This window comes from Xyrauchen texanus, chromosome 41 (assembly GCF_025860055.1).
Source record: "Xyrauchen texanus isolate HMW12.3.18 chromosome 41, RBS_HiC_50CHRs, whole genome shotgun sequence".
NCBI lineage: Eukaryota > Metazoa > Chordata > Actinopteri > Cypriniformes > Catostomidae > Xyrauchen > Xyrauchen texanus.
Window position 1 is genome coordinate 5069801 of NC_068316.1, and position 107875 is coordinate 5177675.

General features: G+C 38.2%; 3 protein-coding genes across 4 annotated transcripts; all 3 read right to left on the bottom strand.

Moving 5' to 3' along the window:
• Positions 1-4413: 4413 nt before the first annotated feature.
• On the bottom strand, positions 4414-67190 carry LOC127634290 (obscurin-like). The gene is given in 77 exon segments (XM_052113781.1): positions 4414-5520; positions 6184-6226; positions 7487-7589; positions 8674-8803; positions 9237-9339; positions 9474-9641; positions 9745-9858; positions 9999-10176; positions 10292-10450; positions 11345-11509; positions 11740-11856; positions 12040-12199; positions 13381-13551; positions 13769-13845; positions 14069-14269; positions 14434-14573; positions 16748-16804; positions 17393-17494; positions 18052-18095; positions 18226-18256; positions 18461-18679; positions 18805-18903; positions 19116-19157; positions 20406-20603; positions 20720-20853; positions 20994-21075; positions 21524-21805; positions 22106-23368; positions 23991-24260; positions 24497-24787; positions 24888-25160; positions 25399-25674; positions 26279-26545; positions 27917-28189; positions 28480-28746; positions 28977-29234; positions 34810-35088; positions 35566-35835; positions 36662-36931; positions 43500-43766; positions 44134-44400; positions 45933-46196; positions 46414-46680; positions 48095-48361; positions 48535-48804; positions 48935-49204; positions 49426-49692; positions 49861-50127; positions 50797-51063; positions 51419-51688; positions 52149-52415; positions 52517-52621; positions 52808-52969; positions 53133-53286; positions 53411-53523; positions 53726-53992; positions 54158-54424; positions 54605-54874; positions 55045-55311; positions 56266-56541; positions 56667-56942; positions 57370-57645; positions 58089-58364; positions 58826-59101; positions 59557-59832; positions 60307-60582; positions 60739-61014; positions 61489-61764; positions 61921-62196; positions 62741-62861; positions 62863-63017; positions 64782-64950; positions 65204-65310; positions 65399-65665; positions 66087-66389; positions 66538-66798; positions 67007-67190. Coding segments are annotated over 77 exon segments (17793 nt in total). The 5' UTR covers positions 67167-67190; the 3' UTR covers positions 4414-4421.
• Positions 67191-77380: 10190 nt separating this feature from the next.
• On the bottom strand, positions 77381-86627 carry LOC127634299 (lysosomal cobalamin transporter ABCD4-like). Of its 2 annotated transcripts, none has more exons than XM_052113791.1 (19): positions 86281-86627; positions 85980-86098; positions 85597-85724; positions 84357-84496; positions 84124-84240; positions 83740-83865; positions 83535-83585; positions 83307-83401; positions 81869-81990; positions 81288-81379; positions 81025-81123; positions 80040-80245; positions 79848-79939; positions 79708-79744; positions 79385-79434; positions 79184-79260; positions 79006-79082; positions 78265-78380; positions 77381-78003 (listed from the first exon to the last, which is right to left on the bottom strand). In XM_052113791.1, the coding sequence occupies exons 1-19, from the start codon at positions 86310-86312 to the stop codon at positions 77935-77937; spliced, it is 1845 nt and encodes a 614-aa protein (XP_051969751.1). In that variant the 5' UTR covers positions 86313-86627; the 3' UTR covers positions 77381-77934. The 2 variants fall into 2 exon arrangements, with proteins under 2 accessions (XP_051969751.1, XP_051969752.1); XM_052113792.1 differs by having other exon boundaries at positions 77384-78003; positions 79184-79236.
• A 1205-nt stretch (positions 86628-87832) lies between these two features.
• On the bottom strand, positions 87833-107130 carry LOC127634305 (kelch-like protein 14). Its single transcript, XM_052113798.1, has 8 exons — positions 106226-107130; positions 103194-103315; positions 95443-95532; positions 94098-94176; positions 93701-93891; positions 92345-92503; positions 91975-92132; positions 87833-88992 (listed from the first exon to the last, which is right to left on the bottom strand). The coding sequence occupies exons 1-8, from the start codon at positions 107107-107109 to the stop codon at positions 88852-88854; spliced, it is 1824 nt and encodes a 607-aa protein (XP_051969758.1). The 5' UTR covers positions 107110-107130; the 3' UTR covers positions 87833-88851.
• Between the last annotated feature and the right edge of the window lie 745 nt (positions 107131-107875).

The window sequence follows — 107875 nt, forward strand, 5'->3', positions numbered from 1 at the left end:
TTCCCCCATGTTTTTATTGTATTCATTGTTTTTCAATTACCTTTATTTTTGCCATTCCATGAAGCCTCTGGCTACCTCCTTATTTCTTATTAAAATTAAAAGTATATAGTCGTGCATATACGTGCTGGTGCCTGCCAGTTTAGGAAGATTGCATCAGTTGTGACCTCCAGGAGCCCTAGTCTTGCACCCGACCTTCTGACCATTAGGGCTCTCTGCTGCTTTCTGTGTCTGAACACTGAAGAGCGCCCACGGACAGAAGCGGGGTGGGTTGGTGGGGGGCGGGGCTTGTCGGACACTGGGTAAAGGAGAACAAGTCAAAGACGTGAAGTAATGCACTTTTTCATCAGGTTTTGATTGATGTATTTGCTTTCTGAAGATGGACACAATGTAGCATCACAACATGAATATCTGTCCCACTTAAGGATGCAGATCCTCTTCAATGCATAAGGAGGCGGAGCCTTCATAATTAGGAGGCGGGGCTCTTGGAACATTATTAGAGTCGCAGTCTGACCACATAAAGACAAAAGTCCTTCTTAACTGTCCACACACTTGTCTATCAAGACCCTATTTCTTATTTTAGTTTCTTAACTTGTACAGACTGTGCAAGGGTTTTGTTTTTCTGTACAGACTATAAAATGTTATATTATTTTGTACAACTTTATCGAAAGAGAGTAAAAAAATCTACTTGTAGATCTTTGTGCCTTGATTATGGCTGTACCTGTAAATGAAGCTGAGACATGTTTTTGACTGCGCTGTGTACAGCTTGATGTCACCCCTGTCGGCAGAATGGACTGTGGATGGGGACTTACTCTGCAGAGTTTCATTTCTTTTTCGTTCCTTTATTTGTATGTTTATCTGCTTTGTTTATATAAAAAGAGAAAAAGTTATTTGTTAAAATTTTTTAATAAATATAGGAACGAAAATCCTAAAGATCTGTATAAATTATGCAAATTAACCCCCCTTACCTGCGGTTATGATCGGACAAAACAGCACCATGCCTTTCTTCTTTCTTCTTCTTCTTTTTTGGGGGTTTAGTTCAGATTTTATTCTCAGCTTTAAAAAACAAAAATTGAAAGTGTCCAAAATCACAACCTGCCGTTGTTTTCAAAGAAACCTTTTTGGATATGAAGTAAGCCTGCGAATATATACACGTTTGTGTCTGAGTGCGTGCGTGTACATGTACAGGTGACAAACAACACTGAGCCACAGATGCATGACATTTGTATGTGTTGTGTGAGTGTGTGTGTGCAAGAGTGCATTGTGTGCACTCTTTTATAAATGTGTGTACATGTAAATTTATAGGTCTATATAAATATATATGTACAATTCAACATGTTTAATTATGTGTGTGATGGTGTATACATACCTTTGTATGTATACAGTGAAGATGTGTACTACACACATAGGTAAGCATGTCTAGAGTGAAATGAATAAATGAGAGTGCAATATTGAAAGCAACTGTGCGTGTCCCACAATTTTCAACTTAAAAGGCAGAATTTAGCTGCTTGAAAATCTTGAGATAAATTGTTTGCTCTATTAATAATCATTAGAAAGTGGCTTGTAAGAGAGATTTTGAATTGCTTTAATATCAATATTCTCTGTGACATCAGTTTAGATTTGGACAATTTAAAAGTACATTTAAACTGATTTATTGTGCACATGTTCAAACATACCATTTCAAATATCAACAACATCAGAACTTCAAGTTCTAATCTCTACCAAGACATACTTTTTATTTATATTAAATGAAGCTTTTTTCCCCTTTTCATCTGAACACCCTTGGCGGTCTTATTTCATTTTGCTTTTACCAAAACAATATATAAATTGTTACACACTCAAATTTTGCTTGTCACAAAATTTGTATTTGTATCTCAAGTTCAAACACGTTTACAATATATTAGTTATTACTCCAGTAAACTACATCTCCAAAACCTTTTTAAACTTGTAAATACTATGTGCCTGAAGTCATGTTGCACAAGAAATACTTTTCAAAATAAACTTTCTAAAGTCGTAAAAGATTTTGTGTTACATGGTTCTTAAATAAATCTCCTGCAAATATTTTTGTCAGACTACAAAACCCAATACATTCACATTAAAACACGTGCTTTGATTAAAACTAAAATACTGAGCACTTGTTGAATCATGTCTTCAGTGCAAGATATTTGGCACACTGTCAACAATAACATAGACCTTATGTTAAACAATCCACAGTGTATTACACCAAACAACATCTCACAGCAATCAGCTTCTTGGTTTATGTGCATTAAACACGACAAAGTTGCGTTCATATATATAGTCGAAAAAATGCTCTCAAATAGTGTGTGTATATATATATATATATTGCTGAGATACACTAAATCCATACAGCACAGAAATAACATTCAGATATATCACAATCTTGTTGTGGAGTCCAAACATGTTACATTGACTCAGGCAGTCCTTCAGACTTAACATACAAAGACTGGGTTCATAAAGTGATAGTTTACATAAAACTGAAAATTCTCTCATCATTTACTCACTCACACCATTCCAGATGTGTATGACTTTCTTTCTTATGCTGAACACAGATGAAGATTTTTAGAAGAATATCTCAGCTTTGTGGGTCCATACAGTACAAGTGAATGGTGGCTAGATCTTTGAAGCTTCAAAAAAATCACATAAAGGCAGCATTGAAGTAATCCACATGACTCAAGTGGTTTAATCCATGTCTTCTGAAGCGATATGATAGTTGCAGTGAATTGCAAAATACACATTGTACTTTCGGTGTCAAAAGGAAAGCTCCATGTGAATGTAAAGTAAATGGGAAATAAATATATTACTTTTAAATAAAACAAATCTAATGCTCAAAATATTCATGATAATTCAGTATTATAATAAAAAACTTGACGGGGTCCCACAGAAATAATTTAGTATTCAACCGGATTTTCAAAAAATAAGTGGAGTAGTTTTTGCACACTTTGTTCATTTACAAAAAATGTTTTAGTAAAAATATATGGAGGTAAATAATGCTTTTTAATTAAACATATGTATCATAGTATATCAAAATATAAATATAAAAGTGCAGATCAATGGCAGTGATCAGACCTCATGCACCTCATGCAAACTACATGCACTTTTAAAACATTTTTAAATAGCTTTTATTTAATACCTTTAAAATATTGAATCGACTTAGCTACAATGACTGTTTGCATGAAAATATGGTTCTTCTGATTTAAAAAACAAATTCACATTTGAGCCGTTTCAGAGCAAATACATAATTATCGAGATATCGAATATCATCAATAGGCTGAAAAATATAGAGATATTATTTTTAAAGCCATATCACCCAGCCCTATAAATGTCCACTATCATTTTCAGAATGTGAAAGTGGAGATTTATAGTAAAAAAAAAAAATATTGATCTGTTTCTCACCCAATGTGAGTGCATCACTTCAGAATATATATGGGGTCGTATTGGCTATTTTATGGTGCCTTTATGTGATTTTTTTGTGCTTCAAAGGTATGGTCACCATTCATTTGCATTGCATGGACCTACGGTCCATACAGTGGACCTACAGGAGTTAAAATATATAATCTTTGTGTTCAGCAGAAGGTAGAAAGTCACACATCTGGGATAGCATGAGGGTGATAAAATTATGAGAGAATTTTCATTAGTGGTTGAACTATCCCTTTAAGCCGGGTTCACACTGTACAAGTTTGCCATCTGAGAAATGTTTTGAGGATCATAAAAGACTTGTCATCATAGCACAAAATCAGCAGTCTTTGATTGCCCACCAGAGTGGCATGCTCAATGACTGTCAATGCAAAGAATCTTAGCCTCCGACGTAATTATGGCTGTGTTAGATATTTTACATAGCAGTCTGTAAGGTGACGTATAACACCCAGTCAGTGCTGTCAGTTGGGATGATGTGTATCGCACAGTCTGACATAATATTTCAGTTTGCCATGGCTTTTATCCAAGTTCTCACTGGAACCATATCGTAGATTACAAGTAACAATTGTAAAGGAACGTAAAAATCAAACAGTGTGTATCCGGCTTTAGGAGTTTCTTACAATATGTCCTTTAGACAAAAAGGACCCTCTATATTTGTACATTCACATGGTGTATCAGAAAGCTCACCGTTTCCAAGCGCAGCTACACATTTTATTTCACGCTTGAAGGAACTCAAATAGTTAGAAAGTCTTCATTGGTTAGGATATAAAGGCATTGAATTTGGCAACTGAATCTTTTGAAAAAGAGTCGTATCAACATGGAATGATCCGCTGGAAGCAGAAGACCTTGTGACTGAAGTATACTGCCAGACAGTTAAGAAAGATTTTACAGAAGTGTTCCCATTTAAGACTAGGGCAAATGTGTGTCCAGATTTTACAAGCAACAGAGAAGAATCTTTCCTGAGCGATTTCCGCTGGATTCCTACCCGGTTAATGCTTTTCAAATGGGTTCCTCTTTGGGATCTGAAGAGTGACTTGACTGCTTGGCATGTAGCTGCAAGTCTGCGCAGAAACCTGCATTTTGAAGCTCTGCAGACCTCCTTCTTTTCCTCTCTGGACCTCAGAACAATACATTGGCTGTACCTCAAGCCTGGCAAAGCTGTTGAGCCCTTCGGCACTGGCATGGTGTGAATAGTTGGATGCAGGTTCGCTTGTCACATGAATTGGTATGGCCTTCTCTCGACTTGACCTAGAGCTGGTGTTTGCCGAGGTGCCTGCCGCAAACATGCTGGAAACATGCTCCTTGAAGGAGCTGAAGAAGCCCATGCGTGGTTTTACGGGTGCCACTGGACGCCCGACCTTCAACAAGATGGGTTTGCCAATGACAGGCTGATTAATTTCTCTCTGCAAGACGGAGATCTCGCAAGGTGTTTCAACAGTGGTGTGCTGGTCTTTGCCGCTAGCAAAAGTTTCACCTTCCTGAGGGACATAATCCTCAAGGTCTTCAAGAGTGAGAACTCGATTTCCACAGGTCAGTATTTTGCAGTCTCGTGCACCAAGTTCGGAATCATCGTCTTCTGACTCCACGATAATAGTTCCTTCGTCGTCAATATCTAGATCCGAGTCAACCGAAACACATGGGTCAATCATTTCTTCAGTTATCAGCATGTTGTCGACCCCTGATGTTACATTCTGTGCAGTGTCCTCTTCATCTACACTAGTAGAAGCTTGTAAAGTCACACCCATCGGTGCTGTCTCCACTAACTTGTTGTTGGAGTTATTGGTGTTTGGGTTTCTAGGTGGTGCCAGTTTGCCAGGTGAAACGCCCCTTCTCCTTGGTAACTTGGGTGATTTGTTCATTTTATACTCGATTATCTCCTCGACTTCAACCCATCTAGGGTTCCTGGCTGTGGCACCCTCGGGCTCTGGAACGTACAGTGTCGGTACAGTCTTCCTGGCCAGTGTTCGTCTCTGTCTGGGTTGTTCAGGTGTGGATGTCTCAGAGCGAAACGCTCCCATGGGAGACCCTCGTGGGGATGCATGCCGCTTCATACGAGTGTTCTTCACCACTGTAGTGATGGTCTCCTCACTTATAGTAGGAAAAGCACATCGGTTTTTCAGTATAGTTCATAAAAAAGTACAGTTAAAAAAAAGTTAAATGATTCGACTAGTCAATCATTTATTAAAACAAAAAACAGTTACAGTGAGGCACTTACAATGGAAGTGAATGGGGTCATTCCATAAACACTAAAATACACACTGTTTCAAAAGTATAGCCACAATAACTAAACATTATACATGTTAACATGATTTCTATAATATCGGCATTCGAACCAGCATCAGGCAGCATGGGAGGCAGGTGCTCTAACAAAGAGGCTAAAGGTTACAGCCTCAAGCGTCAGTCGCTAGTGCGCATCTTGAGGCCAGGGGAGTGAGGTTTACACATTGCACAGATACCTACCAGCTGGCTACCATTACACTCACCCCCCTAAACCTCACTACCATCCGGGTCAAGGCACCACTGTAAGCAGACCTGCTCGACTACTCTGAGCGAGATTCGAACCGGCGTCAGCCAGCATGGGAGGCAGGAGCGCTAACGAGGTGGCTAAAGGCTATAGCTTCTAGCGTCAGTTGCTAGTGCGCCTCTTGAGGCCAGGGCAGTGAGGTTTACACACTGTACAGCTACCTACCATCTGGCTACCATTATATAATAACAATCTATTTTTGCTAATGGGGCAAAAATAAGACTTACATAATTATGGTTTTCCTTGGTGCTTTCGTCTCTTGCTCCATTACTTGTTGAAAAACAAAGTTAAACATTTATATTAAAGGAGTTACATGAAAATTCAAAACAACAGAATTTAAAAACAGCTTATTCATTCTTTGTGTTAAAAGTTGCAAACTCTCCTTAGTGATGCTTAAATACAAAAAAGCTCCTTTAGTCAGATTTCTCATATTAAAGCTGAAGTATGTAACTTTTTCAGTGGATGCTCCTCCGTCCTCGAGCCTGTGACCCAGAAACCGATCAAAGTCCGGCATCATGAAGGATGTATCAATTCTCTAAATGCACCGCGAGGAGGCGAGGACAGAGGAAGCTTCCTGAGGTCGTTTGAGCGAGGATACACAGGAGCATCCTAAGCGGAAGACTTTTTGGTTGAAGCACCTGATGCACGTATTAATTCTCCTCCCCTTCACATCTGACACAATAGTTTTAATTCATTTATCACATTTGCAGTTTAAATAAACCATAACTGACATACTTTAACAGTGCGTCATGAATTATTTGGATTTATTTAGAATATATTAATAAATAAAGTTTCATTAACAAAATGTCAAGCACGTCGAGGTACTGCAGCTGCACAAAAACACGCTCTGAAGTGACACGTGTGTGAGCAGGACATTTCATTTTATAAATCCGTCTTGCTTTGATTCCTCCATCCTCGTTTCCTTTCCTTAGATTCTCTCCTCATTTCCTAAGAGGGTGGAGCTAGGAAGCGAGGAAAGGAAACGAGGATGCACAATTTTAGAAATGAGAAGCACCCAGTGTCTCTGTGGCACTATAACATTTCCTGTTTGTTTCAGAGCAACCTGTTTAGACCCCACCCAACAACGTTATTCAACCAATGGCTGGGTTGGGGGCAGGACTAACTGACTGTTTGAAAAACAGCAGACGAGGGGCATATTCGTAAAGCTGTTTTGAAAACGTTTATTTTTGCAATTCCATTCGGTGACGCTAGTGTCGCAGAAATGACATACTTCAGCTTTAATTTCGAAATTTTAAAATTCTAGTTTTGGGTCAATCTGTGCTCTAAATATAAAAAGACAAAGACATTTTCAGAACCTGACCATTTCTAAAACCTCTCACAGTGTAGGTAGAGTATGCACACTGTGTTCCTTAGAATGTGATTGCATATGTCCTCTTTATTCATTTCATCCCATTTAAGAATTCAATGAGTACTAACAGATGCGAATGTCAAGAAAATTCTGTCAAACTTTTATGACTGCTTCTGTTGACATTGTGGCATACTGTATGTGTTTTGACAGGCGTCTCTTACCTTCTATAGTGATGGCCTGATCTGCTCTCCGTTCTCCCGCCATCGCCACAGCAGGAGTGATCAGCTGTGCAGCACACCTGGCACTGCCCAGGCGGTTCGACAGCTGCAGATAAACAATATGTGATAAGTGATAATGTACTTGTTATAAAGTAATAAGGAAGTGCAAGAATTAAAGTAAGAATTGGAGGAGTTATTTTATCATTGAACTTGTACACTATATATATTCTTTTTTTTTCCTCCCAATTTGGGATGCCCAATTCCCAATACTTAGTAGGTCCTCGTGGTGGTGCGGTTACTCACCGCAATCCAGGTAGTGGGGGACAAGTCTCAGTTGCCTCTGCTTCTGAGACATCAATCTTATCATGTGGCTCGTCATGCATGACACCGTGGAGACCCGCATGTGGAGGCTCATGCTACTCTCCGCGATCCACGCACAACTTACCACGTGCCCCATTGAGAGCGAGAACCACTAATAGTGACCACAAGAAGGTTACCCAATGTGACTCTACCCTCCCTAGCAACCGGGCCAATTGGGTTGCTTAGGAGACCTGGCTGGGGTCACTCAGCACACCCTGGATTCGAACTCGCGACTTCAGGTTGTCAATGTCGATACTCGCTGAGATAACCAGGACCCCGACTAGTACAGTATATTACACTTTGCAACATCTTGTCCATTTTACACGTATTACATGTAATATATTTAATTATTATGTAGTAAAAAATAATTATGTGTAATTGTAATGGTCTTGCTCGACCCACTCTGAGCGGGATTCGAACCAGTGTCTCCACATGGGAGACGGGCGTGCTAACAAGGAGGCTAAGGGTTACAGCCTCAAGCGTCAGCCGCTAGTGCAACTCTTAAGTCCACGGCCGTGAGGTTTACACACTACACAACTACGTACCAGCTGGCTACCATTACATTCACCCCCCTTAACTTCACTGCCATCCGGGTCAAGGCACCACTGTAAGCGGTCCTGCTCGACCCACTCTGAGCGGGATTCAAACCGGCGTCAGCCAGCATGGGAGACAAGCGCGCTAATGATAAGGCTAAGGAATACAGCCTCTAGCGTCAGTCACTAGTGCACCTCTTGAGGCCAGGGCAGTGAGGTTTACACACTGTACAGCTACCTACCATCTGGCTACCATTATATAATAACAATCTGTTAAAACATTGTGCAGCTTCATACCTCACAATCATACTTCCCCAGGTCTCTTTCTCCAGGGCTCTTGATAACTAGAACCAGCACTCCACTGCGTGATTCACTGTATGTCTGATACTTCTCCTGGTCTGTCAGTAGTTTACCATCCTTAAACCATCTGCCCAGGGGGAAAAAATCTGTTTAATTAATATTTTATTATACATTTTATTATATTTAATTTAGCATATTTTTCCTCTGTAAAAACTGGTATTATAATCTTAAGAGGCCATTCACATCTATCTTGTTTTTGCATCTGTCTGCGCTGATTTTAATTGTTTTTCTATATAGACATGTGAAATAGAGACGTCTTTGACCGCTGTGGTGCGTCTCGCTGTTTTTCCAGCTTCAGCTTTTAAAATGCATATTGAGACACCTGCATTCTATTATATTTGTTGTGCTACATCTGTATTTTTTTGGGTTTGGTCTAAACAACCCTTTAGAGTTCTATAAGAAATGTAACTTGCATAATTAAACATTTTATGTGCTTAATAATCAACAGATTAATTCATCGTTCAGGTTTTCAGGGCTCATCATTTAAATAGAGTGACTACCTTATCTTGGGACTTGGTGCACTTTGAATGGTGCAAGAGAACTGAGCATCCTCTCCTGGAAACAGGGTGGCATTCCGGATCTTATTTACAAAACGTGGAGGCACTAAAAAAGGAAGAACAGAAATAAGTAGCAATTTCTTGCATTTCAACGTGCATGGATTATGACATAAACTAGCTTTACTAAACTGACCACATCTGGTTGCTCAAGCTCAAGTTCCAGTTTGGTTAGTTACTCACCCTGCACAGTGATTTTGCCTAGTGTGCTGGCATTGCCCGCAGAGCTGGTGGCAAAGCACATGTACTGGCCTGAGTCGTCTGCATTCATGTTGTCCAGAATGAGTGTGCAGGAGCCATCTGGGTCCTCAATAATAATATGATGAGGATCCACGTCTACGGCGCGACCATCTATGAATGAGAGTCAGAAATGGATTGGAGTTAATCTACTTCAGTTACAAGAACAACCACAGAACCCATCAGACAGAGGATCACCAAAGATTGAGTTACTTACCTTTGTACCACATGACCTGAGGTTTGGGCACACCAGTGACCTTACAGGCGAGTTTAACAGTCTGTCCGAGCTCTGCTGTACAATCTGTTAATACCGCGTCAAAATCGGGAGGGCCTGTTCAATACAGATAAACAGATACATTTAATAATATACTGTGTTGTATATGAACAAATATGATACAGAAGAATCAACTATTCTGTACTTGTTTGTTCGATCGCAATTGAGAGCGTTACAAACATAAACGGCCGACTTACTCCATGCAGGCATGCCGTAGCGTTGCTGAAGGTCACGAAGGTCGCGGAGCCACGAATTCTTAATGATAACAGTGCGCGCCTGCAGTGTGTATTTTCTCACGGAGTCCTCACGTTCATGCCAGATCTCAAACGCTCTCTCATCTCCCTCAACGGTCTCATTAACATCAATGTTTGTTAGCTAGAAAGATAGTTACAATTCAGACAGGAAATATGTTAATGTCGAACTAATAATATTTTTGTCATGATTCTCATGCAAATACGAGTTTTCTGTAATGTTTTTGCTGTGCTTATACCTTCATCATATTCTTGAAGACATATGTTTGGCTGTCTGTATTTGTGTCTCTCTTCTGCTTGCAGATGACCACATGATTTTTGAAGAGGAAAACGTGGCGATGGTGACCTCTAGAAGAGGTTCGAATTCCAGGAGCACCTTCCCAAACAGTGAAAGGCCCCTGTAGACAAAACCCAGTAGCTAAGTAGTTAAATGTAACTTAAAGGGATAGTTCACCCTAAAATACAAATTCTCTCATGCCATCCCATGTCATTCTTTCTTCTTCTGAACACAAACAAAGATTTTTAGAGGATCTCAGCTCTATAGGTCCATACTATATAAGTGAATGGGGTCCAAAATTGTGAAGCTCCAAAAAGCACATAAAGGCATCATAAAAGTAATCTATAATAATCCAGTGGTTTAATCCATGTCTTCAGAAGGGATCCAATTGATTTTGGCTTTTTCACTGTATACATCATCATTGCAGTCTCTAGGCACAAACATGATTTCAAGCTCAGTTACATTGCCTAGTGCTCAATGAACACTCAGAGCGCTAGGTGGCACTAGGAAGTGTTATCGAACTTGAAATCATGATCACCAAGGAGACTGCTGACGTCAAGATTTATAGTCAAATTTGAGTAACATTTTGGTCTGTTCTCACCCAAAACCGATAGGATTGCTTCAGAAAACTTGGATTAAACCACTGGAGTTTTATTGATTACTTGTATGCTGCCATTATTTGCTTTTTGGAGCTTCAATGTTTTGGACCCCATTGACTTGCATTGTACGGACCTACAGAGCTGAAATATTCTTCTTCTCGTTTTCATTCTTGGGTGAACTATTCCTTTAAATTAAGTTACCGATAAATTGGTAATGCAAGTGCAAACTTTCAGAATAAATCACACAGTAATTAACCTGTATATGCCCCAAAGAGGAACAACTAACAATATTTTAACAATAACAATGCTTATTTAAAGACATTATGCTCCAATAATGCACTCACTGTGTGTTCATTAATAAGATAACTAAAATAACTGGAAACGGAATTGATAAGGAAACATGCAGTGCCATGTACCTGTCTAATAGATTCTCCCAGTGCCTCCAGATTGGCAGGGTAGTTCTCAATGAGAGACACGTGGTGTGTGTTATCTGAGCGCTGGGAGAGAGACGACACCATGGCATAGGCCTGCTCCAACAAGCAGCAGTTCTGACCGTTTCTTGCTTTGTTCCGGATCATATCCTGGGATAAAATCACAGAGAATTAAGAAGAGATGGTCAATTTCAAATGTTAATGAAGAGTTATACAGTATCGTGCATAATCAGTAAAACCATTTTTAAATACATATTTGCATAATTACTCAGCATTTTTTGGAATAGCGGATCTATAAGCTTTAAGTAAATATTACAACAATGCCATACAGATAACTGACAAAACAACTTAATTCAAATAACAATTCAAATGTTTAGTACCTTCAGTAATGCCCTGTATTTTTGGATTCTCTCCAGTGGCCTTTGAAGATAAGCATTAATACTCAGCACAACACCTTCTGAGGGATCAACATTTGCCAACTCAGATCCTGTATAATCCTGATAATAAATACATTAAAACATGTCAAGTTCAGTAACTTCAGCATACTGTATGTTTCTTTCAGTTAACAGACAAAACTATTTAAAAAGAGAAGAAATAGTTCCAACCTAAAAAAGAATCTATCACAGAACTTATAATACTAATTATAATAAAACAATTTGTGGTCACTTTTTTTAACCAACCTTGAAATATTGGTGCACTGCCTTCTCACTGATGGCAGACTCTGCTTGAGCTTGTCCAATGAGGTACTGCAGATATTTCTCAAAACCATCAGAATTTCTCAGTAAATGCATGGCAACATCATCATCCGTATCACAGTCACGCAGACCAGGCAGTAGAGAGCTGGAAAACAGACAAGAGTCAAATAATTTAGATAACTTTAACTGTGGAGATAGCATCTGGATCGTCACTTTTGGTTACCGGCTAAGATCTCTAAAACTGGTCTGCACTACCCACTAGTCAACTTCATGATGCTGTTTTTGTTTTACAATAGTTTTCCCACTGTCACAGTTCTATACAAACTTCAATGAATGACAAATACACATAACAGGATGAGTTTAATTTGAGTAGTATAACCTATTCAATTCAAGTTAAGCTCAGTCAACAGCGATATTGGCATAATGTTGATTACCACTGAACATAACTTTGACTCATCCCTCCATTTCTTAAAAAAAGCAGCCTGGGTGGCTCAGCGAGTATTGACGCTGACTACCAAAGGTGGAGTTGCGAGTTGGAATCCAGGGTGTGCTGAGTGACTCCAGCCAGGTCTCCTCAGCAACCAAATTGGCCCGGTTGCTAGGGAGGGTAGAGTTACATGGGGTAACCTCTTCGTGGTTGTGATTAGGGTTTCACGCTCTCAATGAGGCGTGTGGTAAGTTGTGTGTGGATTGCGGAAATAACATGAGCCTCCACATGCGGTGAGTCTCCACGGTGTCATGCACAACGAGCCATTTGACTGTCTCAGAAGCGGAGACTGAGACTTGTCCTCCGCCAGCCCGATTGAGGTGACTAACCATGCCACCACAAGGACCTACTAAATAGTGGGAATTGGGCATTCCAAATTGCAAGAAAAGAAGTAACAAATCATGTATTACTTGAGCTGTTAAGTGTTTTCGGTCGTTTGAGGGTTTGTAGATTTACAATGTTAAGTCGCCATGGCAACGAAGTTGTAAAATTGGCTATAACTTTACACAGAAAAGGTCAGTAAGCAATGTTTTCACACTAAAATCATGTTAACACGCATATTGTTTGTCTCGTGGCCATACTTTTGAAACAGTGAGTATTTTAATGTTTACAGATTGGCCGCATTGACTTCCATTGTAAGTGCCTCACTGTAACACAGAGTTTTGCTATTTTTAAAGAAAAGGGACAAAATTTATTTTTGTGGTAATCAACATTATGCCATAATGCTATCGATTAAGCTTAACTTGTATTGCACTTGGAGCATTCCTCTAAGTGTTAAATGGCAGAGATATCAGTTTACAGTTTAGAATTAACATTATGTGATTGTCTGAGTTTCGTACCTGCTGTGGAAGGATTTCAAATCATTGATATTGCGAAAGATTGCTTCCTTGTGACTGGCAATATCAGGTGGTGTGCTCTCCTCATCCACACGTTTCAGATGATGTGACGTGAAGAACTCAATCTCCTTTAGAAACTCGGTCTCTGTGTTGATCATCTCCTGGACAAGTTGACTGGAGACAAGTGAAACGGGGAAGTAGAATCATTGAGGTTATATTACAATGAGGTATTCTGCAGGGTGTGCATTTGATTCATTTCAACTTAGACAAAAGTATAGCATGATATTTCTTAATTACTATCATTAATATTAACATGATTAATAAGGTTTTGACATAGTTTGGGTCCTGTGTGCTGAATGTTGTGTCGTTCTTAGTATGTGCCAATATTTACCAGAGCTTCTTCTTGTACTCTGTCTCAGTGACTTCCTCTCTGGTGGTTTCTGGGAGATCAGCTGATTCTGCAGACAGCTGAAGCACAACCAATCAATTATTAGTAATAATTCACCAGACACCACTATACTTGTCTTTCATGCCCAATATTTCTCAGAAAAGGGGACAAATTTCTTACCCACAGTGCCATTACGACATTTAAGACCATTTAAAATCCATGTTTGCACATTCATATTCAAATTGTGAATTTGGGTACCCACTATCTGGAGTAGTACATTTATTTATTGAACACTAAACTGACCTTAAGCCTCTTGTCGAGATAGGCAGGTGAGACCCATCCCTGACGAGATGGTGTGGATTTGGTGGGCTTGGTACGGACCAGCCATTTAAGTGGGTGGGCCGAATCCAGAACTTCTACATACTGGCCCTCTTTCAGAGCAATGGTCTCTTTACTGACACCAATGGGGTTGTAGTCGGCCGTCGCAACGTAGATATCAAACATCTGCAAAGGTGTATTGAGAAGATGGCTCATATGGAAATCATGTCATGCTGGTGTTCCAGATCTAATTTTGGTCTAATTAAGGTCTTTTAGGTACATGATACTTCCAGGTAATTCCAGATATTATGTGTAATTTTGCTGATGACATAGAGAAACATTTGTAATACCTCTCCTCTGGAATCTCCTTCATCAGACTCGGATGATGAGTCCACAATTAGAGACGGGGGGCGTGATCTGCCATGATACGGAGATGGTGATGGTGTTTTTGTTTCATCATCACTGTCAGCTCCGGGGACACGTAATGAAGCTTGAAGCAGACAGTGATGGAGAGCAGAAAGGAAAGAGAAAGATAGAGATAATGTGTCAATCAATTATATTCATTTCCAAAACACAATGATGTTTAACTATCAGTTCTGACAGCATGGGCTTTAGCATCAGATATGCATGGAATTGCAACACCACATTTGCTCAGATTATGATATTTAATAAACATTAATTTGATTCATTTTCATATCACATTATGTATTGGCAATGAAATGTAGACAGGACATGCAAACATTATATTAGGCATATTATATTGCAATCATTTCAAATTCAATAGATTTAAAAAAAAAAAATATATATATATATATATATATATATATATATATATTATATATATATATATATTTTTTTTTTTTATTTTTTTTTTTTATTTGTATTTTTTTTTTTTACAATTGTAAACTTTGAAATACATCAATGCTCAACTGTAAATTTAATTCAATGATGAAATACTCAAAATGTCAACTTGCTATTGTATTAGTAGGCCTATCCTTGAACAATTGTTTCTGTGGTTATCTGAACATAAATTATTTGTCATTGCTGTTAAAACAGTAGTGCCCAAACTGTGGCATTTCTAAAGAAAATATTAATAACTGTGGAAAATATATCTTAGTTGATGTTATGCATATTCACAAATTTTTGAGAAAAAAATAAGATCCCAAAGAAATGTTTATGATGCAATTATCTTAGCACTATTTTAAGCTGCGTTCACACTGTCAGCTACTTTGTCGCTGCATGTCGCCAGTGGCTGGCGGTTAGGTCACTAGTGGAGTGTATGGAAATCTAAACATCACTGTTTCTTTACAATTAATATTATTACTAAAATATTAGGATCACGTGAGCTCTGCCATCTTTTCTCCTATTGGCTGTCGCTCTCGAATGTCGCTCTTCATTTGCAGAAATTAAACATTTCTCAACTTTGTCGCGTTGCTGGACACGCCCACATCCGGTCGCCAATGGTCGCCGTCGCTCGTGTTGCCGGTAGTCGCGAGCTCTCTTTGAAAAGATGAGATGAGGTCGTTTTGTCACGTGATTACAAACGCCGTTTCAAATTGCGCGCCTTTTTGAATTGGCGCGAAGCAGCGAACTAATTCTTGATAATGCGATAGAAATAGTCTTTATGCGGAGTCACCCGTAAAAGAAGACGGGCAGTCTGAAATAGAAATATTATACAAATGTGTAAATAATATTTAAGATAAAGGCTGTGAATGTGTTATGAACAAAGTTTTGTTCATTACTCCTCATTTTGTGGCAACTCAACACAAGACAACTCATTTCATTAAGGTGAGTAGCAAGCTATTCTTATTTATAAAAGCAATTTTATAAACAGGTTTAAAGTGTTATCTGATACACAAAGTTCCACTTTTTTTGCATTTGGTTATCGTGATAGGCTTGGATTATAGGCTACCATGTTTAGCTGAGATAATGTTTCAAAGATCAGACAGGTGTGGGAACCACTGCTTATTGTGATTTATTCGAGCAGGTATTCAGATAAATTGTGTTGAGATTTTGTTTCATAGCTTTTTTAGAATCAGAAAGCTGTCAAGTTACAACAAATAGTTGTTTTTATTTATGTATTATTATTTTAAAAAAATCTGGAACATTTTTTTTTTTACATAATTCAAACTTGCAACTGAAGGCCTGAATATCCTGATGTCTTTGGGATCCTCAGTGACTTTGGATATAATTAATAATACATTATGTTTATACTATAAATTAGCATGCTCTATATTATGCTTGTGTAACAACACATTTGTGCACCCACAAACTAATGTATTGCTCATGCAACCCTATACATCTAAATATGCCAGTTAGTGGTTCAACCATTTCCTTTCTGTGTATACTGAAACAGAGACACCTTGAAAGTGTTTAAAATGAGACAATCTGCATCCATTGAAAATGTCCAGTATATTATGAACAGTGACAAAATGGCCCTGAATTTAAAGAACCATGACTTTATTTCCACAAAACTTTGCTACTCTTTTTCTGAACATGAAAAGGTTTCTTAAATGTTGGATTTTTTTACTTATCTTTTTTAATTTAAGTTGTTTTAAATCATTATAGGCACAAATAACCCTACAATTACATCTACGTTGCAAAGCCTCATGGAGAAAAAGTCAAGGTTTATTGTGTTAAACTGGAAGATCTGCAGATACATACTGGTTACTTTGGGCCAAGATTTCATCCACTGGAGCACTTGATGGTTCTGTAAGCTGTCTGAACAAATCAATGCTTCAATGAGAATGTGAGTGAAAGGAGGGAGGAGAGGATCAGTGGATGAATGGATGGATAGTTTGATGGAAAGACAAAAGAATGGAGCCAGAATTGCGAAGGAGTTATGGAATCCAGAAAGAGAGACAGAGGGAATTTTTTACAAGACAGGAAAGTCTAGGGAAATACACAAAGTGTAAAATTTTCCTGACAAGAAAATAAAAGTAGGCTATAGGTGTATAATTAAGAATTTTTAATGTTTTCCATGAGAATTTGAGACAGGTGTAGCTCCATTTCAGTACACCCTTTGATTCAAAGCATTTGGGCACACACAAAGCTCACTCAAAAACAAAGCACAGAGAGTTTTGAGTGAATATTAGGATGCATTATGAAAAGAATGACTACATTTGAAAGACAAACAGTATTATGACTGCAATAACATGACATAAAATAACTGATTAATAAATCAAAGACAGGAACGTTTAGTTTCTATATTCATAATTCAGTGCAATATTGTGGCAATGCAAGTTACAAAAATGTTTAGCTCATTATTTTAACTCATAACTCATAAAGGATCCATCTAGAAAATGTTACCTTGAGTGAACTTTGCAGATACCATTTCCGTGATTTGGGTTGTGAGCTTTTGTAAGAATTCCTCTGTACCCACTTCACCCATGTAAGGTAGTTTTTTCTCTCCTATGATAACAATAGACTTTAATGTTGTTGCAAATGGCTTAACAAATACCTGATGCCAGTCATTCTGATACAATATGACAGTGCATTAATAGTATAAGAATATATATTTAAACTTAAATATAAAATGGAACAGGGGGCCAGGTAGCTCTGTGGAGTTGCAAGATCAAATCCATGGTGTGCTGAGTGGTCTGCTAAGCAACCAAATTGGCCCGGTTGCTAGGGAGGGTAGCATGGGGTAACCTCCTTGTGGTCGCGATTAGTGGTTCTCGCTCTCAATGGGGCGTGTGGTAAATTGTGCGTGGATCGCGGAGAGTAGCATGAGCCTCCACATGATGTGAGTCTCCGTGGTGTCATGCACAAAGAGCCATGTGATAAGATGCGTGGATTGACTGTCTCAGAAGCAGAGGCAACTGAGACTTGTCCTCCACCACCCCCGATTGAGGTGAGTAACCGTGCCACCACGAGGACCTACTAAGTAGTGGGAATTGGGCATTTGAAATTGGGGAGAAAAATACAATTTAAAATTTAAAGAAATATAAAATGGAACAAATGTTCACCTTTGCCCTCTCCCTCCGGTGGGCTGATAGTAATTCCCAGAACACTGGAGACAAAAAAAGATTATAAATAATCATTGACATTTAAATAACATCTGTGGTCACTTTTCAATGTTTAGTTAAATAAAATAATATAAGCCTCAATCAACAGGTGTAAGTTTTTATGTCTAAACTTACTCTGGTCCAATTTTCCCCTTTTCTGCTGGTACTGTTGGACAGCATGGTGAAAATGAGTTCAAATCAAATTGGGAGCAAAAAAGAAGAATGCATGTAATATAATGCTACTCTAAATAATGTTACCTATGAATCTTTTTATATAAAAAGACAATTAAAGACACATTCAAAAATAACTATTTAAAAAGTTGCATGATTCAGACTTCAATGTTCATTAACTAAACCACAAATTTCTAACCAGGCTCCACTTCCAGTCGGGCTGTGTTGACCGACTGTCCAGCAGGGTTAGTGGCAATGCAGGTATACATGCCGCTATGCTCTTTTCCCACTTCCATGAGAATTAGACTATGCTGACGGCCAGAACTGGCCACCTTGTAGCCTGGTGTGTCTGCCTTGATCCACAAAACATCCTTATCTGACACCTCCTTTAACCAGTTCACAGATGGGGTTGGGGACCCTTTGGAAGATATTGACATGTCATCACATTTAGGCTACACCTTATGTAATATACCAGAACATTTTGAATAATGCTATGCTCTAGCTATCAAAATTCTGTTAAAATGGATGTGTAACACACAGTACCTTCCACTTTGACTGATAACGTTATACTTGCTCCCTGTTTCACCTTCTTGTTGCTGAACCTCTCCAGGAAGCGTGGTGGAACAAGTGGCACCTTTAAATCTGTTTATGGCACAGAATATAATTACCATACCAAAGGCATGCATGCATAACCTTTCATATTAATCCTGAAAATTGCCTTTTAGTATAATAAAACAAGGCTCATACTGAAATCGCAAATCTAAACACACTGCATATGCATTAGTCCCATCATGTGGTGCAAGAATTCATAACAACATGTGCCGTAAACAAGAATATGTGACATTACAGTTTACCTTTAATTCTTCCCCTTGCAGAGACTGGGCGCTCTCCAGGACCTAATGAACAAAAATGTATTAAATAAATACACAAATAAAAATAAATAAATAGAAGTAAATTTAGATCTGCCTGTAATATAATAAAACAAAACAAAAACGTTTTGCTAAAAATTAGGGCTGTTGATTTAACGCGTTAATAACGTGCGATTAATTTGAAAAAATGAACGCATTAAAAAAATGTATGCGCTTTAATCGCAATGCTTAACAGAGAATTTCAAGCTTGTAGTACCACCTGTTTACTGCAGAGGGCAGTAATTGAAATTTCAGCTGCGTGAGCAACGCACAGTTTATACAGTGAATAAAACAATTTCTTGCGTTCAAAACACTTGATGGAGCGCAAATGTGATCTTTAAGGGATCTTAATATGTGTTTAAAGATTGAGTATTAAACTATATTTAACTTGACACAGTGACCTAAACATTTTATTTTTATGACGCAACACACCACAGACGTGACACAAGCATGTCTGACGCAGGTCGTACGGTCTTTACCTCATACATATTTAATTACCAACGAGGTTAAGGCTGTGTCCTTTAAACTGTTCAACTGTTTTTACCCAGTCAGTCTTTATTTAAGAAACATGCTCCCTGAAATGGATCCACTTTGCTCCTTCTGTAATGCTGTGATGAAAAGTTTGTTTGTTTGTACGTACCTCTAATTTAACTAGCTTTTCTTTGCTTTATAAAGACGTTTTATTTGGTTTTCACAGATTTGATAACCTAAACAAACCCTCACAATAAATCTCCAACTGATTGACAAATTCACTTGTGTAATGGATTGCTGTCAACTGTATGCCAATGATTATATGGTAGTAAACAATACATTGTATTCTAAAGCTGCTTTTTGTATTGTCTTATCAATGATGAACTCTTCTGCTACAAGAATTTAATGCATTTTAATTATCTGAACATTTGTTTATTTTATATATATATATATATATATATATATATATATATATATATATATATATATATATATATATATATATATATATATATATATATATATATATATATATATATATATATATTTATAATTTTTAATATTTAAAGTTAACTATGTATACTTATTTCATCATTATATATTGAATTATTGTTATATGAGGGGCTTTCTCAGCAAATATTTGTATATGTATATTTGTATATTAATCGGGACACCATGTAATTCATTCGAATAAAAAATTTAATCGATTGACAGCCCTACTAAAAACATGATAATTCAAACATACTTAACTCATAACATACTTACCCAGTACATTCAGTCGTGCCGAAGAGTACGCGGAGCCAGCAATGTTGCTGATGTATGCTGAATATTCTCCAGTGTCTTCACGGTTAACGTCCAAAATCTCAAGACTGTGCTGATCTCGCTCGGTCATCAATAAAAGTCTGCTGGATGCTTGAAGTGGAATCCCATCTTTAAACCAGTAAACCCTTGGTGTGGGAAATCCTGCAGAAATTGTAGTATTCAGTGTCATGGAATAAATAGTACATGAAATAAACAGACACATTTATAAGATTGAATTTGAAATTAAATGGAATATGCATCCATGAAGAAAGTCTGACCTTTGACCCTAACGCTCATTTTGGCAATGGGTGCTCCAGGACTAAGGAAAAGATCATGTAACTCATCCACAACCTGAGGAAGCTGCTCGTCCTCAGCCACTGATTCAAAAGCTTCTGTGTCCCTTTGCTCTGAGCTAGGACGTACAGCAAGAAAAAAAAATCTATGTAGAACTACCAATAAATAGGAGATTTGTTTTGGCAGGATCTGTACAAAATCAATTGTAATAGTTGACATAAGTCAGTCAAATTATACAAAAATGTAATTAAATCTTACCTAGAAACATAGCCTTTAGCACTGACATAGGAAGATGTCTCTGTGGCATCAGCTGCTGTATCATAGTCTGAGCTACATGACACTACAAAAAAATGCAAGCTTGGGTCAATAATCAACAAACTGACACAATTTAGAATCTTAAATGTTAAGTTAACTGGACTTGAATCAATATTCAAATGACAAATAAAAAACAGCAGAAAACCATTGAGAGAAACTCTGCTTAGAGTTCTGAATAAAACAACATACAGTATTAATGTATAAATGTGTTGTAAATTCAACACAATTGAGAATGTAAAAGTATATGTTGGATCTAAAAAAAGAAACAAAGCATTGACAATGCAAGCACCATTTTGACAATGCACGCACAGGCACATCCTTACTGTTCACAGATGCACTGGTAAAAGAAAGTGCTATTTTATTTAAAACACTTAGTTATATAACACAAAGTTATATAACACTTTTTCTATATATTTTCAGTCCAGTTGCTAGTTTGGAGGTTGAATAACACTTTCTTTTAACAGTGTACTCACTGTCCACCCTCAGCTCAGCCTTGCTGGAGGCGATGCCACTGTCATTTTCAGCCATGCATCGGTACACGCCCATATCCATAGGGAGCACAGCTGTTATGATCAACTGGTGATGGCCCTCTAAGTCTTCATTGATCATGTAGTGGTCATTCTCCTCCAGCAGCTTCCCATCCTTGAACCATCGCACAGTGGGATGGGGCGTGCTGATGATCACACAGTCGAAGCTGACAGGAAATCCATCAGGAACGTCCTGGCTACGGAGCTCTGTCAGGAAGACTGGGGCCGCTGGGAGGTCGGTAGGTGATAGTCAAGATAAAAGGCGAGAGAGCAAACAAAACCGAAAGAAAAGAACATAGCAATACTTTTGAGTTAGAATGCCGAAGCAGGAAAAAACATGACATGCGGTAGCCTTTATGTTCACAAAGAGCAAGTCGTTCAACAATTATTTTCTAAATATCAAAAAAGCTGAAGGTGCTGCCCTGTTATGAAAAACATAACCAAGCATTTAAACATGCAAATTTACAAAGAACCGAACAATGGAAACAAGAAAATTAATGGTAATCCAGTAAGTAAGAGGTGTCATACCAGGGACTCCGGTCAGGAAAGCAGGCATTGGTCTGTCCTGAGTTGGGGTTTGGGAACCGTCTTGGTCAACGCCCATCTTTGTGATCCGTAGTTCTACCTTAGCACCTGCTTCTATTATGGTGGTTTCGATGGGCACTCCTTGATGGGTAAACATTTCCTGAAAGCGCTGGGAAGCCACTTGGGCTTCAGCATGGTTATCTAAGCGAATGTAGATATACTGATCGTCTTCCCGGTACGACTGTAGATTTGGTGGTGATAAATCTCCTTCATCAGCACTCACAAAAGGTTCCTCTTCTAGATCTGGAGGAAGGCGGGTACGCAGAAGTCGCCGTAATCTCTTGCTCGCCTGTCGCAGGGACTCATCCATCTCACTTCCTGAGGAACTCTCAGCTTCACTATCTGCACTGTAACCCAAAGTAAGAGGTCGTCTTCCAGAAGATTCTCGCAGTGACCCTACAGTGACTTTCCCACTATGGGTGGTAACGCCAAACTTGTTGGTGACCTCACAAGTATAGACACCCGTATCTTTGATTGTTGCAGCAGTCACCACTAATGAGCAGGTGCCATCATTGTAGATGTCTATATGGTGGTGCTTGCCATCTGTTAAGGGTTCACCATCCTTCAGCCAGCGAACCTTCTCTGGCTTTCCTTCCACAATGCACTCTAGATGAATTGTCCCATTGGGCTCCTTAGTCTGATCCTTGAATACTTCTTTGAAGACTAGCCGCATATCCTTCCTGGCCTTATAACCTTTAAAGACCTCCTGAATTTTGACAGCAGCCTCCAGCAAGTCATCCCCTTTACCATCCTCCATGAGAGGCTCCGCAGCTTTCTTTGTAACTGACTGCTCAGTCATCTGGAAGTGCTCATACATTTTCTTGGAGGCGATGGTCTCAGTCTGACTTTCCACATTAAGGGAGGACTTGCTGCTTTTCTTAAGGTAAGACACCAGACTTGTCCCACTGAGAGATTCTTCATCAGAGCTGGTGTATAGATTTGGCTCTGTTGTGATTTTGGGAGCTGGTTCAACAAGTCTATCTTTCTCTTTCACTTCCTTTTCAGATACTTTGCCCTCCAAGCTTTGTGCCTTCTCTTTTCCATCTTCTTCTGGCAACTCCGAGATTGAATCTAATGTGGGCTCCCGGCTCATTCTTCGTTTTTTGGCCACTGCTTCCCAGAGAGCATGCAAATCTCCTTCAGAGGCTGCCTCAGAAGGCAGTTTGGGTTGACTGCCCATGTCCTGAGAAAGTGTCGTGCCATCTCCTGTAATCAGGGAGCCACCATATATCAGTCTCACTCATGCATTGGGTGTACGCACAAGAAGTATTTACATGTTTGTAAAATAAATTAGATAAACATGTATATGGTTGATACTGAAAGAGATCAAATAAGTGTTTTGTAACAGCAATTTATATGTATATGGAAGTAATTATTTGACAAAATATGAAACAAACATAGAAGAAAGGTACAAATAATTAAATAAATACACTTCATCTGTAATCAGAATATTAAGTTCCAAATTTGTCTGTCAATGCACATGAACAAAAACATGTATTTAGACATGCATTAAGTACAAATAAAGTAACAGCTGTATTATCAAACAAAGGTTGTTCAATACTAATTTGACATGACAGGAATCTTGACATGCAAATTACTGTACAGTAAATGAAGAAGTAGTTGGAAAGAGACAGAAAATTATATAAAGTAGCTTGACCACACACAACTATATGGATGCAGTAATCTAATAACGAAGGAGGTCATACTGTTATGTGGAACAGCCAAAACATCTTGACCAGTACATGCACAAAGGATTATTTCCACAAAGAATAGACAAAGTAAGGATACTGATAGTGAGTTAGATATGAGATTAAGCAAAGTAAAATACCTTCGAGGTTGAGGCTTACTGAAGTCTCTGCCTTCTCTGAGGCTACACAAGAATAGACACCCTGGTCTGTAGACTGGAAATCCTTTATGAGCAAAACTTGGCTCTTGCCCTCTGTTACTTCTTGGTATTTGACCCCAACTTCTATCTCTCTGTTGTCCTTTAACCATGTGACTGATTTACTCTCTGCAGAAAGCTCACATTCCAAACGCACCATCTTTCCTTTTTGGAGCTCAGAGCTGCTTAAAGTTTTGGTCACGGTCATTGGTACATCTGAAGAACAAAGGTCCATTCAAAGAATAATAGAAGAAATGAAGAAGAATTCAACAAGAACAAAAAACAGTCCTTTAAATATTATTAAATACTACAAAAACTAGCATTTTGTGTAAGCTGCTAATAGCAAGCCTTCTATATAGACTCATTTAAATGCATTTGGGTTAGATGAGCATACAAGAAAACAATACTAAGTGAAATATTTTGTTCTGAATGCACTATAGGCATCGACTTACCGAGCGTCACAGTTTGAGGAAGATGGACAGGCTCTCCAATGCCAGCTTGGTTCATGGCTGCCACTCTGAACCTGTAACCTGCCCCAGGGATGAGGTTCTCCACAAGAAATTCAGTATTGCACACTGGTTCTGTGTGGCAAGGCAGCCAAAGGATACTGTCTACTAGACGCATCTCCACACGGTAACCCAGGATTGGGCTTCCCCCATCATTGAGAGGTGTGAACCAAGACAGGGTGACAAACGTTGTTCCTTTATTGACAACCTCTGGGTCTTCTGGGGGATCTGGCACAGCTAAAAAATATTAAGACAAAGAAAACAGTCAGTATAAATTATAGAAAATTGTAAGCAATAAATTAGGAACAGAATAATATTTTTCCAAAATGACCCTTACTAATTGTTATGAGTCTGGCCATTGATAAGGCATCCCGAGCTGCAAAAGTGATTTCCTGTGTGGGCTGAGCTTTGACTTTCTTCAAGATGAGGCTGTATGAAGAGCCATTGGTTCTTATTATCCAGTGGTCATCTTGTTGAAGTTCAACACTGTTAGCATACCATGTCACCTCATTCTCTGGCACAGCTTCATTCAAAACACAAGTGAACTCCACTTGCTCTCCTGCAATAGCTGTCTTGTCTTCTAAAGGCTTAACAACTTCCAGTTGCCAGGCTACACAAAATACATTCATAATATACAAATATGTGATGAAACAGAAACATAATATGCTTGTAAACACAGTAAAAAAGATATAACATTTAAAATAGAAAATAGACTTGATTGTTATTACAAACACAACTTGGTGGTGTGTACCACTGGCCTATAAAACTTAAGCTGACAGTTTTCTTTCATTGAATACAATTACATTTAAAAGTTATAACTTATTGATAATGAAAGAGAAATGCCATACCTTTGACAGACAGAAGGGCAGTAGTTGATGCTGTACCCGCTTGGAATGTAACCCTTGTGTTTTCACAAGGATGCAAGTCCTTTAGAAGCAGAAGATGCCGCCAACCACTCTCAAAGGAAACTATCTCCACATTTTCAGACTCCTTCAGAGGCTTGCCATCGATTAGCCAACGGCAGTCTTTCATTTCAGGACGAGAAAGGGAGCATTCAAAAAGGGCTTCCCCACCATTAATGGTCTCCACGTTACTTAGCTCTTGGAGAATCTCAATGGGTTTCGCTGCAAGAGAGAGAGAAAGAGAGCAAGAGAGAGAGAGAGAGAGAGAGAAAACTGAAAATGCCTGAAAACCCACTGAGCAGTACAGTGACTTCCACTGAATAAGCAGCATCAATACACAACAAAAAATTCTGCCAACATTTCACTAGCATAAAGCATTTAGTAGCATAACAAGCAAGTGTAGACATGCTAATAGCACATGATTTTTATTGCATAGCCAACTTAGTCTAAGACCAGATGATGTCACTAATTATACTGATTACTTTCACAGTTGTGTATAAAATTAAATACAAAAAAAAAAAAAACTGTTAAATTCAATATTTGGATGCCTCTGAATGTTAAAGATGTCTAAAAATAAGAATCTTAAAGAGGTCCACAAAAGACCTTCTGTTATATGTCAAACTATCAACATCTTTCCCAAAATGTTAAACGTGTCCCAAATAATCCCTTGTGGTAAACCCTAAACAGAGCTGACATTTTAAACTCTTATATGGTTGTCTGGCTAGCATAGTCTCCACAATGCTAGCTCTTAAGTGTCTTTACAATAATCTAAGCTTTAAGTTATAAATTACACGCAGATTCTCTTTTTGGCTGCAGGCGCTCTCACCTTGCACCCTTAGGTGCGCCACAACAGAGGTTCCTTCTGCCTCACAGGAGTACTTTCCCCCATCCTGGGGCTCCACACAGCTAATGTACAAACGTGCAACAGTCCAGTCCTGTTCCACTATTACCCTGCGACCATCTGCTTGTACAGGTATGCCGTTATGCTTCCAGATAGCCTTGACTGGCCTGGAATACTGACAGATGAACTCTGCAGGCTGGTTCTCTCCTACATGTTGGTCCTCCATGGCACTGACCACCTCCACATTGGGATCTATAGAGGGTAGGTGGTGGGGATAAGTAATATTGGGCATACACAACCCCAGTGCACTTTGGAGTAGAGTTCTTTAACTCAAGCATCTTTCAGCCATTGGGTGGTATTCAGACATACAGTATTTGCAACTGAAATACCTGAGCCTGGTGCTTTATTCAGTTCAAAACTGACTATGTTTTACAACCTTGTTATCTCAGCCAATGGTGCAGCTGTTTCACTTTCAATTAAAAATTGAAATGTTTTGCCTTTAGTGTATTGGTCAGACAGGAAGTGTGATAAGTATGTCAACTTTTGCTTCTCTACTCCAAATTGACCAAGGACAAAACTAATTACAGCCAACAGAGGACTAGTTGCAATATCATGTCAAACTGAGGCCAAATCCTGTAAAAAGTGAGTGTGCAGCACATGGAAAAACATTCACATGTTGAAGGTTGTCAAGCATACATTGGTCTGCCTGAGAATGCATATAACTGAAATCAAGACCATTATTCCATTTACCTGAAATGTTAAAATGGAACTGATTTGTTTGTTCAGTTTTGGAGTGCAGCAATGCTGAGAAAACTACTCTCTCAGCATTGTTTGTTTTTGGAATGTCTTAAGTTCTGATAAAAAGCCATTTAAAAGGTTGCCTGTACACTTTGACTAAAATGATTTAGTGGATAAATACAAAAAATATTAATGTTAGCCACACTATAGATAATTTATATAGACAAGCCCAACATAAGTGTACCACTATAAGAAGTATTATGCTAATTTAGTAATTGCAAGTCATGATACAGCAGCCACATCAATGACTGGTTTAGGTTAGAAATGCACGGCACATGGACTACATGCATCCATGAATTTCCATAAAAAATATTTTTGTTGGCTTCCTGTGTACTAACAAAAGCTACATATTACCTTGCCAACCAGGTTCATAATAAGTTGTGGCACCAACGTACAATTCGCAAAGATGCGCAATTATGAACCCAAATTATATTTTATTCTGTGTGATGACATTCTAATAATAAAGGATCTTGGAGGCTAACACAAGGATTTAGATCCAGGCATGGGTGATCAAAAAACTGATGAGTTAGAGATGAAAATCATGTTCTATATCCATTTTGTAATTGAGCATACCACTCAACCATAGGTTGATCCAGGGGGACTGTCAGTGCAAAGACATGCAAAGAGCATAAGAGTACACACAATTCCACCATTTTTTGTTTAAGAACAGATAGACTACATAATAACTGATATGATTTCATCTTTTTGAATGCCTAAAGGGAATTTAGGAAATTCATGGACACAAAAGTAGTCCAGTGATCTCTTCCTGCCAAGCCTTTAGTGGAATGCTTTCAGTCTCCTCAGCCCTTGCACCTTATCTAGTACCTTTAACTAACAGCTTGGCGGAGGATGTCAGGCCACCTGTTTTAAACAGGACTGTGCCTGAGTCATTGGGTGAAAGGTTCCTTAGGATGATGGTGTGGAGGTGATCTTCATTAACACTTATTTCACTGAAGGTACTGTTTTCCAAACGAGTGCCATCTAGCCACCACTGAACTCTGTCTTTGGCACGGCGAGAGAGCTGGCAGGAGAAAATTGCCTGTTCGCCCACAAACACATCTGTGTTCTTTATACCCAACACTATGAAGACCTCAGTCTCTGCATAGACCAAACACAGATACCCTTAGATGCCTTAAAATAATCATACATTTATGCTTCTTAAACATCATAATAATTTTATGAGTGCATAAATTGTGTGCAAGGGTATGATTTAAATATGCTATTTGATTATGATACATATAAAAATATGATCAACCTTACAATATTTCAGAGTAATTCTGAGCATAAAACTCTACCCATTTTGGACAATCTAATCCAATTTAATAAAAACAGAGGTATTTTAATATTAATATAGAAAAGCAGACATATTTAAGAGTGATATTTGATACCTTGCACTGTGACTGATGCTGTGGTCAACTGAGTTCCAGCATCACACGTGTAGTAGCCATTGTCTTCTGGTTCCAAATCATGAATATGGAGCTCCAGTACACATCCGTCCTGTTTCATCTCATATTTTCTACTGTGTTGGAGCACCACTCCACCCTTTCTCCACTCTACACTTACACCCAGCTTGGAGAGTTCACAGCGCAAGATGATACTATCTCCCTCAGTTGCCTTCTGGTTCTCTAACTCCTTGCAGAAGAAAGCAGGTAGCCCTGATGATGGAGATTAGAAAAGAAGATACACGAATGTAAATGCCTGACTTTCAAAGGCTGGTGAAACCTCATGAACTGCTGGGCTGTGAAGGTATCACAATCTTCTTTTTTCCAAAAAACTTTCTAAGAGAATCAAATCCTTTCTGGGACCCATTTGCATTCTGTTTCTCTTAAGGCATCGAAAATGTTGATACATTTAAAACAACAAATAGGCCTACAAACCCGTTTACCTTTTACAGTAATGGTGGCGCAGCTTTCTGCATCTTTGGTTTTGCATGAATAAAGTCCTGCATCCCCTTCTTCCACCCTAAGAATACGGAGCTGGTGGACAGCTCTGTCCTTGTAGAGCAGATACCTGCACCCTGCATTTATCATCTTCTCATCTCTGTACCATTGAACAGAGGCCTCAGGGTCGGAAGTCATGCAGGACAGTGTCACTGTTTGACCTTCTTTGGCAGTTATGTCCAGAGGCTTCTCTAAAAATACGACTGTGGACAGGAGAAACCCAAGCCAAAGTGCTGTCACTTAGACAAACAAATATTTAGCTCACCCATGATGGTAATTTAAAAAAAGAGCTTTAAGCCTAGAGCAGGGGTGCCCAATACGTCGATCGCGATCTACCAGTCGATCGCAAAGGCAATGCTGGTAGATCGCACAAAATTTATATGTACTTTCGTTAAATTTTTATAAAAATAAATGTAATGTCTTTCCTTCTTTTAGTTTCTGTCTGACTTGCACTTGACGAGTAAATATTGACCAGGCAAGGTTTTGTTTATTCAGTTGCCATGACAACTAGGTTCGCGCATATGCGCCTTCCAAGGACTTCTGAGAACAGAGCGCGAAATTGCGATGCTACTGCCCTGATTAGGCAAAACTGTCTGATTCCATTCAGTGCAAGTCATCAGAATAAGGTAAATGCCCTGGCTATTGTAATCTATTGTGCTGTAGGTGTTTTGCGTTTAGTTTTAAAACTGAATGATATCAGCATTGAAAATTGTTATATATTTTTTTATTAATTAGAAGATGAATTCCATGTAGAGATACATGCAGTAGTCCCAACATTTAGTTTCTTATTTTAAATGAAACTGTGTTTTTTTAGTTGGTAGATCTTATTGAGTTGGTCATTTAAAAGTAGATCATCACACAAAAAAGTGTGGGCACCCCTGGCCTAGAGTATGCCTGATTTTCTGCCTGTCATTTCATCTTGTGCACAATTGTGTGTTCTAACCATTCAAAGTTTACTCTGTTGAAGTCAGCCAATACGAACATGTTCAACACATGCACGCCATGACTGCTTTGTGACATTCTTTAGTACGGTCAACTACAGGAACATGCGCAGATGATGCACACAGGGATGCATGGTTACAAACAGGGTTTGGGGGCCCAAGGTGAAAATGGGCCCACCGAAGTGAAAATTGTCATAACTTTAAAACGTCAATTGAACCAATGCAAACGTGATGAGCAGATTTACATTTTTTTATATAAAGCACTATGAAAGAAGCATTATACTATATAGCTTGGTAGATGACATATAACGTGTCCAATAGCTTTTTCCCAACATGAAGATGTTAGGTTAAAATATACATGTATGCATAAGGAAATATGAGTGTGCTGTGAAGTCACCATTTTATTGCCTTATTTTGATCACCTGTCAACCTTTTTCTAGAAGTACAAATAAACCAATGCCTCAATTGATATGAGGTCATGGAAATGACAAGTATGATAATTACTGGGTAACAATTTACAACAAGGTTTGCATTAGGTATCATTAACAATTTATAATACAATTTTACAGCATTTATTCATCTTGGCTAATGTCAATTTACTGTATAAAATACAATTGTTTATTGTTTGTTTATGTTAGTTCATATTGTATTAACTAATGCTAAATTATAAAATGTTAATGTTAAGCAAGGACTAGTAAAAGTTAAAATTAACATTAACTAAGATTATTAAGTATTGTTCATTGTTGGTTCATGTTAACTAATGGAAAGTAGTTAACTAATGTTAACAAATACAACCATAAGTATTACCCATTAAAATAAAACAAAATAAGAAAATGCTGTTTAAAATAGTTTGTGGCAGGGTGGAGGGCAGGGCGGGGTTGTGATTCCACACAACCGGTCCCTAATTAGGCTGGTGAAGCCCGAGAGGGATAAAGGCGACCGGAGATGGCAGTACGGCAGAGAAAGAGTGTTACGGGCAGCTGCCCGACACCTGTGTGTGTCCTTTTGGTTCAATTTATTATTAAAATATTATTTATATTATCAAGCCTGTTCTAGCCTCCTCCTTTCCATTGAATGTGTTACATAGTTTTAGAAATAGTTAGATAGTATAGGACACTGCTGACAATGCTTGGCATTCAATTTCATCTACCCACATACAGTTGAATTCAGAAGTTTACATACACCTTAGCCAAATACATTTAAACGTAGAAAACTAGGTCTTAGGTCAGTTAGGATCACTACTTTATTTTAATAATGTGAAATGTTATTTATTTCAGCTTTTTGTATGTATCCACTATTTCTTTCAATTCATTCCCAGTGGGTCAGAAGTTTACATACAGTTTGTTAGTGTTTGGTTGCATTGCCTTTAAATTGTTCAACTTGGGTCAGCGTTTTGGGTATCCTTCCACAATATTCTCAATATAAGTTGTAATGTTGGCCCATTCCTCCAGACAGAACTGGTGTAACTGAGTCAGGTTTGTAGGCCTCTTTGCTTGCACTCACTCTTTCAGTTCTGCCCACAAATTTTCTATCGGCTTGAGGTCAGCGCTTTGTGATGACACTCCAATACTTTGACTTTGTTGTCCTTAAACCATTTTGCCACAACTTCGGAGGTATGCTTGTGGTCATTGTCCATTTGGAAGTCCCATTTGCGACCGAGCAAATTTGGTTGACATCTTGAGATGTTGCTTCAATATATCCACATAATTTTCCTTCCTCATGATGCCATTTATTTTGTGAAGTGCCCCAGTCCCTCCTGTAGCAAAGCATCCCCACATCATGATGCTGCCACCCCCATGCTTCATGCTGTTCTTCGGCTTGCAAGCCTCGCCCTTTTTCCTCTAAATATAATGATTGTCATTATGGCTGAACAGTTACATTTTGGTTTCATCATACCAGAGGAAATTTCTCCAAAATGTAAGATCTTTGTCCACATGTGCACTTGCAAACTGTAGTCTGGCTTTTTATGGCAGCTCTGTAGCAGTGGCTTCGTCCTTGCTGAGCAGCCTTTCAGGTTAAGTCGATATACTGTAGGACATGTTTTACTCTGGATATAGATACTTGTCAACATGTTTCCTCCAGCATCTTCATAAGGTCCTTTGCTGTTGTTCTGGGATTGATTTGCACTTTTCGCACCAAACTACGTTCATCTCTTGGAGAAAGAATGCATCTCCTTCCTAAGCGGTATGGTGGTGTTTATACCTGCATCATATTGTTTGTGCAGATGAACATTGGTATGTTCAGGCATTTGGAAATTGCTCCCAATGATGAACCAGGTTTGTGGAGGTCCACAATTATTTTTCTTAGGTCTTGGCTCATTTATTTAGATTTTTCCATCATGTCAAGCAAAGAGGCACTGGGTTTGAAGGTATGCCTTAAAATACATCCAAAGGTACACCTCAAATTCAGTACACTTCCTATCAGAATCTAATTGGCTAACTGTCTAAAGGTATGACATAATTTTCTGGAATTTTCCAAGCTACTTAAAGGCACAGATAACTTGGTGTATGTAAACTTCTGACCCACCGAAATTATAATGTAGTCAATAAAAAATGTATCAATCTGTCTGTAAACAATTGTTAGAAGAATTACTTGTGTCATGCACAAAGTTGATGTACTAAACAACTTGCCAAAACTATTATATTTGATAATATTAAATATGTGGAGAGGTTTAAAAAATTGTTTGAATGACTTAAGTGTACAGTTTGTGTAAATGTTTAGGGGAAGTGACACAATTAAGCCCACCAAATCTCAGGTTTACATGTGTTCTTATATAAATGTTAACAGCCTTCTAATAAAAAGAGTATTAAATCAAAGATTAATCTCATCTAAACACTCATGTCATGTTAACTGCAAACGTGAAAAGTCTGGAGTGGGCTTAAGGAACATATAAGCCCATTTGTTCTTAATAAGCCCACTATCCTTTTAAAAATGTAAATGCTTCACATTTTACCAAATAAACACCTCAATTATTTATTTATTTTTGTGGATTTAGATCTCATACATCATAACCAGTAACTTAAATCTTTAATATCTGAATCTAACAGTCCTTTATAATTTTGTTTTCTGTCTTTTCACTTTTCTCCCTGCGGTGAAAAAATATTACGTTTTTTGCATTGACAAGGTGTTCAGTTTAATATGAGGTTCAATGGGTTATTTGCTCAGTTGGCTTATTAGGAACAATAGAGGTCAGTGGAAAATAAACCTCAGTAATTTAAAGTAGAGTCAAGGTAAACTTGCAATATTTTCATGTATAAAAACCACTATTTTACAACATAAAGCATGTTTGTTATTGTTCTTTAAACAAATAAAATAATTGGTCTGCTTTTAAGTTGAGGAAACAGGCTTTTTAAAGGATCTGTTCCATATAAACCCACATGAAAACAAAGTTATATTTCTGGATTATAATTACAGACAGAGCACTACATTTTATTTGAGCTCAAGAAGCTTCTTAAATATGTTCATTTAATGTGTTTATCAGCAGCTTTTATTCATTTATTTTCTTTTACTGCATCTATCTTTGTGAGCATCCCTCAGACAGTGTCTTGCACTAGCTCCAGAAACTCACAAAATCCATCTTTTCAAATACAAAGTATTACTGTTAAATACAAAGAAAATGATGGAATTATGTACAAACAAAATTACATATTTTAAACTTATTTTAAACACAACACCTCGAAATATATATTTGTAAACAAATGTAAAGACTAAACGCATACCTCTTAGAGAGCAGAGATCTTTTGCAGATAAGATGGTTTGGTTATTTTCTAGATTAATTGCTCATATTTTCAAATTTTTTTTGCATCTGTATATCGACAGTGTCTGAATTTCTTCCACAAATTATTTTTGAGAAAACGTGAAAAGCCCTAATGATTTGTCAAGTGCTGTTTCTGCTATGCTTTACACAAAATAAGACTCAAATAGCCACAAAGCAATATTTTTCTGTGTTTCTGTAAGGCGTACATGCACATTATTCAGCAAAGTGTGCGATCTGTGTCTAATAATACTGTGAAAAGAAGTCACATTCCAGTTCCTAGCAATGCTTTGCCTTATGAATAATTTGTCACGGTCATGTCACTCTGTCAGTCTGGGTATTTGTCTGACAGGACTGTGGCCCTCTGCCCCAAGTCTGGACACCTTTTTCCACTACAGGGTAGTTTATGTTTGTTTTCCCCCTTGTGGGAGTTTTTTTTTTAAATGTATTTTGTATCTTTTTGTGATTATTCAGAGCTCATTTTATACTTAATATTTAGTTTTACACCATATTTGTAATTTGTATGTTAAATGACCAGGTCTACATGCTTTACAGTTCTCCTGAGTGTGTGCACTATAGAAACTATTGGACTGTGGAGAATTTAAAAATAAAAGTCATAAATATTTCTTAATCTTATGACTTGTTCATTTACTTTCTTTATGCATTTGTGGGGCCCCCCCAGGCACGTCGGGGCCCTAGGTGGCCACCTGTTTCACATGTTTGATGGGCTGGCCCTGGTTACAAAAATTATGCTGACATGGACCCTGCTAATGACAACATTTAATCCACATGCACTATGCAAGACAAGTAGCGGCAAACAGACAAACCGAAGCATACTTTTGTTTTACTTTATATGAACCAAAAGTGAACTGACTATTTAAAAAAGTGAGAGCCTTGATGTCCAAGTGCTAAAAGAATTTAACAAAAGTTGACCCTAACTCCTCTTCCTCAAAACACAAGATATTGGAGTGTAGTTAACGAATGGCCAAAGCAAATGGAATGAGAGCAACCAGAAGCCGTGTGTTATTACTGCACAAAATTAGTGCCACTGGTAAACACTGATAGCCAATAGTGATCCTTTACCTTTCGGTTTCTCCTGCACCATCAAGTAGGCAATGCTCTTCTCATGGCCAACCACAAAGGCTACATCACCTGAATCATCGGGTGTGACCATTTTCAGCACAAGGCTATGTTCTCTCCCTTGGCAGCTGATCTGATTCAAGTCATTGTTTTGAAGGTGGTTGGAGCCGAGCCACCATTCGACATTCGTAACCCCTGTACAAGACACTTCACACTGGAAGATAGCATCCTCACCCGTTATCACAGTCACATCCTTTAATTCTTGTGTGATTTTTACACATTCTGGGGATGGATGGAAGGAAGGTGATGAAAGGGACTATTGAGGTTCTTCCAAAAAGTAAAATTATGTAAATATCCAACTACCAATCCCTGCCTATCTACCAGATGTGAATTCGAATTTGAGAGGGTGTTATAATGGACTTTTACTCCCCCAGACAGTTCTAATTTATCATAACAAGATTGGGATTTTGACGTGACATTGCACAGTTAAATCCCAAAATAGAGGAGATTATTCTTCATGAGTTCACTGATGTTTTTCTTTACATGGTGTATTCTGATTACTTGGATTATGCCATACATAGCAGCTAACAACATAACAATCTAAAACACTTCATGTACTGTATAAATAATTTAGGATACCCAGAGATGTATGTAAATATGTACTTTTCTCTCCACAGAGGAACAATGTGAAATGTGCAAACATCGAGAAATACATCAAGACAGAGGAGCCCATCTCTAAAGATGAATCTAGCTTGTTACCTTTGACGGTCAGTGTGGCTTTGCTTTGTTTGTGTCCTGCTTCACATATGTACTCTCCACCATCTTCCACTGATATCTTATGGACCACCAAAATTTGTATTGTGCCATCCCTCTTTATATAATACTTCTTTCCATTAGATAGGACTTGTGTGCCCTTCTTCCAGATCACATTGTCATCAGTGATGGAGGTCTCGCAACTTAATGAGGCATCTTCCCCCTCGGTGACTTCTTGGCTTGTCAACTCCTTTGCAAATGATAGCACTGGGATTGCTGGCAGGAAACATAGAAATAGAGACTATAGGAAAAATTCTTAAAAGTGCAACACCCCAAACATGCATATTAGTAGATCATGAGGTGGTAACAAAAAATTTATTCTTATCGCAGTCAGAAAAAAGGTAAACATAACCTTTGTTTACTTGAATCAGAAATCCAAAACTTTTTGCAGTACTTAGCAGTACTTTTTGCTGTTATAGTTCAGTTAAAGCAAAACCAAATGGTCAAAATACAGAATGGTCAACTTTAAATAAACTTGGGTCAAATTTAGGTTATTTCTTCTTTTACATCTAAACTCAGTCTTAATAATTCAATCAATATAATAAAGCTCAATTTCCAAACTATCAATGCTCAAGATAAAACAAGTTATATTTGACAAGTCAAGACAAGACAAGACAGATCATTCACGTGCATTGACATATTGTTGTGCTGTGGTTATTGCTTTGGTTTGTGGTGCAGATAAAGTATGGAATGGATAGTCACATGTCAAGGCAGTGTTCAGTACCATCTGGTGGGGTACTATAAGAATCTAGCCAATGTTTAAAATGCCTGTACGATTATATAAAATGGATTATAATTTAAAATATTTTGAAACCTGCTGCTTTAAAGCATGCATCCTATAAATGAGAAATAAAAAAACTGATAGAATGTTACAATATATATATATAAATGGACACAGGATGAAGCCATTAATAAAGTGAAAGGCACACTGCAACATAGTGCATGTGTTTGAAATACAAATGAAACTGATGGATAAAGGTCAAGATGTAAAATGAATTGGAACAAGATGGTCACAGAGATTTTCAATGATTTTCAGTTTTACCTTTGACAGTAAGACAAGCGAAAGAAGTGTGGGCACCGACATGGAAGGACACCGTGCCCGAGTCTTTCTGGGTGACACATCTTAGTGTGAGCGTGTGCCTTTTGCCCTCTGCTTGGATTTCATTCATCTCATTGTTCTGAAGTGGGACGTCTTGAAGCGTCCACTGAACAATGGGTGCATTGTCATGAGAGACAAGGCATTCAAAATGGACGTCCTCACCTTCATTGACAATGCAGCTCTTCAAACCAGTTAAGATCATGATTTCAGGTTCTGTCCAACACAGACCAGTAAATGTAAAGTCATGTTTGAGTAAAAGAAAGCAACATACAATTTAAAGTAAATTTATGCCAAATGCAGAAACAATGGAAGTAGTCAAAAGGTCAAAACCTCAAATACCTCAGCCGTAATATCAATTTAACATTACAGTGTCAATTTCCAGATATTTGCAAACACAAATCAAGGCTAATCTGTATTTTGTTTTGTTCAACAAATATTTCAACCGGTTATGTTAAAAACAGCTATTCTTGATTAAAATTATGTGTAAATTGTATAGATGAAAGTGTAAAATTTGATCATGCTAATTTTACTTAAATCTCTCCAGCCTAAATGATCTGCCAGAATGAATATTAGGAGTGCTTGAGAGAAATGTTGTTTACAGTAACTTAAATGTGCAGGAAAACGTACACAGTGAACATGCTTAAAGTTATCTGAGATCAAGGACACTGAAAAACAGTAGAAAAAGAAAGGAGATGTAGATGAGAGGTCAAGGTACAGATGGTATGGTGTGGTGATCAAAAGATGATGATCGGGTAAGTTAGGAGGGATGAGGATCTTTATCAGGTAATTCCTACCCTTCACAGTGAGTTTGGCAGATATCCGATCATGTTCTGTCTCACAGGAATACTCTCCAGAGTCTTCTCCTACCAGCTTGTAGATGATAAGCTCAGCCACTGTCCCATCTTGTTTGAGCTGGTATTTGCTGCTTGCTTCTATTATAGTCTTGCCATTCCTCCAAATAATTTTGGCTCCAGGTTTGGTAAGTTCACATTGGAAAACTGCATTTTCTGCAGCCTCAGTTTCTAGATCTTGCAGAGTCGTTTTAAAAAGAATTGGATGTGCTGCAAAATGGTGTGTATGTAAAACAGGAGTTTCAATTTCACAATAAAGAGAAAACATCTGCAAAAGATTTAGGATTACGATAACTTTACTTGGACAGAGGGTTTACTGCAAGCCTACCCTTAACTTCAAGATGTGCAATGCTTTGCCGGTCTCCACTGTCACAAATGTAGTCACCAGAGTTTTCGGTGTCAACATCATTTATAACCAGTTGGGCTTGGTGGCCATTCTGCTTGAATTCATATTTAGCACAGGGGCAAAGGCCAATTTCACCCCTACGCCACTTAACTGGAATGTCTGGTTTGGAGAGCTCACACTGGAAGATGATGCTCTCTCCCTCAACCGCTGTCTGATTTTTAAGCTCTTGTGTGAAAATGACTGGAAGAGCTGCCAATTCAAAGAGTAGTATAAGATGCCAGAGATTTACTTCCATAAGCAAAGATTATGTGCTTTGAGGTATATACAGTACAGGATTTTCCAAACAAGTAAGACTAAGACATCATCCATTCCAGAGTTCAAACAACAATGAAATTTAAAACTTTAGGGATGACCAGCACAATACACCAATTCATAATAAACTAGAGAATCATTCATACTTCCAAATATGGGATCAATATGACTATGCGTTTAAATATGGTCACGATTGATGAAGAAATTGAAGAACTTGGCTTCTCCTACCATTAACCTTGATGTTGGCGGTGGTCATGTTGTCTCCACAATCACAAACATAGTCTCCAGTATCTCCAGGTTTGAGGTCAGTAATCTTCAGTTCAACAGTAGATCCAACTTGCTTAATGATACAATTTCCTCCAGAATGGATCACCTGTGTTCCTTTCCGCCATACCACAGGGACTCCAGGTTTTGAGAGCTCACAGAGCAAAGTAACATTGTCCCCTTCTTGACACTCCTGGTTTTGTAACTTACGTTTGAATACCACTGGTAATGCTGAGGAATCAGGCAAATTTGTTGAACCAGGAACATCTTGTGAGATCATATATACTTGGCATTGACAAAATGTCTTCTGGTAATAGATGTTAAACATTCTTCTACTAAGGTTTTATATATTATAACAAACTTGTCAGGTTAAAAAAGAAACCAACACTATAATCTAAATGATATACTACAAATCCTAAAAACAAGTCTACATAAGACTAGCCAATCCACAGCTCTATACCCTACCATTAAATGATGACATTGCTAGAAGACACCTTTTAGCATTGAGATCACAAAACAAGCAGTTTCTAAATTGATGAAGGGGTTTCAAATAGTAGCTTAGTCCTACCATTTACTTTGATGTTGGCGGTGGTCAAGTTGTCTCCACAATCACAAACGTAGTCTCCAGCATCTTCAGGTTTGAGATCATTGATATTCAGCTCAACAGTAGAACCAACTTGTTTGATGAGGTACCTTCCTCCAGAATGGATTACCTGTGTTTCTTTCCTCCAAACCACAGGGACTCCAGGTTTTGAAAGTTCACAGTGCAATGTAACACTTTCCCCCTCTTGAAGCTCCTGGTTCAGTAGCTCACGTTTGAAGACCACTGGTAATGCTGAGGAATCAGGCAAAGTTGTTGAACTAGGAACAACATCTTGTGAGATAATTTATACTTGATCTTGGTGAAATGTCTTTGGGCGAAAGATGTAAACATTCTTCTGCAAAGGCTTTAATTCTTGTATTTTAACCATCTTGTAAGATTTTTTAGCAAAAAATCAGCCATCATGATACAAATAGAAAACTATAAACCCAAAAAACAACTTGCTACACAAGACTAGCCCATAACCAAAGCATATTCTACCATTAAATGAGGACATTATTAGAGAGCAGAATTTTAGATCACAAAACAAGCGGGTACTTCATTGCTGATGGGGGTTTAATTTGCTCAAAGTCCTACCATTGACTTTGATGTTGGCAGTTGTTATGTTGTCTCCACAATCACAAACATAGTCTCCAGCATCTTCAGGTTTGAGATCATTGATCTTTAGCTTAACAGTAGATCCGTCTTGCTTGATGAGGTACTTTCCTTCAGAATGGACAACTTGTGTTCCTTTTCTCCATACCACAGGGACTCCAGGTTTTGAGAGTTCACAGTGCAAAGTAACACTGTCTCCCTCTTGAAGCTCCTGGTTCTGTAGCTCACGCTTGAAGACCACTGGTAATGCTAAGGAAGCAGGCAAAATTGTTGAACCAGAAATGCCATCTTGCAAGATAATTTATACTTGACATCAACAAAATGCCTTCTGCTGAAAGATGTCAAATTATTCTTCTGCAAGGGTTTACCTCACATATTTTAACAACCTTGTAAGATTTTTAGCAAAAAGCACAACTACAATGAGATCAGTGAAAAAATATAAACCTAAAGCAACTTTGCCAAAGCCAATCAACTTATTACAGAAGACTAGGTAATACACAGCACTATATCCTACCATTACAATAAATGAAGACCGCATTTATCTGATATTGCGACCACAAAACAAGCGGTTTCTTATATTCTTATTTGAAATCCCTTTAACAATTAAGTTAATTCGTACCATTGACTTTGATATTAGCTGTGGTGATGTTGTCTCCACAATCACAAACATAGTCTCCAGCATCTTCAGGTTTGATATCAGTGATCTTCAATTCAACAGAAGACCCAACTTGCTTGATGAGATACTTTCCTCCAGAATGGATCACTTGTGATCCTTTCCTCCATACCACAGGAATTCCAAGTTTTGAGAGTTCACAGTGCAGCGTAACACTGCAGCCTTCATCACATGCTTGGTTTAGAAGATCTTGTATAAACTGAACTGGACGAGCTGTTGAGGAAAGCACTGATTGATTACTTCTTATGTAGAAAATGGAATTTGCAACAGTCAATATTTAAACCATTCTCTCTGATCATGGTCCTTTCTAGATAATACACCTAATAGAAAAGTTGTGAAATCTCATACGTACATACAGTATAGCATCAAAGCAACAACAGGTTATATATGAATCCTATTATGTCTCCAGTATCAACATAAAAGAAAGTAGGAGTGTATTTTAAAGAGATAATTTTAAAGGTTTAAGACAATAAAATTCTCACTTTTGAAGTTGACAAAATGCAGAAAATGTTTGCATCAGTTTGCATCCATGGAAATAAAGCAACATGGTTTCACCAAAGTTTGAAGTTTTAGCCTATGTAAAGAGCCAATTCCTTTTTTATTTGTTTTTATAGAACTTACATAATTGCTTGACCGCAAAAGACTACTGTGTTGAATCTAGAGAGGGAAGTCAAAATGCAAACAGTCTGCAGAATATGTGAGCAAATGGCTCCTGAACTAATCAACAAACAGGATGCAATTGCAGACCTTTCAAACAAGTTCACAAGAAAAACAAGCACGCCCGGCACAGTTAAAATTTTAATACCACCAATAAACTATTATGACTTATGAAATGCAAAGAGCCACCACACACTAACAGTAATTTGATAATAACCACATCAAAGCTTGTGGAAGTGACCATCACAGTAATCCATTCTTAGACACCAGTACAGACATTCCCATTCCAGCTGCTAAGAAGATTAAAAATAAGGTGACCAGAACGTTATGTGTGCAAATATTCTGTCACTACAAACACCATCTACTCCCGTTCTCTTCATCTCTGATATTGTTTGACACTCTAAGTAGAGTCAAACAGTTAAAATAAACATTCTGCTTAAGTATATAACCATCAAGGCGGCTGTGGCTCAGTTGGTAGAGCGGGTTGGCCACTAATCGCAGAATTGGTGGTTCGAATCCTGGCCCACACGACTCCACATGCCGAAGTGTCCTTGGGCAAAACACTGAACCCCAAGTTGCTCCCAATGGCAGGCTAGTGCCTTGCATGTAGGTGTATGAATGGGTGAAAGTGTCACAGTGTAAAGCGCTTTGAATACTGTTAAGGTTAATAAGGTGCTATATAAGTGCAGACCATTTAGTAAAAAATAAATAAAACCGGAGCAGAAACTGTGTTATGTTTAAAAAGTGCCACTTGTTTGCCAGTAAATTTGAGAGCAGCAGTTCAGGAAATTGTCTCAAAATGTTTAAAAAGCTTAGGCTACTAAAGCCACAACAAGAAATGTGGAAAATATGGTCTTCAGAAAGAATTTGCAAAGAGGTATTGATGTACTAGCAAGTGTAAATGTCTTATGAAAGCTAAAACTATAAAAATGTAGACAGCACAACATGGAGTGCACAGACAGAACAGTAGTTATAATGCAAAAGTGAATACTTGGCCACACATCACACATGCCCCATTCACATAAAGCATTAATAAGTTCTTTAACTGAAATTGAAGTTGCCATTAGCACATAAAAGGTGCCGCAGATCTAACAGGAAATGCACATCAGTCTCATACCACTGAGCTCCTCCTGCTTCTCTCTCTTCTGCTTCTGAAAGTTTGTTTCATGGGCAATAGGAGGAGTTGGGACCTTTGGAGCTGACGAAAGAAACTTTCAAGTAAATGGTGGCCCTTGGCCATAAGCAAGAGTCATAAAACACACAAATAGCAATGCCCGTATCAACCATATAAATCAATGACAACGGTGGCAAATTCAGAACATGCAGATGTTCTACATTAAAACGTATTCTATAGCAACAATGGCGGTGGAATGAAAGCCTAAAAATCCTGAAGGATTTAAAACAGCTCAGCACAGAGCATCCAAATGAGAAGAATTCAAGCTGCTGTCCAAAAAGACAAAACACAGAAGATCTGTACCATAGTTCCGTACCATTGACTGATGCCCCCTTTTCAGTGGCCTGCTTTGGAAGTCCTGAATTGTATGAGAGTGTTTGAGCATTCAGAACTGTGGCAAAAGATTTTCTCAGATGTAATCACAGACATTAACCAATCATAACCAAGAAAATGTCAGAGAAAACATGTATCCAAAGCATAGTCAGGCCACTTGCATTCAATGTTACTTTCATTGCTCTTACTGTCTATGCCAGAACATTTTATGATAAGTGTATTCTATCTAATTGTGAATGTCCAAACATTTATGAAGGAATTGACTGCACAAGAAAGCTGCTGACTAAAATATATTTGAATTATAACCAACAAATGGAGAGATTAATGGAAGGACACAAACCAGCACAAAATCTGAGACAAACTCGTGACCAACAAATATTTGAAACACAGTTGGCAGTGGTAGATATATCTATAGCGGTCTCTTTTGCTGTAATAATAAGAAATGTTTTATTTGATATATGAACTTACAAAATGTATAAATGTATATGCTTCTCTGAAGACACCACAAACTGGAAGAAACAGTAAAACACACAATGCTTTGGCAATACCCAAACAGCATATCAGGCAGAGCCACAGCAGGATTTAACAAATTATCAGAAAGTTATATCTAAAAATGTGCTAAACCAAGCCTTTGTTCTGTGTAAGACACTTGATATGAGTGATTACATATTTGTTGGCCTCTCAATTAGGTTGAAAACCAAATTTGAGAATGGTAGCAAACAAAACCACTAACAACACAAAAAGGATAGGAGTAATATGTAATGTACATTTATCATGAAGACAATGACAGCAATGGGGAAGGCTGTACACAAATCGAATTCTCTGAGAGCAAGAAATTAAAACTTCAAGATGTTCCAGAGAGACTGTCCATGCATGTACTGTAAGATGCTTTGTACAAAAAGCGTCTACCAAATGACAATTATCCCAGTTCCCAAACAACAATAAAAACTCCTAGAAAAACATGAATGGTTCATACCCTTGATCTTCATATTGGCTGTGGTTTTCTTGTCCCCACATACACATGTGTAGTCTCCTTCATCTTCAGCTTTCAGATCAGTGATCTTCAGCTCTACCTTTGAGGCAGTCTGCTTGATTATGTACCTCCCCCCAGACTGGATGATCTGGTTTCCTCTTTTCCATTGCACAGGGACACCAGGTTTGGAAAGCTCGCAGGACAGTGTAGCACTGCCTCCTTCGTCACACTCCAGGTTCTGTAGCTCATTTGTGAAGACCACTGGCAATGCTGAGGAACCATGAAAAGATTGAGGAACAAGATATTGAACCATAATAGGCAAACAGCATAAGATGAATAGCTGGATTGAAGAGAAGTTTTGAGACTATGGGACCTTCTTGTAACATAAGTATCCTTTCCAACCTTGACAAAAGCACCAAAAAGGGTTTTGTGGTCACAAATCCCCAATAATAAAGAATCACTGTTAATACCACAAATCTTGCCTTAACCACAATAAGAAAAAACCCTGATCAACATGACAAAATTTGTGTCAAGTGACAATAACATAGAGATAAACTGTATCTAAAACAGGAAATGGATAGAATATAAAATAAATGGGATTATGACGGTGTGTGTTTATTCAGCATGTCATTCCTACCATTGACTTTAATGGTAGATGAAGTCTTGTTAAAGCCACAATCACAACTATAGACTCCAGCATCTTCAGGTTTGAGATTAGTGATGTTCAGCTCTAAATTAGATCCAACTTGCTCAATGTGGTACTTTTGTCCAGAATGGATCACTTGTGTTCCTTTCCTCCAAACCACTGGAACTCCAGGTTTGGAGAGCTCACAATGAAGACTTAAACTGTTCCCTTCTTCACACTCCTGGTTCTCCAGTTCTCGTTTGAAGATTAGTGGTAATGCTGAGAAGCAATTGATGTTTCAATAATGTGTTAGTATAAATTACTCAGCACATAAAATACAATTTGACATGGAAAAATGTCTAAATTGCCTCAGAGACAACAAAATGACAAAGACTGAACATCTTACAAGACAAGATTTGCATTACCATTTATCATTTTTGTATTTGTTTAGTTGACATGTTGATTTCAAATAAAGATCCATTAAAAAACTAACCAGAAATAGTAAGTTTTGTTGCAAATAGTGTACATTTCTTTGTAAAACAAGTGTCTACCAAATTATAAGTAACCCAGTTACAAAACAATAACATAAAACTAAACAGGTTGTCTGTGAGACAACCTATGAGCTAGAAGGGAATAATTTGATTGAAAATTATGAAGGTACTCCCAGAAAGAATAGAAATGGTTCAAACATCATGATCTATAACTCTGCATAAAATAGAATGGTATCTACGCTAATATTATTTGTATCCCGTGATACCAGAACCTGCCAGATCCAGCTCTGTTCCTGCTTGGTGTCGGACTCCAATGCTACGTGGCACTGAGAGATGACGACAAAGTCTGGTTAGCACTAAAGCTGGTGCTAACCAGACATCACTTCAATCATTTTGACTACAGAGGATGAACTGATGCCAACTACAACTGTAAGACATCGGATACTACATATACCACTGCCTGAACCTTGGACTTAGGATGGACCCCACCGAACCTCACTGAAATGACCTACCGGTTGAACTGCGATGCACCTCACTGATCTCTGCCTGCATCACCTTTGTCTATTGATGGACTACACTCTTGAAATGGAATACAGTACATAGTCTGTCATTTAACTGCCAACAAAAGCCTTTATCAGCCAACAAATGAAGGACAATGCATCAATGTGCATCAATGTGAACTTCTGCAGTTAACCCAGGATGGACTTCAAATACATTAGGCATTAATCTTAAAGTTCATAAAAAAAATTTACTTTTATTTTTAAAACACGCGTACTTAATTTACAAATTTAAAACCATGACTTGCACTGCACATAAATAACAAATACAGGCATTATATTCATGATGTTAGCCAGAGGGGAACTGGCCCCCACAGTGAGTCTGGTTTCTCCCAAGGTTATTTTACTCAATTAACCAACATCTTATGGAGTTTTGTGTTCCTTGCCACAAAATACATTTTGTATTAAATTGTATTAAATAATACAATTACTATTTAATTTCTATACACATTTTACAATCATATTTAATCAAACTACACAATGATCACTCTAAGACTTTATAGAAATTACAGTTTCATTTTATGTTTTTGTTAATGCATGAATTCCTGTAAAGCTGCTTTGAAACTGTGTGTTGTGTGTTGTGAAAAGCACTATACAAATAAAAAATTACTTGACTTGATTTTCATATTGTCTTTGGTTTTCTAAACCAGTAAAGGGCAGAAAACCAAAAATAAATATTTAATGGTTAAATTGAAAATAAAAAGGCTTAGTATGGAAAAGAGAGTCAAGACATGCACATTTAAAAGGTGAAATGGCCTCATACCCTTTATCTTAATGTTTGCTGAGGTCTTTTTGTCCCCACACAAACATGTGTATTGGCCAGCATCTTCAGGCTTGAGATCAGTGATCTTCAGCTCAACAGTTAGTCCAACTTGCTTGATGAGGAACTTTTCCCCAGAATGGATCGCTTGTGTCCCTTTCTTCCAAACAACAGGAACAGGTTTCGAGAGTTCACAGTGCAGTGTAACATTGTCTCCTTCTTCACAATCTTGGCTCTGTAACTCACGTTTGAAGACCACAGGTAATTCTGAGGAGCAATTGTGAGATGAAATACACAAAGGTGTAAAACATTAAGATTCTATGGACAAGACCAAGTAACCAGCAAACTTACACTGTTGCAAGACTATAATTGCATTGAAGGATCAGCACATCACTTGCCACAGAACTTACCTCAAGAACAATCACTAAGATAAAGATCTAAAACCAAAACTGCTGCATGAAAATAAATAGAATTTTATCCATACCATTTACAACAATGTTTGCTGTTGTCCTCTGGTCTCCAAATTCACAGGAATATTCGCCACTATCCTCAGGCACTAAGTCTGAGATTTGTAGCTCAAATGTGGTGTCCTTCTGCTTCATCTGATATCTTCCCCCAGATTTAAGACTTTCAGTTCCCTTCTTCCAATTCACCTGGTAGCCAGGTTTTGAAATCTCACAGGAAAGTATAATTTTCCCTCCCTCTGTAACCTGCTGGTTCTTCAGCTGCTCTTTGAACTTGGCAGGAACCACTGAAGAATAAACAAGTATTATGATTTCATTAGAAATCTTTACAGTTTCTTATTTTGCATCAAATAAGAAACTGCATCAAAGAACATAATTTTTTATCAGATACATTGAATGCATTTTTGCACACAGTAAAAAAATTAACAAAAAACTCATATCCGGTATACCTAGAAAAGATATTGCAGACCACACATGCAACATGTAGACAAGTCCAGACAAGACTGAACATCACAAACAACCAACAGCCAATACAAAATGACCAGCAAATTCATGTGTCATTTCAAAGATTTGGCTTATGACAAAACGACACTGCTGACAGACGTCTACTAACAAAAGTGATCACTGCAAGGCTCCCCCAAAGCTAGTTGCACCACCCTAAGGACGGCCTTGGGTCCAGGTACTGTCGAATGGCTACATTTAAAATGTCCAGTTCTTCGGGGGGCCTGGGTAGCTCAGCAAGTATTGACGCTGACTACCACCCCTGGAGTTCGAATCCAGGGCACGCTGAGAGACTCCATCCAGATCTCCTAAGCAACCAAATTGGCCTGGTTGCTAGAGAGGGTAGAGTCACATGGGGTAACCTCCTCGTGGTCGCAATGAGTAGTTCTTGTTCTCAATGGGGCATGTGGTAATTTGTGTGTGGATCGCATAGAATAGCATGAGCCTCCCATGCTGTGATTCTCCATGGTGTCATGCACAACGAGCCACTTGATAAGATGTGCGGATTGACAGTCTCAGAAGCGGAGGCAACTGAGACTTGTCCTCCGCCACCCAGATTGAGGTGAATAACCATGCCACCATGAGGACCTACTAAGTAGTGGGAATTGGGCATTCCAAATTGGGAGAAAAAGGGGATACAACATTTATAAAAAATGTCCAGTTCTTGTAAAACACTTTTTTCACCAAAATGACTTTCATATAACTTGTAATGGCATTTAAAGTACCAACATACATGCCAAAACCCACATAAGTGTCAGCACAGCTTAACAGCTGAGATCTCAGGCAAGCTGATAATGCACAATATATGCAGTATTTCCTCCACAATACCATTCATACCAACTCCTAACATTTCCATGTTGCCTTAATCCATTAATTCATCAGTGAAATCCCTATTAGTAACATTGCTTGACCACACAGAAACACAAAGCAGTTAAATGTAGCCAAATTTGATTATATTCAAAACTAAATGTGGAAAGTGAACAATATGACATTAGGTGTCGTGTATCTTACAAAATTGAAAGGCAAATTTTCCTTTCCAGAAACAGAGGTAAAGCTTTCACATATGCTAAAAAGAAAATTGGCTCACATGTAAAGTTATTGATTACAATATATTTTCTAACGGATACATTACAATTAAACACACATAAAGGAAGTTTTTGTAATGATCTTTTTTCTTCTCAGAGATAGCCAGACTCTCACCTTTCACCATCAACTTTGCTGTACTCTTCGTAGAGCCAATGTCACAGGTGTATACCTCACTGTCACTATTTTCCAGATCCTTCACTGTGAGGATGAGGACGTTTCCCATCTGTGTCAATTCATACCTCCCTCCTGCCTTGATCTCCTTCGTACCTTTCATCCAGGTGACCTTAGAGGCAGGTTGAGCAGTCTCACATTCAAAGGAGACAGCACCTTTCTCTTCCGCAGTGGCATCCTTTATCTCACGAATGAATTTGTTGACAAGTTCTACGGAAGTGAGAAAATACCAAGGTCAAAGTATCCCCTCTAGATTACTTCATTGTGGCTTCTTTTTTTAAAGGTGTGATGAAAGAATCTAAACCCTTGAGGTCAAACTTCATCATCATTTAAATGCCAGTTTTGTATAGGACAGGTAAAGTGAAACTAGGTAAAATCCTTGCCTTTGATCTCAAGTTTAGCCTTTGAGGTTGGACCACCAGTAACTTCACAGCTGTATTCTCCAGAGTCTTTGTCAGTGACATTGTGGACAGTTAGATTCACAAGTGTCTGCACCTGGTTGATTTCATATTTCTGGCTCTTCCTGATAGACTTGCCATCCTTGGACCACTTCACATTCAGTCCAGCTTGAGAGAGCTCACAGCAGAATGTGGCATCTTCACCAACTTTGGCACTGACATCTTGAAGCTCTTTGGATACGAAAGGAGCTTCACCTGGTCCCAAAAATAAGACATGCTTTGTTAGAGAGAAAAAAATATGTATTGTAAAGGTATATTAAAACGTATTAATGGTGTTTTCATTGTACAATCAGTGGCCACTTTTTAGCTACATCTGCTTGCTCACCCTCAACAGACAGCATTGCCTTTGAGCTCAAGTCCTTGTGAGAGAAGACCACCTCACCAGAGTCAGAAGCTGAGACTCCACTGATCATTAATGTATACTTGCGCCCTTTGCTGCTTATCTGGAAACGGCCTCCAGCAGTGACAGGCTGACCTTTAAGGGTCCAGACACACTCATCTGAGCTTTCCCGGGACAGGATACACTCAAATGTGCAGTTTTCACCTGCCTTGGCTTCTACAGACTTAAGACGCTTGGTGATTCCAATGTGGATATCTGAGTCAACAAAATGAGTGAATGAGTTTATATTTTTGGGTGAATTGACCCATAAAGTACCAATAGGCTATTTTTTGAGCTAGAGTTGCCAAGATAATACAAATTAAAAAGATAATCATTGCTAAAAAAATAAATATTTAATTCAATCAGACTTTGAATATACAACAAATTAAACTACAGGGTGTCATGGTAGCACGTAACATGATAGTTTGTTGTCATACCTCTAACAGTGACCTTGGACTTGGCAAGGTCTGTGCCAAGATCGCAGCTGTACTCCCCAGCGTCAGCTTGCATGATGTCATGGATAGTCAGTCCCAAGGACTTTCCGTCATGGAGGAGCTCATACTTTTTGCCTGCTGCCAGGACAGTACCATCTTTGCGCCACACAGGAGCCACCCTGGGCTTTGAGGCTTCACATTTTAGGGTAATTGAACCTTTCTCCTCTGCGACCATATCATCCAGCAACTTCAGGAAGACAGCCTTCTTCTCTAGATTTCAATAAACAAATACCAGTGCTTTAAACAGAAAACCAAGTCAACAACTCTCAGGAACATTCTCCTTCACTCTTAAAAGTATCCTAGAGTTTCATAGCTGCATCAACATTTCAGCTTCTGTTAACCTGTTTATCTTAAAAGAGTGAATTCACAAATCCTTACCTTTGACCTTCAAGCAGACTGTTTCTTTCACATCCCTAATGCTGAATGAAACCTTCCCACCATCCTCTGGTGCCAAATTCTTGAGGGTGAGTGTATGCGTCTTATCCACATGGGTGATGGCATTGACCTCATTGTTGAAGAGCGGCTTGTCATTGAGTATCCACTGGACCTCTTCATCAGCATAGTTAACCTCACAGGTGAACAAAGCATTGCCGTCTTCATCTACCTCCACATCTGCCAGGTGCTTGGTGATCTGAATTTTACGTACTGTGAAAACGCATGATCAGGGTGACTTAAAGATTAATAAATAGTTTTTCAAGCTTTAGCATTTGACCAGATCAAATCCCTATAGAAACTCTGTAAAACATGAGATTATTTTGAACTGTTTGATAAAACATTGAAATTATTTGGAGTGTACTTGTTCTACTATAACCAACAATGTTAAAATACTTTCTCCTACACCAGCTTAATATGTAGACAACTATAAGAAATTCTTTACTAAACTGATTTCCCTGAAAAGTGTAAACAATGTGACTCTTTAAAAATAGACTGACATACTGTAACAAAACTGTCTGAGTTTGGGGTGGGGCTATCGTTTTGTCTGAACAATGGAAGATGGGGGAGTTTTAGGAAAATCTAAAAACAGTCTTAAATTATGATGTTGCTACTAGTGGTGCAGAAATAAAAAACCTAATCTTTTATTTTTATCTTTTATTTTCACAATATAACAATATAAGTTAGCAACTGCCATTAATATGCACAGTCATATTACCCAAAACATAAATCAAATGGTCATCAACAGAACCTATGAAATGATAGTGTGGCAGATTCGGAGCCACGTTCTCCCAAGTAGCCATAACCCTGATAGGCTAGGGGTGTATAAAGGGGGATGCAATTTGAAACAACATACTTTGAATACCTTCTTTATGACTTTACCTTCTATTTTGAGATTGGCTTTGCTTTCACAGTCTCCAACCTGACAGCGATACTCCCCAGAGTCCTCTGTGCTCAGGGCCTGGATGGTCAGCTGCACGATGACGTCCTTTTGCTTCATGCTGTACTTGCTAGAAGCCTCCAAAGCAGTTTGACCCTTAAACCAGTGCACTTCTTTTGGTGGGGTGGAGAACTTGCAGCACAGTGTGGTGGAGGTCTTCTCCTTGGCTGTGACATCCTTCAGTGGCTCTAGTACTTCAATTGGACGCTCTGAAGGGTGATATAAAGCCTTAATAAAGTGGCTTTAAAAACATAAACAGATATTTTCTATAAAATACTAATGAATGTATCAAAGAATACTCAGTATGTTACTGGTATTTGTGCACGCAACTGTGCATACAACTTCTTTTTATCCAAAGCAACAATTACACTTCATCTGTAGTGAGTACGCCATCAGTTTTTTGTTTTTAAAGCAATCTCCCAAAATTCTTCAATTTTAGCACTTTTTTTGCAGATGAAGTTCAATTAATTATCAAGCTACAGAGATAATTTGAACACAGTAGTAGTTCCATTTTAATTGAAATTATTCGACTCACTGTTGCTTTCATTAAAGCAAATCCCTAACCTTTCACTTTAAGTTCGGCAGTAGATTTGCTCTTTCCGGCAGTGAATTGTACAGGGCCTGACATTGAGGCCTTGGTATTCTTAAATGTGAGGCGGTGCATGGTCCCCTCTTTCTCCATCTCGATATCTGCACTCTCTTTCAGCTGTTCCCCATTCAGAGTCCACTTCACTGGCTTGACTGTCTCCACGCTGACTTCAACTTCAAAGTGAGCAGCAAATGGCTCCGTAACCTCCACAGAACTCAGCTCCCGAACTATACCGATAGCTTGTTCTAAAGGTTTTGATGAAAAAATAGTAAGAGTAAATAAGTATGCATTTTTCATGTAATAAAAATAGTTTATGCAGTAGAATTCTAACAAAAGGACACAAGCATATAGAAATAAAACTAAATTGTAATGCCAGGAAACTAAAGTTAGCAGTAAATAAAATGGATTAGAGGAGCAGATTTGGGGATTTTCTCATGATTTTGTGAGGATCCACTGATAAAACAGAAACCATGGTTTAAATCACATACCAAAAATCACAGTCAGGTTCAAACTAATTTTGTTGGAGATCAATGAAAACTGATCCACAAACTGTTGTCAAATATGGAATTAACAACATGCAATTTCATTGTCCACTCTTTTTTTTTTACAGTCCATTTCAAAAGCTGTTTAGTTTCCTTCATGTTTAAGAATTCTGTTGAGCTTTCATCTTACATTTTTTACTCATTACTGGAAAAAGTGTTATACCCTCTACTAGTAGTTGACATGATGTCTTATCATCAATGGCGTCACACAAGTATGTGTCCTCATCCTCAGAGTCCACGTCAGTTATGGTGAGCTTCCTGTAGATGTCCTCACTGGTGATCTCGTGTTTCTCGCTGGGTTTGATCTCTGTCTTGTTCTTGTACCATGTGACTATAGCACTGGACCGTGACACCTGACACTCTAAGTGCGCACGGTGTTTGTACATGGCGATTTTGTCTCTCAGTTTCTTCACAAATTTGACAGGTAGCTCTGTAATGATTATAAGGGGCATTAAGGGTCTACAGTTTAAAAGTTTTAACTCTAATTGCAAAATACAGGCAGCAGTTGGCAGTCTTTGCCCAATCACGAACCTTTAACCTTTAGTTTAGCAGTTGATGTCGCCTTCTCAGCTGTGAACTTGACTTCACCTGCATCCTCAGCCTTCACTGATTTGAAGAGCAAAACGTATGTTCTTCCTGAGATAGAAAGTTTAAATTGAGTTGGAGATACATTGACTTTCATTTATCTGATTTTGTGCACTTCTAAAGACAGTTTCAAGCCCCAGAAATTTTTTTAACCTACATTAAATGCTACAAGTACACCTTTTTGTAGAGATCAGATTCATACAACGCTACATACAAAGTTAATTCAGTTCAACTTACCCTCCTGCCTCAACTTGATGTTGTCTCCGGCTCTGAGCTTGATGTCCCCTTTGTGCCACTGAACCTCTACTTCATCGTGAGAGACCTCACAGACAAATGCTGCGCTCTCCTTCTCTGTCACCTCTATGTCCTGAAGGGCCTTCACAATCTTAATATCTCTGGCTAAAAGTGCATAAAAATGTTAAAGGTTTACTTAGTCTTCCTCTTTTATATGGTTTAACAAATCAGGTTCTGATGCTACACTGCAATGCAGATTGAATAATTTCTAAATTTGTGCTTGCAAATGTTTAGGTCACTCTTTCATACAGGAGTGATTCATATTCACCATGAACAGTGAGCTTGGCTGACGTGTTGTCATCTGTTGTTCTGCATATAAACTGGCCCTGGTCCTCATAGGCACACTTATGGATGAGGAGGCTGCGCTTGCTTCCCTGGGAATGGATGCCAAATTTCTTTCCTGGTTTCAGTTCCTCATCATCCTGATGATAAAATCAACAAATTTACATGAACACTTTTTCATAAGTGTTTACACATATCCCACCTCAATTTAAATTTGGCAACATATTTTACAAGAATTAACCATTGTAAATCAAATGCCAATACCTTAAACCACTTGACATCAGCATTTGCTCTTGACACCTCACATTCAAAAGTGACTTTCTCTTTTTCAGGAGTGCTAATATCTTGTAGAGATTTTAGGATCTTCACAGCAGGCTCTGTGCACAAAACATAAATAAATATGGCTGAAAATGATCTCAATTTTGCGAAGAGTATTAGACAAGCATTTTCTATAAGGGTGCATTGTTAGATACACAACGAAATGTTTGTAACCTGTTGAATTACACATTTTGCAGAGACACAACTGGGCTTACTGTAAATGTAATGACATATCTTAAGCACATACAAACACACACTCACCTGTAACAATGAGTTTGCCAGTTGTATGGACATCATCAGCCTGAAAGGTTATAGTTCCACCATCACTTAACTTCAACTGGTTCATAGTCAAGCAATGTGTATTTCCCAGTGCTGTAATGAGGATAGTTGGTCCTGCTTTCAGTTTCTTGCCATCTTTGCTCCAGGAACCTTCTACATCAGTCTTACTGAGCTCCACCTCCATAGTGACGGTCTCCTTTTCTTGTACTTTAACCTCTTTAAGGCCTTTTACCACCTGGACTTTCTTAACTGAATGCCAGAACAACAACAAAGTAATTAAACATGTGAAATACTCTGAGGAAGCACAAGTACCTATGGATCCTACTCAAGAGATTCCATGGTGTTTTATCTATTGAATTAGAAGTTTAAACCGATGCATCATATGCAACATAAACATATTAAAGGTAGTCTTACTCTCAACTGTCAGTTTGGCCTGGGTCTTGTCATCCAGGGTTTCACAGGAGTAGTAGCCTCTGTCACTATGTGTCACACTGTTCAGGACCAGAGTGTGCTTGGCACCATCCACTTGGAACTCCAGGTTTCCTCCTGGCTGTAGTACCACACTGTTCTTCATCCATTTCAGATCTGATGAAGGTTTGCTGAGCTCAATTTCCAACCGAACTGTGTCCTTCTCATGCACAGTCATATCTGCAAGCTTCTTCTTGAAGGTTACAGGAAGTTCTGCAACAGATGTCAATGAAAATTTGTACTGAGAAACATTTAGTGTGTAAAGTGACAAAAGATAAGAAGTAACTTAAAAAAACTAAAATAAATCACAAATGTATTTAAGGTTTGATTCACTGCCATTACCGTCTGTCTTTCATGTTGATATGTTACGTTATACTTAGCAGTGGTCCTTACGTTGTACTTGCAGTGTGGCTTTGCACACTTTCCCTTCAGCATCAATACTGATCTCTCCTGCATCCTCTTGAGTGACCGCTGTGATGGTAAGGGAGTGGCTACTTCCACCGTGAGCGATCTTAAATTTGGGACTGGCTGTTATGGGACCATCTTTACATAGCCATATGACATTTACATCATTTGGAGTAATGGAGCATTTGAAGATGGCATCTTTGCCTTCGTTTGCAACAACATTGCTCAGTTTGGAAGTGAACCTCACCAGACGTGGGGCTAAAATGGCATAAAGTTAAAATAATTATATTCAAAATCAAAGAGAAATGAAAGTTGACGAGACTGAGACCTTTCATTAATGAATTAACCTTTAATAAATTGTGTTTGGTTCATTTTAATGATGAACTGATGACCTATCGCAGGCAAACATGGACACAGATGGCTCTCACCTTTAGTGGTGACTTTGGTGGAGGTCTTGTCATCTTTGCATTCACAGCTGTACTCCCCTTCATCCTCCTGAGCCACAGCAGACACAGTCAAGATGCAGCTGATGCCATCAGTCCGGATGTTGTATCTGCCACCAAGTTTGATTTCCTTACCATTATGCTTCCAAAGGACGTTACCTGTTGCTTTGTTGAGGCTGCAGGAAAGGGTCATGGTGCTCTCTAATACTGCAGACACTGGCTGCAATGGCACCACAAATTTCAAAGGTGCTTCTGAGGAATGTAGAAAAATAAAACACACAATTGTTTGGGCCATCATCCTAAACTGCATAAAAGCATAAAAATTGCACAAATGCCTCCAGAACAGGGTTGAAGATAACCACATTTGAGCTCCACAACATTAAAAACCATTTGTGATGAGGAGGAGGGCATGGCCAGGCAGTGGTGGTGCATGGCCGACACTGAATAAGCTGATCAGCGGGAGAGGGGGATAAAGGGGAACCAGAGGCACCAGTTCAGAGAGAGAGAGAGAGAGAGATGCACGTGGCCACGCTGCATGTGTGTCTGTGTCGGGCCGTGAACAGTCTACATAAAGGTTTGATTATATAAATGAACTTAAAACAACATAAAACATAAACAAACACAGACACACATGCAGTGCGGCCACGTGCATCTCTCTCTCTCTCTCTCTCTCTCTCTCTCTCTAACTGGTGCCTCCGGCTCCCCGTTATCTCGCTCTCCTGCTGAGCAGCTGATTCAGCGCCTGCCATGTGCCATCACAGCACATTCCCTTCTCATCCCCTTCTTCAGCGGAAGGCAGTGGTCCCTCCGGCTATCGGCGGCCAACAGCAACCCATCCATCCCCAGGCAGACAGCCGCGGATGCTCCCCTGGTGGATGGCAGTGGCGAGGACACTGCAATAGCAGATCCCTCCTCCCTCCCGTGTTTTGGCAACAGTTAAAGGATGGGCAAGGAGGAGGCGGGAACTGCCTGAACAGTCAACATAAACTTTAATGATATAAATGCTATAAAAAATTAAAACATAAGGACACAGACACACATACAGCACTGCTGCATGCATCTCTCTCTCTCTCTAACTTTATCTCGCTCTCCCGCTGATCAGCTGATTCAGCGCCGGTCCTGCGCCATCATGGCCCGGCCACAGCCTCCACCTCGTCACACCATTTCTTTATATTTATTTGCTATATTATTGCACAATAGCTTTACCTTTGACTTGAACCTTAAACTCAACCTTGTCTTCAGCCGTCTGGCAGGAGTAAGTGCCAGTGTCTTTGGAATCGGAGGACTTCACGACAAGGACACGTGCGCGACCTTCCTGTTTCATCTCATACTTTAATCCTTCTTTCAGTTCCTCTCCATCCCTGAACCACTTCACATTACAACTCTCTGAAGTCACCTCGGTTTTCAAAACGATCTTCTCTGTTGTCTCAACCACCACAGTTTCTTTGGTCAATGATGTCTTCTGGAATTTAGCAGCAACATCTAAAAAAAGAAGGAATATTCAATAAATTAATGGTAACATTTGATGTTCTAGAGTAAGACTATGAGCTCCATGAACTGCTGAAAAATCATCCCTGGAAATCAAATATTATGCAAATTGATCTCACCTTCAACTTGAATCTTAAAGAGCAGCTTCTCATGTCCTGCTTCACAGGTGTATTCTCCAGCATCCTTCTTCTCCACATTCTCCAACACCAGCTGACGGCTCTTGCCCTTTGTCTCCATGTGGACACTCTTACTGGAGCTCAACTGCTTGCCATCCTTGAACCATTTTACTTCAGTCTTGCTGTCAGAAACTTCAAGGCTGAGTGTGGCTTTCTGGGACTTTGAAACCTTCACTTCCTTCTGATAGGAGTCCTTGTTGGTAAAGGCAGCTTTTGGCTCTAATGAGGAAGTATAAAGAGTTTACTTCATTCAAAGAGTAGTTTGTATATTCACTTAGAAGTCAAACAAAGTCACAAGAGAAGTCTGACATTGAATTTGGAAAGTAACAAGAAATGTTCCATTCTACCTCTCATCCACACTGGAACAGCATTTTCCTCCACTAAAAATGGAGACTTTCGAAAACAAATTTCCAGTACTACATACTTTCAAAAACTATGACGTTATGAAACAGAAATATATATATATATATATATATATATATATATATATTTAACAGAAATTAATTGATGTGTACATGGCCTAAGAGACTGTAGCACTTAATGAAACTTATTCATCAGACATTTTTATTGATTAGAAAATTCTTGAATCAACAGTTTGACAAAAACTGCATGCATGAACCAATAAGAACTGACAATTTTTCCATACCTTCCACCTGAATCTTAAAGACCAGCTTCTCATTTCCTGCCTCACATGTGTATTCTCCAGCATCCTTCTTCTCCACATTCTCCAGGATAAGCTGACGGCTCTTGCCCTTTGAATCCATGTGGACACTCTTACTGGAGCTCAACTGCTTGCCATCCTTGAACCATTTCACTTCAGTCTTGATGTCAGAAACATCACAGCTCAATGTGGCTTTCTGGGATGCTGATACTTTGACCTCCTTTTGATAGGAATCTTTGTTGGAAAAGGCAGCTTGAACATCTGGTGGGAGAGTCATAGTGCAAAAAGGATACAATATCAGAATCAAATGTTTTTTGAGGAAATATATAAATTGAGACCGAACAGTAGAATAGAACAGTTAAGAAAACAAATTAACTTATCAAATCGTGTTGCAGACTCAAACTTGACTTTGGTTCCCTAGCTTTGAAATCCCTTCTACCTATACATTTACCTCAACTGTAATTACCTCTTCTCTTGAAAAGAAAAAAAAAACATATTAAAATGTCTTTTTAGATATAACAGTATAACAGCTTCCTCAATGCTCTCTTTAACCAGATTCTTGGCACATGGCAAACTCTCTTGCTATATGTAAAGTTTTCTTTTGTCAAGTTGAATTGATTCATTTTCACTTTGGTTTCTTCCATAAGGAAGAACTAAAATAGAAACAGAAAGCAAACAGAAAAATACAGGAATGTTTTCCATACCTGTCACCTGAATCTTGTAGACCAGTTTCTCACTTCCAGCTTCACAGGTGTATTCTCCAACATCCTTCTTCTCCACATTCTCCAGCACCAGCTGACGGTTCTTGCCCTTTGACTCCATGTGGACACTCTTATTGGAGATCAGCTGCTTGCCATCCTTGAACCATTTCACCTCAGTTTTGGCATCAGAGACTTCGCAGCTCAGTGTGGCTTTCTGAGAAGCTGATACTTTGACTTCCTTCTGATAAGAGTCCATGTTGGTGAAGGCAGCTTGAGTTTCTATGGGGACAGTATAAGGGGTACCGGTTTATCACCATATATACCATAATTATCATCAAAACAAGCAAGTATTCTACACAGTAAAAAATAAAAGTTACTTGAGGCACCATTTTGCGTTCCTCAGCTGTTGCACCCATGGAAATCTCCGGAGATCCTTTAGAACACCTTTTTAGTTTTTAAAAAGATTACATGTTGTTCCTGCATGAACTCTAAGGACTAGCAATGGTTCCTTTAGTCACCCCATCATAAGAGAAAGGCTTTGAGGCTTTTGAAATATATTTGGAAGTACCATGAGGACATAAATAGTATATTTGAGGCTATTTAAAGTGTGTTTGGAGGATCTCCAGAGGGTCCTGCTGGTGTGGCAGTTGAGGAACCCCAAATGGTGTCTCGAGTATCTTTAGATTTTTACAATTTAATTGATAAGACCAACTGGAACATTCCAAAAATAATTTCCATACCTGCTATCTGAATCTTAAAGACCAGTTTCTCATTTCCAGCTTCACATGTGTATTCTCCAGCATCCTTCTTCTCCACATTCTCCAGGATAAGCTGACGGCTCTTGCCCTTTGACTCCATGTGGACACTCTTACTGGAGATCAGCTGCTTGCCATCCTTGAACCATTTCACCTCAGTTTTGGCATCAGAAACTTCGCAGCTCAGTGTGGCTTTCTGGGAAGCTGATACTTTGACTTCCTTCTGATAAGAGTCCTTGTTGGTGAAGGCAGCTTGAGTTTCTATGGGGAGAGTATTAGGGATACAGATTTGTTAACGTATATACCGTAATTATCACAAAAACAAGTAAATTTTCTACATAGTAAAAAAATAGACACTACTTGAGGCACCACTTTGTGTTCCTTAGTTGCCACACCGAAGAAACTCTCTGGAGAACCTCCAGCCAACCTTTCAGTTCTTTGAGAATCTTACTCTTTGTTACTGCATGAACTTTAATGAACTGTAAGGACTAGTAACTGTTCCTTCAATAACACCATCATAAGAGAAAGGCTTTTATGGGCTCTTGAAATATTATTGGAAATACCTTGAGGACACGAGTAGGATATTTGAAGCTGTTTAAAGTGTGTTTGGAGGATCTCCAGAGGGATCTGCTGGTGTGGCATTTGTCAATTATCTTTACATTTTTACAATTTAATTGATAAAACCAACTGGAACATTCCAAAAATAAGTTCCATACCTGCTATCTGAATCTTAAAGACCAGTTTCTCATTTCCAGCTTCACATGTGTATTCTCCAGTATCCTTCTTCTCCACATTCTCCAGCACCAGCTGACGGTTCTTGCCCTTTGACTCCATGTGGACACTCTTACTGGAGATCAGCTGCTTGCCATCCTTGAACCATTTCACCTCAGTTTTGGCATCAGAAACTTCGCAGCTCAGTGTGGCTTTCTGAGAAGCTGATACTTTGACTTCCTTCTGATAAGAGTCCTTGTTGGTGAAGGCAGCTTGAGTTTCTATGGGGACAATATAAGTGGTACAGATTTGTTACCATATATACCATAATTATAATCAAAACAAGCAAATATTCTACATAGTATAAAAATAAAAGCTACTTGTGGCACCACTTTGTGTTCCTTAGTTGCCACACCGAAGGAACCCTCTGGAGAACCTCCAGCCAACATTTCAGTTATTTGAGAATCTTACTCTTTGTTACTGCATGAACTCTAATGAACCGTAAGGACTAGCAATGGTTCCTTCAGTAACACCTTCATAAGAGAAAGGCTTTTTTGGGCTCTTGAAATATATTGGAAGTACCTTGAGGACACGAGTAGGATATTTGAGGCTACTTTAAACGGTGTCTGGAGGATCTCCAGAGGGTTCCCCCAGTGTTGCAGCTGAGGAACCCCAATTAATGCCTCAAGTATCTTTACATTTTTACTGTGTAATTAATAAGACCAAAAGGGACATTGCAAAAATAATTGTCATACCTGCTACTTGAATCTTAAAGACCAATTTATCATTTCCAGCTTCACAGGTGTATTCTCCAACATCCTTCTTCTCCACATTCTCCAGCACCAGCTGACGGTTCTTCCCCTTTGACTCCATGTGGACACTCTTACTGGAGCTCAACTGCTTGCCTTCCTTGAACCATTTCACCTCAGTTTTGGCATCAGAAACTTCGCAGCTCAGTGTGGCTTTCTGAGAAGCTGATACTTTGACTTCCTTCTGATAAGATTCCTTGTTGGTGAAGGCAGCTTGAATGTCTGGTGGAAAAATAATGGGGTAGGAGTAAAATATTAGAAAAAAACATCTCATCATTATCAACAACAAAAACAGCTAAAGTCACATGATTAATTATTGTCGCAAGACCAGGGCAAAATCAACAAGCCAACATTCAAACACTCGGTTGTGGTTCTTACCTTCCACCTGAATTTTAAAGAGCAGCTTATCATTTCCGACTTCACAGATGAATTCTCCAGCATCCTTCTTCTCCACATTCTCCAGGATAAGCTGACGGTTCTTGCCCTTTGACTCCATGTGGACACTCTTACTGGAGCTCAACTGCTTGCCATCCTTGAACCATTTCACCTCAGTTTTGGCATCAGAAACTTCGCAGCTCAGTGTGGCTTTCTGGGAAGCTGATACTTTGACTTCCTTCTGATAAGAGTCCTTGTTGGTGAAGGCAGCTTGAGTTTCTATGGGGACAGTATAAGGGGTACAGATTTGTTACCATATATACCATAATTATAATCAAAACAAGCAAATATTCTACATAGTATAAAAATAAAAGCTACTTGTGGCACCACTTTGTGTTCCTTAGTTGCCACACCGAAGGAACCCTCTGGAGAACCTCCAGCCAACATTTCAGTTATTTGAGAAACTTACTCTTTGTTACTGCATGAACTCTAATGAACTGTAAGGACTAGCAACTGTTCCTTCAATAACACCATCATAAGAGAAAGGCTTTTTTGGGCTCTTGAAATATATTGGAAATACCTTGAGGACACGAGTAGGATATTTGAGGCCACTTTAAACGGTGTCTGGAGGATCTCCAGAGGGTTCCCCCAGTGTTGCAGCTGAGGAACCCCAATTAATGCCTCAAGTATCTTTACATTTTTACTCTGTAATTAATAAGACCAAATGGGATATTGCAAAAATAATTGTCATACCTGCTACTTGAATCTTAAAGACCAATTTATCATTTCCAGCTTCACAGGTGTATTCTCCAGCATCCTTCTTCTCCACATTCTCCAGCACCAGCTGACGGTTCTTCCCCTTTGACTCCATGTGGACACTCTTACTGGAGCTCAACTGCTTGCCTTCCTTGAACCATTTCACCTCAGTTTTGGCATCAGAAACTTCGCAGCTCAGTGTGGCTTTCTGAGAAGCTGATACTTTGACTTCCTTCTGATAAGATTCCTTGTTGGTGAAGGCAGCTTTAGTGTCTGGTGGAAAAATAATGGGGTAGGAGTAAAATATTAGAAACAAACATCTCACCATTATCAACAACAAAAACAGCTAAAATCACATGATTAATTATTGTCACAAGACCAGGGCAAAATCAACAAGCCAACATTCAAACACTGGGTTGTGGTTCTTACCTTCCACCTGAATCTTAAAGAGCAGCTTATCATTTCCGACTTCACAGATGTATTCCCCAGCATCCTTCTTCTCCACATTCTCCAGGATAAGCTGACGGTTCTTGCCCTTTGACTCCATGTGGACACTCTTACTGGAGAACAGCTGCTTGCCATCCTTGAACCATTTTACTTCAGTCTTGCTGTCAGAAACTTCGCAGCTCAATGTGGCTTTCTGGGAAGTGGAAACCTTCACTTCCTTCTGATAGGAGTCTTTGTTTGTGAAAATAACCTGAGTTTCTGAAAGAACATTCACCGTGGGGGTGCCATTGTTATCATCGCTGTCTATTATTTTAGTGAAACATAAAAATTGAGTCTTGAACTGCATTTATCCCACCTTAGAGGAAGCAATAATAATAATAATAATTAGAAATATTCTCTGTGTGTATACAGTATATACTGTATATAAAAATACTTACATTTCAGCTTTCGATTACCTCTAAGGGCTTGTTTGCCAGACACCGATTAAGTCTAGACTTACAGCACAATTTTGAAAATTGCATTTTAATGGATCATTATCATTGATGAACTAATAATGTCCACACTATGACATGACATTGGCATAATAAATGACATGCTACAGTTTGATATAACTTATACAAGGCTGGTAACTTTTCACCTGATAACTTTTAATTTCAATTATTAAATAATTTATTAGCTGTATGAGTATTTCACTTTAAGCTTCACCAGCATTGTAAAAAAAAAACATAAAGTTATGACATTAATTAGGAATTTTTGCAAGTCTGATTAATCCTGTTTCAGACTAATTAGCACTTCACTTTACCTTTTATCTTGACCAGGAATGTCACCTTGTCCTCTGCTGTCTCACATGAGTAGTGTCCTTCATCGCTCTGTTTGGCACCCTTGATGACCAGCTTCCTTTGTGTCCCCTGAGACACAAAGGTCAGTCCTCTTGTCCTCTATGATTTCTATCTGTTCTTTCTTCCACACGACAGTGGTTCCAGGAGAAGCGACTTCACAGCTCAACACCACGTCACCCATCAGAGCATCACTCTCCTGGGGCTGAGCCCGTGGCTTGCCAACAAACTTAGCTGATTCTTCTGTCAGGGGAAAATGAGAGATTAGACACTGAAAAGTTTGTGCTTTTAACATGATCAGTAATAGAAAATGGATAATAGAAGACAGATCACACATGGCATAAGAAACATCCACTGTCCATTTGTAAAGACAATATTTGAGAAACTAAATAAAAAATGGTTACACATTTTTATATTTGTATTTTTTTTTTAACTGGCAGTACCTAAAAGTCTAACAGCCAGCAAAAAAAAAATGGTGCTACCAATTGATTAAATGTTATCTTTCCAAATTGCAATAATAAACACAGTAATTTGTTTGTAAAACTAAAAATCTCTTGATGATCCTAATACTGCAATTTTCTTTTAGATAATCTTTTTTTTTTCAGTAAATGTGTGAATTCAGTTGCAAAAATGAAATGGAATAAATTAACAATATTTGTGCAAAGAACATTTGTAATTTTAAGTATCACGCTTGTTTAAATTGATACAGTACAACAGTTTGTTTCCGATCATCCAGTTTGATTGGACAAGCAGTGTTCCATGCGAGCTGATATTTCGTAGAACAGCACAGGGACATTTCACTGTTTGCATCTCTCTGCTTGTCTGTGTTTGTGGAATTCCTGGCAGACTGTCAGACTGTGTTGCTTAGCGACATGCAAAGCTTGATACTCTGGCTTCTTTTGGAACTATATTCAGTGGCAGAGAAAAAAATACAAAAACTAACTAGCCAAACCTTGTCTGAAACAAGACACTTGATAGTAACTTCTTTTTTAAGAAACTGTTGATTAGAAGCAATATCACACGTGTGCATCAGCAAGAGTGCTCTTACTTCAATTAAAATACTTCCAGCCTTTAAACAACCTGCATATCCTCATGTTCATCAATATGTCATAGTGTTGTTTTTCAATCCTAAATAACAGTGTCAAAATACAAGAATTGGCAGTCATGTTCATATAACCTCAAATCATATTGAATATGACGCCTGCAAGTATTTGAGTTTGAAGCAGATCTGTTACCTGACTACATACCCTCTAACACTTCCTGTGGCGTGTAGCTGAAGCCCAGCTGTCCCTAGCTGTCAACACTGACCTCTTACACCATTTATTCACTCAGTACTTTCTGTTCTAAGCTGGTATAGGAACCATTGACTGTAGAGCACTGTTTTTAACTGATGGGAAATGGAAATCCCCAGATACTCCACTGGAACCAGCAAGCACCCTCTGTACCTCTCTTATTATTTGGCAGGATGTGCTCTTTACTTCAAACACATTTCAAATTGTTCATGTGCATATATGTCACGTTAGCTATGTATGATCAACTTTAAACATCAGAAGGTATGGAAAATGTATAAATAATTACAGTTTTTATAATAATCATTTTTAACTGTTCAGTATAATTTATAAGACCATTTTATACATGTAAGGGGCCATTCAGACAGAACTCGTTCTTGAGCTAAAAAAAAAGTAGAAAAAAAAAGGATGCAGAAATGGCACAAACGTAGGTGTCAGGAGATGTGTTTTTAAAAGTTGAAGTTGTATTTAACTTCACACAGTGTCTAAAATGTGCCACTCCTGTGCGAGATGCTGGTAAAACATTAGAAAATAAATTATTAAAAAGCGCAGATCGACACAAACATGTGTTTGTTGTAAACAGGCCCTCAGAGAAATGGATGCTATAACATACAACAAAAATGTAACATACAAAAGACAACATACTAGATCATTTTAGTATATTGATTTAGGTGGAAAGCCTTTCTGTATGTCTGACACTGAAAATGGTTTGTATCACCTTTAAGGGCAAGTTGAAGAGACATTTTATCGCCGTCACACGTGCACTCATAGATGCCGACGTCCTCATGGGTAACGTTGTGGACTGTAAGTATGCGTTTTCTTTCCACACTTGTTGCTTCATATTTTTTACCCATTCTCAGTTCCTTCCCGTTCTTCATCCAGACCACCTGTGACACAGATAGGTTAGTTTCAAATATCATGGTAGAGTTTTTCCTTTTGTATTAGCAATGGAAGTAATTTCGATGATGTGTGTAAATTTTTTGGCGTTAAAATATTTTATTCTGTTAATATGCAAAGACAGCTATACAGTAACCCATTCAAAAGTTGATTTCCCCGAAAGAGTGAACACTGTCGCTCTGTGACACTGTCAAAGTATTGATCGGTTAGTTTGAGGGTCCAAACACAGCAACATGAATTCACCTGGACACTTGGGTTGGACACTTCAGTATGTATCTGTGCAGAGGAATGTGTGCTGAATGTAAACACCTCCACCTGAGAAGACTTACTGGTGAAACGTGCAAGAGCGGCTAGAGAGGAAAGACAAAATGTCAGATAAAGAACATGATTGAACTGCAGAAACAGTATCTGCTGCAAGCATTACCCTTCCTTTCTTACCCTTCACACTGAGCGTGCAAACACTCTGAGATCCGCCACCCACAAACTTGACCTGTACCCCATCCTGCGCCATCGACACCTCCCTGATGACTAGCTTGTGTATGGTCTTTGAGCGCGTGATCAGGTATTCGGATCCACTACGGATCATTCGGTCATTTATAGCCCAGGAGCCCGAGCATACAGCGGAGAGCTCCACGATGAAGGTGGCTTCTTCACCAGCATGTGCACTGCAGCTCACCAGGCCTGACTTCATTGATGCTGTGGGCTCTGATCAGATAAATGGCAAGATTTTAATAATATGGATAAAAAGCAACTGTCTAATGTGAAAGTTTGAATATTATTAATTGAGGAACCACCAACAAACAAGTACCATTGTATTTCCATTTTCTCTAAATACCTACAATCACAGCAATATTTTCTGTAATGCTGCTTTGAAATTAAAGTATGTGTATTGTGAAAAGCACTATTAAAAATAAAAATGGTCATGGACATGATAATATCATGGTATTCTTTTAAGTACCTTGGTGTACTACTGTCAATACCATGGTATACCGTATGAATATGGCAATCAAACAATACCATCATATTACCATCTGATGATACCATTTGTATACCATGATACAGCCAGCATACTTTTTTATATGGGTAAGTATGGCCAAAGTAAATAACTAAATGATGCCTTGCTTACCAAGGTAGAACGTTCCAGGGATCTCCAAGTAGGAACTCTGACCAAAATCATTGACCGCTGAGATACGGAACTGGTAGCTCGCCTCCTCAGGGATGTCACTGATGGTGTATTCGGTGCTAGATACAGTCGTACTTGTGACTTTCACCCAGGTTTGGGTTCCCACCTTCCTACGCTCAACAATGTAGCCAGTGATGGGCACAGGGCGCTCACTGTCTGGCGGTGACCAGCACAGTGTGATCGAGGACTCTGTCTTGTTCCGCACCGTTGGCTCAACTGGGGGATCTGGGGGATGTTTCCTTGGAGCTGAAGACAGAGATTAAGAGGTTGTTAAAAAGGATAACCTGAATGTCTGTACCCTTGGAAAAGACCATCTTTGAACAGGATACATTTCCATGCTGAAGTTCATACGTGGGCAATGGGCATATGTGGTCTGATTTATAAATGTACTCACCAGTGACAGAGAAGCGAGTCGAGGTCTTGCAGTCACCAGCGATGAAGGCCACTTCGCCCGAGTCCTCGGCAGTACATTCTCGAATAGTGAGGGTATACTGTCTGTTTATGTGGGCGATGATAATCCGGGATTCCTCCTTTAGCCTCTCCCCATTTCTTGTCCAGTATGCATCACTTACGGGTTGCTCCAGTTCCACACAGAAGATCACAGTATCGCTAACCGGCACCACTGTCCTCCTTGGCAGCTTCTTAGTGATGTTGCCTGGAGTAACGAACAAGAGCACATGGAAACAATCTCTTGTGTCTCACAATAAGTTGAGACCAGCAATTCTTTAGGAAAAGATCATTTTATAGGCTTTAGGATGCCCCAAAATGGATGTGCAAAACAAAATTTAAACACTAAGTAAACTATAGTTAATCTAACCAACAATAATATAATGGTGGTGATGGGGTTCTACTTAGAGCTTTACCCAGTACTGTAAGTTCTGCCACAGTGCGGCTGCCTTCCTTCATCTCACAGATGTAGACAGCATCGTCATTGGTGGTGACATTGTGAATAGTGAGGCGGCGCAGGGTACCCTGCTCATCCATGCGGTACTTGACACTTCCCTCCAGACGGGTCTCCTCCATGTACCAGCTGGCCTCGGTGTTCGACACGGGTACCTCACACTGCAGAGTCGCTGTTTCCTTTTCCTTCACCTCGACATCCTGCAGCTTCCTCCTGAACGGAATCTTTGGCTCTGAAAAGGATACATATAAGTGAGCATATAGAAAGCCATACAGCTGTCAGTCACCATTAGACACGATTCTGCTCCATTTATACAAGTATCACAAGCAATAAACATCAAACCTGTTTGATGAAAATAAAGCTGGCCATCAAATTATACAAATATATTGCTGATGTTTTGGATGTAATATTTCTAGAGAATATTATACGTTTTTTCCCCAACTTTTTGAGATTATATTTTAAGAGTTTAATTTTGTCAACCACGAAAATAACAACTTTAAGAGTAAGCAGAGACTCTTTACTATTTTTATTGGTAAATAGAGCCTATTTTTACCAATGTGAGCCTCTCAGCAAATTACGTAGGACTGCTGAATGAATGTCACATGATCAATACACATAAGTCAAGCTGATAAGCTTTATAATGTGCCCACCAACACATGTTCCAGATCGTTCCTGTGCCCCTGATCATCAACCAACAATTTCTACTGCAACACACCAAATGCTTTTTGTTTCTTTGTGTAAGGGACCGTTCACATAGGATGTGTTCTAGTGTCCATCTGCACTGTTTTTTAAAAGAATTTCCCCATTTTTGTCTCCATTCCTTAGATGGACATCTTTGCCCATTGCAACACGTCTCACTCTTTTTCAGGGACTTGTGTCAAGATGCTGTCAATTTAATTGAAGAACCTGCATTTGGTTCCTTTCCATTGCATTTTGTTTTATAGAAAGACGTATGCCTGGCATTCAAACTTCAGATGATCAAGTTGGTAATGTAGATCTAATTTACACAAAACAGCCTTAAATGTCATGAACTTTACTACCTCATCCCTACACAGGAACACCACTACACTTTGGACTGGGATGGTGGACTGGCACCCGGCTAAGTTTCTTTGACCTTTCTCTAAGGTGCCTATGATATGAGAGTAAGGATTACAGCAAAAGAACCAGCTAGCAAAACATTATTGCTAGAACAATTCAACTGAATTTACACATAATCTATGGAGATCATTATGTTTATGTCGGATTAGTTGACAAAGATTCTGTTCCACAATAGCTTTAGATATGGATCAATGGCAACTATTGCAAACCCACATGGAAAGTCACCCACGCAATTGCGTAAGGTGTTAGCTTGCAACTAGCCATCACAACAACTGTGAACTAATCAACACCAGCAGAAAATAGGTGTAACGTTACACCCCGTTAAGAACTCTTGCTAGCACTTTGCCATGATCGAGCTAGAAGGTAAGGATGACTGTCATTAATAGATACCATTTTTATTTCAAGGTTGGTGAATTTATAGTGCCAACTGCAATTGAACATGTATAAAAGCGATATATTAGTCTTAGTGTATACTGTTAAACTTTTAATTTGACTTAAAATCAAATCATATTGTAAAGCAAAATGTAAAAGAAAAAAACATTTTCTGATTTGTCGGAAAACGGACTCAAAATTAGGTGATTTGATGGAGATCTTCTGGACACCCTTTAATGGCTCCTCAAATATACTATGTACTGAAGGAACTTCAATATTTATTTCAAAAGCCTTTCATTTATTATAGAGTTACTTAAGAAATAACGGAGAGTCCTTAGAGTTATTTAAGGTAAGTTTCCCATAGGACTGATAGGGTGTCTGAAGGATCTCAAGAGGGTTCTGCCAATGCGGCATCTGAGCAACCCCATATGGTGCCTTGAGTATCTATACATTTTTACAGACTATAATATATTGGGGGGTAAATTAATTTAGTTACATTCTGCCACATAAGGACCATTACAGACTAAATTCTTACCTTTGACAATCACTAGCACAGCACTGTAGGTTTGTCCAGCCATGTTGGATGCATTGCAGGTGTACAGGCCATTATCACTCTGCTTACAGTAAAGCACCTTGAGGATGAAATTCTCTGCTTGGTCTTCATACATAACGTGTCTGCGACCCTCGCTGATGTTGACTCCATCTTTTCTCCAGATGATCTGTGGTTTGGGGTGGCCTGTGACGAAACAGCTAAGCTTTGCATGTTTGCCCTCTGTCACTGTACATGTGCGGGTAAACACACCTTTGGGCAACATGGTCGCTAAGGTTGACGCCCTCTGTTCCTGATCCAGTTCTTCTGTGATCTTGGAGGATGAGCTTTTAAGTGAGGTGGAGGAGCTTTCTATGGTTCCGTGGAAAGAGCTGTCCTTCCTCATTTCTTCTTTTCTCTTTTGCATGTGTGAGAGGAGAGAGGTGCTCTTGTCCGAATTGAGTAGACGAGTGTCTTGAAGGTCCACCACCAGAACTGCAGTGGACTGAGCTCGACCAATGGAGTTCTGAGTGCGGCAGGTGTACGTGCCACTGTCCAGGCTCCTAATGCTCTGGATCCTCAAGGAGCTTGATTGGGTGTCCGAGGTAATCTTGATGCGGTTGGTCTCACCCAGGTAGCGGCCATCTTTTTCCCAGTCAAATTTGGGTGCTGGATGGGCTGCCACACGTCCATAGAGGGTAACGTCACCCCCAAGACCCACGCGGGTGGAGACAAGTTTCACTATAAACACTGGGGCACGTTCTACCACAGCTGGTGGCAACCCCACCTTCAGTGTCACAGCTGCATACGCCTCTCCAACATTGTTCTTGGCACGACACATGTACTGACCGCTGTCTTCTAGAGTTACATCATAGATGGTGAGTCGGTAAACGTCCCCATCCTCAACTGTTTTGAAACGCCCCCCTGCAGAAAGAGGAAGTTTGTCTTTCTCCCAGGTAACCACAGGTACAGGGTTTCCCACGATAGTGCAGCTCAGTGAGGCATCTCGTCCCACACACAGTGAGAAGGCCTTGGGTCGAGTTAGAAAGCGTGGGGCCCCACCAAACAGGTTATGATCCATTACAGCTTTCTGCAGAAAGGTTAATGCGGTTGCATGTTAAAGAAGATTATCAAAACCAATGTAATATTTACACATTGTCTTCAGAGTAGAAAAAGGGCACTTTGAACATGGCATACATTTATTCTGTTAGACTCAGTTAACATAAAAGACCTAAATTGAGAGTACAGTAGTTTTTTCAATCTCAGGACAAAAAACTATATTTAATTTGCTGGTCAATCCACATGTGAATATGCATAGTACCTATTTTAGAAAACTGGGTGACAAAAGGAATTTGATTTCCAATACTGCTTAGTAAGTAAGATACCAAGGCATTCAGTAAGATATTTGGAAATAAAACAAGACTGCATCTTGGAATCAAAACCATTTGACCCGATAGTGGAAAAGTGCTTATAGTAGCTTTACAGAAACTAGTGTGTGCCAAGTGTATCTGTGGATGGGAAAAATCTCTCTAAAGTCTAGAACGGAAGACTCTAGACTGGCAAGACAAAGAATGCAGCATTAATCCTTGGTAGAGACCACCTGTGAACTGAGGGGGTACAGAGAGAACCCTGTCACCATTAAGCTCTGGCACTGAACTCCCGGTCGTTTCGGGAGAGCTGCTTCTGAAATGAACCTACTGTGAGTCAGTTTACAAATAACCTTGTCAAGAGGCATCCTAAAATATACATAAAATGAGAGGTGCTCATTTTCAGTACGCTCCAGTCTCTTGCTACAGATCTGTAATGATGTTGGTTCTGTGAAAGAGATAAAAATGACAACGAAATTTACACATAACAAAATGTAAAGAAGAGCATTAAAACAAGTATGCCTAGCATAAGTATTTAGAGATTACATTTATGGAAAATCTAACTTTAAGTCAGCTAACAATTTACTGTACACGTGACCACTTATTAAGGACATAAAAATGCCTTACACCAATGCAATGCTTTCATGTATTACTGCAATCTCAAAATATGTATCTAATTGCATAAAAATCAATCTTGGGTCACACTTTATAATAAGTGGCCTTAAGATACATACAACACTATGTATTTACAGTGTAACTACATGTTGTTCTGCAAAATGCCCACATTTGCTATCACTGAGGTTGCGGTACGGGTAGGTTTAGGAGTAAGTATTACTGCAATCTCAAAATATGTATCTAATTGCATAAAAATCAATCTTGGGCCACACTTTATAATAAGATTAGGGGTTAGCGTTAGGTTTTGGGGTATGGTTGGGTTAGGGGTAAAGTTAACAGTGTAACTAAAAATTTAATTAAATGCAAGTACTTTAAATGTAATTACAATGCAACAACATATATGTACATAATAAGTACACTGTATCAAATAGTTAAAGTCACCTAATATAAAGTGGGTCCAAATCATGTAATTTTTAATAATGCAAAAATAATTAACTGAACTTTTTCAGTCAATTTAAAAATTGCACTGAATTGCATTATGGGTCAAGCTAAAGGTTGTTGTGATGGTGAACCTCAAAGCCAAACATTGTGCACCTGACAGAACTTTTTAAACAATGGCTAAATAACAAAAAACGAAATGTACAAACCTTATTTCACTTCATTTTTAGAAACTGAAAAGCACTCCCATTAAATATCAACAAACCAAATTAAATGGACCATCTCAAACAGACCAGTGAAATCACAGAAATTAGACTACATAGCAGTTCTACAAACGACGAGTAGCTTCTCCAATATATAACAAAGTTAAACAAAAGGATGTTGGTCTTTGAAAAGCATGACATTTGCTATCTCTGACACCTCACTCCCCTGAGCTGCATGTCCCAAAATAACCTCAGCTGTCGGGCTCTGTCTCCAGTATGTCCATTTGTAGAAGAGACCAGACCTGAGATGTGATAGGACATGCACTACAACAATGTATTTATGCATGAATGTATTTGTCAATGGGCGTTTTTCTCATCACATTAATTTACAGTCTCTCAGAGCAAGTTTGCAACATTTTGTGGATATATCCATAAAAAGAAATATATCAGGAGCATTGTTATATTTATATTTAAATTGAGCAATGCATCATCATATTAAAACATAATCAAACATAGTGCCTCTAACTCATTGATTTGCAATGTCCCACTAATAAAATAACCAAAAAATATAAAAAGCAAGAATGTTTACTCTTAAAAAGGGAAACTTAGGTTCACCTTACATCCTGTACACTGCAGATGAAGTTAACTCTTACCTTATTTTCTCCTCAAGCTACAGAAGATATAAACCAATACAGTTCTTCATTAATATCACATGTTGGCATGAGAATATATCCGTGTGAAAACAGGTAAATTCCGTGTACTGTAGAAGAGCGAGGACAGTGTGTTTTATCCCCCAGTGTCTTTGCTTTCGGTGTGACAAATAGCTGACGCTCCTCTATCGGTCCTGCCTCCCGTTCAAAATAGATCTGTCACCCAGTGCCAATGTCGGGCACTGGACTGAGGTTAAGCTGGACTGTTGCACTCTCCTGCTTTAAAATGGCAAGCTGCTTTAACAGTTTCCCCCCTCAAATATTACTAGTAACCGAACTATTTTAAAGCTCTTACTCTGAGGGGTCTCTAATGTTTAGCTTCCTAATATAATGAACTATTTTAAGGTTAAATTAACTTTTAATTATACTTTATATTAATGTTCTTAATAATCTTTTTAAAATGTTAATAATTTTAATTTTTAAATGAGTTATCAATTATAAATTTTGACTGGTCTAGGGTGTAAAAATATATCTGGGACCACTTTGTATTAAGGGTCTTTAACAACTATGTACTTTAGAATTTGATACAATGTACTTATTATGTACATATGTGTTGTTGCATTGTACAAACATTTAAAGAACCTGCATTTAATTACATCTGTAATTACACTTATTAACCTTATGCCTAACCCTAACCCAACCCTTACCCTAATCCCATCCCCTAACCCTACTTATAAACCTACCTGTACCTCAACCACAGAAGCAGCAAATGTGAAACTTGTGAGAATTTTCCAGAACAACATGTAGTTACACAATAAAATAAGTTGTATTGTATGTATTTCAGTGTTAATAGGGATATGTCGAATCAAATATCGATATATCTACGATAGTTTTTCTCATGGTATTGTATCGATATTTATATTCAGAAGTGGGTAGAGTACCCAAAATCTGTACTCAAGTAAAAGTACAATTACTTTAAAAAAATTATTACTCAAGTAGAAATGTAGGCACAGCGAAGTTCTAGCGGGAAGACTAGCAGCTGTACATCATCGCATCATTAGCTGGGTAATTCCCAGCCAATCACATGTAAGCCATTGCTTTATAATCTGCTCACAATCTATCACATTGCTGTTTCAGTGTGCTAACACGGCACCCCACCACCACCACCAGTTGAGTCCCGTCCTGCACGGGGGCAGGCTCCTCGCCCATGCCTCCTGTCTCTGGCAGGATGTGACTGTTCCGAGTAACTTTGGACCACCAGACGGGGCCTGCGCCAAAGAAAGACATTACTTTTCTGTTTTAAATTCATCACTCAAGTCTGCGAGTCTTCCTGATAGAACTAAAAGTAGTCATGTAAAAACGACTTGGTAAGTGTAAGAAAGTATCCATTTAAATAATACACAAGTACATATACATATATATATATATATATATATATATATGCATTTGGCAGATGCTTTTATCCAAAGCGACTTACAGAGCCCTTATTACAGGGACAATCCCCCCTGAGCAACCTGGAGTTAAGTGCCTTGCTCAAGGACACAATGTTGGTGGCTGTGTGGATCGAACCAACATTTATGGTGAAAAATGTGAACAATGTCCCACAGACACATTTACATGTAATGCTGAATAAACCGAAACAAGATCATGCTTTATTAAAGCCTACTGTCACTATATCAACAGTCATGTTGCATTTTAAAGTCCTGTATTGATTCTTAGATCAGCGTCGTTACTGCATTTTTAGTGTCTAAATAATTAAATCATTAGTTCTGTACACTAATGGAAAACTGAAACTTATCTCGTATTTGGAAGTGTGTTGGGCTTATTTACGCTCAGAGCTCTGAAACATGCCGGATCTGTCAAACGCAGAAATTTAAACACACAAAAAATTTGGCACACTGTTACTTCAAAATCAATTTAATGAGCTCACCAGGAGACAAAGATGTGTTGTTTCAAGCTACATGTTCTTCATCAGACATCAGGACATAACTGAAATATTCCCAAATGAATTGGAATTGATTCAGAATCAAATCAAATTATGATATCGTGATGTATCACAATATATCGAATCATGTGTATTGTAATACGTATTGTATCGTGAGGTGCCAGGTGATACTCGCCCTTAATGTTAGTACATAGGAGTCACCTAATATAACACTATGGATCCCCTTTACATAATACCAAATGCATTAACAAAAGCACAATTCATTTAAATTATTTCGCAATCCTTTTTATAACATTGCTTTACCTGGTGTGCTGTTTTGTCAATGTTCCTATATGGTGTAAGTTGTCCATGCAAATACATTTGTTTTTTAGCATATTTAAAAAAATATATATAAATTATACAAAAATAATCACTGAAATAAAATTTAATCACACTGATTTGGCAAACTTTTCATGAATTGTCATTAAACCGAAATCAGAGTAAATATTTAAAATACTACATCACGCTTAACTAATGTTTACAATTATTTAAATGTATGTATTTTGGCAGATGCTTTTATCCAAAGCAACTTACAGTGCATTCAAGGTATATATATATATATATATATATATATATATATATATATATATATATATATATATATATATATACGCTCACCTAAAGGATTATTAGGAACACCATACTAATACTGTGTTTGACCCCGTTTGCCTTCAGAACTGCCTTAATTCTACGTGGCATTGATTCAACAAGGTGCTGAAAGCATTCTTTAGAAATGTTGGCCCATATTGATAGGATAGCATCTTGCAGTTGATGGAGATTTGTGGGATGCACATCCAGGGCACGAAGCTCCCATTCCACCACATCCCAAAGATGCTCTATTGGGTTGAGATCTGGTGACTGTGGGGGCCATTTTAGTACAGTGAACTCATTGTCATGTTCAAGAAACCAATTTGAAATGATTCAAGCTTTGTGACATGGTGCATTATCCTGCTGGAAGTAGCCATCAGAGGATGGGTACATGGTGGCTATAAAGGGATGGACATGGTCAGAAACAATGCTCAGGTAGGCCGTGGCATTTAAACGATGCCCAATTGGCACTAAGGGGCCTAAAGTGTGCCAAGAAAACATCCCCCACACCATTACACCACCACCACCAGCCTGCACAGTGGTAACAAGGCATGATGGATCCATGTTCTCATTCTGTTTACGCCAAATTCTGACTCTACCATCTGAATGTCTCAACAGAAATCGAGACTCATCAGACCAGGCAACATTTTTCCAGTCTTCAACTGTCCAATTTTGGTGAGCTCTTGCAAATTGTAGCCTCTTTTTCCTATTTGAAGTGGAGATGAGTGGTACCCGGTGGGGTCTTCTGCTGTTGTAGCCCATCCGCCTCAAGGTTGTGCGTGTTGTGGCTTCACAAATGCTTTGCTGCATACCTCGGTTGTAACGAGTGATTATTTCAGGCAAAGTTGCTCTTCTATCAGCTTGAATCAGTCGGCCCATTCTCCTCTGACCTCTAGCATCAACAAGGCATTTTCGCCCACAGGACTGCCGCATACTGGATGTTTTTCCCTTTTCACACCATTCGTTGTAAACCCTAGAAATGGTTGTGCGTGAAAATCCCAGTAACTGAGCAGATTGTGAAATACTCAGACCGGCCTGTCTGGCATCAACAACCATGCCACGCTCAAAATTGCTTAAATCACCTTTCTTTCCCATTCTGACATTCAGTTTGGAGTTCAGGAGATTGTCTTGACCAGGACCACACCCCTAAATGCATGGAAGCAACTGCCATGTGACTGGTTGATTAGATAATTGCATTAATGAGAAATTGAACAGGTGTTCCTAATAATCCTTTAGGTGTGTGTGTATATATATATATATATATATATATATATATATATATATATATATATATATATATATTATAGTTTTTGTTGTATCAGTTTGTGTGTTCCCTGGGAACTGACCCATGACCTTGGCATTGCTAGCGCCATACTCTACCAGTTGACCTACAGGAACAGATTTGAAATTGTACACAGAGCCTTACGATTTATGGGCCCTTTACCTATTAAAACTACAGTTTTTATTTGTTGTGGTCCCCCCTGGACATTTAGGCCCCTAGAATCATTACCACCTTTCACTCCACTAGCTACGGCCCTGCTTGCGCATGTTACACAAGCCATAGTCCATATATCATATAACATTTTAATGGAGATCACATTGACACTTCTGACAAACACTTGGGTTGTGATGGTTTGGTTATTTCTCTAGCGATTGTCTCACATTTTCCTGAAAGGCCTTTCAGTGGGTCTTTCCCGTGATCTGTTCCAGTCAGCCTGTTGATTGACAGCAGCAGATCGGCCAGGCTCACATTTAAAACAGCCTGAAACTCAAGCAGAGGGATCAGCCGAACTCTTTAGTAGATGGGATAATTTTGTGCTCAGCTTTCTGTAGCTTTCAGTCGCAAATGTGTCACTTTCACAGCCCGACCTGGTTTTGAGCTACCTTGGTTGAACTAAAAAAAAAGTCACACTATCAAAACAACCATACATTTGTGGTTATGTAAATGGTTTTGTGTACTAGCTTAATCCAAGAGGTGTACTCAGTAGCTCAAGGCTGGTAATTTGAATGTTGATGGTTCAAGCCCCACAATGATGATAAGTTGCTTTGTTTAAAACATCTACTAAAGAGCTACTTGCTTTTTATTTTAAGCCAAACAGTTGCCAAATCCTAAACTCTTAAGATACAAATCTGTTGTCAGAGTATCCAGAACAGAAGCCTTAAATGTTTTCTAAATAAAAAAGGTGAGAATATTTCTGATTTTAGCTGTGAGCTAAAGATATAATGGTATTATAGCATGAGATATATTAGGGATGTAGCTTGTAATTAGTTTCCTCATCTTCTTTCTCAAGACATTCCCTACATGCTAAAGACTGAAATAGCTTTATATATGCATGTACTGTTGGGAAAAGTGTATATATCTCTTCAGTATGAAACAAGTGGGTTAACTTCATTTTCATTATGCTGAAGTGTTCAATTAAATTTATAACAGTAAATATTAATCCTGAATTACACTTGTTATTCAGGCTGGAAAATGTTGTCCCTCTCCTGGTCAGGAATGGAAATGACACATGAAAATACTGTAGTTCGATTCTTTTGACAGGCTTTTCCCCTTCAGAATAATTCATTGGAAGTCCCCACAAATTAGTCAACCAAAAACTTTTAGAAGTTTTCTTAAAAAGCCATTTACTTCCATCTTTTCTAAGCCAAAACATCTGGGACTTAACTGCATTGTTAAACTGTCATTTGCTCGAACATTAAAAGGTCAATATCTATAATGTGTATAAAAATGATTGATTATACTGTAAGATACATGAAATATATTCTAAAGGCACTATGCCTGACATTATGTTCTTATGTGTCCTTCATAACAAAAATCCCTTTATTCCTTTGGCACAAAACAACCAATTAAGGTTGAATGAAGCAGCAAGTTCACACTTCAGAAAAGAAGATTATGACATCACTAACATCAGTAAATCGTAGTATGCTGTCATCCGTAAACATTAAAACATTACTCCAAAGTCTTGAGCTATTTCACATGAAAGCACCAACAATGCACCACAAAACAGACCATTATGGTCTGCATAGTGAGGTAAAGTCTGAAGATTCAGGCCTCTTTGATTTTTTCAAGTTCCCACTGGCCATCTCCACAGAGTCGCAGCATGACATCATGAAACTGTTTAAAAAAAAAACCAGGAAAATAAAAAGCTTTTTATTTGCCATCCAAAAATGGCAAGAAACATCCTTACAAACTTTAAATAATAATAATAATAATAATAATAATAATAATAATAATAATATGCATTATTTATCCAGTGCCCTTCAAAATCTCAAGGTATCTTTACAAAGCCTGAGAAATATGAACACTACTAACAAGACAACATTAAGAGCACTGAGATGTTACATCAGTCAATGTGAAAAGGTCATAGGTCATCACCTTTTTCAGACTATTGTGGTGACCCAGGCTGATGAGGGTCATTCCCAGCTGCTTACAGGCCTTATAGAGCTGCCCTTCTGCCTCCTCTGTCAGAGCACTGGTGGCCTCATCCAGCACTGGTACAAACATCATTATAATTCATGACAAAAGTTATAAGAATGGGATAACCTTATTGGTTGTTAAAGTGTAAATCAATATTTGAGTTTTTATACATTTATATACTAGTGTACTTGTAAACAGAGGTCGACTGATAACTGAGGTGGTGGAAAATGCAGATAACCAATTAATCGGCCGATAGTCTTTAGCAGGTCTGACTACCACCCCTGGAGTCGCGAGTTGGAATCCAGGGTGTGCTGAGTGACTCCAGCCTGGTCTCCTAAGCAACCAAATTGGCCCGGTTGCTAGGGAGGGTAGAGTCACATGGGGTAACCTCCTCATGGTCACTATAATGTGTGGCTCTTGCTCTCGGTTGGGCACGTGGCGAGTTGTGCGCGGAGAGTAGCGTAGGCCTCCACAAGTGCTATGTCTCTGCGGTTACGCGCTCAACAAGTCAACTGAGATTCATCCTCTGCCTCCCGGATTGAGGCGAGTCACTACGCCTCCACGAGGACTTAGAACGCATTGGGAATTGGGCATGCCAAATTGGGAAGAAAATAAAAAATCAAACTGCGCATGTCAAGGCACTTCACGGGGACAGGAAGTTAAACAACTTGTGTTGTGAAAGTTTATGAAGGTGCTGACCTGCATATTTGGGTTGTAGGTAGAACAGTCTGGCAAAGCAAAGCCTTTGTACTTCTCCTGGTGATAAAACTTCATACCTGTGAAAGGGTGAGAATAAAAGTTTTCAGAATCCCTTGCTTCTAACTTTACTAAAAATTACCAGATTTTTTGCACCCAGAAATGAATACTCATTTCTCACCAGTTCCAATCTACTTTCGTGTCCAGTCCTCCAGTTCTGGTGAGAAGATTCAACTGACATACAGAGACACAAACATGCTATTTAAAAAAATAAGAGGACACTTATGGATGTCAAAATATTCCCATCTGCTCAATGATCAAAATGTTAATTATTAATTAAAAAAAAAACTATTTACTGAAGCAGATAAAAGATTAGACTTACCACACCAGCAAGTTCCAGGTATTTTAATATTCTTTCATCATCTATGGGCCCTATAAGAAAAATGTAGATTGGTTAACGTGGTGTGAAATGTCATCATCTGTATTTACACCATTAGAATAAGTGTGTTCTTCAACTGGCTCAAGAATGCAGAGTACACTGACAAATGTGCAAGTCAGCAAGGCAAGTTTATTTACACATCACATTTCATACACAATGGTAATTACATGCATTTCCTTAATTCAAACAAACCAAATGAGCTTCAATGTATTCATTATTTAAATAATCCATGCAATTAGGTTTCATAGGTATTAGTTAATCCATACCTGAGGCTGGATATATGTCCTTTAATGGATAGATCACCTGCAAAGGAAAGCCAGCAAATTAGTTTAGAGTTTCAAAGATTTAAAAAACAATACAACTCTATTTTTTGTAGAGTTGTGCATAAGATGTGACATTGTCTCGCCTGTTCTCTAAGTGTGCCATCAGTCAGATAAGGTTTCTGTGGTAGGAACAATACACCCCTCGGCCCAAAACATGTGGTCATCTCCACAGAACCTGAGTAAGAGGAAAGAAATTATTCTAAAGTTCAGATTTGTTCTGTTGTCGCTCTATCACTTTTTTACGTAATAAATGTTCTTGTTTTCTCAATCATTACCACTGCATGGCTCCCAAAGGCAGTTGAGAACTCTCAGTAGGGAGGTCTTTCCAGTTCCTGTGTTTCCCACCACGAGCAGGTTCATTCCCTGACTGATCTTTAGGGTTAGATCCTTCACCAGTAGCTCTTCAGAGACAGGTGATTTATAGGACAGATGATCCAGCACAAACGCAGTATCTGCTGGGATGCTGTGAATCTCCAGATCACTGGAATAGAAATCATTATTACCGCTGTTATAATTATTATTAACATCAATAATAATCAGAATAATACATCTTTGCATGCAAACTGAAATCTTTATTGTGCATTCAGGACTACCAAGAACCATTTTAGAAATATCAGTAACTCCAAAGATTTTTTTGAAAAAAAAAAAGTTGCATCCAACGCTTGGAATGTCTCACATACACTCACTGAACACCTGTACACCTACATATTCATGCAATTATCTAATCAGCCAATCATGTGGCAGCAGTGCAATGAATAAATATCATGCAGATACGGGTCCGGAGCATCAGTTATTGTTGACATCAACCATCAGAATGATAATACAGAAAAATTATGTGATCTCGGTGATTTTGACTGTGGCATGGTTTGAGTATTTCTGTAACTCCTGATCTCCTGGGATTTTCACGCACAACAGTATCTAGAGTTTTCTCAGAATGGTGCCAAAGGTGAAAGAGGCCAACAGAGATAACAAAAAGTCTAAGGTAACTCAGATATCCACTCTGTGCAATTGTAGTGAGCAGAATAGCATCTCAGAATGCACAACACATCAAACCTTGAGGCGGTTGAGCTACAACAGCAGAAGACGCGTCGGGCACTTTATTAGGACCATTATTGTGTTCCTAATAAAGTGTTCCTAATAAAGTGCTAAGTGAGTGTACATATAAGTGATTCACATAGCTTGCATTTAAACGAGAGATGCACCAATATTGTTTGTTGTCGGAGCCCGATTATTTTCAAACACCTCAAAAACATCCCTTACCTGTCAAAGTCAACAGTTTCCTTTGACAGTGGATCATACCGTTCCTCTTCACACTGTTTCTTGGTGATGTCGGCCATCACTTCCCTCAGTTCTCCAATTCTGCAAAGTAATAAAGAGCAGACTATGTTTGTTTAGGAGCAAATACAACCAAAGGACAACCACACGCACATTCAGGAAACATTTTATGTAGCTGAAATAAAACAAAATATGGTGGCGCAGTCTTTTTTAAGCAGTCTCAGACATACAAAACATGCCTTCTTCACCTGTGTGTGTATCCAGCGACATCAGACAATGTGGTTGAAAGGTCTATGAGCTGAGTAAAGCAGTTTATCAGATAGATGCAGACGAAAGCATTCTGAAATAGACACAATGTGATTAGCCATCAGCCAACAATCAGTGCAGAAATGCTTGCATTTGATCTTTCTTTTTTATCCCCTTTTCTCCCAATTTGGAATGCCCAATTCCCACTACTTAGTAGGTCCTTGTGGTGGCACGGTTACTCACCTCAATCCTGGTGGTGGAGGACAAGACTCAGTTGCCTCCGCTTCTGAGAGAGTCAATCTGCATATCTTATCACGTGGCTCGCAGTGCATGACACCGCGGAGAGTCACAGCATGTGGAGGCTCGTGCTACTCTCTAGGAGGTTACCCCATGTGATTCTACCCTCCCTAGCAAACCGGGCCAATTTCGTTGCTTAGGAGAACTGGCTGGAGTCACTCAGCACACCCTGGATTTAAACACGCGACTCCAGGGGTGATAGTCAGCGTCAATACTCGCTGAGCTACCCAGGCCCCAACTTGCGTTTATTCTGTAATGTTTACCCTCATTAAATTAAGAAACTTACCTTACTGACCAAAGCACTGAGTTCTCCAGGTGTCAGGCCATCGTACACCCCAGCAAAAATGGGTATTGCAATGACAATATAGCTGAGGATGCTGCCCAGATAGTCAAAGGTATTTACCCCAACTGAAATGCAAAAAAAAAGGTAAAACGATAAGAATTTGGAAAGCAAGGAATAGATTTTATATCAATGAATTCTTTTAATTTAGAAAATGACAACACATTGCAGAGGAAGACCATTCTAAATTACTTGTGTGAAACATACAGTATTTTCATAGATTAAAGGAATAGTTCACCCAAAAATTATAATTCTCTCATCTTTTGCTCACCCCTAGTCTGTCTCAAACTGGTATGACTTTCTTTCCTGGGCAGAACACAAATGAAGTTACTTTGATGGAGATATGATGTGAATATACTGTATATCCATGCAATAAAAGTCAATGGTGACAAAATAGAACATAAAGGCAGTGTAAAAGTAATCCATAAGACTTCAGTGGATTAATCCATGTCTTCCGAAGCGGTATGATTGGTTATGGGTGTGAACAGACATCTGCAGTCTCCTTGGTGTGATCATGGTTTGAAGCTCGATTACACTTCCTCTGGCTTGACACATGCATTTTGCATTCACATTACATTTTGGTCTGTTCTCACTCAAAACCAATCATATTGCTTCAGGAGACTAGGATTAAACCACTAGAGTCTTATGGAATAACTTTATGCTGCCTTTATGTCCTTTTTGGAGCATGAAACTTTGGACCCCATTGACTTGTCTTGCATGATTAAACTGTATATATTCACATCATATCTCCATCAAAATATCTTTGTTTGTGTTCCGCAGAGGAAAGTCCAGTTTAAAACGGCATAGGGGTGAGTAAATGAGAAAATGATAATTTTTGGGTGAACTATTCCTTTTAAGCATTCTATAGTTGAATTTTCAGTAACAACAGTAATTTTACACTTAGGAATGTTACATTATATATACACCTTTTTCAAAATACTTATTTAGCCTTGTGCGACCCCGCGTCCACATGCGTGGACTTTGAATTTTGGCTTCATACGCAACGCATAATATAATTTCATTTAAACCAGCTGATCTCAGTTCAGTAGTCTCTGTGCTGTCTGTAAAGTGTTAAACTTTCGACATATGGAGTCATGTGACAAAACAACATGGCATCAATCACAGCGGAGTTTGTGTTTGGTTGAAAAGGCAAAAAAACTACATCTGGTGAGAAACCTAATAAAGTTTTTCATTCAAAAGATTAGTCTCTAGAATCTAGATTCAACCAATATGCCATAAAACCATTTGGTCTATAATTTTTATTTTTATGTTTCTTAGGGTCTACTAACAAATAAAAAAGGAGAATGGAAAATGCACACAGCGGTCATGCAGGATCAGGAGATTTGTTCAGCAAACAGGTTACTAATCAGAGAGGGACTCTTACTGTACAGCCAGAGCTCTTTGTTCATCAGGTTTCTCTGTGTGTGCAACAGGTTTTTCAGTCTTTGGTCAGTTCGCATGCGTTCCACCTTCCCTGCCCTAAACAATGTCACATCACTTATTGTGTTATCAGAAACAACTCTTCCGATCTGAGAGTAACATATTCATTTTCAGTTTTTTTTTTTTACTACACATACAAGGAAATGTGTTGAACTTTGAAGCGCATACTGACCTGTAGAAAGCAGCAGATTCTGCGTACACTCGAATCTGCATGTGTTTAAACCTGGAGAGATGCAAAACAAGCCAAAGGCATGATAAAGAACTTCTGAAGCAGTGCTGCATCTAATTAAAGAATTTGGGAAGAATCAAGATGATGTATATCTATAAAGATTTACACATGTAGGGTCTCTTTGCTTAATATTTCTGTGCAATTCTACCTGAAATCTCCCTCCAGCTTTTCTTGTTCAACAAGTAGCGACACAATGGGTCCTATTAAGATCTTGTTGATGAAGGTCCCAACCACAAAGTACCCAAAGATGCTTACTACTCCAATCCAGCCGGCACTGCAGACAAAATGTAAGAAGATCAGCCAAAAAGTTAAACTAATGCCATTTTAATTGTTTCATCCACTAGATTTACTTGCAGAGCTGCTGGAATATTCTACAGATATTTTATTGCTTTAATTCAAACATTAAAATAGGTGTAAGCAATGGGCTTGTTCATATGTTGAACGATTTTCATTTTGAAACAGATGACATTATAGTAGAGATTCTGCAATTGCAAACACAGATACACACGAATCATCTCGGTGACTCTCTCACCTGTTGAAGCACTGATATGTGTAGTAGGACACAGTGAACGGGGAGATCAGAAGTCGACTGACCATTGTGCTCATCTGCTTACATAACCTCTCTACATCCTGACTGATGCGCTGGTCTCTACACACACACACACACACACACACACACACACACACACAAAATGAAACCCTTATAATACAAACAACATACAGAGAATTCATTCTGACATCACAGGTGTTTTGTGAATACATTACGGGTTGTCGATGTCTTTGCGCAGTACGTTGATGGTGTAGTAAACGCGCCCCTGGAAGTATGTGTTATGAAGTTCTTTTGTTAAAGACTTCCTCCAGCCCACATACAGCAGACTGCAGATGTACTGATCCAGACTCTTCAGCTGCAGATTATTGATTAGTTATTGATCATGGCCTTGTTTCTTTAGAATCCACAGATTGGATACTTAGCAGACACTTAAAAGTTATTTAAAGTTGTCTTGTAACAAATACGGATGCACGGTTAAGACACATTTTCGATGATGACGATACTTTGCCACTTATCTGATTTTGTCATCAGATAACTGTTTTAGTTTGGAATACGCTTTAAAAATTAAAAAAAATATCTTTTTTTTTCTACTGGTCAAACAATAAATAATTTCCATTGAACACTGGATCTGTTGAATACATGACAGGCCAAAATTTTAATTGAGCCACAATGAAAGATAAATAGAAGTTAAAAAGATACAAAAAAAAATCACTAAATAAGATAACACAATGATTGATTTAAAAAGGTGATTTCAATCTTAATTTAATAATTTGTGCAGCATTAATGGATATCATAACGATGTTTCAAAAGTCTGCTGGTTTCAAAGCGTTTTGGGCAGTTTCCCTCATCATGTAGCCTCTAGGTAAGTGCTGCTTTCACAACCGTCATATCCATTTATGGCGGTATTTCCGTATTAACGTGAGAACGAGAAAGAATATAACTTCAATATTACATGTCCTTAGGAGAGCCAACCCTTCTACATATTGTGGCTATCATTACTTCTGGACTGCACATTTGATTCAACAGAGTTTTTACAAAGTTTGTTACTAAATAATTATAAATTAACCATCGGTTTTTCATATCGACGTTTTCATGCTTATTAACAATATGCCGATATGGTCAATAATTGGCCGATAAATATCAGCAACCGATACATCGTTGCATCCCTTATTACAATACAGTCCCCGTATTGTAACCTGAAGTATGTTTTGCTCAGTACAAAATGGAAATAGTTCATCGATCACCCTGTGTGGGATCTGAACCTGCAACCTTTCAGTTACCAGCCCAGAATGTATTACCAATTGTATGCAAGGCATCAATATGCATATGAAGCATTGATGATTGCCAACTCTAACAGTTACTGACCTAGCAAAGTTCATAATCTTTTCAACCACTGTTTTAACACCCTACCTCATCTCTAAGCTTCTTCAAACACACTGAAGCAATTCAACTCACCGTTGAATTGATCAGGATGAGTAGGACAGCATACGCCACCAGATGTTTGAACTTTCCATAGTTCTCCTCAGATAGTACCTCATAGAACTGACTGGGAATAAGACCCACTTGATAAATAACGAGCTGAACTGAAATACAAAGAAAACATATTGAGCAAACAATCTAGAGCAGTGGGTCCATTTTAAAATGACTTTCATTAAGAAAATTAACATTACTACAACATGTAATGTTCACATAGTTAGAAATCTATATATTTTTTTACATGTCTTATCCACAGACCCTTGGTTGAAAACCCAGGATCTATACAGAGAAGGCAGAACAAGCCATCATGTCCCGATCCTAAATGAATAAACACAACAGTGTGAGCATTTACTAACAGATACCTGAGAGTGTGACTCCAAGGAGCGTCATGAACATTCGCACACTCTTGTTGGACCAGGATGGAAAAAGGATTTTCAAAACACTGCAGAACCTTTGAAGGAACTTCCAGTCAAGTTTTGGTCTTGGAGGAAAAAACATCCACATTACCTACACATTTCAACTAGTGACAGTAGTTTAACTAACATATATGGTTGAACATTTAATCAAGACTTGATTAGAGACAAAAAAAACTACATTAAGCTAATATTTTTCTTTATTTCAGGTAGATTCCTTAAGATAGAAACTCAGAATAGAAGATCTAACCTTTTCACACCGGGGTTCTTCATAGATGGCATGGTGCTTGTACTTCCAGCCTTCTAACGGTCAAATCTTCTAGTACTTTGACTACTTTAAGCTCTCAGAAAAGTTTATTTCAGGAACTTTGAGTTCAAAGTCGAAGACAGCATGTGACAGAGCCTTAAACATGATATAAGTCTCTGAAACGTCAGTCAGAAACAAGAAGTAGCTTTGGCGTCTCCTCTCACCACCGTTTAAGCGAGTTATAATCACAATTGTATGCTGATAATGATTTTATTGAGTCGCATGAATAATCAAAGAAATACAAAACGTATATGGTTATTTTATTTCCCAGTCACATGTAAACAATCCTTCTTCTACGTCTCAATTTGGGCACGCATGCGCTGTCTGGCGCGACACTGCCGCCTAGTGCACAGGAATGATAATGACAGGACAACGAAATATATTTACTCACCAAGAATGAAGTACTAGAGGTACTGTTGCATAGTGACTGATAATTGCCACTATATATACATTATATATATATATATATATATATATATATATATACACACACACAGATAGGCGGTCAAAAGTTTGGAATAACGTACAGATTTTGCTGTTTCGGAAGGAAATTGGTACTTTAATACACCAAAGTGGCATTCAGCTGATCCCAAAATATAGTCAGGACATTACTGATGTTAAAAACAGCACCATCACTATTTGAAAAGTACTATTTTTTGTCAAATCTGCAGTCATTACTCAACAACTTATCCTTGCTTAATCATGCTAAATTGTTAATCTGGTACTAGAAAATCACTTGCCATTAAATAATACACAGCTGAAAGCTATTTGGTTTATTAAATTAAGCTTAACATTGTCTTTGTGTATGTTTTTGAGTTGTCACAGTATGCAATAGACTGGCATGTCTTAAGGTCAATATTAGGTCAAAAATGGCAAAAAAGATACGGCTTTCTCTACAAACTCGTCAGTCAATCATTGTTTTGAGGAATGAAGGCTATATAATGCTTGAAATTGCCAAAAAGTCAGATGTACAACTAAACAAGAGGATAAGTACATCAGAGTCTCTAGTTTGAGAAATAGACGCCTCACATGTCCTCCGCTGACAGCTTCATTGAATTCTACCTGCTCAACACCAGTTTCATGTACAACAGTAAAGAGAAGACTCAGGAGGACTTATGGGAAGAATTGCAAAGAAAGACACTTTTGAAACAGAAAAACAAACTTTTGGCCGCCAGTGTGTGTGTGTGTGTGTGTGTGTGTGTGTGTGTGTGTGTGTGTATATATATATATATATATTGTTTTTTGCATTTTGCCAGATTAGTAAATTGGACATAGGCTACTACAATGTGGTAAAGCAAGGAAGAAATAATGGTGCAGCTGTAATACTCCAGACATCTGTTGCACATAAAGTGTATCTAAAAATGTAACATTAATAGAGATGTTGTGATTTTGTGGGTGAAGCTCAGACAGATACATTATTGATCCAGAAATTCAGTTTTATTTTCATAGACTAAAATGTGAAGAACATAACAGGATTTGAGAATAAATCCTATGAGCACAAAATGTTCCACTGCAAGCAATTATTTACAAGAATGAAAAAAAAAAGAAAACATTCCCTTTCCTCATGAAAAGGGCTGAGAAATATCAGTGCAACATATTCCGATTACTTATCACGCCTCGGAGAAACCAATCAGTCCAATAATTAATATGACTCGGTTTAAAATGGCTGATTTTAGTAAGGCTGTTATAATGGGGCATTTTATGAAACAGAGCAACCTAGTGCTAAACATAGGCACTGTGAGATATGAACAAGTAAACAACATAAACAAAGCAATTATGTACCCACAGTATAATACAATAAGCTTTCCACTCCACGCCATGCATATATATATATATACTACATGGCTAAGTAAATAATAGAATGATTGTTCAACCAATAATCAATCAACGTTGTGTTGGTGTTGTCTGACATGATTTGTTTTTCTCTTTTAATGACTGACATTTAATCTCCTCTCATCTGTACAAATAACAATGTGCCACTTAAATATGGCGGCAATATCTAACAAGCAGACAGGGTGTGATTTATATTAAATACTTGATATCTATTCTACATTGTACACAGAATTGTGATTTTTGCTCGGAAAAACATAAATGGTCCTTTGTCAACCCAAATCAACTTTTACTTTTTCATCGGCAGTTTCCACAAAATACAAAGTACGCATGGAAGTTACTGTATATCGATTTGGAAAAAGTATGCGTGCCAATGTCAAGTTAGGCAAAAACGTTTACGATAAAAATGTAATAGAGTATGAGCAGTTGAATGTCAACACACATGAGCATCAAATACGTAAAGTTGATGATTTACATCAGTTTTAAACTTTTAGGTATGAAAGAAACAAAGTGCTCTTGTCAGACCAGTAAAAAAATAATAATCTGTACACCTCATCACCTCCTGTTCAAAAGCTACAGGCGTTTCTCAGAGAGAGTCCTCTCATTCATTTTTCTTTAGCAATGGACTTTCCATCCCAGTGGTGTTTTCTTCTACTTGGCTGCATTCTTTGCCGTTCTATACAGTTATTTGTTAAATGGTAAACAGGCTGGCAGTATGACCGTGGAACAGGCCGGCCCAGCTAAAGGCTCTGCCACCTCTCCTTCCATTTCTGTCCAAGTGCCTTTTTCTGGACTGTAACAAATGGTGGATGACTTGTACGCCCCCTGAAAGAGAGTTTTTGATGAGTCCCTGTCTACAATATTTTATTCAATACCTGAGCAAACTTCAAGATATTTATCTTAAAATGATTTAACACCTTAAACTCTGGTGCATACTTGGGCTGCTGACCACAGTGTTTCACACTCAAATGTAAAAGCTCACCATTCACACATACTGAATACATACACTGTGGACTAAATGCAACAACAAACAAAAAAAGACTCCAATTATTCATAAATAATATTGTATGTGTTTATAATCTTATGATAAATTATATATATTTTAGTTACCTTTTTTGTCCTAATTTTGTAAACATGTAATTCTGGTTCTGTTCACTTGGTTTCATCCCACTAGGAGGCAGAAAGCACTAGAAAAAATCATTATTTCTCCATCACATTCGATCACAATATACAGATCTGAAATGTAGGTGGCGCTCTAATTGATTTTAGCCTTCATAGATGTGCTCGTCCATAGACATTCAGTCTAATTTTCAGTTCATGCACAACTCTCGTTGTTTCATTGTATATCTCGGCCTCTGAGTGGACTAGAAACTCAATCAAAGTGTCATTAGAAAACACATTTTTCTGTTGATTTGTTTAGCATGCTTTTCCTGCTGGATTGCATATTTTGTTCTGGACATCTACGATATAACATTAGATTATTAATTCAAGCAAGCTCACAGACCAGTAAAAAATGGCTCATTGTTTAGAAAACTGGCTAAGGTAAAAGCAAATGTAAAGGTTTTGGGTACTTGGGGCTTACAGAAGCTGTGATCGTCGCATAAAAGAGACGTTTGTATTTGATGACTTATAGAAATCATATTTCACTTTGTGATTCTTTTGAAAATCTTTTGAACAGTGGTGTTAGATCAACAAAATAAATGGTACAGTTTAATTCCTGAGAATGAGAGCTTTTATTTGATATGACTTGTCCATATAGGTGCGTTAAAGGGGGCGCTAATGTCTGACGCGAATGTTTGAGGCCTTATTTTTGTTATTTTATGTAAGATAAATGCAGAAATGATGGATATCTCTGAAAAGTTCAGATTTCATGCTTTCATAAGATACCTCATATGCCTGACTTATATATATACAGGGATTTTAACCTTTTTCTGAATGTAGCGCCCCTCCTTTGGACACGGCGGGTTCATATTGTTTAAGGGTTAGGAACTTTAGTATATCCAGTAGGACATTAAATCATATTGGATATGATGTAAACTTTATCAGATCCCAAATTGTATTGTAATGAGATAATGTTTTTGCTACTAGAGTGTTCAATCACAGTGGAAACTGCAGGGGTTTAAAAATGCTGAAAGATTATTGGGGCGGCTGTGGATCAGGTGGTAGAGCGGGTCGGCCACTAATCACATGATTGCTGAAGTGTCCTTGTGCAAGACACTGAACCCCAAGTTGCTCCCAATGTCAGGCTAGCGCCATTGGTGTATGAATGTGTGTTTGAATGGGTGAATGTGTCACAGTGTAATGTGCTTTGAATACCGTTAAGGTTAAAAAGGTGCTATATAAGTGCAGACCATTTAAAGGTGGTGTGTTATTTCTAGCATCACCAAACGGAATTGGAAAAATAATTACAGTCTCCAGTGGACAAAAAAGATTCCTGAATACTTTTCAATGTCCATTGGTCAAACAAAGAGATTGTCATACCTATGAATGAGTCATTGGGAGAACCAACCAACGAATGGTTTACTTACAGCTGTCGCTGTATATTAAAGTAGAATAGAATAAAGTATTTTATGGGGGCCGTTCAAACTGAACGCGTTTTTGTGTCTGTCCGCACTGTTTTTTCAATTGTTTTTATGTAAATATACGCAAGCTGGATGTCTTTGACCGTTGCACCGTGTCTATTTTTTCATCGTTTCATTTAGGAGCACCGCATTTCTTAGACACTGTGTCAAGTTAAAAAGAATTTCAACTATTAAAAAAATGCATTTCATGACACCTGCGTTAGTGGTACTGGATCAAGGTTTTTTTTTTCAGCGCTAAGACACGTTTGGTGTAAACGGCCCCAAACAATGAAAAAATGACAAACTTAACCTTTAAATTCTGTCTTATTGGGAATTTAATAAATCATCCTGTTGTGTTGTTTCTTTTTGAATGCATTTAGGATTATTTTAAATTGCCACCATGTCCATAGGGGGAGCGCTATATCGTGAAATAAGTTAACGCTTAAAACGTTAAAGTCCCTGGAGACATAAGTCAGGCATATGGGGTATCATTTCAAAGATTATGATATGAACAAATCATAGAATACCATACATTTTGCACATATGTTACATAAAATATGAAAATAAGGGTTAAAAACATCTACGTTGCAAATTTGCGCCACCTATAGTTCATGTGGTAGACATATTAATATGCATATAAAAGCTTGTCCTGTGAACCTTAAATTGACAAGTTTCAGTATATATCAAATTAATGCTTATATTCTCAGGAATGATCATTGTAAAGGTGAGAATCTCAGCTTTCTATTGAGCTTCTAGTCCACTCAGAGGCCGATATGTTTGATAAAACAATGGGGGTTGTGTATGAACTGAAAATCAGACTGAATGTCTATGGAAGAGCACATCTATGAGGGTTAGCGCGCCACCTACATCTGTATATTGAGATGAAAAATACTTTCCTACAACTTGCTATCATCTAGTTGAATAAATTAAGACTGTTTAAATGGAAAATAGAGTGAACATAACCAGAATTACATGCTTAAAATTAAGGACAAAAATTTGTATTTTTATTTGTGTTCATCAAAAGAATGTAACATATACCATATTTTTTTTATTATTATTTGGGGCTTTTTCTAAAAAACGAAACCAATTTTTGGCAATTAGACCGCAGTATGTGTGAATGGTGAGCTTTTCAATTTGAGTGTAAAAAAGTGCAAGTGGCAGCCCAAAAATGCACCTCAATGGTACATAAATGCAAAGACAAATATGGATTTTAGAGGACTTTTAAAAAAATATGAGATGTGTTTACCATGCTCCAACTGTAGCCCCCCACTAGGTAAATACTGTCATCAAGAACAGCACATCCGGGTCCGCTGCGTCCCTCTAGGATGGGCGTTTGCAGAATGTTCCACTGATCTGCTTTAGGGTCGTAGCATTCAACCAGCATTACATCCAGATGAGAGAATCCTACACAAGTGGAAAAACAGTCAATTGAAAGCTCGAAAGTACTTTGAGGAGGGGTGTAAGTTAGCAAAGTGTTACTTTAGCAACCTTTGAATCTAATCATTCAATTTAACAATGTATTTAATATACAGTTCAAGAACTATATTGATTATGGTTGTATACACTGTATAAGCTGTCCGTACAACTGAGATTTGAGTTACGACTATAGAAATTACCTTTTAAGTGGTTGCCACCAATAGCATAGAGGCGGTCATTCATGCCTGCGAGGGCGTGTATGGCTCGCTTAGTGTTCATGTCCTGTTTTCGAGCCCATACGTCCATCACGGGGTCATAGCAGTAAAGCCAAGACACATATTCTCCATTGTGAACCCCACCTGAAACATTCAAAATGCTAGTGTCAGAAGTTACGTTTTATATTAATATAAACGTTTTATGTCAATATTTGCCCCTTGGATTTGATTTTCAGGGGCATTTTATATTTTACTTTTTTATATTTATCAGGGCGTATTTTTTCCTAACTATTTATAACATAAACTGTCTTATTAATATAAATTAAACATGAAATAAAAAATGACCCTACTTCATTAATACATGTTCTTGGCCTACTGTGCATGATTCATTTGCACACGTTATTCCATATAACTTTCTAAAGAACAAACAAAATGTTTATCTTTGTTATCATTCATAAAAATATAACTTGCTCAACCTCTGAAACTAATATATTATTAGGCTAATGTCACCATGTCCTTTTTTTTCAAACAGCTGTCACTATAGAGGCAATTTTCATGATCAATTCTCATTCTCAAGTCCCGCCCAAAATGTGTTTCTCATATTTCACTCTGAAATACTCAACATTATGGAAATAACATCAGTTACAAGAAGTGTTTCATGTGCATTTAAATTCAAATGTGATGTAAACCCAACGTAGCATTCAATACAGCATGATCACACATAAATAAACACGTTGCTTTTAAAATTACTGACAAGCGGCATCTCCCGTCAGACATTTGTGCATCAATTCAAGCGTGTGCACATTTTTCTCTAGCGCTACTAAGACAGATTCTGGGGCCGTGGGAACCAGGAAGTAGATTGCATAGGTTACATTTTCCCTCCAAAATTTAATTTGTACTCCACTGATGGTTAGGTTTGGGTTAAATATATATATTTATACATTATATATATTTATACATTTCTGTGGGCTGTTTTACATCCTTTAGCTATAGCTAAAAATACAACTCGCTTTTGGCGCCACTCTGTGAAATGGAGAACTCACACGTGCGCATACGTTCAACACCACTTCCAGCTTCGGCCACTGGGGGCAGTGACTTAAATACAGGTAAGCACAGACTGATTTCAGCAACAAAACTTTCGACCTACTATTGCCGAATTCACAGTGTGATTTGTCTGTTCAAAATACCACTGAATCAGGTTGAACTGTATTTGGACTTGGTTCAACTTTGCTGACACTTTATTGTCAAACCCTTTTAGACTTCATCACTTTAATGTCACCTGTTAGTGAAGTCCCAGACACTTTGACTACTTCACTGTTTTGATGACGTCTATACACAAACCTGAGATGTATATTTTCCCATTGTGCACGGCTCCTGCGTGTGCAGCCAGTGGCTGAGGAAGAGAAGAAACGTAATTCCATTCGTTTGTCTCAAGGTTGTAGGCTTCAACGCTAGATAGATAACCTGTCTCGTTTCTTCCCCCAACAACATACAAGTGCTTATCCAGGCAGCATGAGAAGAAACTCGCTCTCCTGAAACAAAGACAAGATGAACAGATCTCCTCTTAGAATCAGTCAATGTAGAGTCTGTTTCCAGCAAATATTCCCCACAGCAGCCAGGAGTGAATTCATCATGTAGGCTTAAGAAATAATTATAGTCATATTTACAGCTTATGTTATGAAGAGCGCTTATTATTTTATGAAAAACAAATAATTTTAAGAGACAGATGGCATCATACCTTTCCTGCATGGGTGGTAGTTGTATCCAGCTATTGAATCTTGGATCATACCGACTTACAAAGTTAGTGCTGTGCTTGCCTGCAAAGATGTGTAAGCATTATCTCACTGGTTTAACAGACAGCATAAAACAATCGGTGATTTCATGACAATGAAGAGCATTTAAAGGAATATTCCGGGTTCAATACAAGTTAAGCTCAACTGACTCAGCATAATATTGATTACTGCAAAAATACATTTAGTCTTGCCCTACTTTTCTTTAAAAAAGCAAAAATCTGTGTTGGAATGAGGCACTTACAATGGCAGTCAATGGGGCCAATCCGTAAACGTTTAAATACTCACTGTTTCAAATGTATAGCCACAAGACATAAACAATATGTGTGTCGACATGATTTTAGTGTGATAAAATCACTTACTAACCTTTTCTGTGTAAATTTTGAGCCAATTTAACAACTAATATAATGTAAACAAACCCTTAAAATCTAAAAACGACTGTAAAATGACAATTTAAACAACTTTACAGCTCAAATAATACATGAGTTTTAATAGAAGAATTAATTAAAGTGCTTTTATAAAATTATAAGCTTCACATTTCTGCCTTTAAACCCTCCAAAAATTAGCCCCATTCACTTCCATTGTTCAGTAAGTGTCTCACTGTAACCTCGATTTTTCCTTTTTTTTTTTTTTAAATAAAAGGAGGTATAAGTCGAACTTATTTTTGGTATGTGGTAATCAACATGCCACAAATGCTGTCGTTTAAGCTTAACTTGTATTGAACCCGGAATATTCCTTTAAAATAATGGTTTACCCAAAAATGAAAAGTCTGACATCATTTACTCACCCTCATTTATCAAAGAATACAATAGACACTTTTTTAAATATAAAGAAAGTGAATGGGTAATTCAAGATCTAAAAGGACAAAGAAGCACATTAAAAGTATCATAAAAGTAGTTTATGTGACTATATTCCAAGCCTTCTGAAGCCATATGACTTAAATTTCAGTCTGTTTTTCACATGGTATATAGTGTCTATCTTTATGATACTTTCATGGGACATTTTTGTTATTTTGGAGCTTGACACAAAGATTCACTTGCATTAAATATATAAGAATGGTAAAGTTATTTCTCAAAAATTCACCTTTTGTGTCCCACTGAACAAACATGTTATGTGGGTTTGGAATGACATAAGGGTGTGTAAATGATGAAAAACATTTTTTGGTGTGTTTTTTTTTTAGGTTAACTATTCCTTTAATAAATTATAATGAATTCAAAACTGTTGCATAATGCATATCACAGATCAGCTCATGATTGGGACATTAAGAGACATTATATTTATTCATGTTTTTACCATTAGGGTTCCACTGGTCTTCTCCTCCAAGTAAAAGAAGGAAGTTTTCCACTTCGACCACACAGTGATGGGCGCTGTTATACGGCATTACTACAACACAGAGACAAAACGGATGAGTCTAATGCTCCAGTAACGTTCACTCTGACAATAAGAAAATTATAGTTCGGAATAGTGCTAAACCATTATCATTCAGTTCTAATATCTATTCAGACGATAATCGTGTCTGTTCGGCCAAATATCAAAAGTGCTTCCTCTAATTTCAGTTTCCAGGTAAGATAATTAGATGTCAGCAAACCTGAACAGTTACACTGACCTTGTATGGGTACTATGACATTATAGCATTCTAGGGTTCAAAGTGACACTCTTAGCTTCCTGATACCCATATATGGGCTGTCCTGTGAACACGCAGAAGGACTTCTGATTGGCTAAACAAAGGATCTTTCACAGAGACAGGTGTGCTATTCATGGCACCTGTTTGAGTGATATCTGACAGGTAAAATGTTCTGCATGTCATTCCATTTAAAAAATCACTTACAGCAACTTTAATCGCAGTTTTCATTTCATTTGATATTCATCGTACATATGTATAATATTTAATAACCAGCTGACTTTTAATTATCCCATTTATTACACAGACACTTACAAATAAATAAATAGACATAAAATATTAATAAATGAATAATACATACTAACATAAACATATAGGCACAGCTATGCATGAAATAATCTGCATGGGACAATTATGCAGTTTTGTGGTCATTACACACAAATATTTGACTGCAGAATGTCACAATTGACCAATCAGAATCAAGCATTCCCCAGTGCAATACATACTGACCTCCCTGCTTTTTAAATATCAGCATCGGTCATTAAGAAACATTTTGCCATCAAAAGAACAACATCTGACTTTGTAAAATCATCGGGAAAACCATTAGAGGAATATTAAAGAAATATTCTGGGTTCAGAACAAGTTAAGATCTCTCGACAGTATTTGTGGCATAATATTTATTACCACAAAAATGATTTTGACTCGTTCCTCCTTTTCTTTTAATAAAGCAAACATCGAGGTTACAGTGAAGCATTTACAATGGAAGTGAATGGGGCCAATTTTAGAGGAGTTTAAAGGCAGAAATGTGAAGCTTATCATTTTACAAAAGCACTTACATCAATTCTTCTGTTAAAACTCTTGTATTATTTTTGCTATTTTTAAAGAAAAGGAATTTCAAGTCAATATGATGCTTTGTGGTAATCAGCAATATGCCACAAATGCTGTCGTTTGAGCTTAATTTCATTATATTCCTTTAAATAGCATTTCCTCCTTTAACACTTCCAGTGTTCCCTCTGTAGTATACACAGTCCCTAGTGCAGGTTTGCAGGAGATCTTTGACAAACAGTCTGCGTTCCAGCACTATTCCTTCTTGTCTCCATCTCCTCTAATTCTTTACCTCCTGCAAAAGTGACCCCCAGTTGAAATAGAGAGAAATGGTCGTAGGTGGCAGTCATAATGAACACGATCATGTTCACTCCATAAATCTCCGTCCGGAGCCTGAGCAGCGTAAATCAGTCGTACGCTAAGAGCCACCTGTCTGCCTGCATCATTCATTCCCTCTGTCACATCTCTGCTGCCTGATGGATCACAGTTGCTGTAAAATTAGACAGCCTTGAATCTCGCTTTTTTCCGATTGGCCTCTTCCACCGCAATCTATAACTCCAGTGTGTGAGTGACGTGCTGGGGCCTTTCCATTGAGGATGGATCTGGATTATAACAGCTCCATCCCACCTCCGCTGTCTCGCTGCACAAAACCTGACTGACAGAGATCTAACTGTCACTGAGCGAATGATTCGGCATCTCATGTTCCAATAGACACAGTGTAAAAGGTGATTGTTGCAAGATTGTTCAAATAATCAAGAGGTCACGGTCTAGGCCTTGTTATTGTTTTAAAAGCCTGATCTACACAATTGAACAAATGCATGAAAAACATGTCACTAAAATGACTGATAAGTAGACTGTCGACTGGGAAGATAATGCTGATAACTTTTTTGAAAAGCACAAGCCTATTGAAATTCAGCTTAGTAAAGGGGCTGTATCAAATAGTGCAAGGGCGTAGATGTGGCTTCAACATTGGGGGGGCAGGGCTGGACTGGCAATCTGGCATACCGGACATTTTCCCGGTGGGCCGACGCACTTTGGGGCCGATCAGGGGTGGACTGGCCATTGGGAGAACCGAGCGGGCTGGTGGGTCAGCCACGAAACGGGCCGAATGGTCTGCGATAAGCTAAAGTGAGCACCACGTTATGCAGAAAAGGACAGTGAACACCCCCCTCGCTCAATAACTTTTGGGCAAGTTGCTATATAAAATTCCAGGCCGATTTCTCTTCCCAGTCCAGTCCTGAGGGAGGGGGTTACCTCCCCCCCATCTCGCCATGAATCTACGCCCCTGTCACAGGGCAACAGATCACAGTGATTTAGTCTGCGAAATGGTTGAAATCATATTAGTACTAAACAAAGTTTTGGGGTATTTTTAGTGTGAATTTTATTATACTGTAAAGAACATTTATAGGTTATATTTCACCTCAAAATAAAAATACAAAAATGATTTCACGTTATTTTCATGATGATTAAGCACTTTTTTTTCAAGTGTCATTCAATTAAAAATCAAGGTGAACATTTTTATTTAAATTGTAAAGTGTTTACAGTATACATCATGGTATCCGGACTACCAATGACTTCCATTTATGCCAATTAATTTTTTTTTATTTTTATTAAATAGTAAAAAATAACTAAAATATTGATCAGTTTCTCGCTTCTGAAGACATGGATTAAACCACCTGGAGTCGTATGGATTATTTAATGCTGCCTTTATGTGCTTAATTAAATATTAAAATGTAATTATTTAAAAATAGTATTTTTGTTATAATGTCATAATGCAAATAAATCATAATGGTCCTGAAAATGGGCTTCATTTCTTTATGCAAAATATTATTTCTAACCTGAATGTGACCTGGACATGTTTTTGGGGGATTTACCGGATTAGTTTTGTAACACATTACAATATGTTTCAATTTGTTCAACATTCAACATATAATAATAAATGTTTTAAATAAAAATGTGTATTTGTTAATATTAGTTAATACACTATGAACTAATGCAAACTTACAATGAACAACAGTATTTGTATTAACTAACATTAACAAAAGATGAATAAATAACATATATGGTTAATTGTTTGTTCATGATACCTAATGCATTAAATAATGTTAATGAATGGAACCTTATAGTAAAGTGTTACCATTAGATTTTAAACCTGAAAGTACATCGAAAATAATCCAAACCTAGTGAAGTCATTCACATTTTGCGGATGTCAATTGCTGATCTATTTTATGCCTATCTACATAACTAATTTAAATCTCATTTTTGGGTGAATTATGCCTTTAAGGGGTTTTGTCTTAGCTAATAAAGTTCATAGAGAACTTAATGTATAATATGGAATAGTCACAACCATAACTTAATGACAGAAGTCACAAATCAAAGAAATATCAGATCTGTTTTGTACCATCTCATTTTCCTGGCAACTGTGGGTGCACTAGGTGGCAGTCTCTCCATTGTACAGAAAGGCAGAGAAGAGGAGAGGTGCAGTCATGTAAGCCATCCTAAATAGTGCTGATGAAGGTTTTAATCAGTCGCCGTTTCCCCACCTTTTGGGTTTCGGCTCATTGCAAAGTTATGATTGAATGTTAATAACCTGCACACCCCAAACGACATCAAGGGGCTGCTGGTGTGCTCACAGGATGATTTTGCAGTTTGGTCGCTTCGCTTGGCTATGGGCCATTTGAGACTCGACGTCTGAGGCAGAAATAAAGGACATTACACTATGACCTTATGAGTGTAAGTTATATAGATCCAGATGTAATTCATTAATGCATGTTATGCGTGCTGGTAAAGGCTTGCACACAGGTTTTGCAGTGCAAGGTGTCTTTGTAGGTCTCAAACCTCAGTGATGCAGTCGTTGGTTGACTGAACACATTTTTATAGCATTGAAACCAAACGACTGCACTCCCGTTTATGTCCTTGTTTAGCCTTAGAAAGAAGTAGAAACTAGAATCAACACTTTGTCTTAGCTCTTTGCTGAATCAAAAAACTTTTTTGCATGTTGTATTAAGCTAAATAGACTTAAAGGGATTGTTCACCCAAAAAGGAACATTCACTAATCATTTACTCACCCTCATGCCATCCCAGATGTGTATGACTTTCTTTCTTTTAGGAGAATATTCCAGCTCTGTAGGTCCATACAATGCAAGTTAATGGTGGGCAGAACTTTGGAGCTCAAAAATGCATATAAAGGCAGCATAAAAGTAATCCATACAACTCCAGTGGTTAAATCCATAGTTTCAGAAGTGATATGATTGGTGTGGGGGAGAAACAGATCAATAAAGTCCTTTTACACTATAAATTCTCCTCCCTGCCCAGTAGGTGCCGATATGCACAGATAATGAGATTCGCCAAAAACAAAAGAAAAAGAATGTGGAATTGAAAGTGAAAGTGAAAGTGGAGATTTATAGTAAAAACAGACTTAATTATTGATCTGTTTGTTACCCACTCTTATCATATAGCTTCTAAAGATATAGATTTAACCACTGGAGTCATTTGGATTACTTTTATGCTGCCTTTAGTAGCTTTTTTGAGCTTCAAAGTTCTGTCCAACATTCACTTGCATTGAATGGACCAACAAAGCTAAGATAAAGAGATATTTTTCAAAACAAAAAGTTCAGCAGAAGAAAGCAAGTCATACCCGCATGAGGAGGGTGAGTAAATAATGATATCGTTTTAATTTTAAGGTGAATTGTCCCTTTTTGTCCCTCAGGATTTAACATGGTTTTAAAAGACAGATTTAAAGAAGGCTTTAAAATGGCATTGTCGTAAAGTTTATTTAAATTTAGATGAACAAATTGTCAAGTACATTTTGACTGAGCAGACTATTTCTCTCCCACAAGCCACCTGGTGCTTGTCATACACATAACATTTCAACTGACACAGAATCATGTTCAGTCAGTAAATGATTGATTCTGAACTATTTCTAAAAGTTGATTCATTCTATTGAACACAGTTTCTGGCTGCAAACAGCAAACTCTAGCAATGAGCGAAATAAACACACAGTAATAAATCAATAAAAATAAAAGGTTTAAGGTAATAAAGGCTTTTAATTTTGACTCTGATAGGTTTTACAAATGTGCATATTTTAAGGAAGTATGCGAATGAAATGAACCAGGAAAGAAAAATCATGAGATCTCCTATGAGATCTATTTAATATCTAAATTCTTCAACAAGACAGCATTAAGATAAAATGGAGAGCTAATGGAGACTTTTTCTTAATTTTATCTGCTTCCTAAGAAAAAGATCTCATATATCTCCTTTAGAGTTTCAGAAGAGATCTCAAAAGATGGCAAAGTCTACAATGAAATATAAATATCAAATATAAATGTGAACTCCATTTCACCTATGCAAGAAATTCTCACATGAAAAAAGAAAACAATAGATTACTTTAATATCTCAATGGACACTATCTAGCACCATCTACATTTCCCATCATATTCTACTAAAAACAAATGATGTGAGCTATGTTATATGCGTTCATTTTATAGATCTAAACTCTTATTGTATTTCAAAATTAATCTTTTAGGGGAAAAAAACATCAGACAGAGTTTAGACTTCAATGAAACACAACTCAATAAAAGTACCATGAGCTACGAAAGAGCAACCTATGAGCAAAAAAATAAAAATAAAAATTTAAGTTAAGCTCAATCGGCAGCATTTGTGGCATAATATTGATTACCACAAAAATGTATTTCGACTCGTCCATTCTTTTAAGAACAGCAACAATTGAGGTTTCAGTGAGGCACTTACAATGGATGTGAATGGGGGACATTTTTGAAGGCAAAAATGTGACGCTTATAATTTTTTGAAAGCACTTCCATTTATTCTTCTGTTAAAACGTGTGTATTATTTTAGCTGTAACGTTGTTTAAATCATAAGTTTTGAAGTGGACTGTTCTAGGCGGATGAACTTCTAGTAATTGTTTGTTGACATTACATCGTCATGACAACAAACCTGTAAAATTGAATATGACTTGAAACAGAAAAGGCTAGTAATCAATGTTATCACATTAAAATTAGGTTGACACATTTTGTTTATGTCTTGAGGCTATACTTTTGAAACAGTGAGTATTTAAACGTTTACGGATTGGCCCTCATTCACTTCCACTGTAAGTGCTTCATTGTAACACACACTGTAAAATCTACTTTTCAAAGCAATCGGCTTGCATGCTTTTTCTAAGTAAACATACTTATTTGGCTCAAGTAAACTGAATGTAATTTTTTAAGTAATATTTACTAGTTACAGGTATCATTGTTTTGATTTAATTATTTAAATTGGGTTATAACATGTTTTATACTGTATAAGGGAAATTATGACTAGACACTGTTAGCCATATGGCACACTGGACTCTACTCAGTACATAATTCTGCACATTTGTAAAGTACAAATGAGTGTAAGAGTATGACTCAAATGTAACAGGCTCCAAGTTCACCAGAGGTAACACTAAACACCCTCATGGTGACTTCACAAATATCTCAATTATCAACCAGCTACAACAAAACAAAAACAATAGTCATAAGAATTAAAGCTTAATACATTTTTAAATAAAAAAAATGTGTATTACATAAGCGTCCTTGTTTTGACCAAACAAACATAATTTATTCAAGTGCAAGGGTTTATGGGTATTGCAATTTTGTACTTGGAAATTTTGAGTTAGTAGAACTCAAAGCCAAAGTTTAAAGAACTTATATATTTGAGTTATGATTCCAAAATTTGACATTTCATGTAATGTTTGATTAGGACTACTTCAGTGTTTTTATTAATGACAACTTTAGGATTTAGAGAGTAACAGTAACTGAATTAAAACTAGTAAGAATAGCAAAAACCTTTAATTAAATTGAGTAAACAATTTTTTATCTTTTGAGACTACTCTTAGTATTTACAGTGCAGATTTTTGCTTTATTTTTAAGGAGCGACGAGTCGAAATTGTTTTTGCGATAATCAACATTATACCACAAATGCTGTCATTTGAGCTTCACTTGTATTTGTATTGCGCAATACAAATATTATTCAAGTGTGCAAAAACAAATAGATTCCATTTCTGGATTACAATATCATAACACATTGTAACGTTCCATGTTTTTCCTGATTATGATGTCACAACTCATGATTCATATACAATTGAACTCTGTTGCAACCATTTCAGTCCTTCTAAAAATTCTGATTGTAATTCGTCATGCCAAAACACATGATGCATTATCGGCTGCACACAAACCTTCCCTGCTGCTCGCAAAGACAAACGCACTTACGAGAACGTTTTGCCCTAATAAAGCAGTTCGATAAGAATACGTGTCATCTCCTGATGATGAATCTTCACAAGATCATTAGATTAAAATTAATCTTGCCGGCACGCTTATGCAAAAAGACAGAGGGGAAAAAACACAAGCAAATCCAGGCGTTACGGCTCCACAATGGTGTGAAGGTAGTCACGCTCTGATTAAAAAGTTACATTAAAAGTGATAGTGATACATCATTACCTCTCGCATCTCAGGAAGCTCTTGCTCTATTCTGTTCTGCTATGGAACACAACCGAGCACAGGAAGGGTTCTTCCTATGGAAGAGAAAGGGCTGTACAAGAAGAGTGCAGTGAAGTACTCACTTGTGAGGATCTTCCATGTCTTCTTTTCGTCATCGTAGTATTGAACGAGATTACTGGGGAGGCGGTCGGGACCCGGAGGAAGGCCTCCAACCAACAGGAGCATCCGTTTGTTTGAGCGAATCCTTTGTAGAAAACAGGTTCATTAACAATTCTACTATTAGCCTATTAGTGCATAGGCATTACATATTGAATTAGATGCTACAACAAGGTAAAACATGTTCAAACATAGACAAGGAGTTAGAAAGCATGTTCCAGGCATAAAACATAGGAGAAAGCAAAAATGTTAAATTACAATTGATTTGATTATTTTGATTAAGTAGTAGAATGAATAAACTTCCACTGCGATGACAGCCCTGTTTAAGGGTTTTGTATTGGTTCTAGTACTGCTGTATAAACAGTACAGTAGTAGTGCTCTACTAAATATACTGTAGAACAATATAGCAATGCTACAGGTTACTGTATCTAATGTAAAATGTACTAATTATTAAAAACGTGATCTAAGTGGCTTATTAGTGTGAAACATAATCTGATAACACACTCAAACATGCACAAAAATGTTTAAGGAATATTCTGGGTTCAATACAAGTTGAGCTCAATTGACAGCATTTGTGTCATATTGTTGATTACCACCAAAAATAATTTCGACTTGTCCCTAGTTTATGAAAAAAAAATAAAATAATGATGATTAAAGCGAGGCACTTACAGTGGAAGTCAATGGGGCCAATCCATACACATTAAAATACACACTGTTTCAAAAGACATAAACATTATATTTTATTTTATTTCGATTTGATATATTTTACAACTTGTTGTCAAGACAATATAACGCCGATAAACCCTGTAATCCTGGTATGTGATTTTATCACTATTGAACAGAGATTTTATCACCCTAAACTCATGTTAACACATAATGTTTACGTCTTGTGGCTGTACTTTTGAAAAGTGTGTGTTTTAATGTTTATGGACTGGCCCCATTCACTTCCATTGTAAGTAGCTTAGTGTAACCGCAATTTATTTATTTATTTATTTTTCTCACCTTTTCTCCCCAATTTGGAACGCCCAATTCCCAATGCGCTCTCTAAGTCCTCGTGGTGGCGAAGTGATTCGCCTCAATCTGGGTGGTGGAGGACGAATCTCAGTTGCCTCCGCGTCTGAGACTGTCAATCCACGCATCTTATCATGTGGCTTGTTGAGCGTGTTACCGCAGAGACGTAGCGCGTGTGGAGGCTTCACGCTATTCTCCGTGACATCCACGCACAACTCACCACGTGCCCCACCGAGAACGAGAACCACACATTATAGCGACCACGAGGAGGTTACCCCATGTGACTCTACCCTCCCTAGCAACCGGGCCAATTTGGTTGCTTAGGAGACCTAGCTGGAGTCACTCAGCACACCCTGGATTCGAACTCACAAATCCAGGTGTGGTAGTCAGCCTCTTTACTCACTGAGCCACTCAGGCCCCATTTTTGCTTATTTTTAAATAAACAAGGGATGAGTTTAATTTATTTTCTGTGGTAATCATCATTACGCCACAAATACTGTTGACTACACTTCACTTGTACTGAACACGGAACATTCCTTTAAATTGGAAAGGCAACTTTGTGAATAATTTTTTCATTTGGTCACATTTTTCAAGTATATGTTCATTTATAACTATGTTACACATTCAATTGGGCAACACAAGCTCTAAAACGTATTTCACAAAAACTGAAATGTGATTTTTTTGCATGTGGTCGCATTCTTTGTTGTTATTGTTACATTTCACTTGTGCATATGTTGATTTACTCTTGTTATGTTATCTGTAAAGGCCCTCTTCCACAAACTGTTATGTTTGGTATATCGACAAAATCAGCAGCTGTAGAAGTTGTGATTCAGACCATGATCAAATACAAACAGGTCTTGACAGGTCTAACTTAATTTCTTCCTTTATGTGTTATCATCCTATTGGCCAAAGTCTCGCATGTGACAGCAGGCAACAATTGAATCACCTGCAATCTCTTCATTCACCCTAATAGTGCTTGAATATATTTAAATCACTTGCTGCATTCATGAATCATAAAATTAAATACAATTCTAGTTAAAAATTACTAATCAGTTTACAGACCTTCTGGTCAGACTTGCCTGTTAAAATCTTAGAGTGAAATTGAATAAATGTCTTAAAGGCTTGACAACTTCCACTGAGTCTCCGAGTTCCACTGAGTTTAATGAGTTATTTTCAATAACTTCAGCTCCATAAAGATTAAGTCTGGGAAATAAAAGTGTTTCTTTCGACAACACCAGTATTGGGAAATGAAACTACACAATGTTAAACATCAGTTGTGTACCTGGACACACCAATGAGTCTCGTATTCTCCATCAACTAATTCCAGTTTTTTCCACTGTCACCTATTCCTGCTAATTATCCCATCTGCAGACTGCAATGATGTCTGCAGTTTGCAAGCTTGCAACAGTGCTGAAATTAATCAACCCTGAAACAACACTATGAGGAGTAGGAAGAGGATCCCACAGATAAGGCAAAGCTTGGAAACTGAACATCTAAGGAACAGATATTCCAGCAAAACATTGCTAATCTTCCAAAATGCAGTGTTAACTATACAGCATGTAGACACTGTACCAAACAGAATGATCTACTGTACATTTATGGACGCCTATCACAAGCCTAAAGTAGCTTAATAGTGTCTGGGCATGATCACGTGCATGGCATTTACATGAATATCGGACACAAGCAATAAGATAAAAACAAAACAGACAAAACTTTTCTTAGTCCCCTATTTTCTCTCCTCTTCCCAGATCGTGTCTGTCCACAAACAGACAAAACTGAGAAAATACGAGGATTTACTTATAGTATATCTAAATAGGCCTACATTTTCCAAGTATGAAACCGTGATCTCACTTCTGTTTCCCCATGAATAATATTTATCTGTTCAAAAATAGATTATTACAATAAAACACTTCTCAGTACTCAATAATCAAAGAAATATAATGGATTGCATAAAATAGTATAGAACATGTTATGAAGAGGCTTCTACCTGCTAGCAGTGGTCTGTCTGCAGTGCTGTCTAAAGGGCATCAGGTGGTAGTTCATGGCATCTAGGAGCAGTTTCTGGCACACTGGGTCAGTCCTCATAAAGTCCACCGACTGCACCCTCTCCACCAGCTCTGGGGCTGGGATAAGGGCGAACCGCAAGCGCTTCATCAAGTCTGGAGCGTAGTGCATCCTGGTCTCCCGATCATGCTCCAACCACAACACCGACATCTGAAAGAGAGCCAGCTCCGACTCCACAGGCGGAGGCAGGGCGTCCAGCATGGCGCACATCTCCTCAAAGTTCAGGAGGAGGACGTCCTCCACCAGGTACTTGTTGGCGAGCTTCTTGGTCTCGTCCAGTCCGTGGAGAGCTGCGATCTTGCAGATCTGCTTGTAGTTCTGCACCGAGATCTGGTCATTGAGGAACTGCACGCTGAGCTTGGTGATCTGGGGTATGTTTAGGATCTTGCTGACGGAGAGCACCTCCTCCACTGTGTCCAGGGAGAGGGTAACGTTGGCGGTGTACAGGTACTCCAGCACCAACCGCAGACCGATGGAGGAGCAGCCTTGCAGCACCAGGTTGTTGATGGTGGTGGAGCCCGGGCTGGGAAGGAGCTTGTCATCCGGGGAGGAGGATGGGGTGCCGCTGCTTCCTTGGTCCTTCGCTGCCAGCCCATCTTCTCTGTTGAGCATGTGTGTGGAGAACAGAGACCTGAAATACTGCGAGCAGGATGCCAGCACCGCTTTATGGCAATGGAACTGCTGTCCCTGCGCGGTCAGAGTCACATCGCAGAAGAGCTGCTTCCTCCACAGCAGGTTGAGACCGTGCAGCAGAGTGTCGCTGTGAGTCGGGTCAAACGTGGAGGTTCGGTCACCCGATCTGGACATGACTCCGGGGCTGCGCACACCTCCTATGAGTAAACAATGCCATTGGTGCACCACACTACATTTCTCACCATATGCGATGATATGCATTAAAACATGCATATGCGTATTTCATGTAGATCTCATGCATGCATCATAAAGGCATTTGCTTGAGCACATCTCATATGGACGCTACGGATTGAAACATAATATAGGCTACAAACTCGTATCTGTGCTAGCTATACCGTTATATCTGACCACACAACCACGCACACACAGACACACACACACACACACACATACACACACCCTCACAACGGATACATGTACCCATTCCCCCGATATGCGATACAAAAGCAATTAGTTTTCTCCCGCAACCATCATCATCATCATCAACATTGATGTGCGGTTGCGCATCGCTTTTGTCGGCAATGCGAGGAAACGCAACACAATCCAGCAATCCAACAAGAAATGCGTTATCACGCAATTTGTGCGATAACGCGAACGCATCGCGGAGAAGACACAACTTTCGCACCATATGCGCACCCTGCGCACCCGTGCCAAATGATGTTAGTAGGTATCCGAAAACTTACCTGACTTGAGAAAAGTAAAGCTTCGAGTCCTTCAATGCACTTTCTTTGTTCTTCTATGTGCGATCCTCTATTTTTTAAAAGTCTATGATCGATGGATCAGAATACTAATCATTGATTCCCATTCATTTGTTCCTCTGATCATTTATGTTTCCTTTGAATTAACAGGAAGAAGTGAGTGTGTGAGTGTGAGAGGAGCT

Bases quoted from the DNA above. Each gene is read 5' to 3' on its own strand.
- LOC127634299 (XM_052113791.1), bottom strand. From the start codon at position 86,312: ATGCCATCTATGAAGAACCCCGGTGTGAAAAG. The intron at 84,497-85,596 runs GTGAGTTGAATT...AATAATCTGCAG, and splicing joins TCATCCTGATCAATTCAACG to CTGAAGAGTCTGGATCAGTA. The intron at 79,745-79,847 runs GCGAGACAATGT...TTTCCTTTGCAG, and splicing joins ATGGCACACTTAGAGAACAG to GTGATCTATCCATTAAAGGA.
- LOC127634305 (XM_052113798.1), bottom strand. From the start codon at position 107,109: ATGTCCAGATCGGGTGACCGAACCTCCACGTTTGACCCGACTCACAGC. The intron at 94,177-95,442 runs GTAAAAACATGA...ACATCTTTGCAG, and splicing joins AGACCAGTGGAACCCTAATG to GCAAGCACAGCACTAACTTT. The intron at 92,504-93,700 runs GTTTGTGTATAG...TGAATGTTTCAG, and splicing joins TGGGAAAATATACATCTCAG to GTGGGGTTCACAATGGAGAA.